This window comes from Cherax quadricarinatus, chromosome 56, assembly GCF_038502225.1.
Source record: "Cherax quadricarinatus isolate ZL_2023a chromosome 56, ASM3850222v1, whole genome shotgun sequence".
In the NCBI taxonomy this organism is placed as follows: Eukaryota; Metazoa; Arthropoda; class Malacostraca; order Decapoda; family Parastacidae; genus Cherax; species Cherax quadricarinatus.
The window spans coordinates 11,169,439-11,299,946 of record NC_091347.1 but is presented as its reverse complement, the minus strand read 5'-3'; the positions used below and the strand labels follow the sequence as shown (position 1 = coordinate 11,299,946).

Sequence of the window (130,508 nt, the reverse complement as noted above, 5' to 3'; positions counted from 1 at the left end):
CCCTCTGTCTTTCCTGAGGATTTGATATCCGGATGGAAAGATTGAATCTGTTATTGTTCTGGTGAGTTTTGTTTCTGTGAGTGCTATTATGTCTGGGGATGTCTCCTTGATTCTTTCGTGCCACTCCCCATACTTATTTGTTATTCCATCTGCATTTGTATACCACACCTTCAACTTCTTTTCTAAGATTGTGGTCTGGGAGGTGTATTGGGGTTGGGGAAGTGGGAGACCTGATAAGGAACTACGGGTGGTTGCTGTGGGGGTGGAGTTTGTAATGCAGTGGGTTGGGGCATTGGATGTGGCATGGGTGTTTTGGTTTAGAGTGTTTGGTTGCACTGGGGTTGACCTGGTTGGGAGGCTTCTATAGGAAGTTGTGAGGGAGGCTGTATTTGATCTTCCTGTGTCTGGAATCTCCTGTCTGTCTTCTCCTTCCCCTCTCTTTCCTCCTTAAGCCTTTGTACCATCTCTCTCTGTTTCTGCCTTTCTGCTTGTGTTCTGTCGCGGTCGAGATACACCTTCCTGTATGCCGGCATATCCCTTAATCGTGCTTTCTCCTGCAGGATCCTGTTCCGAGTCAATTCTGCCTTGAAGGTCACTTTCACTGGCCGGGTTCTTTTTTTTTACAAACCCCCCTATTCTCTGAAAATTTTCCAGCTGGGTCATGTCATCTTCACCTATTGCTTTCATGATGCTTTCAATTGCTTTTTTTCCCTTGTTTTCTTGCTTCATATGTTTCCCCTTCAACTTCCTGGAGCCCATACACAAAGACTGACCTCGCCCTTTCATTCTCCCACTGCATATCCCTGTGTATCCCCTCATTCAATTTGATTTCCTCAATTGCAGCTTTCCTTTCTTCAGTTTCACTAGCTAATGTACTTGGGCTCAGTGGCCTGTCATTTTTCCTTCTCGGCTTTCCCTGGGCTCTGCTGTGGTCTGTTAGGGCCTCCACATATAGGTTAGCTCTTTCATTTACTACAGTCTCCACTGATTGAGCTTCTACATGCAGTTTTGCTCCTTCTTTCCCTACAGTCCCCTTATTTGTGACTGAGGTAGCAGTCTCTGTTGTCAATCCCAAAATGTTCTTTAGTTCTTTAGGCTGTTTCAGATTTTTCAGTTCCTCTTCTAAACTCTGTATCCTGGCCTCTGCTGCTTTGACTTGCACCTCCCACTTCCTGCTTTCCATGTCTATCCTCTCTTCCATTCTCATGCTAAGTTCTTCTAGTTTCTTTTCCCATTCATGTTCCCTTTTTGTGAGCTCTGCTGCCCAATCTTCCTTTGCAGTTTCCTCCTCCTGTCCCTTGGTTTTTCTTGTTGCTCTCTGGCAACCTATTTTTGTTTTATCCTGATTGCTTCAGAGTGGGAAACATATGTAATTCTGTATGTTAGGTTAGTATAGTGTATGTCAGAGTGTGGGGGAGGAGATAGAGGAGGAACTGTGGCTATGTGGGAGAGTAGTGGGGAGGGGGAGTGGGAAGGAGGGAGAAGCAAGTGGGAGAGGGGGAAGGTGGGAGAGGGGGAAGGAGGGAGAGGTGGGGAGGGGGAGGGTGAAAGAGGGAGGGGAGGGATCAGGTGAAGGAGTGAGATGTCGGTGGGGGAGGGGGGGAGTGTATGTGTGAGTCTGGCATTGTGTGTGTGTGTGTGTTGTGTGTGTGTTGCATGTGTGTGTGTGTGTTGTGTGTGTTGTGTGTGTGTGTGTGTGTATATGTGTGTATGTGTGTGTATGTGTGATGTGTGTGTGTGTGTGTGTGTGTGTGTGTGTGTGTGTGTGTGTGTGTGTGTGTGTGTGTGGGTGTGTGTGGGTGTGTGTGGGTGTGTGTGGGTGTGTGTGGGTGTGTGTGGGTGTGCGTGCGCACACTAGGCTACACTACTCTTTTGAAGATTATAAAATTTTTTCAATCAATTCCTTATTAATATACACTAATATATACTATATAATATTAATTGTACACTTGTGTTTGTGTGTACACTTGTGTTTGTGTGTTTACTAGCTTGTCGTTCTTTGAAGAAGAGGGGGGGGTCACGTTAACACTATTTGTTATTGTTCTTGGTTCACCGGTACTCTCCCGGCCCAGATCTCCGCACACTAGGCTACTTTACTTTTTGAAGATTATAGGATTATTTTTCTCACTCAATTCCTTATTAATATATACTAATGTTTATTATAATAATAATTACGGGTGCACACGTGTGTTTGTATGTGCGTACTTGTTTACTGGTGCACACATGTGTGTGTATGTGTGTACTTGTTTACTAGCTTGTCGCTCAGAAAAACGGGGGGGGGGGGGGTTCACTAGGCTACACAACTCTTCTGGAGTTTACCTGGAGATATTTAGATAATTTACTAAACATTATCAGGGTTACCACTATCTATCTCCTGGTACTGAAATAGGGAGAGAGTGATGGTATAGCATACAACCAGCAGGGCGAGACACTGAGACTTTAGACACTAACCAAAATTAACCACAAATAGGCAAGTGATGTCGTCTGCACAACAATGGAGGTTCCTGCTGGTCGGCTGCTATCAACTCCTTCAGTTTTGTAACTCCTTCAGGAACTTTATCATGCATTCAAGTTTTTATTTTCTTTTTCTTTTAAGACTTGGTATTCCCTCTTTTTTCTTTAGTACAGTATTGGTCAAAACAAATCTGATGATGTTAACTACATTCACAACACCAACAGCTGGGGATTGACTAATTTTTTCTTACTTTCAATATTTACTTAATCACTCTTTTATGACCTTATCACTACACTGCTGTTATAACCAACCAACATATGTATTTGTTAATATTTCAGATCACACCGTTAACCCAATTAACTGTTTGGATATTTTGTGTCAACACTGGTGCCAGCAGCCTGATCAGCTGACTGCTACCCTCCCTCAATCACCATTCATTCAAATTTAAATTGTAAAATTCTTGATCCTGTCACATTATTCGCACTCTTGAAAGCTGTTACACTCTTGTAGGTATGTTCACTGATTCACTCACGTACGATGACCGCTAAAAATATCTTAGGACAGCCACTAGAACGCTAAATCCTGGGAGCACTATTCAGCGATACTGCTTCACGTGTGTGTATGTGTGTGTGTATGTGTGTGTATGTGTGTGTATGTGTGTGTGTGTGTGTGTGTGTGTGTGTGTGTGTGTGTGTGTGTGTGTGTGTATGTGTGTGTGTGTGTGTGTGTGTGTGTGTGTGTGTGTGTGTGTGTGTGTGTGTGTGTGTGTGTGTGTGTGTGTGTGTGTGTTTGTGATCATAGAAATAAAGACGTGAAATGTAAAATGTGAGAAAGACTAATTGTTAAATAGTTTTTTCTGACATCTCTTTAACTTTCATCCAATACAAGCGTCTCTCATCCAGTATAAGTGTCTCTCATCCAATGCAAGTGTCTCTCATCCAGTACAAGTGTCTCTCATCCAGTACAAGCGTCTCTCATCCAATGCGAGTGTCTTTCATCCAATACAAGTGTTTCTCATCCAGTACAAGTGTCTCTCATTTTCATCCAATATACATGCCTCTTATTTGTCACTTATTTAAATCATCACATTTATTATTATTAATAACATGAAAATTACTGTATAACAATATTCTATATTTGGTTTATCCAGAATTCTGTAAAAAGTTATTCTTAAGATTTTCTCTTTTTCCTTTTCGTTGCCTTTGTAACATTTCACCTTCACAACTGTGTAAGAAATTACATGAGAATGTATACACATCTGTGAGTATATTAGTAGTGCTTGTATACATGTGGCAGTGATGTATTAGTAGTGCTTGTATACGGGTGGCAGTGATATATTAGTAGTGCTTGTATACATGTGACAGTGATATATTAGTAGTGCTTGTATACATGTGACAGTGATATACTAGTAGTGCTTGTATACATGTGGCAGTGATGTATTAGTAGTGCTTGTATACATGAGGCAGTGATGTATTAGTAGTGCTTGTATACATGAGGCAGTGGTATATTAGTAGTGCTTGTATACATGTGGCAGTGATGTATTAGTAGTGCTTGTATACGTATGGCAGTGATGTATTAGTAGTGCTTGTATACGTATGGCAGTGATATATTAGTAGTGCTTGTATACATGTGGCAGTGATATATTAGTAGTGCTTGTATACATGTGGCAGTGATATATTAGTAGTGCTTGTATACGTATGGCAGTGATATATTAGTAGTGCTTGTATACATGTGGCAGTGATATATTAGTAGTGCTTGTATACATGTGGCAGTGATATATTAGTAGTGCTTGTATACGTATGGCAGTGATATATTAGTAGTGCTTGTATACATGTGGCAGTGATATATTAGTAGTGCTTGTATACATGTGGCAGTGATATATTAGTAGTGCTTGTATACGTATGGCAGTGATATATTAGTAGTGCTTGTATACATGTGGCAGTGATATATTAGTAGTGCTTGTATACATGTGGCAGTGATATATTAGTAGTGCTTGTATACGTATGGCAGTGATATATTAGTAGTGCTTGTATACATGTGGCAGTGATATATTAGTAGTGCTTGTATACGTATGGCAGTGATATATTAGTAGTGCTTGTATACATGTGGCAGTGATATATTAGTAGTGCTTGTATACATGTGGCAGTGATATATTAGTAGTGCTTGTATACGTATGGCAGTGATATATTAGTAGTGCTTGTATACGTATGGCAGTGATATATTAGTAGTGCTTGTATACATGTGGCAGTGATATATTAGTAGTGCTTGTATACATGTGGCAGTGATATATTAGTAGTGCTTGTATACGTATGGCAGTGATATATTAGTAGTGCTTGTATACGTATGGCAGTGATATATTAGTAGTGCTTGTATACATGTGGCAGTGATATATTAGTAGTGCTTGTATACATGTGGCAGTGATATATTAGTAGTGCTTGTATACGTATGGCAGTGATATATTAGTAGTGCTTGTATACGGGTGGCAGTGATATATTAGTAGTGCTTGTATACGTATGACAGTGATATATTAGTAGTGCTTGTATACATGTGGCAGTGATATATTAGTAGTGCTTGTATACGTATGGCAGTGATATATTAGTAGTGCTTGTATACATGTGGCAGTGATATATTAGTAGTGCTTGTATACGTATGGCAGTGATATATTAGTAGTGCTTGTATACGGGTGGCAGTGATATATTAGTAGTGCTTGTATACGTATGGCAGTGATATATTAGTAGTGCTTGTATACATGTGGCAGTGATATATTAGTAGTGCTTGTATACGTATGGCAGTGATATATTAGTAGTGCTTGTATACGTATGGCAGTGATATATTAGTAGTGCTTGTATACATGTGGCAGTGATATATTAGTATTGCTTGTATACGTATGGCAGTGATATATTAGTAGTGCTTGTATACGGGTGGCAGTGATATATTAGTAGTGCTTGTATACGTATGGCAGTGATATATTAGTAGTGCTTGTATACATGTGGCAGTGATATATTAGTAGTGCTTGTATACGTATGGCAGTGATATATTAGTAGTGCTTGTATACATGTGGCAGTGATATATTAGTAGTGCTTGTATACATGTGGCAGTGATATATTAGTAGTGCTTGTATACGTATGGCAGTGATATATTAGTAGTGCTTGTATACATGTGGCAGTGATATATTAGTAGTGCTTGTATACATGTGGCAGTGATATATTAGTAGTGCTTGTATACGTATGGCAGTGATATATTAGTAGTGCTTGTATACATGTGGCAGTGATATATTAGTAGTGCTTGTATACGTATGGCAGTGATATATTAGTAGTGCTTGTATACATGTGGCAGTGATATATTAGTAGTGCTTGTATACATGTGGCAGTGATATATTAGTAGTGCTTGTATACGTATGGCAGTGATATATTAGTAGTGCTTGTATACGTATGGCAGTGATATATTAGTAGTGCTTGTATACATGTGGCAGTGATATATTAGTAGTGCTTGTATACATGTGGCAGTGATATATTAGTAGTGCTTGTATACGTATGGCAGTGATATATTAGTAGTGCTTGTATACGTATGGCAGTGATATATTAGTAGTGCTTGTATACATGTGGCAGTGATATATTAGTAGTGCTTGTATACATGTGGCAGTGATATATTAGTAGTGCTTGTATACGTATGGCAGTGATATATTAGTAGTGCTTGTATACGGGTGGCAGTGATATATTAGTAGTGCTTGTATACGTATGACAGTGATATATTAGTAGTGCTTGTATACATGTGGCAGTGATATATTAGTAGTGCTTGTATACGTATGGCAGTGATATATTAGTAGTGCTTGTATACATGTGGCAGTGATATATTAGTAGTGCTTGTATACGTATGGCAGTGATATATTAGTAGTGCTTGTATACGGGTGGCAGTGATATATTAGTAGTGCTTGTATACGTATGGCAGTGATATATTAGTAGTGCTTGTATACATGTGGCAGTGATATATTAGTAGTGCTTGTATACGTATGGCAGTGATATATTAGTAGTGCTTGTATACGTATGGCAGTGATATATTAGTAGTGCTTGTATACATGTGGCAGTGATATATTAGTAGTGCTTGTATACGTATGGCAGTGATATATTAGTAGTGCTTGTATACGGGTGGCAGTGATATATTAGTAGTGCTTGTATACGTATGGCAGTGATATATTAGTAGTGCTTGTATACATGTGGCAGTGATATATTAGTAGTGCTTGTATACGTATGGCAGTGATATATTAGTAGTGCTTGTATACATGTGGCAGTGATATATTAGTAGTGCTTGTATACATGTGGCAGTGATATATTAGTAGTGCTTGTATACGTATGGCAGTGATATATTAGTAGTGCTTGTATACATGTGGCAGTGATATATTAGTAGTGCTTGTATACATGTGGCAGTGATATATTAGTAGTGCTTGTATACGTATGGCAGTGATATATTAGTAGTGCTTGTATACATGTGGCAGTGATATATTAGTAGTGCTTGTATACGTATGGCAGTGATATATTAGTAGTGCTTGTATACATGTGGCAGTGATATATTAGTAGTGCTTGTATACATGTGGCAGTGATATATTAGTAGTGCTTGTATACGTATGGCTGTGATATATTAGTAGTGCTTGTATACGGGTGGCAGTGATATATTAGTAGTGCTTGTATACGTATGGCAGTGATATATTAGTAGTGCTTGTATACATGTGGCAGTGATATATTAGTAGTGCTTGTATACGTATGGCAGTGATATATTAGTAGTGCTTGTATACATGTGGCAGTGATATATTAGTAGTGCTTGTATACGTATGGCAGTGATATATTAGTAGTGCTTGTATACGTATGGCAGTGATATATTAGTAGTGCTTGTATACATGTGGCAGTGATATATTAGTAGTGCTTGTATACATGTGGCAGTGATGTATTAGTAGTGCTTGTATACGTATGGCAGTGATATATTAGTAGTGCTTGTATACGTGTGGCAGTGATATATTAGTAGTCTTTGTATACATGTGGCAGTGATATATTAGTAGTGCTTGCATGCGTGTGGCACACTGCAGTAGGCCTACTGGCCCATGTGGGGCAGGTCCAATTCTCCTACCGGCTTAAGCCAATGCCTTAACCTAGTCAGGTCAGGTCACGTTCGCTTAAGGAAGAAGCACAGTATCTGACCTAGTAGCACAAGCTAGTCAGGTCAAACTCACACCCACTCATTTTTAAAACTACACCTATTTTTAAAACTACACAACGTCTTAGCTTCTATGACGGAACTCTGAAGTTTTTCCCCTCATCCACAACTCTATTACCAAACCAGTGCTTTCCTATATCCTTCCTGAATCTGAATTTTTCCAGCTTAAATCCATCGCTGCGAGTCCTGTCTAGGCTAGTTTTTTTTAGCAAGCTGTTTACATCCTCTTTATTTATTCCTGTTTTCCATTTATACACCTCAATCAGTCTACTAGGACCACTCTCTCCTTGTCGTACCTCTGTGTGTATGGATCCTGCCTCTACCACTTCACTCTCCAGTTTGTTGTCATCATGTCGTCAGGCGCGTAGTGTGTGTGTGTGTGTGTGTACTCACCTATATGTGGTTTCATGAGTTGATTCACAGTTCCTGGCCCCGCCTTTTCGCTGACCGCTTCTAGGTTCACTTTCTCCCTGCAACAATAAAAAGCCTTGCCGTACTTATTTGTAAAGCTATGTATGGATCCCGCCTCTACTACGTCACTCTCCAGTTTGTTCCACTTCTTGACAACTCTACGGCTGAAGAAATGCTTCCTAACATCCTTTTGACTCATCTGAGTTATCAGCTTTCGGTTTTGCCTTTTTGGTCCTATTTCCCATCTCTGAAACATTCTGTCCCTGTTCGCCTTGTCAATTTCCCCTCAGTATTCAGCAGTTCGTTATCATATACTCTAGTCCTCCAGTTTTCCAGTGTCGTCAGGTTGAGTTTACTTACCCTATCCCCATAGCACAGGTGTGTGGTGTATGTGTGTGCGTGTATTAGTGTGTGTGTATGTGCATGTGTATGCGTGCCTGTCTGTGTCTTTACGTGTGTGTGCGCTTGTGTGACTGACAGAATTCATAATAAAACTTCATTAATACCGCTTCCGCTACCGTCTTATACGGTCAAATTCAAAACACTAAAAAAGTAGAGGAAGAAGTTTTGACGTTATCAGTCCGTCAGTCTTCGAAGGAGGTGATCAGTCCCTCCTTTCTTAAACATGTATTAAGTTGGTTAGTTAATCGGGCTCAAAATCTACCCACAAAAAAAACTTTAATTCCTAAGATTTCATTTGAAATATGCTCGTAGCATAAATAAACTGGGAAAAATGCAGTTTCGTGTACATATAATCATCCCCTTGAAGCCTATAGCATAGGTTGGTTGGTTGGAGTTTAAAAACCCATCACTTACACTAGGCTCATAAAGGCTGCTTGGTAAGCTGTCCACTAACACACATAAATAATTCAGTCACTAAAATAAGGAATCAACTAATATCTCAACATGTATATACACTGTGAGAAATACAACACTCTAAGTATATATCCTGTGTTGCACAGACATAAGACCAGAGCTTAAACACTAGATCAGAAGTTGGGTACAACACTTAGAGTTGACGTCCAGGGTGAGTGTAGCACATTAGTGGAGTCAGACGTGAAAATGGTAGTAAGTACTTTGGAAACATTTCTGATATCCATTTATAGTTATTTAGACTAAGATTCGTAATATAAATAAAAAATGAACTGTTAATAAATAAAATATCTTCAAATAAGTTCCAGATATATCTCTTGAGCACTAATAGCCTCGTTAAAGAAATATGACAAAACACTTGACAGTGGTTTTGAGAGCTGGTTCAGTGGCTGTGCCTCACAACAACTGTGATCAGTGTTGGGTGAGGTAGTGACCGCATGTGTGTGCTACAGTGTTGAGTGTTAGTGATACACTGAGTGATATAGTGTGATATGTAATGCACAACGTGTTACTGATATGTGGATAAAATCAAACGATAGATATTGTCTTGCAGTGTCGTAAGATAATCCTAGTGTTTTTTTTTCTTTTAAATTCCAGCTTTTCGTTTTTCGCTTATAATGCGAGAAGCCTCATTATTGGATAAGCTTCAAACTTTTATTACTGGTGTAATGTATATAGAGCTAGAATTTTTTGGAATATTTGCTGGTGTTGGTGACCTGTGAACAATGATACAAAGGACATTTTCAGATAGTTTGTGTGTGATAACTGGATTATTATTATTATTATTATTATCAAAGGGAAGCGCTAAACCCGGAGGATTATACAGCGCCTGGGGGGGGGGATGTTGAAGGCATTCAGGCTTAATTCGGGAACTGGAGCACAGATCCAATTTCCTAATCAAGAGCCCCTCACCAACATCAAGGAACCTTCCTTGAGGGGAGTGATAACTGGAGAAAGTCGTCACCTGAGTTTGTATCTATATTACAAGACTTACATCTCACTACCAAGAATGTTGCTATTATTAACATTGTCTTGGTGCCATTTTACAGTTTCTAATCTCGAAATGGTTGTTTTTTCTGTTGTATTATTTGGCCTTGATGCTGGTGAGTGGCTCTTGATCTTAAAGAGACAATTCTTCTCAAGTATCATTCGTCGCTCAACCTTTGGGACGAGCGGACGTGAGCTGAGCCTGCCCTCTGCTGTCAGCCGGTGACAACTTGGTTTTCTCAAAATGGCGCAGCCGGCAAGAAGAAGGGTAAACACTGTCGGCATTGAAGTGGTGCGTGGGGCTGTGCATGCCCACTCAGCTCAAGTTTTATTACCTGCCATCATCAGGGACACATACGGCATTGCCAACGAAGAGCTGTATGGTGTAGCCTTGAACGGGGCATATAGAATTTTTGTGAAATTTCTCAATGCAAGTGTATATGAGGACATAGTCGCCAGGTTCCAAGATCTTTGTGTACCAGTGAATCCTGCAGTGACGGTAAGGCTACATGATGTGTCCCGCCATTATACGTGGGTGAAGATAAAAAATGTACCCTTTGAGGCTAATGAGGCAGACCTACGTGCCGTCTTCGAGAAGTTTGGGACTGTTCATATGGCGACATTGGGGAAATGGAAGGAAGGATCATATTCTGGGATGCCTGAAGGAAGTTTTTCCTTAAAAATGACATTGAGGCATCCTATTCCTTCCTATATTTTCCTAGAAGACTTCAGGACTCAGGTAATGGTGACTTACGCAGGGCAACAACGTACCTGTCGATTATGTGGTGCATATGATCACACTGCTGCGCAGTGTGTTAAGCAACAGGGTACACAGGCGAAGGAGCAGCATAAGGAGGCATCAGAGGACCTTGGGACGTTGGATTTGGCACGACCTGAGTCGGTTTCCTTGAACAAGGCTTGGAGTGTGGAGGTCGAGGAGGCCTTGAGGGAGGAAGAGTGTGTAACTCTTCCGAGAGAGACATGCACTACCGGGCAGGCACCGGCGACCAAAGATGTGGTGTCACTGGATGAGGACAGGGCCGTGGAGGCTACCATTGATTCAGTCCTCCACGACCTGTTAGGGACCCCAGGAGAGGTCACAGTTGAGGGGCTTGTGGGTGCCCTGGATGCTGCTGGGGTTCCAGGTGGTGAGAGGGGGGGAGGCATGTCAGAGACCCAGGTTGAGGCTGGGTTGCAAATTGGCACAGTGGTGGCGGAAGTGCACGGGGATGGCTTCCAGGTGGAGGCGGGAAGAAAGGCTCGAGTGTCGCGGAAGAGAGCGGCAGTGCCCTCGGACGTGGACGATGTGGATGTGCTCACTCCGGCACAGCGTTCGGGCAAAAAGGTTTGGGCTGAAGTGGTTGAGCATGGACCTGGGGGGTCCAGGGGCAAGGGGCATGTGAAAGCAGATCACAGAATGGTGATTGAAGATCAAGGGCGTATAAAGGGGAAGGGGGATAAAGGTGGTGCAATACGTAAAGGAAAACCTCCATTGACAAATTCAAGAGTCTCTCTATAAATGTTAATGGTCTGAAAAATTCTAGGAAGTGTGAATGGTTTCATGAGATGCTCATTAGGTATGGTGTAGATGTAGTGTTTGTGCAAGAGCACAACCACAAGCCGGGTTGTATGTTGATGATTGAGGGGTATACTGTATATGCGGCACACTCAACGAGATTGAAAGGAGGAGTGGCTATTTTGGTGAGGGAGGCTAGCCCGTTTACTGTACATCATTGTGAGGAGGGGGGTGAGGGGAGGGTTATAAGAGTGGATGGGACATGGGGAAGAGATAAGATGTCTTTTGTGTGTGTTTATGGTCCGGCGGAGGGGGACAGTCGAGTGAAGAATGAGTTTGTACATGAAGTGTTGGTGTATCACTTAAGGTCGCTTCCAGCATTAGCTGTGGTGGGAGGGGACTGGAATTGCGTTATACGCCGCAAGGATGTGGAACCTAGGGGAGCAGGATATTGTTCTGGCGTTCTGAGGGACCTGTTAACAGGGGTGGGGTTGGTGGATGTAGAGGGGGGGGCGGCGTGGGAGGTGCAGCACACCTTTGTGAGGCAGGGGTATGCTGCACGGCTGGACAGGATATACGTGACAAGGAAAGCTGTGGTGCGGAGTGTAAGGGTTTTGGATGTCTTTTTTTCTGATCATAGAGGCGTTTTGGTGGATTTGGGATGGGAGGGTCGGCCGAACAGGTATAAGAGTTATTGGAAATTGAATGTTCGGTTGCTTCAAGATGTTGAGGGGAGGGTCCTATTTGCACAATGGTGGAAAGGCTTATGGGAAGGGATGGAAGTCAATGGGGATGTGTTGAGATGGTGGGATGTGACGGCGAAGACGAGGATTCGAGAGTTCTATGTCCGACAGGGAAGGCACGAGAATCAGTTGGCTTATGGGCTTATTAGGTATCTTGAGGGGCAGTTAAGGGAGTATTATGAGAGAGGAAGGGGGGGGATGGGAGCCCCTGTGGCTGACATACAAGGAGTGAAGGAACGCCTAATGGAAGTGCAAAATGAGAGGTTTGATGCGGCAAGGGTTTTAGGGGGGTTGGAGGAGGTCATGTGGGGTGATAGACCATCGGCGTGTGTCCTGCGAGGGCAGGGGCGCCGGCGCGTTGCAATGGAAATGGTGGGTTTGAGAGTTCTTGAGGACATCGAGGGGTATAGGGAGGGACAAGACTTGGTGACAACGGAGGGGATGGGAGGGTATGTTGATTCTTGGCTTAGTGCACATATGAGGAGTGTGGGTGTGAGAGAGGGGGCTTTAAGAGAGACAGGGGGATGGGTGCGGAGTGTGCTGGACAGGGACGACAGGGAACAGTTACAGGGGCCTATTGTGGAGGACGAGGTGTGGACGGCTTTAATGAGTATGAGCAGGGGTAAGGCACCGGGGATAGATGGGCTGCCTGCGGAGTTTTACATACAGCATTGGGGAGTATTAAAAGATTTTTTGGTGCAATTATTTAATATCATAAAAGAGAGGGGTGCGTTGGGACCTTTGCAGGCGACAGCACTAGTAGTTTTGGTGCCAAAGGGTGAAAGTCAGTGCACAGTGAGAGATTACCGGATGATATCACTCATGTGTGCAGACTACAAACTTTTTGCAAAAATTTTGGGAAATCGTATAAAAAAGGTCATTGGAAAGGTAATAGTGAGGGGTCAATATGGGATTCCGGGGAGATCAATGTATGAGGGGCATGGGGTTATTAGAAGGTTTATTGAGGGTCCACAAGAGGGGGAACGTGGGGTATTGGCGTTGGATTGGAGAACGGCATATGACAGTGTCGAGAGGGAGGCTCTGTGGAGAATCATGGAGTGGCAAGGGTTCGGGGAGGACATTGTGAATTGGGCACGTACTTTATATCGGGGAGCTGGGATGTGTGTACAGATAAATGGGAGGGTGGGGTTGCATGTGAAAATGGGCAGGGGATTGAGGCAAGGTTGCCCGTTGTCACAAATATTATTTGCATGTTTACAGAACCCGTTTTATAGGGCAGTGGAAATGTGCATACAGGAGGGGGTAAGGGAGGACATACGAGGTGGGAGTCCCAGTATCATAGGTTACATTGATGACACAACTGTCCTAGTGAGTGGGAGGGAGGGATTGGAGGGTCTGGAGAGAGTTATAGATGTTTTTGGGATGGCAACAGGTATGGCAGTGAATGTGCATAAATCAAAGCTCATGATATTGGGTGAATGGGATGGGCAGGAGGGCGGGGGTGGGGGGGTGAGGTGGAGTGTCGTGGACCGGGTGAAAATTTGTGGAGTTGTGTATATGGGTAATGCTCAGATGGCGAGGGAGAATAATTCAAAGGGTGTGGTAGATAGGGTATTGGGAAGATTGTCAGGATTGAGGCCGACACATCTTACGCTACACCAGAGGGTCATTGTGGTCAATGTGCTTTTGTACAGTAAAATATGGCATGTGGCAGCTTTGTACCCTTTGGTGTATGGGGATGTCCGGAGATTGTTGAGCAGAGTTTTCCGTTTTATCTGGGGTTCAGGATGCGATTGGTTGAAAAGAGAGGTGGTAACACTTCCGGTGGCCTTGGGAGGGCTGGGGTTAATTCATTTGGAAAGAAGGTTGAAGTGTGTATATGTGAAACATGGGTTGCTAAGGGCTCGGGGAGAAGGGAGTGGAGGGTTGGGGATGCTGCAGGGAGATCTTCGGAGATGGTGGAAGGGACAAGATTTGAGAGATGGTGAGGAGTTGTTGCGTCTATTGATGATGGTCAGAGAGCCGAGAAACATGCGGGTAGGGTCCATGGAGAGGAAGATATGGCCTAGGGTGGTAGTGGCAACGGAAGGAGTGTACCCGATGTACGCATGGGAAGACATTTGGGGCCGATTAAAAGGGTTACGCATCCGGCCACGCGTGAGGGAGGTAATGTATAGGTTTCTTCACGGAATATTGCCGTCTGGGGTTGTTTTACGAAATAGGCGAATAAGGGAGGGTGGGATGTGTCAGGTTTGTGGGGTAGATGAATCAGCTTTTCATGTAGTTTATTTTTGTGAAAGCCTAGGGATTGTGCGGGAATGGTAAGGGAAAGTAATCCGGTATGTGGGGGGGAAAGGGTTGTCGGTTTTGAGAGCTCTTAGTTTAGATGTAGGTGGGGTTGGGGTAAAGGTTCAAAGGGCTGTGGCTTACTTAATGGTTGATTTTGTGTATATATCATGGGCAATGAGAGACAAAGGGGCGGAGGAACGTAGGATGGCCATAGCAGCATCCTTTTATAGAACAAAGTGTCGCAACAGGGAAATATATGGTAGAAGGTGGGAGAGGGATTTCTCGGAGGGCTACAGGGACTTTCTTTTGAGGGATTTATGGTCTTTATAAGCTGTCAGGGGAATGAACGGGCTGGCCTTCCCAGGGGGGGGGTGTTGCAGAGGTCGATGGTGTGAGTGTGTGTGTGGAATTGTGTGAGTGTGTGTGGAATTGTGTGAGGAAGGATGTTGAGGTGATATTCAATGTGGTATTCAATGTAATGTCTTGGTGTTATTGTGAACACCGATGATTATAATTTATCTAAGGATTCCTTCATGTTTTGTAAGGATGTACAAAAGCATGTTAGTATATAAGCATATTTTAACCTGTAATTATACATGTCTACCTATATATGAGCAATGTAACTTGTCATAATAATGAGTTTTCATACCTGTTTTTTAACTATTGGAACGTTTTGGTATTGTATATAATGTAAGATCTTGCCTGGGGTGTTTTTGCTTATATATTGTTACAGATGTTTTTTCACATTTTCATTATATATGTTCAAGTGAATGAGTTTTTGATCTTGTATATAGCCAGGTGAAACTGGTCAGTTTTTCACTTGGGGGGGGGGGGTAGGAGTGTAAGTAATCTCTGCAATAGCAGGTCATGTAATACACATGTCATATTATTTTAGATGTCTAATGTTGTCCATTCTCTGTAGGATGTGATGTATAGATTATCTCCGACAGTGTAAATAATCTGTCTGCTGGAGGGAATAATGTGTAAATTTATTTATTATTGTGGTAGGTTTATGTGTGTAGCGTGTTTTTAGGGTGATATATTATAAGACGCTAATTACTATCAAGGACTGTTGGTGGTTATGAGGGGTGATGGCAGACACAGTTACTAGGCATGGGGGGGGGGGGGTTGAAGTGTGCACGATATTAATTATTACCATAGGGTATATGAGGGTAGGGTGGATTGTGTTCTATGGTGGATGTGAGCCATCAGGTTCAGACATTCCTTGTATTATAGTGTCAGCCGTTTAGCTGGCTGGTTTGTGTTTATATATATATTGTCATTGAAGTTTTTAATGCTTTTACAAATGTGTATGTATAAGAGATTTGTCACTGTGTATCTAAGGTGAAAGTGGCACGTTTTCATGGGGGGGGGGGGAGTGTAAGCTTTACTGGGTGGGTTGTATATGTATGTGTGTGTATGTGTATATGTATGTATATGTGTATATGTATATATGTGTATACGTATGTATATGTGTATATGTATATATGTGTATACGTATGTATATGTATATATATATGTATGTATATATGTATATATGTGTGTGTGTGTATATGTATATATATATATGTATATGTATGTATGACCACCTTTTCATGTGAAGCACAGTACGTACAAGCGGTGTTCATGTGAAGCACAGTACGTACAAGCGGTGTTTGATTTGAGTGCAGCAGCCAGTTCTGTCATTATATATGTGCTTCTTCAGTACTGTGTAGTCACAGTTGATTATTGTTCACTGCCTCTATCTTGTTACATATTGATTATGTACCCATATATTTTGTACCTGAGTTTGAAATAAAATATAAAAAAAAAAAAAAAAAAAATTCTTCTCAAGCAGATCTACTCAACTAATCCCAATTAGTTTATCGCTGTTGTCTGACTCATAGATGAAACACAAATTATCTTCAGGCTGTGTAGGTACAAGTGGTGTTTTCTTTGTAATAACTGAATAATGCATTTAGAGGTCAGTCTTAAAAATTAAAAGTTGATGTATTGTCCTCGAAGAATACAATACATCAACATTACATCAATACATCACATGGTGTCTGTGAAATCCTTTTCTGATCATAAACAACTTAGTGTTGGGTTTTATTGTTATTATGCTAGTTTATATAGGAGTAATGAGTAATGTACTTCAAGTTGCCTGTGATTCGTGCGCCCCAGACACAAGTGATAAAATAAATTAAGCTTCCTAAGGCTAAATAAAATTAAAATTTTTCTTAATTACTTAGTTCTATTTTTTTGTTGGAATTTGGAAAATATAAACGACGCTGCTTTTGTGATAACCTTTGAGTGTGGCATGATATTAGATTCAACTCTTTTATGCTGATAACTTGACAGTGCATCTTGAGAGTGATTCAGCTTTGTGTTGACTTATTTTAAGATACTGGTGTCTTTGAAGGTTTGAATTAGTTAGTTTGTATGTGGCCTAAATTATGTAATTTATTGAAGACATTCCCAAAAATGTTAATTCTGAGTCACTTCAAGTCTTCATCGTTAATATTTACCTGCATTACAGACCTGTGCAACACTCCGCAACATTCCAATTGTTTGCAATCATGCACACCAGACTGGGCTTTTGGAAAGTGGGGGATAAATTTCTCAGATCGCTATACGAGCGATATTCATCTAGTTTATTATGTATTCATGTTAATATGTTGTATACTTACATATATATGAATTTGACAAAAATACATTTCGTTAGTAGAACAATACAGGTGTCCTTAAATTTTTGAATACTTGGCCAATATGTGCTTTACACCTGGGGGTTTTATTATTTAAAATTTTCAGCATTAAATGCGAAGTGTAATGGAGTTTATAATATATATAAAATGTGCGTGTGTGTCTACGGGAAAAGACTTTTATATAACCTTTCCCAAAGAATAAAAAAATAAAATACCGTAACCGGAGCAATACATAAATAACCGGTACTTAGGAGACTGGAAGTTATGACGACGTTATGGTCCCACTTAGGACCTTTAATAAGTCACATAGAGAAGTGAGAATGGTTGATAGTGATGGTGAAGATTGTAAATGAATGGTTCAAAGAACCGACACGTTGTTAAATTAGACACATGTGCAACTCTTGGGTATCTTTATTGAGGAAACGTTTCGCCACACAGTGGCTTCATCAGTCCATACAAAGGATAAACAGGAGGAGAATGAGGTAATCAGTCCCTCAACCTTGAGTCGATGTGGTCAGTCCATCAATCTTGAATGGAATACGGCATATGAGCGGAGAAGCAGCTTATAAACCGTATGGCAGGAGAGGTGCAGCAGTGGTAGGTGGTGTCACATTTGTCCAGTGTGGAAGTAGGTCGTGCCTAAGGGTTAGGCAAGCGAAGAATTCCCAAGTATTAAGATCCCATACGGTTTATAAGCTGCTTCTCCGCTCATATGCCGTATTCTATTCAAGATTGATGGACTGACCACAACGACTCAATGTTGAGGGACTGATTACCTTATTCTCCTCCTGTTCTTCAAGTTTATCCTTTGTATGGACTGATGAAGCCACTGTGTGGCGAAACGTTTCCTCAATAAAGATACCCAAGAGTTGCACATGTGTCTAATTTAACAACGATGGTGAAGATGATGATGATGGTGATGATGAGTCCCTCAGCCTGGAGTCGATGTAATCAGTATATAAGCCACTTCTTCGCATATATACTGTATTCTTTTCGTAATTAATGGACTGATTATACCCACTTCAGGCGGAGGGACTGATTACCTCAAACTCCTATTGTTCCTCGACCTTTCGTCTTTGTTTTGGACAATAAAGATATCCAAGTGTTGCATATGTGTCTAATTTATCAAGTGATGTACTGTTTACAGCGTTATGGTAGTGGCAGTTCTGTTAGAAGATAAGAACATAGGAACACTGCAGCAGGCCTACTGGACCATACTGGCAGATCCTACATAAATCCATCCCACTAACAGAAGGGCAAGGTGAGTCTTGTGATAAATGGTTTAAACCCGACAAGTTGAAGATTGAGACACTTATGCAACATAAGGGAATCTTGATTGAAGAAACGTTTCGCCACACAGTTGCATCATCAGTCCAGTACAAAGCAGAAAGGTATAAGGAGAGGAGGAGTTTGTGGTAATCAGTCCCTCAGCCTGGAGTCGATGTGTTCAGTCCATCAGTCCTGTAGAAAGTACAGCATATGGCCATAGAAGTGTACTGTAGTCAGGTGAGTCGAAGCAGGAGGAGGCGGGGTCATAGTGGAACCATCCACTTGTGTAAGTAGGTCTTCGTCCAAAGGTTGGACAAGACTTACAGTATATAAGCCACTTCTACGGCCCATGCTGTACTTTCTACAAGAACACATAGACTTCAGGCTGTGGGACTGATTACCTCAAACTCCTCCTCTCATTACACCTTTCTGCTTTGTATTAGACTGATGAAGCCATTGTGTGGTGAAACGTTTCTTCACTAAAGATTCACTTATGCTGCATAAGTGTCTCAATCTTCAAGCGAGTCTTGTTTGGGTCAGGTGTACTTACAACCCTATGAAAGAAGCTGAGATGTTGGTGCAGTAGGATTCAGGGTTAGATCTTTGTTATCTAAGGTCCGGTGTTCTGACTCGTATTAGGCTCTACTCTCTTAAAATGTCGACTCCATTGCAGCCACCACCGGCGTTCGAGCCACATCCGGAGCAGATAATACATTCGCCAGGAACGAAGTCCAGACTCGGGTCTTTGCTAGATGGTGACCTGTCAGTGGCTCCCGAAGGAGTGCCGGAGTTTATCACGTTTATTTGCAACTCTATTTTGGTGTAGCAGTTAACTACAATCGTCGTAGGTGCCCTGTAGCTGGAGCACAGAACGTCTTAGTTCAAGTAGTGTCTTTGATCCGGTGTGTACGATGGTGTGAGTCATCTCCAACTCAACAGACTCGTCTGCTATCTCCCCCACTCACACAGCTCGTAGGGAGTAGCAGAGGTGATGGAGCAGGAGTCAGGGTTAAATCTCTGGTATATCAGGGCCTGTGTTCTCTCTGGCATAAGGCTCTCTACTCCCAGAGCTCTGATTCATTTGAAAGATTCCTGGCACAAGGGGCCGCAGCCCGAGTGACAAAGAAGGCTCATAGGATGTCTGATGCCTGTGGCGAAAAGTTAATGGGGGGGGGGGGGAAATAAATGCAAGAGGGGGCGGGGGAATTGAGCGACAGAAAAGGAGGAAATTGTGTTGGTAGTGAGCAGCGAAGAAATAGCAGTAAAAATGGAGGTAGTCTATGTAAATAAAAACAAAGGAGTACTGCAGGAGAGCTGCTGGCCCACAAGGTAGGACAAAATCCCCTGCGGGACAAACAAAAAACATAGGCTGGAACCCATCTAAGCAGAAGATAGGAATGGGGAAGAAGTAAGGAAAGGAGACGAAGGTCAGGTCAAGTCACAAGTGTTTTGAAGTTCAGAACACTTGACAATGTAATGATAAAGGAAGGCATCTGTCGAGTGAAAGCCTGGACAGTGTATAAAGGATGCTTCAGTAAGAAGTATTAGAAAGTCACTCATGGTTAAACATGAAACGTTTAACCATGAGTGACGAAACGCTTCCTTTAATAAATGTTATGGACTCTTCGTAAGTGTTACTTTCCACATCTGTTGTATCAGCATTGCTAGTGCCTTGCCTTCACTAACTATACCCTTTTCTCTCATGTTGCACATTTTTGTCGTTCTAGTAACTCTTCCTCTGCCAAAGCTGTCTACCTCTCTAGCCTTCACAGAGGCCATCTTGTTGAAGCATCACATTCCATACATGAATCTTAGCGCTGGTTCTTTGTAACTTCTCTCCTTTCTCATTACATTGTCAAATGCTCTGACTTCAGAAAACTCGTTACTTAACCTGACCTTTGTCTCTGTTAACCCTTTTCTTGTCTTCTGCTTGGGTAGCTTCCGTCAAATGTTGTCATAATCGGAAATTTGTATCGCAGTGCGGATTATTTGTCAATAATCTTACCTAATATTACACAGCCTAACTATACAGAGTTTTACGACTGGTCTAGGTTATCATAGGTTTGGTTGGGTTTTACAGAATAAGGTATTCTTCATTCTAGTGACTAACAAATAAATTGCTAGGACGGATACAAGTTTTGTTATTGAGATAATCTTGATTATTGTGTATATAAATAGCTAAATTTATCCGTGGTGGTAATACCGCCTTAAATTTTAATGTTTGGCCAAAATGGTTTGATGATGTGTTTCCGACTTCGCTGGAGTACCAGGTAATACCAGTGAAGGCAGAGTACCAGGTAATACCAGTGAAGGCAGAGTACCAGGTAATACCAGTGAAGGCAGAGTACCAGGTAATACCAGTGAAGGCAGAGTACCAGGTAATACCAGTGAAGGCAGAGTACCAGGTAATACCAGTGAAGGCAGAGTACCAGGTAATACCAGTGAAGGCAGAGTACCAGGTAATGACAGTGAAGGCAGAGTACCAGGTAATGACAGTGAAGGCAGAGTACCAGGTAATGACAGTGAAGGCAGAGTACCAGGTAATGACAGTGAAGGCAGAGTACCAGGTAATGACAGTGAAGGCAGAGTACCAGGTAATGACAGTGAAGGCAGAGTACCAGGTAATGACAGTGAAGGCAGAGTACCAGGTAATGACAGTGAAGGCAGAGTACCAGGTAATGACAGTGAAGGCAGAGTACCAGGTAATGACAGTGAAGGCAGAGTACCAGGTAATACCAGTGAAGACAGAGTACCAGGTAATGACAGTAAAGGCGGGGAAAAAAAATAAAAATCAAAAGTGAATGAGTTAATATTTGAGGCGGCAGTACCCAGGGAGGAATTATGGACAGCCAATAGTTAGCTGTAATAGTGGATTGTATTGGAATACCATCATCTATTACACTATTGTAGGATAAGTTGGGTTTTTTATTATTCAAATGAGGTTCGCTTGCTCAGTATGCTTTAACCTGTTTGCTAGAATAAGGTAGTAGCACAATTTACAGGCTGCAGGACAACATAGTTACCCCGAGAAAAGCAAATATTTGAGAAAATTAAAAAAAATTGATAAATGAAATACACATCAGTCTTCATCCTTATTTGTAAAAAAAAGAGTCAGTTTAAAAAAAAATCAGAGCCTCTTTTCCAATCCATGACCTTGCTGGCCCAAAAAAAAAAAAAAAAAAAAAATTCAGAAGAAGCGCGTGCAGAGGTTGGGAAGAGATTTACATATTATAAACCGCAAGAAGCTTAAGTAAAGGTCGACCAGCATAAATACGAAGCTCAAATTGATAATAGGAACAATGTGTGTCCATTATAGGAAATTGTTGAATCATCTGGTGAACTTAGTGGTTCAAAACTCTAAATAAAAGGAGGAAAAATTAAAGGTTAATGGTATGTAGCTGCTGTCATCATTGTATCATTATACATATATACACAACTAAGACAGATTCCAGTTGACAAACCCCATCTTAATACAGATTCTGAACCAGTATGCTATAGAGAACTACTAACTATTGCTACAACCATTACCACTACAATTACCACCACTCTTTAACATGATACGTCTCCATTGTAAAGTACAATAATATTTTTTTCAATTTTTAGATCTTAGACACCCATGGGTCGTCTGACAGCAGCCTCAGCTGACTGAGGGGACCGTGGCTCGATCCCCGGCACGGTTGGTCGTCTGATAGCAGCCTCAGCTGACTGAGGGGTCCGTGGCTCGATCCCCGGCACGGTTGGTCGTCTGATAGCAGCCTCAGCTGACTGAGGGGTCTGTGGCTCGATCCCCGGCACGGTTGAAAACTTTTGATATGTTTCCTTGCAACTGCTGTCCTTGTTCATCTAGGAGTCAGTAGGTACCTGGGTGTCCTTGTTCATCTAGGAGTCAGTAAGTACCTGGGTGTCCTTGTTCATCTAGGAGTCAGTAGGTACCTGGGTGTCCTTGTTCATCTAGGAGTCAGTAGGTACCTGGGTGTCCTTGTTCATCTAGGAGTCAGTAGGTACCTGGGTGTCCTTGTTCATCTAGGAGTCAGTAGGTACCTGGGTGTCATTGATCGTGGCATCCCGGGGGAGGTAGTATACCTTAGACACGGCTGGAATTCTAAACGAAATTAGGTAAGATAACATCAGTTTAAAAAAACGCTGTATACCTTCGATGCAGCTCTTCAACAACTGTAGCTTGGCAATGACTGTGCAAATTTTATCATAGTCAACAGTGGTATTAGTGTGGACGTCTTGTATTTTATTTGAGATGTCTAAAATATCAAGGTTAGCCAGTGACAAATTTAACGTCTCCAAATTTAAGATAGCACGGTAGAGAATTTCCACCAAATTTACGAAATATTCTCAGCTCATTAAGCGACCCTGCATTTTGACCTTGAACGTGATTGTATCGTTTTCTCTTCGTGCTCAGTTCCGACGTCATATTTTGTGGTATATAATTTTGATGACCAGATATTCCTTAAGTTGTAAAGTCTTTGCTGATGAAGCCAACTGAAGTACGTGATGCTGGGCATTAAAATAATTGAGGGACTCCTTCTCTTAAGCTAGTTGGTGTGATACAGCATCCCGGGGGTTGGGCAAAATAACATTAGCACCTGCTGATTAAACTGTCAAGTAACTGAATAATCAATTTTAATGTGTTACAGGTCCCCTTTTGCGCCATCATCCAAGACGATAATGTACCAATTCACACTGCTAGTGATGTTCAAAACTGGTATGAATAACATGAAAGTGAAGGTGAACACTAGGATTGGCCTCCACAATCGCCAGATCTAAATATTATCGATCATCTGTGAGGGTCAGTTGGAGCTGCGAGTCAGGAGCTGATTTCCTCCACCGTCGTCTTTGGAAGAGTTTCAGAAGGTTTTGTTTGAGTAATGGCTTAAAATTTCCCTGGATACTGTTCAGATGCTATATGAACCAATTTTTCGGCGAACTGGTGGTGTTTTAGCTACAAATGGAGGACCAACTCCATATTGAAACTGAAAAATGCTAAAAAACAAGGTGTTCCTATGAATGTGTTTCAACTCCTGTATTTCTTATTCATTGAATAAGGTTGACATAGCAGTGTAATTAGTCATCGGTTGCAAAAGTCTGTTCTCCCATAGTTTCCTTCCCTACGGATGGTGATTCAATTAGTTGGTTGGAGCACTGAACAATGTTTGTGGTTTCATTACAGTTTATTACAAACACATGAGACTTGCATGACTTCACGAATTGAATGTATAGGTCCAGTGCTATTTCACCAATCTTCTACTATCATAAACTGATGTGCTGCACACCAAAATATATGTATTTTGCTATACGTTGGCATATCCTGTTGTGAGACTACGCTTTCTCGTCTTCGCATCGGGCACACACGTCTCACTCATGGTGAGGCGCCCAGTTCCACTCTATGTATATTGTCAGGTTACAATTTCAGTTTGACAAATTCTGTTGGACTGTCCAGTGTATCAGCAAGCAGGCAGAATTAAAACCTTCGACGTCATCACCGCTCTAACACCCTTACTTTATCCTCCCTCCTCACTGACGGCCTCACTTTTGACACAGACTCCCTCTTTAACTTTCTTACAGCAACAGATTTATCACACAACCTTTGATTATGCTTCCTTTAGCACTCTTCACTGACCTTTCAACCTCTATCCTTCAGCGCTGTATGACCCTGGTCCTTTAGCGCTTAGTTTTGATTATAATAATGAGTCTCCAGCAAAACTTGATTACTAAGCTCTGGTTGCTCCAGCATGATAAGGTGGCTCCTGCTCAGGCAGCTGTGTCGAATAAAATAATTAATATGCAGTACTTAATGTAAACTGATTATAATAGTTAGGTCTTGATGGTAGATCAAGATTAATATAAATTTCTTTGTTTTCCTTTACAGGTAAGTGTGGATTACTGGTCATCGTGGGACAACTCGCACCGCATGACAGGTAAGTGTGGATTACTGGTCATCGTGGTCATCGCACCGCATGACAGGTAGGTCTATATTCCTACTTTAAATACACCTAACTAAATTGGTGTCAGTTGTATCAACACTTGGGAATTATTGTTGGTGTTGCTTCTGATAGCTTGTAATGTGAAACTTGTGGGAAATACAGTATGTTCCAAACTAGCTCAGGTGATCGTGGTTGTCTGGTTCCGACGAGTCTACACCAGAGTTTACTAGGGTGTGACAGTAGTCACCTGGTTCCCACGAGTCTACACCAGAGTTTACTAGGGTGTGACAGTAGTCGCCTGGTTCCCACGAGTCTACACCAGAGTTTACTAGGTTGTGACAGTAGTCACCTGGTTCCCACGAGTCTACACCAGAGTTTACTAGGTTGTGACAGTAGTCACCTGGTTCCCACGAGTCTACACCAGAGTTTACTAGGGTGTGACAGTCACCTGGTTCCCACGAGTCTACACCAGAGTTTACTAGGTTGTGACAGTAGTCACCTGGTTCCCACGAGTCTACACCAGAGTTTACTAGGTTGTGACAGTAGTCACCTGGTTCCCACGAGTCTACACCAGAGTTTACTAGGGTGTGACAGTCACCTGGTTCCCACGAGTCTACACCAGAGTTTACTAGGTTGTGACAGTAGTCACCTGGTTCCCACGAGTCTACACCAGAGTTTACTAGGGTGTGACAGTAGTCACCTGGTTCCCACGAGTCTACACCAGAGTTTACTAGGGTGTGACAGTAGTCACCTGGTTCCCACGAGTCTACACCAGAGTTTACTAGGGTGTGACAGTAGTCACCTGGTTCCCACGAGTCTACACCAGAGTTTACTAGGTGTGACGGTAGTCACCTGGTTCCCACGAGTCTACACCAGAGTTTACTAGGGTGTGACAGTAGTCACCTGGTTCCCACGAGTCTACATCAGAGTTTACTAGGTTGTGACGGTAGTCACCTGGTTCCCACGAGTCTACACCAGAGTTTACTAGGTTGTGACAGTAGTCACCTGGTTCCCACGAGTCTACACCAGAGTTTACTAGGGTGTGACAGTAGTCACCTGGTTCCCACGAGTCTACACCAGAGTTTACTAGGGTGTGACAGTAGTCACCTGGTTCCCACGAGTCTACACCAGAGTTTACTAGGGTGTGACATTAGTCACCTGGTTCCCACGAGTCTACACCAGAGTTTACTAGGGTGTGACAGTAGTCACCTGGTTCCCACGAGTCTACACCAGAGTTTACTAGGGTGTGACAGTAGTCACCTGGTTCCCACGAGTCTACACCAGAGTTTACTAGGGTGTGACAGTAGTCACCTGGTTCCCACGAGTCTACACCAGAGTTTACTAGGGTGTGACAGTAGTCACCTGGTTCCCACGAGTCTACACCAGAGTTTACTAGGGTGTGACAGTAGTCACCTGGTTCCCACGAGTCTACACCAGAGTTTACTAGGGTGTGACGGTAGTCACCTGGATGTAATTAAGGTGTGCAGGGTTAGGACCACCAATAAGTCAACATTTGTCATTTTCAGTAACTGCAGTAAATTCACAGTCGTGTGTTGCAGAGAACAACACAAACCTGTAAAACAGAGTTGTTGATAATTAATTCATTGCTGTACCTTATAGTTTTATCCTAAAAAAAGTAATATGTAATTGCCAGCAGAATTTTTTTTTCAACATTCTCAGATTGTCATTATCATAGGGCTTAGTCAGGCACGAGCCTGGCACTGTTGTGAGCGGGAACCTGGCACTGTTGTGAGCGGGAACCTGACACTGTTGTGAGCGGGAACCTGGCACTGTTGTGAGCAGGAACCTGGCACTGTTGTGAGCGGGAACCTGGCACTGTTGTGAGCGGGAACCTGGCACTGTTGTGAGCGGGAACCTGGCACTGTTGTGAGCGGGAACTGTTGTGAGCGGGAACCTGGCACTGTTGTGAGCGGGAACCTGGCACTGTTGTGAGCAGGAACCTGGCACTGTTGTGAGCGGGAACCTGGCACTGTTGTGAGCGGGAACCTGGCACTGTTGTGAGCGGGAACCTGGCACTGTTGTGAGCGGGAACCTGGCACTGTTGTGAGCGGGAACCTGGCACTGTTGTGAGCGGGAACTGTTGTGAGCGGGAACCTGGCACTGTTGTGAGCGGGAACCTGGCACTGTTGTGAGCGGGAACCTGGCACTGTTGTGAGCGGGAACCTGGCACTGTTGTGAGCGGGAACTGTTGTGAGCGGGAACCTGGCACTGTTGTGAGCGGGAACCTGGCACTGTTGTGAGCGGGAAGATAATTATGACATTGTTGACCTAAGATGAAAATATCATTGTTTCTTATGACTATGACTTGTTTAAATTTAATGTTAATTCAAATGATCACTGAGAACAATGTAGCAATAAGCAGTGAATTTCTGTATTAGCGACCTAGTTGATATGTTAAGTGGAAATGTTAATCAAACCTCAGCAGAAATATTCGTGGGAAAATATTCTCTAATTATTTTATTCGTAAATGATTTTTGCTTGACGGGTCTTGACCGCAGCTTTTTATAACCTAAAATATAAATTGAATAGTCATTTGGAATTTTTTATGCACAAATAAAAGCATTTTTACGAATATTTTGTAATGAAAATTCAGCCACATTTCATCTGCACTAAAAGTGATGTAATTATATTAGAATAAAAAAATTTTAAATGCAAAAATGAAAATATAAGCCCTGAGAACATTCACACTGTATGTGCTGCAAAGTAACATTCGCACTGTATGTGCTACAAAGGAACATTCGCACTGTATGTGCTGCAAAGTAACACTCACACTGTATGTGCTGCAAAGTAACATTCACACTGTATGTGCTACAAAGTAACATTCACACTGTATGTGCTACAAAGTAACATTCACACTGTATGTGCTGCAAAGGAACTTTCACACTGTATGTGCTACAAAGTAACATTCACACTGTATGTGCTGCAAAGTAACATTCACACTGTATGTGCTACAAAGGAACATTCACACTGTATGTGCTGCAAAGGAACTTTCACACTGTATGTGCTACAAAGTAACATTCACACTGTATGTGCTGCAAAGTAACATTCACACTGTATGTGCTACAAAAGAACATTCACACTGTATGTGCTACAAAGTAACATTCACACTGTATGTGCTACAAAAGAACATTCGCACTGTATGTGCTACAAAAGAACATTCGCACTGTATGTGCTACAAAGTAACATTCACCCTGTATGTGCTACAAAATAACATTCACACTGTATGTGCTACAAAAGAACATTCACACTGTATGTGCTACAAAAGAACATTCACACTGTATGTGCTGCAAAAGAACATTCACACTGTATGTGCTACAAAAGAACATTCGCACTGTATGTGCTACAAAAGAACATTCGCACTGTATGTGCTACAAAAGAACATTCACACTGTATGTGCTGCAAAGTAACATTCGCACTGTATGTGCTGCAAAGTAACATTCACACTGTGCTACAAAGGAACATTCACACTGTATGTGCTACAAAAGAACATTCACACTGTATGTGCTGCAAAAGAACATTCACACTGTATGTGCTACAAAAGAACATTCGCACTGTATGTGCTGCAAAGTAACATTCGCACTGTATGTGCTGCAAAGTAACATTCACACTGTATGTGCTACAAAAGAACATTCGCACTGTATGTGCTACAAAAGAACATTCACACTGTATGTGCTGCAAAGTAACATTCGCACTGTATGTGCTGCAAAGTAACATTCACACTGTATGTGCTACAAAGGAACATTCACACTGTTTGTGCTACAAAAGAACATTCACACTGTATGTGCTGCAAAAGAACATTCACACTGTATGTGCTACAAAAGAACATTCGCACTGTATGTGCTGCAAAGTAACATTCACACTGTATGTGCTACAAAGAAACATTCACACTGTGCTACAAAAGAACATTCACACTGTATGTGCTGCAAAAGAACATTCACACTGTATGTGCTACAAAAGAACATTCATACTGTATGTGCTACAAAAGAACATTCGCTCTGTATGTGCTACAAAGGAACATTCACACTGTATGTGCTACAAAAGAACATTCACACTGTATGTGCTACAAAACATTCACACTGTATGTGCTACAAAGGAACATTCACACTGTATGTGCTACAAAAGAACATTCGCACTGTATGTGCTACAAAGGAACATTCACACTGTATGTGCTACAAAAGAACATTCACACTGTATGTGCTACAAAACATTCACACTGTATGTGCTACAAAGGAACATTCACACTGTATGTGCTACAAAAGAACATTCACACTGTATGTGCTACAAAAGAGCATTCGCACTGTATGTGCTGCAAAGTAACATTCACACTGTATGTGTTACAAAGTAACATTCACTCTGTATGTGCTACAAAGTAACATTCACTCTGTATGTGCTACAAAGTAACATTCACACTGTATGTGCTACAAAGTAACATTCACACTGTATGTGCTACAAAGTAACATTCACACTGTATGTGCTACAAAGTAACATTCGCACTGTATGTGCTACAAAGTAACATTCGCACTGTATGTGCTACAAAGTAATATTCACACTGTATGTGCTACAAAGTAACATTCACACTGTATGTGCTACAAAGTAACATTCACACTGTATGTGCTACAAAGTAACATTCACACTGTATGTGCTACAAAGTAACATTCACACTGTATGTGCTACAAAAGAACATTCGCACTGTATGTGTTTCAAAGGAGAATATATTTTATAGACATTTTATCTTAAGTTCTTTGGATGCTACAGAATTAAACCCCAGATAAACTAATAACACAAGGTGATGTGTCTACACCAGTGTTTGAGTGTCCTGATGGACACCTTCACTAGGAGCCCAAATTTGCTCTAAAGATCTAAAGCAAATACCATTCTAGGTCTGGGGTGGTGGCACTGACACCTGCAGTGAGGGCACTGGCACCTGCAGTGGAGGCACTGGCACCTGCAGTGGAGGCAGCTGTTAGGGCTTTAAACTAGGAATAGTTAGTGGTATGGGATTTGGCGGGTAAACAGTGACGTCGCAATGTAGTAATATTATGTTAAGTTTGCTTTAATAGTAGTTAATTATTATTATTATTATCATGGGGAGCACTAAACCCATTAATAGTTATAACAAGCTTTTTTTCATAGATATAGAAGATAACACTTCACTTAATTAAGTTTGTGATGGTATCTTGGCATCGATTTTCCTCTCTCTCTCCTATTAATTTCATCATTACAAGATCTATTATCCTATAATACTGAGACATATTTTTTATAGATTCATTTATACCACTGTGATTTAAAATACAGACAAGACCTTATATGGGGCTGTATTTCTGATCTATTTTAAGATAATGTTTTTGTAGGTTGTGTACAATCTTTTATCACTTGCCATGTATCTGTAAACTTGCTTTCATTAATTTTAACATGACTCACGAAATCGTAATGACACGATTGCAAACAAACCATACCACGGGCGGGGATAGAACCGCGGGTTCTATCCCCGCCCGTGGTATGGTTCATTAATTTTGTTTTGATAATTTTTAAAAAAAACGGTAAGATAATGATTTCATTTAAAGACCTCAGTGTACCATAGCATAATTATTATTACAGTGAGCGCAAATAAAAACACACTAGTTTTTACCCTTTTATTGCCCACTTCTATCTATATAAACTGGCTACTTTTATTGCCCACTTCTATCTATATAAACTGGCTACTTTTATTGCCCACTTCTATCTATATAAACTGGCTACTTTTATTGCCCACTTCTATCCATACAAACTGGCTACTTTTATTGCCCACTTCTATCTATATAAACTGGCTACTTTTATTGCCCACTTCTATATAAACTGGCTACTTTTATTGCCCACTTCTATCTATATAAACTGGCTACTTTTATTGCCCACTTCTATCTATATAAACTGGCTACTTTTATTGCCCACTTCTATCTATATAAACTGGCTACTTTTATTGCCCACTTCTATCTATATAAACTGGCTACTTTTATTGCCCACTTCTATATAAACTGGCTACTTTTATTACCCACTTCTATCTATATAAACTGGCTACTTTTATTACCCACTTCTATCTATATAAACTGGCTACTTTTATTACCCACTTCTATCTATATAAACTGGCTACTTTTATTGCCCACTTCTATATAAACTGGCTACTTTTATTGCCCACTTCTATCTATATAAACTGGCTACTTTTATTGCCCACTTCTATCTATATAAACTGGCTACTTTTATTGCCCACTTCTATCTATATAAACTGGCTACTTTTATTGCCCACTTCTATCTATATAAACTGGCTACTTTTATTGCCCACTTCTATATAAACTGGCTACTTTTATTACCCACTTCTATCTATATAAACTGGCTACTTTTATTACCCACTTCTATCTATATAAACTGGCTACTTTTATTACCCACTTCTATCTATATAAACTGGCTACTTTTATTGCCCACTTCTATATAAACTGGCTACTTTTATTACCCACTTCTATCTATATAAACTGGCTACTTTTTTTACCCACTTCTATCCATACAAACTGGCTACTATCATTTAAAAAATAAAGGAACGGTAATTGAAATAGTAATAATTTTTATCAACCTGAGCATTTCCTAGTTCACGTACCATTAAATGATGTAATAAAACAATTATTGTCTTGAGGTGTAATATCTGGTGTATTTCCCTCAGGTCAACACAACTACCAGACAGTTTTCTCACTATTTCCAATGTATTCTCAGTATCACGATTTTTCACTAAATGTAACAAGAACAACAGAGCATCACTGTCTTCACTCTGATGTACATTTTTTACTTCTATAAACTTATGTAATATCTGCTCTATAATTGGTACCTCGATGCTGTTTGGTACTGAGCCGTTTTTCTTATATAACGAATATGTTATTACCGATGTGTAAAAAACGAATTAGGAGGCACAGTTGGAGAATATATATTGTTTAGCTGTGCAACAAGTATTGCTGAACTGTCAACAGCATACAGATCTTTCACCCCAGTGATATCATTGCAAGTTTTTAGTATTGTTATTGCTGTGTGCAGTGCTTGCAACACTGAAAACTTATATGCCTTCTTAAAGTCATCCTCGATATTATTAGAAGAATTCAGTGTACTTATGTTTGTATTAAGATCTGTATAGTCTAAGTACAGCCTTTCCTCTAGAATCCTTATATTTTCAGCACTTTCATTGAAATTTTGTAAATAAATCTTCATTTTTTTGTGGTGTTCGTTGCTATCAAAACTACAACTAAGGAAGCAGCTCCAGTAACCCAAAATAATAAACTACTTTGCTGAAAGTATTACTCATACAGCTTATGGAAAAACAAATTAAACTACAAGAATTCTAGTAAACCATTGATATTTGGGTAAATCTGTATTCTGTTCAATGATTGTAATCGATAACTACGGCAAATCCTTCATTACTTAGTGAACTAACTTTAAATTCAATGTTATCTGCCAATCAGCCCACTGATGATTCACCATAACTGATATAATCCAATTTAGTTTATTGAGCACTACAGCAACACTTACCTTGACCCTCAGTAAGTAAGTAAGTAAGTAGTAAGTAAGTAAATTTATTCAGGTATACACAATACAGTTACATAGAATTATCATACATAGCAGCATATGTGTAGAGAACCTAGGATAACCCAAAAAAGTCAGTATTGTCCAGTGCTTTTATTCGGAGTTGTTACTATTACTTTTTTAAATGGTTCGGATAGGTCGTTTAAGAAGCGACTATCCCAGATAATTTTCCCAGTACCTTCTCCTATTGTGGAATGCTTTAATTTTTTTTCCTCTGATTATAATTATCATGTCGTCGACTTTTATAATGTAACATCCGTAGAGCACGAGATAGCTGTGCATGTAGATCACGAGATAGCTGTGCATGTAGAGCACGAGATAGCTGTTCATGTAAACTCTGGTCACTATATTAAAGAGTTCATGTTTGGCAGCATAAAAGAAGCGGGTTACTTGAATTTGATCCCAACTTGACTGGCAGAGGTAATTTCGGATATATATTTAATGAGCAGGATTTATGAAAACATTTTTACTCTGATAAAAAAAAATATTGCTTCCAGTGATACAATGGATAGTTTTGTTGAGAAGATTCCATACAAGGGAAATAAATGGCTGCGGGAGAGATGTTTTTTTTTATAAATGGCCCTTATTACGAACACAGGTGTAGTTAGTGACCCGGACACCTGGTTGTAGCACGATAACCAAGGTAGGAACGAGAAAAAAGGCAGCAGAATAAATACTTATATTTCCTTCACCAACCAGCAAGCAGATATGTACAATATAAACAGAGAATATTTAAAATAAGGCAAATATAAGCAAGAGAGAGACGGTAAGAATCGTTGAGACAAGACATGGAGGTAAGTCTGCCAATGTTGAGTTACAAGTGTGCCACAACGCTTCTCAACTTTGGCGGACTTCGTCATTGGCTGGTTGAACCAAGGTGCTAGCATAATGAGGCACCTGGTTCACTGGTCGGGAGGACATGCCTATGTGGGTGTGTGAGACATAAGCCGAATTAAATGTGAAATGTAAAGTACTCTTGGCATGTCACAGCCCTTTTGCCACCCTACCTAAATCCGGGGGGGGGTTCGGGGGGGGGGGAGGGTTGAATATTATGTTGCTTGGACTGAATCTCAAGAAGCAGAATGTTCTTTTAAACCATTAGCAACTAATCTCCTATATGAACTTTATGGATCTAGGCAGTATTGAGCTAACTTCAGTTCCCAGTATATTTCCACTATTTAATTTGTTCTGAAACATCAATTTGTAAAGGGTTTGCATTAGTTTGACCCGCTTGGCATTATAATCACAAGCCTAGGTTTGTATTTATATTAGAAAAAGTCTTGGATTAGATTTAGGAAATACAATTACGTGTAAAAAAGATGTAGACATGACGATATTAAAGTTTTGAAAGAATTCATGAAGGTTGTGAATAATGTAAACAGCAGCAAGTTGGTGTCTATGCCTGAGATCAGCCGGACGATTGTAGGTTTTTGCACACAAATGTTTTTTTTCTATGGTTTATGCGACCGGTAAACACATGTAGTTGTGTCTACTCAAATTTTTTTAAGTATAATTTTATTTTAAGCTGCGTCGATGACTAATTATCTGAATAATATAGGAATGAATTGTATAAGAAGCAAGACGCCAGGTGGAACACTGCTTGCTGGAAACATATGATCTCCATTATTATGATCAGAGAAAGGATTCAGTAACAGAATTTGCAGTAAGTTGAGATCTTTTAGGGAAGAGAGTTACTGTGATATGTGATTCATTTCTTGATTCTTCATTGGTATATCATGGCATTAAAAAAAACATTGGATATAGACATGATGATTGATATACATCAAGGTTTACTTGGGAATTTACAGCCATCAACCTCTTCAAGGGGGGCTCCTTGGCGTGGTGAAGAGGCTCTTGGTCTGAGGAATTAGCCCTGTCGGTCTTCTTCCTCAGACCGAACCTAATTACCCCCCATTCTCCCCTCCCCTATCCCATCCTCCCCATCCTCCCCTTTTTCCATTCCTCCTCCTCCTCCTCACCCCTCCCTTTTGCCCTTCCTCTTTTTAGCCTTCGTGATTTCTCCCACAGGCGCGCTAGTTCCTAGGTAGGGGAAAGGACACCGGGGTCCATCCCATTCCGTTGAGGTTTCTTGGCGGTGGCGTAGTTTGCCGTGGAATCTGGATTGCCTAGGGATGTCCCGATCCCTCTCCGGTATCCCGGAGTAGCTTTGGGTGTCTTTTGGGCGACGGGTGTATCTCTGGAAGCCACCTTTCGGATTCCGGGGGTGGTGGCTGAAGGAGGTATGCTTTGTGGCGGATATCCGGCCGCCCTCTCTTTTGTCCACCGAGGTAGCTCGGCAGATGTGAGGTTGCTATCCCAGATTGCTGGTTTACTGGCATGAAGGGTAGGGTATGGCACGGGTTCCATGCTGCATCTGCGCTACTAGCGGTGTCGAGTCCTCTTGGGCGCGGAGGGAGATTTCTGGCCCTTTCATTCCTCCTAGGAACTATCCCTCCCCGGTCCCCCCTTTTTTTTTCTTTTTTTTATTTTTATTTTCTTTTCTTCTTTCTTTTTTTTTCTTAAAAACAAAAAGAAAGAAGTAACCTAACCATGGCAGCCCTAGTCCATGAACCTGGTACCCCCGGGCCCCTTCTTGATACCGCACCCCGTTCAGACCCCGCCTCGTCTTTGGACCACTCTTCAGACATTCCTCATGCCTCTGTACCTATTGCCGGTGCTGTTTCCTCACCCGCTTCAGGTACTGAGGCCTCGACTGACTCCTTCGATTTATCAGACCTTCGCTCTCCTCTGACTATGCTTCCGGCCTCTTCCTCTACGGTGCGGCAATTTTCAAATCGCCGACCCGTTCCACGTCGGACCAACTCTGGTCCCACGCCTAAACGTCAACGACAATTACCTGCTGATGATACTTCTCCACCTTCACCTTCTCGTTCTTCTCAGAAACGATCGACACGTCCTTCACTACCTTTCCACGCTCAGTTTCAGACTGAACAGTGGACTAAATTCTTCACTTTACGACCAACTTCCTCTACTGCCTATCTTTCTGACCATAGTATTGGCAAGGCACTCCTACGCCATGTTGGTAAAGATATTTCTTTTCATGCTCTTAAGAGCGGTACGCGCATCATTACCGTACAGAATGCTACCCAGGCTCGTGAGCTCTCTCGTCTTTCCCATATAGATACTGTTCCTGTCACCCTTGAAAAACATCATTCCCTCAATTCTTGTAGTGGTACCGTTATTCTGCCCCATACCATAGTTCAACAAAATTTCCAGACATGTGGCACCGACATTCTAGAACAGCTGGAACTCCAAGATCTCCCAATCCTCAAGGTAGACACTTACGTTCTTCCTGCCCGTGGGCGGAGACGATACCCTAGCAATGTGGCTCGTTTAACTTTTGACAGCCGAGAACTCCCATCCTCCGTTTATATAGCAGGACATCGGTTACAAGTTCGAAAGGTGATCCCTACACCACAACAGTGTAGAAATTGCTGGCGATTTGGCCATCCAGCGAAATATTGCAGATCTATCGCCGAATGCCCAGTCTGTGGTGCCGATGACCATTCTAATACGTCTTGCAATCGATCTCCCTCTTGCCTTAACTGTCATGAGGCTCACCCTTCGTACTCTCGCCGTTGTCAGGTCTATTTAAACGAGCGGGAAATCCGTTACCTCAAAGAGACAGAAGGTCTCCCTTATGCCATGGCAGTTTCTCATCTCCGCCTCCAAGGGAGACTCCCACGTGTTTCTTATTCCCGTGTTTCAAAACGTCCCCCCACTTCTGGTATCCCATCTTCTACACCCACCTCTGTGGTTACCTCTCCCATAATCACTCCTGTATCTAATCCTTTTGCTGTCCTCGGCTCAGACGTCCCTACTTCAACGCCTCAGTCTAATCTCGCTTCTTCGAGTTCTCTCTTACAAGCCTCAGTATCGACGAGACCTCGTACGACACCTCTTCCCAATCGTCCCTCTACTTCTCAAAAGTCAAAAAAAGGTCCGGTAACACCTCCTACCCATCTTCCACCTCCTCATTTTACCCTCCCTGTCTCTGTCCCTAGTTCTTCCCCTCTCACTGGCTCAGTTACAAGTGCAGAGGTTCACCCTCCTCCTCGTAATGTACCTTCCTCCCCTGTTCCCTCCCAAGTTTCTTCCTCTTCTGCCACCTCCCAGGTTCCTGTCTCTTCTGTCCCCTGCCACGCTTCTCCAGTTCCCTCCACCCTTTCGCCCCCCCCTACCTTGGTACAGTCCAATACAGTTCCAATCTTTACTCATCCTCCCCCTACCATTCCCAATATTGTCTCCCATACGACATCTCTGAATTCCGAAACACTTGAAGCAATCTCTGAATATATTGCAGAGACCAAACCATCAATGGACACTGATCCACCTTCCGCTCTTTCTCTCTCCTCTGCTCCATCTGCGCAACTCCTTTCTTCACAGCGCACCGTTCCTTCGCTGCTTGAACATTTTCCACTGCCTCCGCATGTGGACTTTTCTAACCCTTCTAGTCCGTAGGAACCCTTACCTGCGGATTTCAAGTATCTTTATCATTGCCAATCATGGCCTTTTTACAGTGGAATATACGCGGCCTCAGGGGTAATCGGGGTGAGCTTCAGATGTTACTCTCCCAGTTTGCCCCTGTTGGTGTTTGCTTACAGGAACCAAAATTACACTCTGCTGTTATTTCTCACATCTCAGGCTATAATTTATTGTATTCTTCAGATCCTTTTCCTGATGGGACCTTTAATGAAAGTGCCCTTCTTCTCCGCACTGATATTCCGTACCATCAGCTATTTATTCATACTTCGCTGCATTACACAGCAGCCCGTATCCACTTACATAGGTGGTATACGCTCTGTTCTTTATATCTCTCTCCTTCTCGGGCATTATCTATTCCGGATTTTGCCTTCCTTGTTTCGTCATTACCGCCACCGATTCTGTTACTTGGTGATTTTAATGCCCACCATTTCCTCTGGGGAGGGTCTCACTGTGATTCCCGTGGAATTCAGTTAGAGGCTTTTCTTGCCACCCACCCCCTCCATGTTTTAAATACAGGTACTCACACCCATTTTGATCCTCGGACTCATACTCTCTCTTGCATAGATCTCTCAGTTTGCTCTTCCTCCGCCGCATTAGACTTTACTTGGTCTGTTCTCCCGGACTTACATGACAGTGATCATTTCCCAATCATTCTTACTTCCCCTTCATATTCGCCACCTCTTCGCACCCCACGCTGGCAATTTAATCGGGCAAATTGGAACCTTTACTCACACCTGACTGTTTTTAAAGAGGTTCCTTCTTCGTCCTCCATCGATGAGCTTTTACACCTCTTCTCGTCCTCCGTTTTCACCGCAGCTTCTCATTCTATACCCCAAACTTCGGGCAGGCATTCTCAGAAATGCGTGCCTTGGTGGTCTCCTGCTTGTGCTCGTGCAGTACGTTTGAAACGCGCTGCATGGGGCAGGTACCGGTACAATAGAACCACAGAGCGACTCCTTGATTTTAAACAGAAGCGTGCGATCGCTCGCCGTGTCATCCGTGACGCTAAACGCACTTGCTGGCGAGATTATGTCTCCACCATCACCTCTGCTTCCTCTATGAGTGCAGTCTGGAAAAAAGTACGAAAACTGAGTGGTAAATATTCTCCTGACCCGGCTCCTGTTCTGCGGGTTGCCGGTGTTGATATAGCAAACCCACTAGATGTTGCCAATGAAATTGGCAATCATCTGGTCCGTATTTCTCAGGGACTCCATCTATGCCCCTCATTTCTTTCCTCAAAGTCTGCCAGAGAGTTAGCACCTTTGGACTTTTCTTCTCTCAGAGAAGAACAGTATAATGTGCCTTTTACACTTCAAGAACTGGAGGCAACACTCTCAGCTTGTCGATCATCGGCAGCTGGGCCCGACGACATTCATATTCGTATGCTACAACATTTACATCAGTCAGCCCTTGCAGTCCTATTACGCCTTTACAATCTTATTTGGTCACAAGGAGTTCTTCCACAGCTGTGGAAATCCGCCATTGTTCTCCCTTTCCGCAAACCAGGCACTACGGGACATGAAACCTCCCACTATCGTCCCATTGCTCTTACCAGTGCAGTTTGCAAAGTAATGGAACGTCTAGTAAATAGACGTTTAGTGTGGTATTTAGAGACACACAACAGTCTCTCCACTCGTCAATATGGCTTTCGTAAGGGACGTTCTACCATAGACCCCTTACTGCGCTTGGATACGTATGTTCGTAATGCCTTTGCGAATAACCACTCAGTTATTGCCATATTTTTTGACCTTGAGAAGGCATATGACACAACTTGGAGGTATAATATTTTAGCCCAAGCCCACTCCTTAGGCCTTCGAGGCAATCTACCATCCTTCCTTAAGAACTTTTTAACTGACAGGCATTTCCGTGTTCGGGTTAATAATGTGCTCTCCCCGGACTTTGTCCAAGCTGAAGGTGTCCCCCAGGGATGTGTTCTGAGCACAACACTTTTTCTCCTTGCTATTAATGATTTGGCCTCTAGTCTTCCATCAAATATTTGGTCATCACTCTATGTTGATGACTTCGCTATTGCCTGTGCAGGCGCTGACTGTCACCTCCTTACAGTTTCTCTCCAGCATGCAGTCGACCGTGTTTCCAATTGGGCCACCACACATGGGTTTAAATTTTCCAGCACTAAAACCCACCAAATCACTTTCACTAGACGCTCTGTCATCTCTGATCATCCTTTGTACCTCTATGGCTCACGTATCCCTGAACGTGATACAGTCAAGTTTCTGGGCCTCCTCTTTGATCGTAGGTTATCCTGGAAACCTCACATTACCTCTCTGAAGGCAACTTGTCACAGCCGGCTGAACCTTCTTAAAACCCTTGCTCATCTTTCGTGGGGAGCTGATCGTCGAACCCTCCTTCACCTACATTCCACCCTTATTTTATCGAAACTTGATTATGGTGACCAGATCTATTCAGCGGCATCTCCTGCTACTCTCTCTAGCCTTAACCCCATTCATCACCAAGGATTACGTTTATGCCTTGGTGCTTTTCGCTCTTCCCCTGTCGAAAGCCTCTATGCAGAAGCGAACGTTCCATCCTTATCCGATCGCCGTGATGCCCATTGCCTGCGCTACTATGTACGCTCTCATGATCTCCGCAATCCTTCCATTTATAGAATGGTCACTGATATTAGTAGACATTCTTTATTTGTTCGCCGCCCCTGCTTACTCCGTCCCTTCTCTCTTCGCCTTCATTCGCTCTTGTCTTCTCTTCAACTACCACCTTTCTATGTACATGTAGCATCTCACTTTTCCCTACCCCCCTGGGAAGTTCCAGCTGTTCGAGTCTGTTCTTTCTCCCTCCCTTGCTCGAAAGCCCAACTGTCTACGGTCGCTTCCCGCTCTCTTTTTCTTGACCACTTTCACTCTCATTCTCATGCCATTGCTGTGTACACAGATGGCTCTAAGTCTTCTGACGGCGTAGGATTCGCAGCAGTGTTTCCGGACAGCGTCGTACAAGGGCATTTACTATCTTCAGCTAGTATTTTTACTGCTGAATTATATGCCATCCTTACAGCACTTATCCGTATTGCATCTATGCCTGTGTCATCATTTGTGGTTGTCTCAGACTCCCTTAGTGCTTTACAGGCTATACAAAAATTTGATACACCTCACCCCTTAGTCCTCCGTATCCAACTTTGGCTACGCCGCATCTTTACTAAGCATAAAGATATTGTTTTTTGTTGGGTCCCTGGTCATGTTGACGTACAGGGCAATGAACAGGCAGACACTGCTGCGCGGTCAGCAGTACATGACCTACCAGTTTCTTATAGAGGTATTCCATGTACGGACTATTTTGCTGTAATATCTTCCCACCTTCACACCCGTTGGCAACAACGTTGGTCTACTATGCTCGGCAACAAACTTCAGTCTATTAAACCGAGTATAGGTTACTGGCCGTCTTCTTATCACCAGTGTCGAGGTTGGGAGACTACTCTCTCCCGTCTTCGCATTGGCCATACTCGTCTTACTCATGGATATCTCATGGAGAGGCGTCTTGCTCCTCTCTGTGAGAATTGCCAAGCTCCATTATCAGTCAGCCACATTCTGTTGGACTGCCCACTTTATCAACGAGCACGTAGAATTTACCTCTGTCGTCGTCTTCGCCCCGCTGCTCTCTCTTTACCTTCCCTTCTCGCTGATGGACCCACCTTTCATCCGGACTCTCTCATTGACTTTTTGACAACGACTGACTTACTTCACAAATTCTGATACTTTCAGCCCTTTCTACTTGTATCTCTTGCTACCCTCTACCCCCGTACTATCCCCCGCCCCGCTGTTTTCTGTAACCTGCTGATCATCCCCCCTCCCTTCTGCCATCCAATTCCCTTGCTTCCTTCCCTACCCTGCAGCGCTGTATAGCCCTTGTGGCTTAGCGCTTCTTTTTGATTATAATAATAATACAGCCATCAATATCTTTTTTTTTTAAATTTGGAGCCGGAAATATTGGTCGAGTAGTAAATCATCTTTCGCAACAACTTAGTAGCGGTATATTTTCTGTGGTACTTTCCCCGAGATCACACTCGCCGGATGTTATCTGGCATCATCGTTCTGTATTGCCCGGACTTTCCTATATAACACAAACCATAACAACCATCCAGTTACCTGCATGTCATTCAATACAATATTTAAAAAAATTAGGTGAGAACGGTGTTAGGGTTGTTTTTGCACGATGTTGACATTGAATAGTAACGAATGAATATATGCTATTTGTACGTAAATATTTTTATTTTAATAAAAGGAGAAGAAATATATTTTGTTAAAAATAAATGTACAAGTGACATACAGTTGTGAAGGTCACAATAGAAGTACAAGTGATAGCGACATACAGTTGTGAAGGTCACAATAGAAGTACAAGTGATAGCGACATACAGTTGTGAAGGTCACAATAGAAGTACAAGTGATAGCGACATACAGTTGTGAAGGTCACAATAGAAGTACAAGTGATAGCGACATACAGTTGTGAAGGTCACAATAGAAGTACAAGTGATAGCGACATACAGTTGTGAAGGTCACAATAGAAGTACAAGTTATAGCGACATACAGTTGTGAAGGTCACAATAAAAGTACAAATGATAGCGACATACAGTTGTGAAGGTCACAGTAAAGTCACCCTCATATTACCCGGTAATCATGATAATTTCTCGTTAATATATAAAAGATTTATTACATATTACAGAGTCTTGGTTTGGGTCATGGGCATACGACTTTTTTTGTAGAGAGACGCAAATATAATGAAAAAAAAAAACTTGTAGCGTTAATTGGCCTAGGATTTGACTGATCATATTGCAATTATGCGGAATAATTGTATAATTATAATCGTGGGGGAGCGCTAAACCTGTAGGATTATGCAGCGCATTTGGGGGGGATGGAAGGTATTCAGGCTCAGTGCAGGGAACCGGATCACAGATCCAATTCCCTAGATCAAGAGCCCCTCACCAGGGTCAAGGAACCTCCCTTAAGGGGATTATGTGGTATAAATAATGAAAAACACAGGGATCTTGCATAAAAGTTAGTTTGCTACTTATTAGAGTTGTGATGTAGAGTATGTTACAATGTTACGTTACAATGTTACGTTACAATGTTACGTTACAATGTTACATTACAATGTTACATTACAATGTTACCAATGTTTCAGTTAAAATATAAGCAAAATTCTAGTCTGTGTTGGTGTTAGTTATTGTTTAACTGAAAATCATTGTAAAGAATTATCACAGATGATTAAGAACATAAGGAAACATTCTATAATATTGAAAAATAATTAATACTAACACTGCACAAACGTATAAAATGTCTGGTTTCATTTTTTATTAAGGATTAACAACGTAAGCTTATTTTTTTAGAGAAAATTTGTGGGGAGACAAAACGGTGAAAACTATTGTCTAATGCAATAAAAAACTAAACTATGAGTTAGTGAAGCAAGATAGTACGAGTTAGTGAAGCAAGATAGTACGAGTTAGTGAAGCAAGATAGTACTAGTTAGTGAAGCAAGATAGTACTAGTTAGTGAAGCAAGATAGTACGAGTTAGTGAAGCAAGAGAGTACGAGTTAGTGAAGCAAGATAGTACGAGTTAGTGAAGCAAGATAGTACTAGTTAGTGAAGCAAGATAGTACTAGTTAGTGAAGCAAGAGAGAGTACGAGTTAGTGAAGCAAGATAGTACGAGTTAGTGAAGCAAGATAGTACTAGTTAGTGAAGCAAGAGAGAGTACGAGTTAGTGAAGCAAGACAGAGTACGAGTTAGTGAAGCAAGATAGTACTAGTTAGTGAAGCAAGATAGTACGAGTTAGTGAAGCAAGATAGTACGAGTTAGTGAAGCAAGATAGTACGAGTTAGTGAAGCAAGAGAGAGTACGAGTTAGTGAAGCAAGATAGTACGAGTTAGTGAAGCAAGATAGTACTAGTTAGTGAAGCAAGATAGTACGAGTTAGTGAAGCAAGATAGTACTAGTTAGTGAAGCAAGATAGTACGAGTTAGTGAAGCAAGAGAGAGTACGAGTTAGTGAAGCAAGATAGTACGAGTTAGTGAAGCAAGATAGTACGAGTTAGTGAAGCAAGATAGTACGAGTTAGTGAAGCAAGAGAGATAGTACGAGTTAGTGAAGCAAGATAGTACTAGTTAGTGAAGCAAGAGAGATAGTACGAGTTAGTGGAGCAAGATAGTACTAGTTAGTGAAGCAAGAGAGATAATACGAGTTAGTGAAGCAAGATAGTACTAGTTAGTGAAGCAAGAGAGGTAGTACGAGTTAGTGAAGCAAGATAGTACTAGTTAGTGAAGCAAGAGAGATAGTACGAATTAGTGAAGCAAGAGACATAGTACGAGTTAGTGAAGCAAAAGAGATAGTATTAGTTAGTGAAGCAAGAGAGACAGTATTAGTGAAGCAAGAGAGATAGTATTAGTGAAGCAAGAGAGATAGTATTAGTGAAGCAAGAGAGATAGTACGAGTTAGTGAAGCAAGAGAGATAGTACGAGTTAGTGAAGCAAGAGAGATAGTACGAGTTAGTGAAGCAAGAGAGATAGTACGAGTTAGTGAAGCAAGAGAGATAGTACGAGTTAGTGAAGCAAGAGAGATAGTATTAGTGAATTCATTCATTAGAGATTCGCCGGTACTTTCGGCCCGGGTCTTTTCCATATGGCGACCCGGCTGGTATTAGTGAAGTAAGAGAGTATGAGTTAGTGAAGCAGAGAGATAGTATTAGTGAAGCAAGAGAGATAGAACTAGTTAGTGAAGTAAGAGAGAGAGTATGAGTTAGTGTTGCCACCTGAACACGTGCAGGTGTTGACACTGAAATATCACTTTCAACACTAATATCATTATCAGTGGTGGCCACATCTAGGGTGGCCATGGTGCCGCTGGTGGCCACATCTAGGGTGGCCGTAGTACTGCTGGTGGCCACATCTGGGGTGGCTGTGGAGGTGCTGGCCACATCTAAGGTGGCCGTGGTGCTGCTGGTGGCCACATCTGGGGTGGCCATGGAGGTGCTGGCCACTAGGGTGGCCGTAGTGCCGCTGGTGGCCACATCTAGGGTGGCCGTAGTACTGCTGGTGGCCACATCTGGGGTGGCCGTGGAGGTGCTGGCCACATTTAGAATGCCCATGGAGGGTCTGGCCACATGTAAGGTGGCCGTGGTAGCCACATCTGGGGTGGCCAAAGGTGTAGTGATCAATGTGGCCACAACATAAGCACCTCTTCGGCTCTTCGATCCTTCGGGTCGGCCAGGTCCACGTCCACGTCGGGTGGCCACAGGTACGTGTTAAGATAAGATAAGATTTCGTTCGGATTTTTAACCCCGGAGGGTTAGCCACCCAGGATAACCCAAGAAAGTCAGTGCGTCATCGAGGACTGTCTAACTTATTTCCATTGGGGTCCTTAATCTTGTCCCCCAGGATGCGACCCACACCAGTCGACTAACACCCAGGTACCTATTTTCTGCTAGGTGAACAGGACAACAGGTGTAAGGAAACGTGTCGAATGTTTCCACCCGCCGGGAATCGAACCCGGGCCCTCCGTGTGTGAAGCGGGAGCTTTAGCCACCAGGCCACCGGGCCTGGGTCGGCCACATCTGGGGTGGGTGTGGTGGCCACTCCTGGGGTGGGTGTTGTGGCCACTCCCGGGGTGGTCGTGGTGGTGGCGGTCATAGAGTTGCTGGCCATGTTTGTGATGCTCTTGTCTCTTCCCTTGTGTTGAACGTGAAATACCCAATAGTTCATCATCAGTGAATGATTCATCTTGAGAATGAGAGGAGGTGGCAGCGTGACGTCATACAGTGTACCAGCTGATTCACTCTCTGCTTTTTTCTTTCTTTCTCTAGCCTTAACATTATTTCTAAGCGCTTTTTTAGCTTCTTACTAAGGTTCTGAGTATATTGTTTCTTCTTGTTAGGCATCGTGTGTAAAAAATATGTACACTGGGAAGCAAAAATTGACGTCCCAATGGTAGACCGCGGTCAGACGGAGCGGTACACCTTCACTCTCCTCTGACTTCTAGTCAACACTGAAGTTGTTGTGGTGTGAGCAGCACTTTATAGCTACCCTGATGGTTGTCAGTTACTATTTAGAAGATCTGCCACAAAAATACAAAAAAAAAAAATTACTTAAAATGATACAAGTGCTACTGTTTTGATGTTAGTCATGCTAATGACGTAATTACCTTGTTTATAATAATTACGACAACTTTTTATGTAATTAACGTACAAACGAGACAGGCACCAAAATGTTGCCAGGTTCTTGCTCTAGTTTTCGGTAAGATAATCTAATTTTTCATATTTTTTTCGATTGTTTTAGTTATCTTCCAGCTTTATGTTGCGCCAGAGGCTCTTTAATGACCCATCATGAGGAAGATATATCAGAAGAAGCTGGGTGTCACCCGCGGGCCTCGTTGTGCTCCGTGTTTTCTGGTGTTTTCACGGTCTCTCTTACCTGCTGGAGCTTTAATATGTACCAGTGATCTTATACGATACATCCCTCTAGCTCTTGGAACCAATCTTGGGCAGAAAATAGTATATACTGAGTAAAAAAAAAAGGAGAATTAGTGTGCAGTACCTAGCAGAGTTTACTGCCAGAGGGGAATTATAGGCCTAGTGTGCCTTGTGCAAAATAATAATAATAGAATTTTTCTTTGTCAGAGAAAAGAAAGTCTCTCTGATAATATTGTGTATACATAGTGTATAGTGTATACTACAGTGGCTCCGTAGTATACATAGTGTATAGTGTATACAGTGGCACCGTAGAATACATAGTGTATAGTGTATACTACAGTGGCACCGTAGTATACATAGTGTATAGTGTATACTACAGTGGCACCGTAGTATACATAGTGTATAGTGTATACTACAGTGGCACCGTAGTATACATAGTGTATAGTGTATACTACAGTGGCACCGTAGTATACATAGTGTATAGTGTATACTACAGTGGCACCGTAGTATACATAGTGTATAGTGTATACTACAGTGGCACCGTAGTATACATAGTGTATAGTGTATACTACAGTGGCACCGTAGTATACAGAGTGTATAGTGTATACTACAGTGGCACCGTAGTATACAGAGTGTACAGTGTATACTACAGTGGCACCGTAGTATACAGTGTATAGTGTATACTACAGTGGCACCGTAGTATACATAGTGTATAGTGTATACTACAGTGGCACCGTAGTATACATAGTGTATAGTGTATACTACAGTGGCACCGTAGTATACAGTGTATAGTGTATACTACAGTGGCACCGTAGTATACATAGTGTATAGTGTATACTACAGTGGCACCGTAGTATACAGAGTGTATAGTGTATACTACAGTGGCACCGTAGTATACAGAGTGTATAGTGTATACTACAGTGGCACCGTAGTATACATAGTGTATAGTGTATACTACAGTGGCACCGTAGTATACATAGTGTATAGTGTATACTACAGTGGCACCGTAGTATACATAGTGTATAGTGTATACTACAGTGGCACCGTAGTATACATAGTGTATAGTGTATACTACACTGGCACCGTAGTATACATAGTGTTATAGTGTATACCACAGTGATACCGTAATATACATAGTGTTATAGTGTATACCACAGTGGTACCGTAGTATACATAGTGTTATAGTGTATACAGTGGCACCGTAGTATACATAGTGTTATAGTGTATACCACAGTGGTACCGTAGTATACATAGTGTTATAGTGTATACTACAGTGGCACCGTAGTATACATAGTGTTAGTGTATACTACAGTGGCACCGTAGTATACATAGTGCTATAGTGTATACTACAGTGGCACCGTAGTATACATAGTGCTATAGTGTATACAACAGTGGCACCATAGTATACATAGTGTTATAGCGTATACTACAGTGGCACCGTAGTATACATAGTGTTATAGTGTATACCACAGTGGCACTGTAGTATACATAGTGTTATAGTGTATACCACAGTGGCACCGTAGTATACATAGTGTTATAGAGTATACTACAGTGGCACCGTAGTATACATAGTGTTATAGTGTATACCACAGTGGCACCGTAGTATACAGTGTTATAGTGTATACCATATGGGCACCGTAGTATACATAGCGTTATAGCGTATACCTCAGTGGCACCGTAGTATAGTGTTATAGTGTATACCACAGTGGCACCGTAGTATACATAGTGTTATAGTGTATACCACAGTGGCACCGTAGTATACATAGTTTTATAGTGTATACCACAGTGGCACCGTAGTATACATAGTGTTATAGTGTATACCACAGTGACACCGTAGTATACATAGTGTTATAGTGTATACCACAGTGACACCGTAGTATACATAGTGTTATAGTGTATACCACAGTGGCACCATAGTATACATAGTGTTATAGTGTATAACTGGAATACCTAGAGAGATTTCCGGGGGTCAACGCCCCCGCGGCCCGGTCTGTGACCAGGCCTCCTGGTGGATAGGAGCCTGATCAACCAGGCTGTTGCTGCTGGCTGCACGCAAACCAACGTACGAGCCACAGCCCGGCTGGTCAGGAACCGACTTTAGGTGCTTGTCCAGTGCCAGCTTGAAGACTGCCAGGGGTCTGTTGGTAATCCCCCTTATGTATGCTGGGAGGCAGTTGAACAGTCTCGGGCCCCAGACACTTATTGTATGGTCTCTTAACGTGCTTGTGACACCCCTGTTTTTCATTGGGGGGATGGTGCATCGTCTGCCATACCACAGTTTCACCGTAGTATACATAGTGTTATAGTATATACAACAGGGGCACCGTAGTATACATAGTTATAGTGTATACCACAGTGGCACCGTAGTATGCTTAGTGTTAGTGTATACCACAGTGGTACCGTAGTATACATAGTGTTATAGTGTATACCATAGAGGTACCGTAGTATACATATTGTTATAGTGTATACCACAGTGGTACCGTAGTATACATAGTGTTACAGTGTATACCACAGTGGTACCGTAGTATACATAGTGATATAGTGTATATCACAGTAGCTACGTAGTGTACAAAGCGTTATAGTGTATACCACAGTGATACCGTAGTGTACATAGTGTTATAGCGTATACCACAGTGGTAACGTACTCTACATAGTGTGTACTACAGTGGCACCGTAGTATACATAGTGTTAGTGTATACCACAGTGGCACCGTAGTATACGTAGAGTTATGGTGTATACCACAGTGGCACTGTAGTATGCATAGTGTTATAGCGTATACCACAGTGGTAACGTACTATACATAGTGTGTACTACAGTGGCACCATAGTATACATTGTGTTAGTGTATACCACAGTGGCACCGTAGTATACATAGTGTTACAGTGTATACCACAGTGGCACCGTAGTATACATAGTGTTATAGTATATACCACACTGGCACCGTAGTATGCATAATGTTATAGTGTATACCACAGTGGCACCATAGTATACATAGTGTCATAGTGACTACCACAATGGCACCGTAGTATACATACTGTTATACTGTATACCACAGTGGCACCGTAGTATACATAGTGTTATAGTGTATGCCACAGTGGCACCGTAGTATACATAGTGTTATAGTGTATACCACAGTTTCACCGTAGTATACATAGTGTTATAGTGTATAACACAGTGGCACCGTAGTATACATAGTGTTATAGTATATACCACAGTGGCACCGTAGTATGCATAATGTTAGTGTATACCACAGTGGCACCGTAGTATACATAGTGTTATAGTATATACCACAGTGGCACCGTAGTATGCATAATGTTATAGTGTATACCACAGTGGCACCATAGTATGCAGTGATATACTGTATACCACAGTGGCACCGTATTATACATAGTGTTATAGTGTATACCACAGTGGCACCGTAGTATACATAGTGTTATAGTGTATACCACAGTGGCACCGTAGTATACATAGTGCTATAGTGTACACCATAGTGGCTCCGTAGTATACATAGTGTTATAGTGAATAACACAGTGGCACCGTAGTATATATAGTGCTATAGTGTATACCACAGTGGCACTGTAGTATACATAGTGTTAGTGTATACCACAGTGGCACCGTAGTATACATAGTGTTATAGTGTATACCACAGTGGCACCGTAGTATACATAGTGTTATAGTGTATACCATAGTGGCACCGTAGTATACATAGTGTTATAGTGAATACCACAGTGGCACCGTAGTATATATAGTGTTATAGTGTGTACCACAGTGGCACCGTAGTATACATAGTGTTAGTGTATACCACAGTGGCACCGTAGTATACATAGTGTTAGTGTATACCACAGTGGCACCGTAGTATACATAGTGTTAGTGTATACCACAGTGGCACCGTAGTATACATAGTGTTATAGTGTATACCACAGTGGCGCCGTAGTACACAGTGTTATAGTGTATACCACAGTGGCACCGTAGTATACATAGTGTTATAGTGGATACCACAGTGGCGCCGTAGTACACAGTGTTATAGTGTATACCACAGTGGCACCGTAGTATACATAGTGCTATAGTGTATACCACAGTGGCACAGTAGTATACATAGTGTTATATTGTATACCACAGTGGCGCCGTAGTACACAGTGTTATAGTGTATACCACAATGGCACCGTAGTATACATAGTGTTGTAGTGTATACCACAGTGGCGCCGTAGTACACAGTGTTATAGTGTATACCACAGTGGCACCGTAGTATACATAGTGTTATAGTGGATACCACAGTGGCGCCGTAGTATACATAGTGTGATAGTGTATACCACAGTGGCACCGTAGTATACATAGTGTTAGTGTATACCACAGTGGCACCGTAGTATACATAGTGTTATAGTGTATACCACAGTGGCACCGTAGTATACATAGTGTTAGTGTATACCACAGTGGCACCGTAGTATACACAGTGTTATAGTATATACCACATTGGCGCCGTAGTACACAGTGTTATAGTGTATACCACAGTGGCACCGTAGTATACATAGTGTTATAGTGGATACCACAGTGGCGCCGTTGTACACAGTGTTATAGTGTATACCACAGTGGCACCGTAGTATACATAGTGCTATAGTGTGTACCACAGTGGCGCAGTAGTACACAGTGTTATAGTGTATACCACAGTGGCACCGTAGTATACATAGTGTTATAGTGGATACCACAGTGGCGCCGTAGTACACAGTGTTATAGTGTATACCACAGTGGCACCGTAGTATACATAGTGTTATAGTGGATACCACAGTGGCGCCGTAGTACACAGTGTTATAGTGTATACCACAGTGGCACCGTAGTATACATAGTGTTATAGTGTATACCACAGTGGCACCGTAGTATACATAGTGCTATAGTGTATAAAACAGTGGCACCGTAGTATACATAGTGTTATAGTATATACCACAGTGGCACCGTAGTATGCATAATGTTATAGTGTATACCATAGTGGCACCGTAGTATACATAGTGTTATAGTATATACCACAGTGGCACCGTAGTATGCATAATGTTATAGTGTATACCACAGTGGCACCATAGTATGCATAGTGATATACTGTATACCACAGTGGCACCGTAGTATACATAGTGTTATAGTGTATACCACAGTGGCACCGTAGTATACATAGTGTTATAGTATATACCACAGTGGCACCGTAGTATACATAGTGCTATAGTGTACACCATAGTGGCACCGTAGTATACATAGTGTTATAGTGAATACCACAGTGGCACCGTAGTATATATAGTGCTATAGTGTATACCACAGTGGCACCGTAGTATACATAGTGTTAGTGTATACCACAGTGGCACCGTAGTATACATAGTGTTATAGTGTATACCATAGTGGCACCGTAGTATACATAGTGTTATAGTGAATACCACAGTGGCACCGTAGTATATATAGTGTTATAGTGTATACCACAGTGGCACCGTAGTATACATAGTGTTATAGTGTATACCATAGTGGCACCGTAGTATACATAGTGTTATAGTGAATACCCCAGTGGCACCGTAGTATATATAGTGTTATAGTGTGTACCACAGTGGCACCGTAGTATACATAGTGTTAGTGTATACCACAGTGGCACCGTAGTATACATAGTGTTATAGTGTATACCACAGTGGCACCGTAGTATACAGAGTGTTAGTGTATACCACAGTGGCACCGTAGTACACATAGTGTTATAGTGTGTACCACAGTGGCACCGTAGTATACATAGTGTTATAGTGTATACCACAGTGGCACCGTAGTATACATAGTGTTATAGTGTATACCATAGTGGCACCGTAGTATACATAGTGTTATAGTGAATACCACAGTGGCACCGTAGTATATATAGTGTTATAGTGTGTACCACAGTGGCACCGTAGTATACATAGTGTTAGTGTATACCACAGTGGCACCGTAGTATACATAGTGTTATAGTGTATACCACAGTGGCACCGTAGTATACATAGTGTTAGTGTATACCACAGTGGCACCGTAGTACACATAGAGTTATAGTGTATACCACAGTGGCACCGTAGTATACATAGTGTTAGTGTATACCACAGTGGCACCGTAGTATACATAGTGTTATAGTGTATACCACAGTGGCGCCGTAGTATACATAGTGTTATAGTGTATACCACAGTGGCGCCGTAGTACACAGTGTTATAGTGTATACCACAGTGGCACCTTAGTATACATAGTGTTATAGTGGATACCACAGTGGCGCCGTAGTACACAGTGTTATAGTGTATACCACAGTGGCACCGTAGTATACATAGTGCTATAGTGTATACCACAGTGGCACAGTAGTATACATAGTGTTATAGTGTATACCACAGTGGCGCCGTAGTACACAGTGTTATAGTGTATACCACAGTGGCACCGTAGTATACATAGTGTTATAGTGTATACCACAGTGGCACCGTAGTATACATAGTGTTGTAGTGTATACCACAGTGGCGCCGTAGTACACAGTGTTATAGTGTATACCACAGTGGCACCGTAGTATACATAGTGTTATAGTGGATACCACAGTGGCGCCGTAGTATACATAGTGTGATAGTGTATACCACAGTGGCACCGTAGTATACATAGTGTTAGTGTATACCACAGTGGCACCGTAGTATACATAGTGTTATAGTGTATACCACAGTGGCACCGTAGTATACATAGTGTTAGTGTATACCACAGTTGCACCGTAGTATACACAGTGTTATAGTGTATACCACATTGGCGCCGTAGTACACAGTGTTATAGTGTATACCACAGTGGCACCGTAGTATACATAGTGTTATAGTGGATACCACAGTGGCGCCGTAGTACACAGTGTTATAGTGTATACCACAGTGTCACCGTAGTATACATAGTGCTATAGTGTGTACCACAGTGGCGCAGTAGTACACAGTGTTATAGTGTATACCACAGTGGCACCGTAGTATACATAGTGCTATAGTGGATACCACAGTGGCGCCGTAGTACACAGTGTTATAGTGTATACCACAGTGGCACCGTAGTATACATAGTGCTATAGTGTATAAAACAGTGGCACCGTAGTATACATAGTGTTATAGTGTATACCACAGTGGCACCGTAGTGTATATATAATAAATGCTAAAGTATCATTTAAAAAAGGTTTAATTCAAACTGAAGTGATACGCCTGAAGAGGCAGGTGCCAGAAGTCGCCAGAAACTTAGCACACAGCTCAGCTGTTTTAATAATCTTCCTAGCCTGCTAGTGTACCTCGATATAATCTTCCTAGCCTGCTAGTGCACCTCGATATAATCTTCCTGGCCTGCTAGTGTACCTCGATATAATCTTCCTGGCCTGCTAGTGTACCTCGCATATAATCTTCCTAGCCTGCTAGTGTACCTCGATGTAATCTTCCTAGCCTGCTAGTGTACTTCGCATATAATCTTCCTAGCCTGCTAGTGTACCTCGCGTATAATCTTCCTAGCCTGCTAGTGTACCTCGCATATAATCTTCCTGGCCTGCTAGTGTACCTCGATATAATCTTCCTAGCCTGCTAATGTACCTCACATATAATCTTCCTAGGCTGCTAGTGTACCTCGATATAATCTTCCTAGCCTGCTAGTGTACCTCGCATATAATCTTCCTGGCCTGCTAGTGTACCTCGCATATAATCTTCCTAGCCTGCTAGTGTACCTCGATATAATCTTCCTAGCCTGCTAGTGTACCTCGCATATAATCTTCCTAGCCTGCTAGTGTACCTCGCATATAATCTTCATGGCCTGCTAGTGTACCTCGATATAATCTTCCTAGCCTGCTAGTGTACCTCGATATAATCTTCCTAGCCTGCTAGTGTACCTCGATATAATCTTCCTAGCCTGCTAGTGTTCCTCGATATAATCTCCCTAGCCTGCTAGTGTACCTCGATATAATCTTCCTGGCCTGCTAGTGTACCTCGATATAATCTTCCTAGCCTGCTAGTGTACCTCGCATATAATCTTCCTGGCCTGCTAGTGTACCTCGCATATAATCTTCCTAGCCTGCTAGTGTACCTCGATATAATCTTCCTAGCCTGCTAGTGTACCTCGCATATAATCTTCCTAGCCTGCTAGTGTACCTCGCATATAATCTTCCTAGCCTGCTAGTGTACCTCGATATAATCTTCCTAGCCTGCTAGTGTACCTCGCATATAATCCGGGCCTGCTAGTGTACCTCGCATATAATCTTCCTAGCCTGCTAGTGTGCCTCGCATATAATCTTCCTGGCCTGCTAGTGTACCTCGCATATAATCTAGTGATACCAATGGGGAAATTTTTTCCTCTAAATTACGATAAGTTGCAAAATCCTGAGGAAATACGAGAATTGTACGGTTTTGTAAAAAAAAAAAATACGTTATCAGTGAAGGTTTACAAATAAGAGCATTTATCATCCAGAAACCTTACCACAGTGTTGTAGTAGCTAATAACCAGTAACATAATGGTACTTAGTGGGGTGGAGTGACTATCATTAGTTTTTTCTTCAATTTTTAAATATTAAGCATACACAGTGGAAATTCATATAACCTGTAGTTAGCAGCGGTCGCAATATACACAACGAAAAGCAAATATTATTCAAGTAAAAGCGACTTTCCTCCAGTAATCTTCACCAGCCAACTATAGTGATAGCATTGAATTTGTTGTGGTGGAGACAGTGATCTATAAACCTTCAGGCTGTAAATAAGGGTTGAGGCCTCGACCGTTCGTCATTGTAGGAGCTGCCAGCAATCACCGGTTCTTCAAAACGCAAGTTATACTTTTGTATCAATCTAATCAATATTACTCGGTTAAATAATCTCTAGTAGTTCCGTCATGTGTTAGCTCAAATCACCGACCAGATATGTTTTAAATAAGTAATCCACTGATCAGATCCGACTGGTTCCGAACCACTGACCGGTTTCAAATGTATTCGTTGGACAATAAAACGGACTATAAACAGACAGGGTTTCAGGCACCCTTATTAAACACAAACAATAACTATAAAGCAATAACGTAGAGTGGTAAGCTTGTCCTAATATACAAGTACAGTTAGAAATAGAAGTACAAATAGCCAGATCTTCACTTTAAGGAGGTTATTAGTAGAATATTCAAGAGGTTATTAGTAGAATTGCTGTAAATCAACCACTGAAATCACATGGAATCCTGTGTGGTCTGCAGTAAATCAAACGGCATTCCACATGGATTACATGCCACATTTGTGGAAACTGGTGTCACGCCCCTTGTGCAGATATCCAAGAATTATCTACAGGCCGTGTTAAATCAGAGAAGTGTTTTTGGGTATGCCCAAATAAGATCAATTTGTGGATTAAAATCACATTCGTATTAAAAGAGGATAACATCAAAGCAGCCTTCATAGAAAACCTGGAAGGATTCTATAACGAATGGGAAAATAAAAAGTCTGGGCTGGATGGTGCTATCGCCCTTGGTGCGGATGCTGTCCTGGCCGACAGTGACTGTATGACTGGAGGTGCTGGCCACGTAGTCAGAAACTGTAAGGCTGTAGGTGCTGCCCAGGTAGACAGTGACTGTGGGGCTGGAAGTGCTGTCCTGGTAGACAGTAATGGTGAGGCTGGAGGTACTGTCTGGTAGACAGTAACTATATGCATGAGGGAATGTATATTAATGGCCTCGAGGGAGACAGGAGCTGTAGTGGGGAAACAAGTGTAGTCAAGGACAAGATAAAACCAATATTACAAACCAGTAATACCACAGGAGATAGCAAACAAGGGGACTCCACTAGTAATAATGAGGATATATTACCAGAAACAACTGGTGAGAGCTCCATTGTTAGTACTAGTGAGGATAGGAATGAGACAGGAAAACATACACCAACAGGGAATACAGTCACAAAAACCCAAGGCAAACGGAAACCAAGCCTGTGCACTTAGTATCTGCAGACATGGGATATCTGGAAAAACGGATTGGACGTGCAATTTTAACCACCCTAGAAAATGCCGTGCCCATATGACAACAGGGAAATGCAAACTCCCTTCCTGTAAGCTTTTTCACTCTGAAATGTGTCCCTCTTCAGTACAGGAAAGACTGTGCTATAACTTAAATTGCCAGGCACACCATCTAAAGGGGACAAAAAGATACAGAACATCCAGGCCATGGGAAAACCTGGGTAGTCACAGCTACTCAAGAGGGAGAGTTTTTTTTAGTGCCAGGAAGAAGAAAAAAAACTGGCAGGAAATGGCAGAAATCGTGCACCAAATCCAGTCATTACTGGAGTGGAATCTCAGTCGATTGCTTCCACTCCAAACCAACAAATACAGATATTAGTGCCGGAAAAAAAGTCCCCCCCAGTACCACCAATCCGATGACATTCTTCTTTGCAAATATACAGGGTCTAAAGCCAGCAACGAACAACAAAATACCTTTCATCCGTGGACTGCTTGCAGAGGCAAATGCAATGTTCGCAGCTTTCACAGAGATCCACATAAAAGATCACTTGGACAACGAAATATGGATCCCAGGTTACAACCTATACAGATGCAACAGAGTGAACAGGCAGAAGGGGGGGAGGGTTGGTCTGTATATCGCAGAGTCACTTATTTGCACAGAACTCCTTAATGCTTCAAATGATGTAGTGGACGTTTTAGCAGTAAAGATCGAGAACCAAAACCTAGTCATTGTGATAGTCTACAAGCCTCTGGATGCAACGTCCCAACAATTCCAGGAACAGCTGTTGAAAATTGACCACTGTCTGGAAAATCTTCCAGCTCCTGCCCCCAACATCTTGCTCCTGGGGAATTTCAACTTAAAGCACCTAAAATGGAGGAATATAACAAATGTTGTTGCAGTGATAACACCAGGAGGCAGCTCAGACGAGAACTCACACACACACGAGCTTTTAAATCTCTTCACAAAATTCAACTTAAACCAGCAAATAATAGAGCCTACTAGACTGGAGAATACACTGGACCTTATCTTCACTAACGATGATCTGATACGAAATGTCACCATATCAAAAACAATATACTCGGATCACAACATAATCGAGGTTCAGACATGTATGCGCGGAGCCCCAGACCGACAAAATGAGACTAGTCACGAGGGAGCCTTCAACAAATTCAACTTTAATAACAAGAACACAAAGTGGGACCAAGTAAACCAAGTCCTAAACGATATAAACTGGGAAGATAGACTAAGCAACACAGACCCCAACTTATGCCTAGAACAGATTAACTCTGTGGCACTTGATGTATGCTCAAGGCTTATTCCTTTAAGAAAAAGGAGTAGTAGATGTAAAATAGAAAGAGACGGCACTCCCTTTACAGGCGACGGAAAAGAATAATAGAGCGGCTAAAAGAGGCCAATATATCAGAAATGCGTAGGGAGACACTGGTCAGAGAAATAGCAAACATCGAACTAAAGCTAAAGGAATCTTATAGGAGTCAGGAATCGCAGGAAGAACTAAAAGCCATAAATGAAATCGAAAGAAACCCAAAGTATTTCTTTTCTTATGCCAAACCAAAGTCGAGAACAACATCCAGTATTGGGCCCCTACTTAAACAAGATGGGTCCTACACAGATGACAGCAAGGAAATGAGTGATCTACTCAAGTCCCAATATGACTCAGTTTTTAGCAAGCCGCTAACCAGACAGAGTCGAACATCTAAATAAATTTTATGAGAGAGCCACAGAATTTGGTAAACACAAGCCTATCTGATGTTATCCTGACGCCAAATGACTTTGAACAGGCGATAAATGACATGCCCATGCACTCTGCCCCAGGGCCAGATTCATGGAACTCCGTGTTCATCAAGAACTGCAAGAAGCCCCTATCACGTGCTTTTACCATCCTATGGAGAGAGAGCATGGACACTGGGGTCGTCCCACAGTTACTAAAAACAACAGACATAGTCCCACTCCACAAAGGGGCAGTAAGGCAATGGCAAAGAACTACAGACCGATAGCACTAACATCCCATATCATAAAAATCTTTGAAAGGGTCCTAAGAATCAAGATCGCCACCTATCTAGAAAGGTCTGTCCCAACTACTGGATCACTGCGACAAGGTCCTAGATGCACTAGAAGACAAAAAAGAATGCAGATGTAATATATACAGACTTTGCAAAAGCCTTCGACAAGTGTGACCATGGCGTAATAGCGCACAAAATGCATGCAAAAGGAATAACAGGAAAAGTTGGTAGATGGATCTATAATTTCCTCACAAACAGAACACAAAGAGTAGTAGTCAACAGAGTAAAGTCTGAGGCGGCTACGGTGAAAAGCTCTGTTCCACAAGGCACAGTACTCGCTCCCATCTTGTTTCTCATCCTCATATCTGACATTGACATGGATGTCAGCCACAGCACCGTGACTTCCTTTGCAGATTACACCCTAATCTGCATGACAGTGTCTTCCATTGCAGACACTGCAAGGCTCCAGGCGGACATTGTTACGCAGAAAGGTGGGACAGCTGGGGGCTAGAGCCTTGTCTAAGGGCAGAGGTAAAAGTTACACACATCTCAAGCATAAACAGGCCACCCAGGGCTATCCCAGTCAAAACAGAAAGCGCTAAATCAGAATGTTACTTCAATGTTAACAGATGGTTAGGCAAAAATCTTAGTTAGGAAAATATAACTATTTATTCAACATCACACTATATACACACTCTAGAAACACTTTAATTCTAAACGCCCAAATGAGGGCACACAAGAAACAGCTGGCTGGAGGTCCAGCCACCATAACCACCAGGCCGAGTCAGCGCCAGGCAGTCACTACTACACTACCACCCCATTTCTTATTTCCACACTCATCCCACAGCACTCTGACCATGTCAGTGCCTAGGTGAGCATACAGGTATGCCATAGAAGGGCCTATGGCTTGAGCTAGCTAAACAAAAGGAGTATACATCTACAAACTTAGCTTAAATACACAGCATCTCCGACGCCAGCCTCCAAGCCATGCTGACTCCATGTGACCGCCCCAAGCCACGCTTAGCACGCGTACCCAAACACAGTTGGAAAATAAATCCTTAGCAGGATTTCTTTATATTTATAGATTAACCTACTTTACAGTACCCCTATGAATTATAAAATTATGAATTATAAAATTATGCTTTACAATTATAACATTCATACTATTATGACACCCTTCTCTACTGTATATACATTACAATGTCATGCAGAACCCTGCATAACAGACATCAACCAAATCTTTCAGTGGGCTGCAGAAAACAATATGAAGTTCAGCGATGAGAAATTTCAATTACTGGGGTATGGTAAACATGAGGAAATTAAAGCTTCATCAGAGTACAAAACAAATTCTGGCCACAAAATAGAGCGAAAAACTAACGTCAAAGACCTGGGAGTGATCATGTCGGAGGATCTCACCTGCATCTGCTAGAAAAAATGACAGGATGGATAATAAGAACCTTCAAAACTAGGGATGCCAAGCCCATGATGACACTCTTCAGGTCGCTCGTTCTATCTAGGCTGGAATATTGCTGCACACTAACAGCACCTTTCAAAGCAGGTGAAATTGCTGACCTAGAAAATGTACAGAGAACCTTCACGGCGCGCATAACGGAGATAAAACACCTCAATTACTGGGAGCGCTTACAAGTTCCTGAACATGTACTCCCTGGAACGCAGGCGGGAGAGATACATGATACACCTGGAAAATCCTAGAGGGACTAGTACCGAACTTGCACACGAAAATCACTACGAAAGCAAAAGACTCGGCAGACGATGCAACATCCAACCAATGAAAAGCAGGGGTGTCACTAGCACGTTAAGAGACAACACAATAAGTGTCATGGGCCCAAGACTGTTCAACTGCCTCCCAGCATACATAAGGGGGATTACCAACAGACCCCTGGCTGTCTTCAAGCAGGCATTGGACAAGCACCTAAAGTCGGTACCTGACCAGCCGGGCTGTGGCTTTTAAGTTGGATTGCGTGCAGCCAGCAGTAACAGCCTGGTTGATCAAGCTCTGATCCACCATGAGGCCTGGTCACAGACCGGGCCGCGGGGGCGTTGACCCCCGGAACTCTCTCCAGGTAAACTCCAAGTATTGCTTATATCAACACGAGTTCGAGCGGAGTCACGTTCAATATTCATGTAATTTCAAAACTTCAGCGGATATTAAACCTGAATTAATTAACACTAGCTATAGTAATCTCCTCGGCGTCGCACTTCTGGTCTTCAGTGTTTTAATACGCTAGAGACAAACACCACTTCCCAGTTATTCTTTCTTCACGTTACAACAATGGAAATTTTTTCCAGCTGAGATTACTTCCAAGTTTCCCTTTCCTGTGGCTGGAGACCAGAGGGAGACAGCATCAGTTCGTCTTATTCAAAAATTCTTCTCTTTTCTAGGAGGTCTCCATTGAATTCCCCACAAAAAAATTACCCAAGAGACTGTGATATATATTTATGTCTTTCCAAGAAGAACTGCAAGAGAGAGACAGCACCTACACACTCGTAGAGGTCAGCTACAACACAATACACAAGCACAACAACATGATCCAGTGGTGCATACCTGGGTATTACTGTCAATGAACGTGAGTCATTAGAGATATAATAAGGATGTAGCTACGTGGAGCTGTGATGGTTGCAGCTGGTACCACAAACACAGCTACACATTCCTCGCGATGACCCCTTTAACAGGTTCTGTTCCTTTAGATCAAAAGATATGTAATATCGAAAAGGTGATAAGGCATGTAACACCTGGGTATCTTTACTGAGATGTTAAGTCATTGGTGTGCGAATAGGTCATCAGTCTAATACAGACACATTCCATGTGTCTTCATCAGGTTCTGCTCCGACCAGCACCGGAAGTGACTGACGACTCGTCTCCCTTACTATTTCGGCAGGTTCCTCTCTACCCCCAAAACTCGTTAGATATTTAAGAAGAGTCCTGGGGAGAGGGATGGTGCCTCGAAGTTCAGATTCCCTGCTGCACTTGACCTCTTCCTCCAAGTAAACATAAGACGTACTGCTGCAGGCCTACTGGCCCAAGCTAAGCAAGTCCGCCTTACACCTTACTATCATCCCCGTCCCCCCTTGCTCAGGAATCTTAGTGGTGGGGTTATAGAATTTGGTAAACGTCTTGATTGTGGTGATCTTAGATATTGGGGATATAACAGGTTGAAACAAGGTGTGGGTGTGACGTCACTGATCACCAAGTAAACGCAGGTGGGAGTGTGACGTCATGGGAGGTGTCCCTATCTGTGCCGGCATGTGTTGGTGGTAGAGATATTGGCAAATATTGTAAGGAGTTGGTGACTGTGATTTTTGTGTGAATGTTTATAAAAATGAGTGTTTTCTGTGATCTTGGTGGTTTTGAGGTGAGTGATCATGGAAGTTAGTTGATGGATGTCCTAGTTTTTTTGTGTGTACATGATATGTTTTCAGTTGGTGGTGATCCTGTTGTGTTTCAGTGTTGTTTGTGGGAGTATTCAAAGGAGTTTGATGATGTTTTTGAAGGTGTTCAAATGATGTTTTTGGAGTATTCAAAGGTAATTGATGGTGTTTTTGGTGTTCAAAGTAAAACGTTGTTTGTGTGTGTGTGTGTGTGTGTGTGTGTGTGTGTGTGTGTGTGTGTGTGTGTGTGTCTGTGTGTGTTAGTTTTGGTAAATGTCTCGTGTCATAAGTGTATGTGTTAGTTTTTGTGATAATGTAAAGTTTGGAGACTGAGGGAGTAGTATGGTGGATGAGTTGTAATTTCAGTTAATAAAATGTGTAAGTGTAGATGAATTAGAGGTGTCAAATCTTATTTGGGAGTATTCAAAATTATATTTTGGAAGTGTTCCAATGATGTCTTCGAAATGTTCTAATGTAATTTGGAAATGTTTCAGTGTTGTTTGGAAATGTTCAAAGGTGTTTTTGTGAGTATTCAAATGATTTATGCGAGTGTTTTGATGGTGTTCAAAGTAAAATGTGGTGTCTGTGTGTTAATGCACTGTCTTTGTGTTGTCTTGTTCTTCTGTGTTACTGCACTCTTTGTGTTATTGTCTTGTTCGTGTTACAGCACTGTCTTTGTGTTATTGTCTTGTTCTTCGGTGTTACAGCACTGTCTTTGTGTTGTTTTGTTCTTCTGTGTTACAGCACTGTCTTTGTGTTATTGTCTTGTCCTGTGTTACAGCACTGTCTTTGTGTTATTGTCTTGCTCTGTGTTACAGAACTGTCTTTGTGTTATTGTCTTGTTCTTCTATGTTACAGCACTGTCTTTGTGTTATTATCTTGTTCTTCTGTGTTACTGCACTGTCTTTGTGTTATTGTCTTGTGTTACTGCACTGTCTTTGTGTTATTGTCTTGTTCTTCTGTGTTACTGCACTGTCTTTGTGTTATTGTCTTGTTCTTCTGTGTTATTGTCTTGTTCTTCTGTGTTACAGCACTGTCTTTGTGTTATTGTCTTCTGTGTTACTGCACTGTCTTTGTGTTATTGTCTTGTTCTTCTATGTTACAGCACTGTCTTTGTGTTATTATCTTGTTCTTCTGTGTTACTGCACTGTCTTTGTGTTATTATCTTGTTCTTCTATGTTACAGCACTGTCTTTGTGTTATTGTCTTGTTCTTCTATGTTACAGCACTGTCTTTGTGTTATTATCTTGCTCTTCTGTGTTACTGCACTGTCTTTGTGTTATTGTCTTCTGTGTTACTGCACTGTCTTTGTGTTATTGTCTTGTTCTTCTGTGTTACTGCAATGTCTTTGTGTTATTGTCTTGTTCTTCTGTGTTACAGCACTGTCTTTTTGTTATTGCTTTGTTCTTCTGTGTTACAGCACTGTCTTTGTGTTATTGCTTTGTTCTTCTGTGTTACAGCATTTTGTGTTATTGTCTTGTTCTTCTGTGTTACAGCACTGTCTTTGTGTTATTGTCTTGTTCTTCTGTGTTACAGCACTGTCTTTGTGTTACTGTCTTGTTCTGTGTTACTACACTGTCTTTGTGTTATTGTCTTGTTCTTCTGTGTTACAGCACTGTCTTTGTGTTATTGCTTTGTTCTTCTGTCTTACAGCACTGTCTTTGTGTTATTGCTTTGTTCTTCTGTGTTACAGCACTTTGTGTTATTGTCTTGTTCTTCTGTGTTACAGCACTGTCTTTGTGTTACTGTCTTGTTCTTCTGTGTTACTACAATGTCTTTGTGTTATTGTCTTGTTCTTCTGTGTTACTACACTGTCTTTGTGTTATTGTCTTGTTTTTCTATGTTACTACACTGTCTTTGTGTTACTGTCTTGTTCTTCTGTGTTACTACACTGTCTTTGTGTTATTGTCTTGTTCTTCTGTGTTACTGCACTGTCTTTGTGTTATTGTCTTGTTCTTCTGTGTTACAGCACTGTCTTTGTGTTATTGTCTTGTTCTTCTGTGTTACTACACTGTCTTTGTGTTATTGCTTTGTTCTTCTGTGTTACAGCACTGTCTTTGTGTTATTGTCTTGTTCTTCTGTGTTACTACACTGTCTTTGTGTTATTGTCTTGTTCTTCTGTGTTACAGCACTGTCTTTGTGTTATTGTCTTGTTCTTCTGTGTTACTGCAATGTCTTTGCGATATTGTCTTGTTCTTCTGCGTTACTACACTGTCTTTGTGTTATTGTCTTGTTCTTCTGTGTTACTACACTGTCTTTGTGTTATTGTCTTGTTCTTCTGTGTTACTACACTGTCTTTGTGCTATTGTCTTGTTCTTCTGTGTTACTACACTGTCTCTGTGTTATTGTCTTGTTCTTCTGTGTTACTACACTGTCTCTGTGTTGTTGTTGTTGTCGTGTTACTACACTGTCTCTGTGTTGTTGTTGTTGTCGTGTTACTACACTGTCTCTGTGTTGTTGTCTTGTTCTTCTGTGTTACTACACTGTCTTTGTGGTTTACTGTGCCCTTTTTTTATTTGTCACTGAACTGTTCTTGCTTATTACTTAAATTTTCTTGAATATTGTCATTCTTGTACACTGATGTAGTGTTGTTGTATTTCCCTCTGACATCTTCCACAATAGTTTCTCCAACATTGGCATCCATGTCTCCCAAAACAATTATGTTGACCCAAAATTCCCAAAACATTAACTAAACACTTCTCAGGATCCATGTTCCACTCTCCTCCACACTTGTCTTCTCTAAACAATATTAATACAAATAACACAATATATAACACACACAAAATTAATATCCCTCCAGGAATAAAGTTGATTATCTTGGTAATGTTGATCTTATGACAAAAAAATATTTCATCCTGGTAAATTCGATTCAATGTTTGTCTCTTATACCGATGTTTATGCACTTATATGTTGCTGTGATCCACATTTGCAAAAACTAGCAATAAAAAATATTATTTTGCGTTTGTTTTTATGTTTAACTTGTGTTATGTTGATCTATACATCCTCTTGTCTTTATAGTGTTTATGTTCTTCATTACTTAAACATTATCATCCACATCGTTCTGGCAATCACAGTTTTAATACACAATTCCTGGTATAAACACTACACAATACACAAACGTCTGTTGTACATATTAAAAACCATTGTACAATTCTAACATTGTGTCCGGGTGCTGTTGTACTCTCCCACAGCACTCCCACACCCTTCCCGTACTCTCCCACAGCACTCCCACACCCTGCACTCTCCCACAGCACTCCCACACCCTTCCTGTACTCTCCCACAGCACTCCCACACCCTGTACTCTCCCACAGCACTCCCACACCCTTCCTGTGCTCTCCCACAGCACTCCCACACCCTTCCTGTACTCTCCCACAACACTCCCACACCCTTCCTGTACTCTACCACAGCACTCCCACACCCTTCCTGTCCTCTCCTACAGCACTCCCAAACCCTTCCTGTACTCTCCCACAGCACTCCCTCACCCTTCCTGTACTCTCCCACAGCACTCCCACACCCTTCCTGTACTCTCCCACAGCACTCCCACACCCTTCCTGTACTCTCCCACAGCACTCCCACACCCTTCCTGTACTCTCCCACAGCACTCCCACACCCTTCCTGTACTCTCCCACAGCATTCCCACACCCTTCCTGTACTCTCCCACAGCACTCCCACACCCTTCCTGTACTCTCCCACAGCACTCCCAAACCCTTCCTGAACTCTCCCACAGCACTCCCACACCCTTCCTGTACTCTCCCAGAGCATTCCCACACCCTTACTGTACTCTCCCACAGCACTCCCACACCCTTACTGTACTCTCCCACAGCACTCCAACACCCTGTACTCTCCCACAGCACTCTCACACACTGTACTCTCCCACAGCACTCCCACACCCTGTACTCTCCCACAGCACTCCCACACCCTGTACTCTCCCACAGCACTCCCACAAACTTCCTGTACTCACCCACAGCACTCCCACACCCTTCCTGCACTCTCCCACAGCACTCCCACACCCTGTACTCTCCCATAGCTCTCCAACACCTTTCCAGTGCTCTCCCACAGCACTCCCACACCCCGTACTCTCCCAGAGTACTCCCACACCCTTCCTGTACTCTCCCACAGCACTCCCACACCTTTCCTGTACTCTCCCACAACACTCCCACACCCTTCCTGTGCTCTCCCTTACAGCACTCCCACACCTTTCCTGTACTCTCCCATAACACTCCCACACCCTTCCTGTACTCTCCCACAACACTCCCATACCCTTCCTGTACTCTCCCACAGGACTCCCACTCCCTTCCTGTACTCTCCCATAGCACTCCCATACCCTTCCTGTACTCTCCCACTGCACTCCCACACACTTCCTGTACTCTCCCACAGCACTCCCACACCCTTTCTGTACTCTCCCACAGCACTCCGACACCCTTCCTGTACTCTCCCACTGCACTCCCACACCCTTCCTCTACTCTCTCACAGCACTCCCACACCCTTCCTGTACTCTCCCACAGCACTCCAACACCCTGTACTCTCCCACAGCACTCTCAAAGCACTCTCACACCCTTCCTGTACTCTCCCACAGCACTCCCACACCCTTACTGTACTCTCCCACAGCAGTCCCACACCCTTACTGTACTCTCACACAGCACTCCAACACCCTGTACTCTCACACAGCACTCCCACAGCACTCTCACACCCTGTACTCTCCCACAGAACTCCCACACCCTTCCTGTACTCTCCCAAAGCACTCACAAACCCTTCCTGTACTCTCCCACAGCACTCCCACACCCTTCTTGTACTCTCCCACAAGTCTCCAACACCTTTCCAGTGCTCTCCCACAGCACTCCCACACCCTTCCTGTACTCTCCCACAGCACTCCCACTCCCTTCCTGTACTCTCCCACAGCACTCTCATACCCTTCCTGTACTCTCCCACTGCACTCCCACACCCTTCCTGTACTCTCCCACAGCACTCCCACACCCTTTCTGTACTCTCCCACAGCACTCCCACACCCTTTCTGTACTCTCCCACAGCACTCCCACATTCTTCCTGTTCTCTCCCACAGCACTCTTACACCCTTCCTGTACTCTCCCACTGCACTCCCACACCCTTCCTGTACTCTCCCACAGCAATCCCACACCCTTCCTGTACTCTCCCACAGCACTCCCACACCCTTCCTGTTCTCTCCCACAGCACTCGCACACCCTTCCTTTACTCTCCCACAGCACTCCCACACCCTTCCTGTGCTCTCCCACAGCACTCCCACACCCTTCCTGTACTCTCCCACAGCACTCCCACACCCTTCCTGTACTCTCCCACAGCACTCCCACACCCTTCCTGTACTCTCCCACAGCACTCCCACACCCTGTGCTCTCCCACAGCACTCCCACACCCTTCCTGTACTCTCCCACAGCACTCCCACACCCTTCCTGTGCTCTCCCACAGCACTCCCACACCCTTCCTGTACTCTCCCACAGCACTCCCACACCCTGTACGCTCCCATAGCACTCCCACACCCTTCCTGTACTCTCCCACAGCACTCCCACAACCTTCCTGTACTCTCACACAGCACTCCCACACCCTTCCTGTTCTCTCCCACAGCACTCCCACACCCTTACTGTACTCTCCCACAGCACTCCCACATCCTTACTGTACTCTCCCACAGCACTCCAACACCCTATACTCTCCCACAGCACTCCCACAGCACTCCCACACCCTTCCTGTACTCTCACACAGCACTCCCACACCCTTACTGTACTCTCCCACAGCACTCCCACACCCTTACTCTACTCTCCCACAGCACTCCAACACCCTGCACTCTCCCACAGCACTCCCACAGCACTCTCACACCCTTCTGTACTCTCCCACAGCACTCCCACACCCTTCCTGTACTCTCTCACAGCACTTCCACACCCTTCCTGTACTCTTCCACAGCACTCCCACACCCTATCTGAACTCTCCCACAGCACTCCCACACCCTTCCTGTGCTCTCCCACAGCACTCCCACACCCTTCCTGTACTCTCCCACAGCACTCTTACACCCTTCCTGTACTCTACCACAGCCTTCCTGTGCTCTCCCACAGCACTCCCACACCCTACCTGTACTCTCCCACTGCACTCCCACACCCTGTGCTCTCCCACAGCACTCCCACACCCTTCCTGTACTCTCCCACAGCACTCCCACACCCTTCCTGTACTCTCCCACAGCACTCCCACACCTTTCCAGTACTCTCCCACAGCCTTCCTGTACTCTCCCACGGCACTCCCACACCCTTCCTGTAGTCTCCCACAGCACTCCAACACCTTTCCAGTGCTCTCCCACAGCACTCCCACACCCTTCCTGTAATCTCCCAGAGTACTCCCACACTCTTCCTGTACTCTCCCACAGCACTCCCACACCTTTCCTGTACTCTCCCACAACACTCCCACACCCTTCCTGTACTCTCCCTCACAGCACTCGCACACCTTTCTTGTACTCTCACATAACACTCCCACATACTTCCTGTACTCTCCCACAACACACCCACACCCTTCCTGTACTCTCCCACAGCACTCCCACTCCCTTCCTGTACTCTCCCACAGAATTCCCATACCCTTCCTGTACTCTCCCACTGCACTCCCACACCCTTCCTGTACTCTCCCACAGCACTCCCACACCCTTCTTGTACTCTCCCACAGCACTCCCACACCCTCCCTGTACTCTCCCACAGCACTCCCACACCTTTCCAGCACTCTCCCACAGCACTCTCACACCCTTCCTGTAATCTCCCACAGTACTCCCACACCCTTCCTGTACTCTCCCACAGCACTCCAACACCTTCCTGTACTCTCCCCTAAAACTCCCTCACCCTTCCTGTACTCTCCCACAGCACTCTCACATCTTTCCTGTACTCTCCCATAACACTCCCACACCCTTCCTGTACTCTCCCACAGTACACCTACACCCTTCCTGTACTCTCCCACAGCACTCCCACACCCTTCCTGTACTCACAGACAACACTCCCACACCCTTCCTGTACTCTCCCACAGCACTCCCTCACCCTTCTTGTACTCTCCCACAACACTCCCACACCCTTCCTGTACTCTCCCACTGCACTCCCACACCCTTGCTGTACTCTCAGACAACACTCCCACACCTTTCCTGTACTCTCCCACAAAACTCGCACACCCTTCCTGTTCTCTCCCACAACACTCCGACACCCTTCCTGTACTCTCCCACAGCACTCCCACACCTTTCCTGTACTCTCCTACAACACTCCCACACCCTTCCTGTATTCTCCCACAACACTCCCACACCCTTCCTGTTCTCTCCCACAGCACACTCACACCCTTCCTGTACTCTCCCACAACACTCCCACACCCTTCCTGTACTCTCCCACAGCACTCCCACACCTTTCTTGTACTGTCCCACAGCACTATCACACCCTTCCTGTACTCTCCCACAACACTCCCACACCCTTCCTGTACTCTATCACACTCCCACACCCTTCCTGTTCTCTCCCACAACACTCCCACACCCTTCCTGTACTCTCCCACAACACTCTCACACCCTTCCTGTACTCTCCCACAGCACTCCCACACCATGTATTCTCCCATAGCACTCCCACATCCTTCCTGTACTCTCCCACAGCACTCCCACACCCTTTCTGTACTCTCCCACAGCACTCCCACACCCTTTCTGTACTCTTCCACAGCACTCCCACACCCCTCCTGTACTCTCCCACAGCACTCCCACACCTTTCCTGTACTCTCCCACAACACTCACTCCCTTCCTGTACTCTCCCACAACACTCTCACACCCTTCCTGTACTCTCACACAGCACTCCCGCACCCTTTCTCTACTCTCCCACATCACTCCCACACCCTTCTTGTAATCTCCCACAGCACTCCCATACCCTTTCTGCACTCTCCCACAGCACTCCCACACCCTTCCTGTACTCTCCCACTGCACTCCCACACCCTTCCTGTACTCTCAGACAACACTCCCACACCCTTCCTGTACTCTTCCACAGCACTCCCACACCCTTGTACTCTCCCACAACACTCCCACACCCTTCCTGTACTCTCCCACAGCACTCCCACACCTTTCCTGTACTCTCCTACAACACTCCCACACCCTTCCTGTACTCTCCCACAACACTCCCACACCCTTTCTGCACTCTCCCACAGCACTCCCACACCCTTCCTCTACTCTCTCACAGCACTCCCACACCCTTCCTGTACTCTCCCACAGCACTCCAACACCCTGTATTCTCCCACAGCACTCCCAAAGCACTCTCACACCCTTCCTGTACTCTCCCACAGCACTCCCACACCCTTACTGTACTCTCCCACAGCAGTCCCACACCCTTACTGTACTCTCCCACAGCACTCCAACACCCTGTACTCTCCCACAGCACTCCCACAGCACTCTCACACCCTGTACTCTCCCACAGCACTCCCACACCCTTCCTGTACTCTCCCAAAGCACTCACAAACCCTTCCTGTACTCTCCCACAGCACTCCCACACCCTTCTTGTACTCTCCCACAAGTCTCCAACACCTTTCCAGTGCTCTCCCACAGCACTCCCACACCCTTCCTGTACTCTCCCACAGCACTCCCACTCCCTGTACTCTCCCACAGCACTCTCATACCCTTCCTGTACTCTCCCACTGCACTCCCACACCCTTCCTGTACTCTCCCACAGCACTCCCACACCCTTTCTGTACTCTCCCACAGCACTCCCACACCCTTTCTGTACTCTCCCACAGCACTCCCACATTCTTCCTGTTCTCTCCCACAGCACTCTTACACCCTTCCTGTACTCTCCCACTGCACTCCCACACCCTTCCTGTACTCTCCCACAGCAATCCCACACCCTTCCTGTACTCTCCCACAGCACTCCCACACCCTTCCTGTTCTCTCCCACAGCACTCGCACACCCTTCCTTTACTCTCCCACAGCACTCCCACACCCTTCCTGTGCTCTCCCACAGCACTCCCACACCCTTCCTGTACTCTCCCACAGCACTCCCACACCCTGTACTCTCCCACAGCACTCCCACACCCTTCCTGTAGTCTCCCACAGCACTCCCACACCCTTCCTGTGCTCTCCCACAGCACTCCCACACCCTTCCTGTACTCTCCCACAGCACTCCCACACCCTTCCTGTACTCTCCCACAGCACTCCCACACCCTGTACGCTCCCATAGCACTCCCACACCCTTCCTGTACTCTCCCACAGCACTCCCACAACCTTCCTGTACTCTCACACAGCACTCCCGCACCCTTCCTGTTCTCTCCCACAGCACTCCCACACCCTTACTGTACTCTCCCACAGCACTCCCACATCCTTACTGTACTCTCCCACAGCACTCCAACACCCTGTACTCTCCCACAGCACTCCCACAGCACTCACACCCTTCCTGTACTCTCCCACAGCACTCCCACACCTTTCCTGTACTCTCCCACAGCACTCCCACACCCTTACTCTACTCTCCCACAGCACTCCAACACCCTGCACTCTCCCACAGCACTCCCACAGCACTCTCACACCCTTCTGTACTCTCCCACAGCACTCCCACACCCTTCCTGTACTCTCTCACAGCACTTCCACACCCTTCCTGTACTCTCCCACAGCACTCCCACACCCTATCTGAACTCTCCCACAGCACTCCCACACCCTTCCTGTGGTCTCCCACAGCACTCCCACACCCTTCCTGTACTCTCCCACAGCACTCCTTCACCCTTCCTGTACTCTACCACAGCCTTCCTGTGCTCTCCCACAGCACTCCCACACCCTACCTGTACTCTCCCACTGCACTCCCACACCCTGTGCTCTCCCACAGCACTCCCACACCCTTCCTGTACTCTCCCACAGCACTCCCACACCCTTCCTGTACTCTCCCACAGCACTCCCACACCTTTCCAGTACTCTCCCACAGCCTTCCTGTACTCTCCCACGGCACTCCCACACCCTTCCTGTAGTCTCCCACAGCACTCCAACACCTTTCCAGTGCTCTCCCACAGCACTCCCACACCCTTCCTGTAATCTCCCAGAGTACTCCCACACTCTTCCTGTACTCTCCCACAGCACTCCCACACCTTTCCTGTACTCTCCCACAACACTCCCACACCCTTCCTGTACTCTCCCTCACAGCACTCGCACACCTTTCCTGTACTCTCACATAACACTCCCACATCCTTCCTGTACTCTCCCACAACACACCCACACCCTTCCTGTACTCTCCCACAGCACTCCCACTCCCTTCCTGTACTCTCCCACAGAATTCCCATACCCTTCCTGTACTCTCCCACTGCACTCCCACACCCTTCCTGTACTCTCCCACAACACTCCCACACCCTTTATATACTCTCCCACAGCACTCGCACACCCTTCCTGTACTCTCCCACAGCACTCCCACACCCTTCTTGTACTCTCCCACAGCACTCCCACACCCTCCCTGTACTCTCCCACAGCACTCCCACACCCTTCCTGTAATCTCCCACAGTACTCCCACACCCTTCCTGTACTCTCCCACAGTACTCCCACACCCTTCCTGTACTCTCCCACAGCACTCCAACACCTTCCTGTACTCTCCCCTAAAACTCCCTCACCCTTCCTGTACTCTCCCACAGCACTCTCACATCTTTCCTGTACTCTTCCATAACACTCCCACACCCTTCCTGTACTCTCCCACAGTACACCTACACCCTTCCTGTACTCTCCCACAGCACTCCCACACCCTTCCTGTACTCACAGACAACACTCCCACACCCTTCCTGTACTCTCCCACAGCACTCCCTCACCCTTCTTGTACTCTCCCACAACACTCCCACACCCTTCCTGTACTCTCCCACTGCACTCCCACACCCTTGCTGTACTCTCAGACAACACTCCCACACCTTTCCTGTACTCTCCCACAAAACTCCCACACCCTTCCTGTTCTCTCCCACAACACTCCGACACCCTTCCTGTACTCTCCCACAGCACTCCCACACCTTTCCTGTACTCTCCTACAACACTCCCACACCCTTCCTGTACTCTCCCACAACACTCCCACACCCTTCCTGTTCTCTCCCACAGCACACTCACACCCTTCCTGTACTCTCCCACAACACTCCCACACCCTTCCTGTACTCTCCCACAGCACTCCCACACCTTTCTTGTACTGTCCCACAGCACTATCACACCCTTCCTGTACTCTCCCACAACACTCCCACACCCTTCCTGTACTCTCTCACACTCCCACACCCTTCCTGTTCTCTCCCACAACACTCCCACACCCTTCCTGTACTCTCCCACAACACTCTCACACCCTTCCTGTACTCTCCCACAGCACTCCCACACCATGTACTCTCCCATAGCACTCCCACATCCTTCCTGTACTCTCCCACAGCACTCCCACACCCTTTCTGTACTCTCCCACAGCACTCCCACACCCTTTCTGTACTCTTCCACAGCACTCCCACACCCCTCCTGTACTCTCCCACAGCACTCCCACACCTTTCCTGTACTCTCCCACAACACTCACTCCCTTCCTGTACTCTCCCACAACACTCTCACACCCTTCCTGTACTCTCACGCAGCACTCCCACACCCTTTCTCTACTCTCCCACTTCACTCCCACACCCTTCTTGTAATCTCCCACAGCACTCCCATACCCTTTCTGCACTCTCCCACAGCACTCCCACACCCTTCCTGTACTCTCCCACTGCACTCCCACACCCTTCCTGTACTCTCAGACAACACTCCCACACCCTTCCTGTACTCTTCCACAGCACTCCCACACCCTTGTACTCTCCCACAACACTCCCACACCCTTCCTGTACTCTCCCACAGCACTCCCACACCTTTCCTGTACTCTCCTACAACACTCCCACACCCTTCCTGTACTCTCCCACAACACTCCCACACCCTTCCTGTACTCTCCCACAGCACACTCACACTGTTCCTGTACTCTCCCACAACACTCCCACACCCTTTCTGCACTCTCCCACAGCACTCCCACACCCTTCCTGTACTCTCCCACAGCACTCCCACACCTTTCTTTTACTGTCCCACAGCACTCCCACACCCTTCCTGTACTCTCCCACAGCACTCCCACGCCCTTCCTGTACTCTTCCACAGCACTCCCACACCCTTCCTGTACTCTCCCACAACACTCCCATACCCTTCATGTACTCTCCCACAACACTCCCACACCCTTCCTGTTCTCTCCCACAACACTCCCACACCCTTCCTGTACTCTCCCACAACACTCTCACACCCCTCCTGTACTCTCCCACAGCACTCCCACACCATGTACTCTCCCACAGCACTCCCACATCCTTCCTGTACTCTCCCACAGCACTCCCACACCCTTTCTGTACTCTCACACAGCACTCCCACACCCTTTCTGTACTCTTCCACAGCACTCCCACACCCTTCCTGGAATCTCCCACAGCACTCCCACACCTTTCCTGTACTCTCCCACAACACTCACACCCTTCCTGTACTCTCCCACAACACTCTCACACCCTTCCTGTACTCTCCCACAGCACTCCCACACCCTTTCTCTACTCTCCCACATCACTCCCACACCCTTCCTGTACTCTCCCACAGCACTTCCATACCCTTCCTGTACTCACCCACAGCACTCTCACACCCTGTACTTTCCCACAGCACTCCTATACCTTATCTGCACTCTCCCACAACACTCTCACACCCCTCCTGTACTCTCCCACAGCACTCCCACACCATGTACTCTCCCACAGCACTCCCACATCCTTCCTGTACTCTCCCACAGCACTCCCACACCCTTTCTGTACTCTCACACAGCACTCCCACACCCTTTCTGTACTCTTCCACAGCACTCCCACACCCTTCCTGGAATCTCCCACAGCACTCCCACACCTTTCCTGTACTCTCCCACAACACTCACACCCTTCCTGTACTCTCCCACAACACTCTCACACCCTTCCTGTACTCTCCCACAGCACTCCCACACCCTTTCTCTACTCTCCCACATCACTCCCACACCCTTCCTGTACTCTCCCACAGCACTTCCATACCCTTCCTGTACTCACCCACAGCACTCTCACACCCTGTACTTTCCCACAGCACTCCCATACCTTATCTGCACTCTCCCACAGCACTCCCACACCCTTCCTGTACTCTCCCTCAGCACTCCAACACCTTTCCTGTACTCTCCCACAACACTCACACCCTTCCTGTTCTCTCCCACAGCACTCCCACACTGTTCCTGTATTCACCCACAGCACTCCCACACCCTTCCTGTACTCTCCCACAACACTCCTACACCCTTTCTGTACTCTTCCACAGCACACTCAAACCATTCCTGTACTCTCCCACAGCACTCCCACACCCTTCCTGCACTCTCCCACAGCACTCCCACACCCTTCCTGTACTCTCCCACAACACTCCCACACCCTTCCTGTACTCTCCCACAGCACTCCCACACCCTTCCTGTACTCTTCCACAGCACTCCCACACCTTTCCTGTACTCTCCCACAACACTCCCACACCCTTCCTGTACTCTCAGACTACACTCCCACACCCTTCCTGTACTCTCCCACAACATTCCCACACCCTTCCTGTACTCTTCCACAGCACACTCACACCATTCCTGTGCTCTCCCACAGCACTCCCACACCCTTCCTGCACTCTCCGACAGCACTCCCACACGCTTCCTGTACTCTCCCACAGCACTCCCACACCTTTCTTGTACTGTCCCACAGCACTCCCACACCCTGCACTCTCCGACAGCACTCCCACACCCTTCCTGTACTCTCCCACAGCACTCCCACACCTTTCTTGTACTGTCCCACAGCACTCCCACACCCTTCCTGTACTCTCCCACAACACTCCTACACCCTTCCTGTACTCTCCCACAGCACTCCCACACCCTTCCTGTACTCTTCCACAGCACTCCCACACCCTTCCTGTACTCTCCCACAACACTCCCACACCCTTCCTGTACTCTCCCACAACACTCCCACACCCTTCCTGTTCTCTCCCACAACACTCCCACACCCTTCCTGTACTCTCCCACAACACCCTCACACCCTTCCTGTACTCTCCCACAGCACTCCCACACCATGTACTCTCCCACAGCACTCCCAAATCCTTCCTGTACTCTCCCACAGCACTCCCACACCCTTTCTGTACTCTCCCACATCACTCCCACACCCTTTCTGTACTCTTCCACAGCACTCCCACACCCTTCCTGTACTCTCCCACAGCACTCCCACACCTTTCCAGTACTCTCCCACACCACTCTTACACCCTTCCTGTACTCTCCCACAGCACTCCTATACCCTTCCTGTACTCACCCACAGCAATCTCACACCCTTCCTGTACTCTCCCACAGCACTTCCATACCCTTTCTGCACTCTCCCACAGCACTCCCACACCCTTCCTGTACTCTCCCACAGCACTCCCACACTGTTCCTGTACTCACCCACAGCACTCGCATACCCTTCCTGTACTCACCCACAGCACTCCCACACCCTTCCTGTACTCTCCCACAACACTCGCATACCCTTCCTGTACTCACCCACAGCACTCCCACACCCTTCATGTACTCTCCCACAACACTCGCATACCCTTCCTGTACTCTCCCACAGCACTCCCACACTGTTCCTGTACTCACCCACAGCACTCGCATACCCTTCCTGTACTCACCCACAGCACTCCCACACCTTTCCTGTACACTCCCACAACACTCACACCCTTCCTGTTCTCTCCCACAGCACTCCCACACTGTTCCTGTACTCACCCACAGCACTCGCATACCCTTCCTGTACTCACCCACAGCACTCCCACACCCTTCCTGTACTCTCCCACAACACTCGCATACCCTTCCTGTACTCACCCACAGCACTCCCACGCTTTTCCTGTACTCTCCCACAGCACTCCCACACCCTTCCTGTTCTCTCCCACAGCACTCCCACACTGTTCCTGTACTCAACCACAGCACTCCCACACCCTTCCTGTACTCTCCCACTGCACTCCCACTCCCTTCCTGTACTCTCCCACAGCACTCCCACACCCTTATACTCTCCCACAACACTCCCACACCCTTCATGTACTCTCCCACAGCACTCCCACACCTTTCCTGTACTCTTCTACAACACTCCCACACCCTTCGTGTACTCTCCCAAAACACTCCCACACCCTTCCTGTACTCTCCCACAGCTCACTCACACCCTTCCTGTACTCTCCCACAGCACTCCCACACCCTTCCTGCACTCTCCCACAGCACTCCCACACCTTTCATGTACTGTCCCACAGCACTTCCACACCCTTCCTGTACTTTCCCACAGCACTCCCACACCCTTCCTGTACTCTCCAACAACACTCCCACACCCTTCTTGTACTCTCCCACAACACTCCCACACCCTTCCTGTTCTCTCCCACAACACACTCACACCCTTCCTGTACTCTCCCGCAACACTCTCACACCCTTCCTGTACTCTCACACAGCACTCCCACACCATGTACTCTCCCACAGCACTATCTCATCCTTCCTGTACTCTCCCACAGTCTCAGCCGTTGCCCAGTTAGCAGCTAAATATAATATTTTTGAACGTTTCAATCTATATCACAGAGAAACCATACCACGGGCGGGATTTGAACCCGCGGTCAGAGAGTCTCAAAACTCTCTGACCGCGGGTTCAAATCCCGCCCTGGTATGGTTTGTTTGCTATCGTGTCATTACGATTTCGTGAGTCAAGTTGTATCACAGAGACTTTTGAAGATATTAAAGCCAGTCGAGGATGCTAGGAACTTTGACAATAGGGAACCTGCACATGGCAATGTTTCACAAAATTTTGTCCTGGTTACCGTACACAAGCGCTGAAATTGAAATCCGTTGAAATCCGAAAAGTTGGAAATAGAAAAAGGACCAGAGACCAGCTCAAAGGTCCCGAAGGTTCCAGAGGGACAATTAGATAAAAAATAATTACGTATATGGAAAAAACAACAGATTAACATATCTGGTAGGTCAAAAGAGAGGCATCTACAGGAGAATAAATAGGGCAGAAGGGCACTTAAGAAATCAATGTATTCAGTTAAAAAGAGAAATTTAAAAAATGGATTGAGAAAAGCCAAAAGACATTATGAAGTTAAAGTCGAAATGAACTCGAGGAATAACTAAAGGATTCTTTCATGTAAATAAGAGAAAGATTATGGACAAGACAGATCCACTTAAAAGTTGCTCAGGTTAACTGACTGAGTGAAGTGAAATGACTGAGTGAAGTGAAAGGACACAAGTGCAACTAATGTGACATTTTATTGTGGCAACGTTTCGCTCTCCAGGAACTTTGTCAAGCCGTTACAAACAATACATAGACACAGAGGGTGTATATAGGCTCAGAGCGAGGTGCAATACTAGTGTTAGTAGTAGTAGTAGTGATACATATGGTAAAACAATTAACTTGCAATTAGCTTTTATATCCTTTTACTCATGTGCAAGTTAATTGTTCTAACACTAGTATTGCACCTCACTCTGAGCCTATATGTACCCTCTGTGGCTATGTACTGTTGGTGGGTTGGTAGATAAGAAGCCTACACAGTAGGCTTCTTATCTACCAACCCACCTACACCAGCCTACACAGTAGGCTTCTTCAGTCGAGTACAGAAATTAGGCAGGAGCAGTAGAGATGTGAAGACGATGTAATCAGTTCATCACCCTTGAAGTCTTAGATTTGAGGTTGTCAGTCCCTCAGCCTGGAGAAGTTCTGTTCCAAAGTCTGGAACTAACTGAAGATCAAGCTACAGTGTTGAGACTTAAATACTGTCGGAAGGAGAGGTGCAGAGTAGTTGTAGTGAGAATGTAGTCACTGGGAGGTCATGTCCCTCTCAGGTCAAACAATTCTCACTTGAAAAAGTTCTCCAAGGTTGTCCAGGCTGAGGGAATGACAACCTCAAATCTACTTCAAGGGTGATGGACTGATTACATCGTCTTCACATCTCTACTGCTCCTGCCTAATTTCGGTACTCGACTGAAGAAGCCTACTGTGTAGGCGAAACGTTTCGAAATAAAGTTGCCTAAATGTTGCCTATGTGTCTTATCGACCAACCTGTCGATATTGTATACCATTTGATAATCACATGTATTGTTGGTAACGGCTTGACAAAGCTCCTGGAGAGCGAAACGTTGCCACAATAAAATGTCACATTAGTTACACTTGTGTCCTTTTACTTTACATATTGTCGATAATTCTACCAAAAATAGAGTTAGAAACAGATGTGCTCAGTCTTCAACACTTATCACAGTAAAGTATCACACAAGATCAGTACAGTAACATACATTAACAGTACAGCACAGTAACACAGATCAGTACAGTAACATACATTAACAGTACAGCACAGTAACACAGATCAGTACAGTAACATACATTAACAGTACAGCACAGTAACACAGATCAGTACAGTAACATACATTAACAGTACAGCACAGTAACACAGATCAGTACAGTAACATACATTAACAGTACAGCACAGTAACACAGATCAGTACAGTAACATACATTAACAGGACAGCACAGTAACACAGATCAGTACAGTAACATACATTAACAGTACAGCACAGTAACACAGATCAGTACAGTAACATACATTAACAGTACAGCACAGTAACACAGATCAGTACAGTAACATACATTAACAGTACAGCACAGTAACACAGATCAGTACAGTAACATACATTAACAGTACAGCACAGTAACACAGATCAGTACAGTAACATACATTAACAGTACAGCACAGTAACACAGATCAGTACAGTAACATACATTAACAGTACAGCACAGTAACACAGATCAGTACAGTAACATACATTAACAGTACAGCACAGTAACACAGATCAGTACAGTAACATACATTAACAGTACAGCACAGTAACACAGATCAGTACAGTAACATACATTAACAGTACAGCACAGTAACACAGATCAGTACAGTAACATACATTAACAGTACAGCACAGTAACACAGATCATTACAGTAACATACATTAACAGTACAGCACAGTAACACAGATCATTACAGTAACATACATTAACAGTACAGCACAGTAACACAGATCAGTACAGTAACATACATTAACAGTACAGCACAGTAACACAGATCAGTACAGTAACATACATTAACAGTACAGCACAGTAACACAGATCAGTACAGTAACATACATTAACAGTACAGCACAGTAACACAGATCAGTACAGTAACATACATTAACAGTACAGCACAGTAACACAGATCAGTACAGTAACATACATTAACAGTACAGCACAGTAACACAGATCAGTACAGTAACATACATTAACAGTACAGCACAGTAACACAGATCAGTACAGTAACATACATTAACAGTACAGCACAGTAACACAGATCAGTACAGTAACATACATTAACAGTACAGCACAGTAACACAGATCAGTACAGTAACATACATTAACAGTACAGCACAGTAACACAGATCAGTACAGTAACATACATTAACAGTACAGCACAGTAACACAGATCAGTACAGTAACATACATTAACAGCACAGCACAGTAACACAGATCAGTACAGTAACATACATTAACAGCACAGCACAGTAACACAGATCAGTACAGTAGCATACATTAACTGCACAGCACAGTAACACAGATCAGTACAGTAACATACATTAACAGTACAGCACAGTAACACAAATCAGTACAGTAACCCAAAAGATCAGTCCAGTAACACGGAAGATCAGTACAGTACATTACAGTAACACAGAAGATCAGTACAGCACAGTAACACAGATCAGTACAGTAACATACATTAACAGTACAGCACAGTAACACAGATCAGTACAGTAACATACATTAACAGTACAGTAACATACATTAACAGTACAGCACAGTAACACAGATCAGTACAGTAACATACATTAACAGTACAGCACAGTAACACAGATCAGTACAGTAACACAAAAGATAAGTACAGTAACACAGAAGATCAGTACAGTACATTACAATAACACAGAAGATCAGTACATTAAAGTACAGGACAGTAACACAGAAGATCAGTACATTAAAGTACAGGACAGTAACACAGAAGATCGGTTCAATAACATAGAAGATCAGTACAATACAGTAACACAGAAGATCAGTACAGTAACAAAAGATCAGTAAAGTACAGTAACACAGAAGATCAGTACAGTAATACAAAAGATCAGTACAGTACAGTAACCCAGAACTGTACAACACAGTAACACAGAGTACAATAACAGAAGGTTGGAGTGGGAATAACATCACCGTGGCTACTGTGAGGGAGGCTGGAGTGGGAATAACATCACCGTGGCTACTGTCAGGGAGGCTGGAGTGGGAATAACACCAGAGTAGCTACTGCTGAGGTCGACGCTTTTGAATCCAAATCATGAATTGTAAACAGCAATTAATAATAACAATAAAATTATTTGCGACCACTGTCAGCCTCAGAGTTATCTCTGAGTTACCAGACCTTGCCACGTGGAGGCCAGTGGTTCGTCTTTAAGGTCCCCCCCCCCCCTCGCCTTTCCCAGGTTCATGTATCCAGGAATCCATCCGTGGGCCCCCGGATGTCTCCCCTTCCTCACTTCCCTAAGGTCAGCCTCACCTCTCTCTCTCTGCCTTCCAGCCTCAGCCTTCCCCAGGTTCATGTATCCAGGAATCCATCCGTCCGCCTCCGGATGTTTTCCCTTCCTCACTTCCCCAAGGTCAGCCTCACCAACCTGTATTCTTGCTTTCCCCAGGTTCATGTATCCAGGAATACATCCGTCCGCCTCCGGATGTCTCCCCTTCCCCACTTACCCAAGGTCAGCCTCAACTGCTAGTATTCATGCCTTCCCCAGGTTCATGTATCCAGGAATCCATCCGTCTACCGCCAGATGTCTCCCCTTCCCCACTTACCCAAGGTCAGCCTCAACAACAACCTTCCCTAAGTTCATGTATCCAGAAATCCATCCGTTCGCTCCCGGATGTCTTCCCTTACCCACTTACCTAAGGTCGGCGGTGCCTTCCACGGATCAGTGTCTCCAGGAGTCCACTTATGTCACCTCAGGTGGACTCCCTTCCTCACTTCCCCAAAGTCAGCGGTATTCTTGCTGTCCCCAGGATCATGTATCCAGGAATCCTTCCGTCTACCGCCGGATATCTTCCCTTCCCCACTTACCCAAGGCCAGCCTCAACTGCATGTATTCATGCCTTCCCCAGGTTCATGTATCCAGGAATCCATCCGTTCGCTCCCGGATGTCTCCCCTTCCCCACTTACCCAAGGTTAGCCTCAACCACAACCTTCCCCAAGTTCATGAATCCAGGAATCCATCCGTTCGCTCCCGGATGTCTTCCCTTCCCCACTTACCTGAGGTCGGCGGTGCCTTCCCCGGATCAGTGTCTACAGGAGTCCACTAGTGTCACCTCAGGTGGACTCCCTTCCCCACTTCCCCTTGTCAGCGGTTGCCACCTTCAGTGACCTCGCTGCATGGAACCTTGGTCTTGTCTAGCTGGTCTACGGTAGAGACTGTCCAGGTGGTGGAATTACTGGAGGTGACACACACAGAAAACTGCGTCCAGTAATTACTCCCATCAAGACAGCCTGGACCGTAGGTCAGCTAGACACCACCAAGCTGCCTCACAGCTCGGCCACCTCCGAGAGGCTAATTAACATAAATTTTGGAAATCCTTTTATATTACACTATAAATTTATACTAAGTACAAGCTTTTCTTGCTTATTTATCAGTTTAAAAGTATTTGTGAGTGTTTTATTTTATGTAGATGAATGTCCAAGTGTTGAAGAACTTTTCCACCTCCATCAAAACTGTTTTAAATGTTATATTGTGTTCATTTTTATTTATTTATTGGTCATTTTCATGACATTGAAAGACTAACAAGCGCACAAACATACACATATATAAGTATTTTTACATACATTTATACTCTGGTTTACGGTATTTTGACGACATTCTTTGTGAAACATGTAAATATATAAAGACGGGACACGTTTGTGACACTAGTGGAGGACTGTGTCATGTGTACATGTTCTTATGTATGAAGGAATGTAATGCTTATGTGTTATTGTGTCACATAAGTGTTGTTAACTTCAGTATTTCAGTGTTTACACATGATCCACAGATTACCTTCACTTTCTGAACTTACCGTCTTCTATGTTATCCATATTATCTTTATCATCACTTCAATAATCATAATTCTGACATAAACTTTTCCTGGTATTGTCAACAGTCTTATTCCATTATAATTATTACATTCTTTAAAGTATTTTACCCTTTTCTTCTTTTATAAACATTATGAACAAAATCATTAACTACTCCAGTACTTTATTACAACTGCCTCACAAACTTCAATCTTAATTCATTCTAAATTTCCCTTTTTTAACGTTCTTATCGCCTCTTATCTTTCATAATGACTGGCTGACTCTGCTGACAGCAGAGTCAGCCAGCCAGAGTCAGCCAGACTGACAGTTGTACTACAGAACTGTGCTGTCCTTTACTGTGAATTATTATGTAGATCATACAAGTTTTTTTGACGTTTACTTTTCACTTTCATCTACACATATACATCACTACAAACACACATATATACATACATGTGTACACATATACATCACTACAAACACACTACTACCAACACACATATATACATACATGTGTACACATATACATCACTACAAACACACTACTACCAACACACATATATACATACATGTGTACACATATACATCACTACAAACACACTACTACCAACACACATATATACATACATGTGTACACATATACATCACTACAAACACACTACTACCAACACACAAATATACATACATGTGTACACATATACATAACTACAAACGCATTATTACCAACACACACATATACATACATGTGTACACATATACATCACTTCAAACACACTACTACCAACACACATATATACATGCATGTGTACACACATATCACTACAAACACACTACTAACAACACACATATATACATGTGTACACTTATACATCACTACAAAGACACTACTACCAACACACATATATACATACATGTGTACACACACATATCACTACAAACACACTACTACCAACACATATATACATGCATGTGTACACAAACATATCACTACGAACACACTACTAACAACACACATATATACATGTGTACACTTATACATCACTACAAACACACTACTACCAACACATATATACATACATGTGTACACACACACATCACTACAAACACACTACTACAACACACATATATACATACATGTGTACAAGTTCTTATAGACATATCTGCACTCTCCCTCACCATTGTTTAAATTAAACAATACTGTATAGTGTAAGAGAAATAAGAAAATTCCTGATTACATAATTTGAATTTTCTTAAGAAATTGGAATGCAGGTTACAATATTTTGATGACATATTTTGGGAAAATATGTAAATATGTAAAGAAGTGACTAACTTGAGAGACTTGTGGTTAAGACAAAGAAGATATTCAGTTTTCACAGATAGTCAGTTTTCACATATACACTTCTCTCACCTCTTAATTAATAACATTAAAAACATTCACCACCACAGATACAAAATAAAAACTTTCGGTGATGAAAAAAAAACTGTCAACTTGGATGATTTGATCTCTTGACAATAAGAATTTTGGTGGTGGCTGTCACAACCTGGCCAGTACGACTGTGTTACCACAACCTGGCCAGTACGACTGTGTGTTGCCACAACCTGGCCAGTACGACTGTGTGTTGCCACAACCTGGCCAGTACGACTGTGTGTTGCCACAACCTGGCCAGTACGACTGTGTGTTGCCACAACCTGGCCAGTACGACTGTGTTGCCACAACCTGGCCAGTACGACTGTGTGTTGCCACAAGCTGGCCAGTACGACTGTGTGTTAATGTCTCCCAGACTGTTGTTATGTACTGTGATGTATGAATGTTAACATATATTACACACTGAATGTTGCAGAGATATGTAGCACAAAGTCAGAAAGTTGTGAAAAAGTCACAAATGTAATAATGTACTAATGAACGAAGAAGTTTGTGTCACAGGTGAAAGTTCCTCTCTGTTATTATGTGTTTCTGTTGGAAATAGTGCTGGCAGGACTCTGTTGGTAAAAGACTTAAGGCAGCGGTTTGTTTGTTACTTATAAGATGACTCAAGTCAGGTGGTATTATACGTCTGCGTGATGGTGGTGTCTCCACCCACATTATTCTTTCAGTGACTTTTTATTTCAGTTCCTTCTTGGTGGGAAAGATTTTTGTCTCTGTCACATCACAGATATAATTGGTGCAGATGTTTCCTCTAGTAAATTAATGATGGATGATTTATATGAGCGAACACAGTAGAGGTGACCATTGACATTCCATGACTGTGTTCTCTTTCTTCCTCAGAAAACAATACTCGATGAATAGAAACCTGGCAAACCTCAAATACGACCACTAATACATTCCAAGAAGTAAGGAATTGCACCAAGCCCAGGAGCTTAACACCAACTGCTGATAAAATGGTGATCAATAGAAAATTTGCTGTGCTGGACAAACTAGAGTTGCAAGGTCGTGATATTGTTCCACAGAGGAAACCAGAATTAAACAACGCAGAATGATATAATTTCCTGGAATGACTGATGTTATTTGATGTGGGTATATGTGATGGGCTGTACAGCATACTACAGAAATTTTTCAAAAATGATAAATAAAAAAAATTATATACATACATTTATTTATTTATTTTATTTATTTATCGAAACAACAATTATTGAGGACTAGTCTGGGAGTTTACTCTATCATCAGACACTGTACAAAGTCATAGAAGATCAGTTATAAAGAACCTGATCTTAACATATGCTAAACATTATGCTATTATAAGTATTATGGAAAGATAAAAAAAGTAAAAAGTAGGAATAGAGTAAGTTACTTTATTTCTAGTTATATAATTTTATTTTCTTCATTTTTAAGATACTGGAACAAAGCAGAGCTCCCCTGTCCGTATTTCATAGTTGTCTTGTGTTCCAGCATCCTACCTGGAAACTGACGCCAGGTCTTGTGTTCCAGCATCCTACGTGGAAACTGACGCCAGGTCTTATGTTCCAGCATCCTAGTAGAAACTAACGCCAGGTCTTGTGTTCCAGCATCCTACGTGGAAACTGACGCCAGGTCTTGTGTTCCAGCATCCTTTGTGAAAACTAACGCCAGGTCTTGTGTTCCAGCATCCTACATGGAAACTGACGCCAGGTCTTATGTTCCAGCATCCTACGTTGAAACTGACGCCAGGTCTTGTGTTCCAACATCCTACGTGGAAACTGACGCCAGGTCTTGTGTTCCAGCATCCTACGTGGAAACTGACGCCAGATCTTGTGTTCCAGCATCCTACGTGGAAACTGACGCCAGGTCTTGTGTTCCAGCATCCTACGTGGAAACTGATGCCAAGTCTTGTGTTCCAGCATCCTTCGTGGAAACTGACGCAGGTCTTGTGTTCCAGCATCCTACGTGGAAACTGACGCCAGGTCTTGTGTTCCAGCATCCTTCGTGAAAACTGACGCCAGGTCTTGTGTTCCAGCATCCTACGTGGAAACTGACGCCAGGTCTTGTGTTCCAGCCTCCTACGTGGAAACTGACGCCAGGTCTTGTGTTCCAACATCCTACGTGGAAACTGACGCCAGGTCTTGTGTTCCAGCATCCTACGTGGAAACTGACGCCAGATCTTGTGTTCCAGCATCCTACGTGGAAACTGACGCTAGGTCTTGTGTTCCAGCATCCTTCGTGGAAACTGACGCCAGGTCTTGTGTTCCAGCATCCTACATGGAAACTGACGCCAGGTCTTGTGTTCCAGCATCCTACGTGGAAACTGACGCCAGGTCTTGTGTTCCAGCATCCTTCGTGAAAACTGACGCCAGGTCTTGTGTTCCAGCATCCTTCGTGGAAACTGACGCCAGGTCTTGTGTTCCAGCATCCTTCGTGGAAACTGACGCCAGGTCTTGTGTTCCAGCATCCTACGTGGAAACTGACGCCAGGTCTTGTGTTCCAGCATCCTACGTGGAAACTGACGCCAGGTCTTGTGTTCCAGCATCCTACCTGGAAACTGACGCCAGGTCTTGTGTTCCAGCATCCTACCTGGAAACTGACGCCAGGTCTTCACTGTGTAAAGAAGGTCACTGTCTTGACGAAGACGTTTTACATTCCTGTAATTGTTTTTTTTTTTTTGAGAAACAATTATCTAATTTATTAGGACGGAAGATTATGATATCTAAATATTAGCTCTTCTCCTGAATGATATTATGGAAAACAATGTTTTCTTTGTTAGTCGCTAGAGTCGTTTTACAATAGTTTTTTGCTTGACTTAGTAAAAACCTTTTTGGATGTAGCAGTCAGGATGCACAGCTTTTCTGACCTCTTGGTTTATACTGGAAACTTCTTGATCTAAGCGGTTTGGCCAGCAAATACCTGAATATCTTAACAGTAGATTAGACACAGTTCTTAGATTGATTGCTGAAATAATTGACACAAGTTGATGTGTTAGAAGGCTTTCTTTAAACACTGAGCTGGTTCTTATTTTCCTGCTAAAGCTCCTTGTCTTTCCCACTGGTATTCATTGCCCTTTTGGTTAATGTTCTTCCTCAAGAATGTGTGTCCTGTGGTTCTTTTCTTGTTTTTCTTTGTTACCAGTTTCATCCTATATTCGCTTGTCTGAGGTGCTTATTTCCTCCTTGTTTCTTCTTCTTGATTCGCCGGTACTCTCCCGGCCCGGGCCTCTTCCAAGTGGTGGCCCGTCCTTGGCTCTCTTTCTCGGAAGTATCTCAGTCTAATGTCTGCCATGGGAGGAGGTAAAAGTACTTTCTCATCGTGGGACCAACTGTCCTCAGGAGTAGCCACATTCCCCGCCCTCACGGAGCTAGTCTCATCTTGTTTGCTGCCTTCTCCAGTGTATATTTTTTTGTGTTTGCTGCCTTCTCCAGTGTATATTTTTGTGTTTTCTGCCTTCTCCAGAGTATATTTTTTTGTGTTTGCTGCCTTTTCCAGTGTATATTCCCTTGCTTGTTCTTTCTTTCCTTGTTTTTTTTTTTCGGTGTATGTTGTATTTCTGTACGTTCGTTCCTCTATTAGTTTTTCTTCTCTACGAGTTTTAAGTGATTATGTGATTATTAATTTCCATGGAGACAGTAAACAAATTCGCGCAAAATATCGTTATTATTCACATACATAATACTCTTTATGTTTTATCAAATCCATAAACTAGTGAACACAAGTGATTTTTTTGTCTGAAACTTTCAGGTGTTTGTCTACAACAAGCACAGCTTTGTAAGCAGACACAAGCAGGTCCCAGGTGTTTGTCTACAACAAGCACAGCTTTGTAAGCAGACACAAGCAGGTCTCAGGTGTTTGTCTACAACAAGCACAGCTTTGTAAGCAGACACAAGCAGGTCTCAGGTGTTTGTCTACAACAAGCACAGCTTTGTAAGCAGACACAAGCAGGTCTCAGGTGTTTGTCTACAACAAGCACAGCTTTGTAAGCAGACACAAGCAGGTCTCAGGTGTTTGTCTACAACAAGCACAGCTTTGTAAGCAGAGACAAGCAGGTCTCAGGTGTTTGTCTACAACAAGCACAGCTTTGTAAGCAGAGACAAGCAGGTCTCAGGTGTTTGTCTACAACAAGCACAGCTTTGTAAGCAGACACAAGCAGGTCTCAGGTGTTTGTCTACAACAAGCACAACTTTGTAAGCAGAGACAAGCAGGTCTCAGGTGTTTGTCTACAACAAGCACAACTTTGTAAGCAGAGACAAGCAGGTCTCAGGTGTTTGTCTACAACAAGCACAGCTTTGTAAGTAGACACAAGCAGGTCTCAGGTGTTTGTCTACAACAAGCACAGCTTTGTAAGCAGAGACAAGCAGGTCTCAGGTGTTTGTCTACAACAAGCACAGCTTTGTAAGCAGAGACAAGCAGGTCTCAGGTGTTTGTCTACAACAAGCACAGCTTTGTAAGCAGACACAAGCAGGTCTCAGGTGTTTGTCTACAACAAGCACAACTTTGTAAGCAGAGACAAGCAGGTCTCAGGTGTTTGTCTACAACAAGCGCAACTTTGTAAGCAGAGACAAGCAGGTCTCAGGTGTTTGTCTACAACAAGCGCAACTTTGTAAGCAGAGACAAGCAGGTCTCAGGTGTTTGTCTACAACAAGCGCAACTTTGTAAGCAGAGACAAGCAGGTCTCAGGTGTTTGTCTACAACAAGCGCAACTTTGTAAGCAGAGACAAGCAGGTCTCAGGTGTTTGTCTACAACAAGCGCAACTTTGTAAGCAGAGACAAGCAGGTCTCAGGTGTTTGTCTACAACAAGCGCAACTTTGTAAGCAGAGACAAGCAGGTCTCAGGTGTTTGTCTACAACAAGCGCAACTTTGTAAGCAGAGACAAGCAGGTCTCAGGTGTTTGTCTACAACAAGCGCAACTTTGTAAGCAGAGACAAGCAGGTCTCAGGTGTTTGTCTACAACAAGCGCAACTTTGTAAGCAGAGACAAGCAGGTCTCAGGTGTTTGTCTACAACAAGCGCAACTTTGTAAGCAGAGACAAGCAGGTCTCAGGTGTTTGTCTACAACAAGCGCAACTTTGTAAGCAGAGACAAGCAGGTCTCAGGTGTTTGTCTACAACAAGCGCAACTTTGTAAGCAGAGACAAGCAGGTCTCAGGTGTTTGTCTACAACAAGCGCAACTTTGTAAGCAGAGACAAGCAGGTCTCAGGTGTTTGTCTACAACAAGCGCAACTTTGTAAGCAGAGACAAGCAGGTCTCAGGTGTTTGTCTACAACAAGCGCAACTTTGTAAGCAGAGACAAGCAGGTCTCAGGTGTTTGTCTACAACAAGCGCAACTTTGTAAGCAGAGACAAGCAGGTCTCAGGTGTTTGTCTACAACAAGCGCAACTTTGTAAGCAGAGACAAGCAGGTCTCAGGTGTTTGTCTACAACAAGCGCAACTTTGTAAGCAGAGACAAGCAGGTCTCAGGTGTTTGTCTACAACAAGCGCAACTTTGTAAGCAGAGACAAGCAGGTCTCAGGTATTTGTCTACAACAAGCGCAACTTTGTAAGCAGAGACAAGCAGGTCTCAGGTGTTTGTCTACAACAAGCGCAACTTTGTAAGCAGAGACAAGCAGGTCTCAGGTATTTGTCTACAACAAGCGCAACTTTGTAAGCAGAGACAAGCAGGTCTCACATATATGACGTTGTAAGTGTTTTCATTTCGCGTTTCATTTTTCATTTTATTTTTGTTGTGTTTGATAATCAGTGTTAAAGCTGACAGTAGTTATTACACTTACAACTTTCTATTGGAGTAGACAGTAGTTACTGCACTTACAACTTTCTACTGGAGTAGACAGTAGTTACTGCACTTACAACTTTCTACTGGAGTAGACAGTAGTTACTGCACTTACAACTTTCTACTGGAGTAGACAGTAGTTACTGCACTTACAACTTTCTACTGGAGTAGACAGTAGTTACTGCATTTACAACTTTCTACTGGAGTAGACAGTAGTTACTGCATTTACAACTTTCTACTGGAGTTGACTCAACTCCTCAACTTCTTTATTTGCAAAGAAATATTTTTCACTGAATTTTTACAATTTAAGCATTGATGTTGGTATGATGTTCCATGTTGCTTTATAATGTTGGTATGATGTTCCATGTTGCTTTATAATGTTGGTATGATGTTCCATGTTGCTTTATAATGTTGGTATGATGTTCCATGTTGCTTTATAATGTTGGTATGATGTTCCATGTTGCTTTATAATGTTGGTATGATGTTCCATGTTGCTTTATAATGGTATGATGTTCCATGTTGCTTTATAATGTTGGTATGATGTTCCATGTTGCTTTATAATGTTGGTATGATGTTCCATGTTGCTTTACAATGTTGGTATGATGTTCCATGTTGCTTTATAATGTTGGTATGATGTTCCATGTTGCTTTATAATGTTGGTATGATGTTCCATGTTGCTTTATAATGTTGGTATGATGTTCCATGTTGCTTTATAATGTTGGTATGATGTTCCATGTTGCTTTATAATGTTGGTATGATGTTCCATGTTGCTTTATAATGTTGGTATGATGTTCCATGTTGCTTTATAATGTTTGTATGATGTTCCATGTTGCTTTATAATGGTATGATGTTCCATGTTGCTTTATAATGTTGGTATGATGTTCCATGTTGCTTTATAATGTTGGTATGATGTTCCATGTTGCTTTATAATGTTGGTATGATGTTCCATGTTGCTTTATAATGTTGGTTTGATGTTCCATGTTGCTTTATAATGCTGGTATGATGTTCCATGTTGCTTTATAATGCTGGTATGATGTTCCATGTTGCTTTATAATGCTGGTATGATGTTCCATGTTGCTTTATAATGTTGGTATGATGTTCCATGTTGCTTTATAATGTTGGTATGATGTTCCATGTTGCTTTATAATGTTGGTATGATGTTCCATGTTGCTTTATAATGTTGGTATGATGTTCCATGTTGCTTTATAATGTTTGTATGATCCATGTTGCTTTATAATGTTGGTATGATGTTCCATGTTGCTTTATAATGTTTGTATGATATTCCATGTTGCTTTACAATGTTGGTATGATGTTCCATGTTGCTTTATAATGTTTGTATGATGTTCCATGTTGCTTTATAATGTTGGTATGATGTTCCATGTTGCTTTATAATGTTTGTATGATGTTCCATGTTGCTTTATAATGGTATGATGTTCCATGTTGCTTTATAAATCAATATAAAAAACTACTTTATACATCAGATGATATTCATGGAAGTTCATCTATACATTAACAAGGAGACGTGTCAGCCAGGAGACGTGTCAGCCAGGAGACGTGTCAGCCAGGAGACGTGTCAGCCAGGAGACGTGTCGGCCAGGAGACGTGTCAGCCAGGAGACGTGTCAGCCAGGAGACGTGTCAGCCAGGAGACGTGTCAGCCAGGAGACGTGTCAGCCAGGAGACGTGTCAGCCAGGAGACGTGTCAGCCAGGAGACGTGTCAGCCAGGAGACGTGTCGGCCAGGAGACGTGTCAGCCAGGAGACGTGTCAGCCAGGAGACGTGTCGGCCAGGAGACGTGTCAGCCAGGAGACGTGTCAGCCAGGAGACGTGTCAGCCAGGAGACGTGTCAGCCAGGAGCCGTGTCAGCCAGGAGACGTGTCAGCCAGGAGACGTGTCGGCCAGGAGACGTGTCAGCCAGGAGACGTGTCAGCCAGGAGACGTGTCGGCCAGGAGACGTGTCAGCCAGGAGACGTGTCAGCCGGGAGACGTGTCAGCCAGGAGACGTGTCAGCCAGGAGACGTGTCAGCCAGGAGACGTGTCAGCCAGGAGACGTGTCAGCCAGGAGACGTGTCGGCCAGGAGACGTGTCAGCCAGGAGACGTGTCAGCCAGGAGACGTGTCAGCCAGGAGACGTGTCAGCCAGGAGACGTGTCAGCCAGGAGACGTGTCGGCCAGGAGACGTGTCAGCCAGGAGACGTGTCAGCCAGGAGACGTGTCAGCCAGGAGACGTGTCGGCCAGGAGACGTGTCGGCCAGGAGACGTGTCAGCCAGGAGACGTGTCAGCCAGGAGACGTGTCGGCCAGGAGACGTGTCGGCCAGGAGACGTGTCAGCCAGGAGACGTGTCGGCCAGGAGACGTGTCGGCCAGGAGACGTGTCAGCCAGGAGACGTGTCAGCCAGGAGACGTGTCAGCCAGGAGACGTGTCAGCCAGGAGACGTGTCAGCCAGGAGACGTGTCGGCCAGGAGACGTGTCGGCCAGGAGACGTGTCAGCCAGGAGACGTGTCGGCCAGGAGACGTGTCGGCCAGGAGACGTGTCAGCCAGGAGACGTGTCAGCCAGGAGACGTGTCAGCCAGGAGACGTGTCAGCCAGGAGACGTGTCAGCCAGGAGACGTGTCAGCCAGGAGACTTGTCGATCAGGCTGTAAGATGCTCTCCTAAAATTGTTTTTGTCACTAAATCACATCACCAAAATTGTTAGTATTTTTGGGAAAGTTTTTGTTTTATGTTTGTGATGGTCAGTGATTTTTCTGTCATTAAAGATTTATCTCATGATGAAGATCTTTTAAATACTGTAACATGTATTTAATGAAACGTTACATAATTTTTTTTTAACAAGTCGGCCGTCTCCCACCGAGGCAGGGTGACCCAAAAAGAAAGAAAATCCCTAAAAGAAAATACTTTCATCATCATTCAACACTTTCACCACACTCACACATTATCACTTTTTTTGCAGAAGTGCTCAGAACACAACAGTTTAGAAAGTATATACGTATAAAGATACACAACATATCCCTCCAAACTGCCAATATCCCGAACCATTCCTTTAAAGTGCAAGCATTGTACTTCCCGTTTCCAGGACTCAAGTCCGACTATATAAAAATAACGGGTTTCCCTGAATACCATCACTAAATATTACCCTGCTCACACTCCAACAGCTCGTCAGGTCCCAAATACCATTCGTCTCCATTCACTCCTATGTAACACGCTTACACACGCTTGCTGGAAGTCCAAGCCCCTCGCCCACAAAACTTCCTTTACTTTTCATAGTCACTAAAGCAGGTGGTGTTGTGACTATGTACTTCTCATAGTCACTAAAGCAAGTGGTATTGTGACTATGTACTTTTCAAAGTCAGTAAAGCAAGTGGTATTGTAACTATGCACTTTCAGAGGTGATATACAAATTTTGTTTGTTGTCTACTGACATGACTGCAGTTTTATATTAAAATGCAGCTTATATCTGTTTGCTCTATTAACTCACATGCATTTTTTAAGCGCACAGTTTGATGACTTTCCATACATGGGACCCATCATAAATATTCCCAGTTGAGCCCCGCACCTCCTAAGGTTGGCTCTGCTGGACAGTTTCCCCTGTCATTTTTTTTATCGTCCTGGATAATTTCCCTGTCATTTTCAATCGCTTTGGTATTTTTCCCTGTAATTTTCTATCGCACTTAACGGGTTTTTGTCATATTCCATCATTATGAACGAGTTTCTCTGTCGTATTCCATCTTCCTGAACGGTTTTCCCTGTCATTTTCAATCGTACTTGACGGTTTTCATTTTCATTTTCCATCGCCCTGGATGGGTTTCCGTGTCACTCCATCATTTTGGACGGGGTTCCCTGTCACATAGCATGGTTTTGGGCGTGTCTACCTGCCATATACCATGGTTTTGGACGTGTCTACGTGTCATATACCATGGTTTTGGACGTGTCTCCCTGTCACACACCATGGTTTTGGACGTGTCTCCCTGTCACACACCATGGTTTTGGACGTGTCTCCCTGTCATATACCATGGTTTTGGACGTGTCTCCCTGTCACAGACCATGGTTTTGGACGTGTCTCCCTGTCACACACCATGGTTTTGGACGTGTCTCCCTGTCACACACCATGGTTTTGGACGTGTCTCCCTGTCATATACCATGGTTTTGGACGTGTCTCCCTGTCACATACCATGGTTTTGGACGTGTCATATACCATGGTTTTGGACGTGTCTCCCTGTCACACACCATGGTTTTGGACGTGTCTCCCTGTCACACACCATGGTTTTGGACGTGTCTCCCTGTCATATACCATGGTTTTGGACGTGTCTCCCTGTCACAGACCATGGTTTTGGTCGTGTCTCCCTGTCACACACCATGGTTTTGGACGTGTCTCCCTGTCACACACCATGGTTTTGGACGGGTTTCCCTGTCATATACCATGGTTTTGGACGTGTCTCCCTGTCACATACCATGGTTTTGGACGTGTCTCCCTGTCATATACCATAGCTTTGGACGTGTTTCCCTGTCACATACCATGGTTTTGGACGTGTCTCCCTGTCATATACCATGGTTTTGGACGTGTCTCCCTGTCACATACCATGGTTTTGGACGTGTCTCCCTGTCATATACCATGGTTTTGGACGTGTTTCCCTGTCACATACCATGGTTTTGGACGGGGTTCCCTCTCACATACCAAGGTTTTGGACGGGGTACCCTGTCACATACCATGGTTTTGGACGGGGTTCCCTGTCACATACCATGGTTTTGGACGGGGTTCCCTGTCACATACCATGGTTTTGGACGGGGTTTCCTGTCACATACCATGGTTTTGGACGGGGTTCCCTGTCACATACCATGGCTTTGGACGGGGTTCACTGTCACATACCATGGTTTTGGACGTGTCTCCCTGTCATATACCATGGTTTTGGACGTGTCTCCCTGTCACATACCATGGTTTTGGACGTGTCTCCCTGTCACATACCATGGTTTTGGACGTGTCTCCCTGTCATATACCATGGTTTTGGACGTGTTTCCCTGTCACATACCATGGTTTTGGACGGGGTTCCCTCTCACATACCAAGGTTTTGGACGGGGTACCCTGTCACATACCATGGTTTTGGACGGGGTTCCCTGTCACATACCATGGTTTTGGACGGGGTTCCCTGTCACATACCATGGTTTTGGACGGGGTTTCCTGTCACATACCATGGTTTTGGACGGGGTTCCCTGTCACATACCATGGCTTTGGACGGGGTTCACTGTCACATACCATGGTTTTGGACGGGGTACCCTGTCACATACCATGGTTTTGGACGGGGTACCCTGTCACATACCATGGTTTTGGACGGGGTTCCCTGTCACATACCATGGTTTGGGACGGGGTTCCCTGTCACATACCATAGTTTTGGACGGGGTTCCCTGTCACATACCATGGTTTTGGACGGGGTTCCCTGTCACATACCATGGCTTTGGACGGGGTACCCTGTCACATACCATGGTTTTGGACGGGGTACCCTGTCACATACCATGGTTTTGGACAGGGTTCCCTGTCACATACCATGGTTTTGGACGGGGTTCCCTGTCACATACCATGGTTTTGGACGGGGTTCCCTGTCACATACCATGGTTTTGGACGGGGTTCCCTGTCACATACCATGGTTTTGGACGGGGTACCCTGTCACATACCATGGTTTTGGACAGGGTTCCCTGTCACATACCATGGTTTTGGACGGGGTTCCCTGTCACATACCATGGTTTTGGACGGGGTTCCCTGTCACATACCATGGTTTTGGACGGGGTTCCCTGTCACATACCATGGTTTTGGACAGGGTTCCCTGTCACATACCATGGTTTTGGACGGGGTTCCCTGTCACATACCATGGTTTTGGACGGGGTTCCCTGTCACATACCATGTTTTGGACGGGGTTCCCTGTCACATACCATGGTTTTGGACGGGGTACCCTGTCACATACCATGGTTTTGGACAGGGTTCCCTGTCACATACCATGGTTTTGGACGGGGTTCCCTGTCACATACCATGGTTTTGGACGGGGTTCCCTGTCACATACCATGGTTTTGGACGGGGTTCCCTGTCACATACCATGGTTTTGGACGGGGTTCCCTGTCACATACCATGGTTTTGGACGGGGTTCCCTGTCACATACCATGGTTTTGGACAGGGTTCCCTGTCACATACCATGGTTTTGGACGGGGTTCCCTGTCACATACCATGGTTTTGGACGGGGTTCCCTGTCACATACCATGTTTTGGACGGGGTTCCCTGTCACATACCATGGTTTTGGACGGGGTACCCTGTCACATACCATGGTTTTGGACAGGGTTCCCTGTCACATACCATGGTTTTGGACGGGGTTCCCTGTCACATACCATGGTTTTGGACGGGGTTCCCTGTCACATACCATGGTTTTGGACGGGGTTCCCTGTCACATACCATGGTTTTGGACGGGGTTCCCTGTCACATACCATGGTTTTGGACGGGGTTCCCTGTCACATACCATGGTTTTGGACGGATTTCCCTGTCATATACCATTGTTTTGGACGGATATCCTTGTAATTTTCCCTCACCTTGGACCTGGTTTCCCTCTTATTTTCCATCGCTCTGGATGTGTTTATTTTTCATTTTCCGTCTCGTTTCACGGGTTTTTCTGCCATTTTCAGTAGCTTTAGACGGGTTTCTGTCGTTTTTTATAGCCCTGAAGTGGTTCCCTGTCATTTTTCATTGTTCTGAACTAGTTATCCTGTCATATTCCAACGGTCTTGACTGGTTTCCCTGTTTTTTTCATCGTCCTGGACGCGTTTCTCAGTCGTTTTCAATCCCCCGCGACGGGTATTCTTGTAGCTTTCCATTGACCTGGACGGGTATCCCTGTCATTATCTATCACCCTGGAGGGTTATCCCTGTCATTATCCACCACCCTGGACGGGTATCTCTCTCATTATCCACCACCCTGGACGGGTATCCCTGTCATTATTCACCCTGGACGGGTATCCCTGTCAGTATCCACCACCCTGGACGGTTATCCCTGTCAGTATCCACCACCCTGGACGGGTATCCCTGTCATTATTCACCACCCTGGACGGGTATCCCTGTCATTATCCACCACCCTAGGCGGGTATCCCTGTCATTATCCACCACCCTCGAAGGGTATCCCTGTCATTATCCACTACCCTGGACGGGTATGTCTGTCATTATCCACCACCCTGGACGGGTATCCCTGTCATTATTCACCCTGGACGGGTATCCCTGTCAGTATCCACCACCCTGGACGGTTATCCCTGTCAGTATCCACCACCCTGGACGGGTATCCCTGTCATTATTCACCACCCTGGACGGGTATCCCTGTTATTATCAACCACCCTAGACGGGTATCCCTGTCATTATCCACCTTGGACGGGTATCCCTCTCATTATCCACCACCCTGGATGGGTATCCCTGTCATTATCAACCACCCTGGACGGGTATCCCTGTCATTATCCACCACCCTGGACGGGTATCCCTGTCATTATCAACCACCCTGGACGGTTATCCCTGTCATTATCAACCACCCTGGACGGGTATCCCTGTTATTATTCACCGCCCTGGACAGGTTTCTCTGTCATATTCCATCTCCCTTGACTGGATTTCTTGTCATTTTACGACGCTCTTGACGAATTTCTTCTCTTTTACTCCATCGCCTTGGATGTGTTTCTTAGTCACATTCCTTCGTCCTAGAGAGGTTTCTTTGTCATATTCCATGAGAGATGACAGGTGTCCTCATCATTTTTCATCCAGCTTCCTGGGTTTCCACTGTCATTTTCCGTCACAATGGACTGTTTTCTGTCATAATCCATAACTCTGAACTTGTTTCTCTCTCATATTTACTCGCCCTGGACAGGTTTCCATGTCATTTTCCGTCGTCATAGACGGGTTCCTGTCATTTTTCCATTGTCCTGGACGGATTTCCTTGTCATATTCCATCACCTGGACTGGTTTCGTTGTCATTTTCAATTGCCCTGGAAGGATTTCCCTGTCATCTTCAATCGACCTTCACGGGTTTCCCTCTCATGTTTCCCTCTCATGTTTCCCTCTCATGTTTCCTTCTCATGTTTCCCTCTCATGTTTCCCTCTCATGTTTCCCTCTCATGTTTCCCTCTCATGTTTCCCTCTCATGTTTCCCTCTCATGTTTCCCTCTCATGTTTCCCTCTCATGTTTCCCTCTCATGTTTTCCATCGTCCTGAACAGAACAACTTCTCATTTTAAATCGCTTTGGACGGGTTTTTCTTTCATTTTCTATTAATATGGACCCGTTTTTCTGTCGTTTTCTATGCAATAGAAAATGACAACTGTTATTTTCTATTTCAGTAGACAGATTTTCTTGTCATATTCCCTCGCTTTGGACGGTTTTCTGCAATATTCCATCGCTCTGTACGGGTTTCGTGGTTATTTTCCATCACCGTGGACAGGCTTCTGTCATTTTCCATTGCCCTGAAATTGTTTCCCTGTCACATTCCATAGCCCTAGACGGGTTTCCCTGTTATTTTTCATCGCCCACGACGGGTTTCTGTCATATTCCATCTCCCTGGATGGGTTTCTGTCATATTCCATCGCCCTGATCGGGTTTTCCTTTCATATTGCATCACCCTGGACGGGTTTCCCTGTCATAGTCTCTCTCCCTGGGCAGGTTTCCCTTTCATATTCCATCTCCATGGACGGGTTTCTCTCTCACATTCCATCGCCCTGAACGAGTTTCCCTGTCATATTTCGTCTCAATGGACGGGTTTCCTGTCATATTCCATCGCCCTGGACGGGTTTCCCTGTCATATTCCATCTCCCTGGACTGGTTTCCCTGTCATATTCTATCTCCCTGGACGGGTTTCCCTGTCATATTCCATCTCCCTGGATGGGTTTCCCTGTCATATTCCATCTCCCTGGACGGGTTTCCCTGTCATATTCCATCTCCCTGGACGGGTTTTCCTGTCATATTCCATCTCCCTGGACGGGTTTTCCTGTCATATTCCATCTCCCTGGACGGGTTTCCCTGTCATATTCCATCTCCCTGGACGGGTTTCCTTGTCATATTCCATCTCCCTGGATGGGTTTCCCTGTCATATTCCATCTCCCTGGATGGGTTTCCCTGTCATATTCCATCTCCCTGGACAGGTTTCCCTGTCATATTCCATCTCCCTGGACGGGTTTCCCTGTCATATTCCATCTCCCTGGAAGGGTTTCTCTGTCATATTCCATCTCCCTGGATGGGTTTCCCTGTCATATTCCATCTCCCTGGACGGGTTTCCCTGTCATATTCCATCTCCCTGGACGGGTTTCCCTGTCATATTCCATCTCCCTGGACGGGTTTCCCTGTCATATTCCATCTACCTGGGTGGGTTTCCCTGTCATATTCCATCTCCCTGGACGGGTTTCCCTGTCATATTCCATCTACCTGGACGGGTTTCCCTGTCATATTCCATCTCCATGGACGGGTTTCCCTGTCATATTCCATCTCCCTGGACGGGTTTCCCTGTCATATTCCATCTACCTGGACGGGTTTCCCTGTCATATTCCATCTCCATGGACGAGTTTCCCTGTCATATTCCATCTCCATGGACGGGTTTCCCTGTCATATTCCATCTCCATTGACGGGTTTCCTTATCATATTCCATCTCCATGGACGGGTTTCCTTGTCATATTCCATCTAAATGGACGAGTTTCCCTGTCATATTCCATCTCCATGGACGGGTTTTCCTGTCATATTCCATCTCCATTGACGGGTTTCCCTGTCAGATTCCATCTCCATGGACGGATTTCCCTGTCATATTCCATCTCCATGGACGGGTTTCCCTGTCATATTCCATCTCCCTGGACGGGTTTTCCTGTCATATTCCATCTCCCTGGACGGGTTTCCCTGTCATATTCCATCTCCCTGGACGGGTTTCCCTGTCATATTCCATCTCCCTGGACGGGTTTCCTTGTCATATTCCATCTCCCTGGATGGGTTTCCCTGTCATATTCCATCTCCCTGGATGGGTTTCCCTGTCATATTCCATCTCCCTGGACGGGTTTCCCTGTCATATTCCATCTCCCTGGATGGGTTTCCCTGTCATATTCCATCTCCCTGGAAGGGTTTCTCTGTCATATTCCATCTCCCTGGATGGGTTTCCCTGTCATATTCCATCTCCCTGGACGGGTTTCCCTGTCATATTCCATCTCCCTGGACGGGTTTCCCTGTCATATTCCATCTCCCTGGACGGGTTTCCCTGTCATATTCCATCTACCTGGGTGGGTTTCCCTGTCATATTCCATCTCCCTGGACGGGTTTCCCTGTCATATTCCATCTCCCTGGACGGGTTTCCCTGTCATATTCCATCTACCTGGATGGGTTTCCCTGTCATATTCCATCTCCCTGGACGGGTTTCCCTGTCATATTCCATCTACCTGGACGGGTTTCCCTGTCATATTCCATCTCCATGGACGGGTTTCCCTGTCATATTCCATCTCCCTGGACGGGTTTCCCTGTCATATTCCATCTACCTGGACGGGTTTCCCTGTCATATTCCATCTCCATGGACGAGTTTCTCTGTCATATTCCATCTCCATGGACGGGTTTCCCTGTCATATTCCATCTCCATTGACGGGTTTCCTTATCATATTCCATCTCCATGGACGGGTTTCCTTGTCATATTCCATCTCCATGGACGAGTTTCCCTGTCATATTCCATCTCCATGGACGGGTTTTCCTGTCATATTCCATCTCCATTGACGGGTTTCCCTGTCAGATTCCATCTCCATGGACGGATTTCCCTGTCATATTCCATCTCCATGGACGGGTTTCCCTGTCATATTCCATCTCCATGGACGGGTTTCCCTGTCATATTCCATCTCCCTGGACGGGTTTCCCTGTCATATTCCATCTCCATGGACGGGTTTCCCTGTCATATTCCATCTCCCTGGACGGGTTTCCCTGTCACATTCCATCTCCCTGGACGGGTTTCCCTGTCATATTCCATCTCCCTGGACGGGTTTCCCTGCCATATTCCATCTCCCTGGACGGGTTTCCCTGTCATATTCCATCTCCCTGGACGGGTTTCCCTGTCACATTCCATCTCCCTGGACGGGTTTCCCTGTCATATTCCATCTCCCTGGACGGGTTTCCCTGTCATATTCCATCTCCCTGGACGGGTTTCCCTGCCATATTCCATCTCCCTGGACGGGTTTCCCTGTCATATTCCATCTCCCTGGACGGGTTTCCCTGTCATATTCCATCTCCCTGGACGGGTTTCCCTGTCATATTCCATCTCCCTGGACGGGTTTCCCTGTCATATTCCATCTCCATGGACGGGTTTCCCTGTCATATTCCATCTCCCTGGACGGGTTTCCCTGTCATATTCCATCTCCCTGGACGGGTTTCCCTGTCATATTCCATCTCACTGGACGGGTTTCCCTGTCATATTCCATCTCACTGGACGGGTTTCCCTGTCATATTCCATCTCACTGGACGAGTTTCCCTGTCATATTCCATCTCACTGGACGGGTTTCCCTGTCATATTCCATCTCACTGGACGGGTTTCCCTGTCATATTCCATGGCCTTGGACTGGTTTCCTTGAAAGGGCGAAGTTAAGAAATTAAAGATGAGGCAAGATTAGTGGACTCAGAACATAAACTTCAGGGACACAGCCACAAACCTCAGAGTGAGTGTAGTTGGGTTTGTGGGTTAACAGGGCTAAGACCGGCAACGGTGCGACACACGTGGTCGTGGGTGGCTGGGTCTATGGGTTGAACGGCGTAAGCCCCACTGAGGACAGCCACACTGCCGCGAAGATAATTCTAAGCTGCCTAGCTTAAAATACACCCACGAAATACTACAACACCACAAGGATGAAAAAAAAGAGCACTCAGGATTGCTTGGAGCTTGAATCACAAGCGATGAAGACTACTCACGTGGCTTACTTGAGTACTGGGGTAAGACACCTGGGTTAGTTGCTAGCTGGCTTATCTTAACCCTTCACACAGAATAGCTTGATAACTTCTCACGATGAGCACAGCAGGGGTGGAAGCTGGCTTGGCAGGCAAAGGAATTGGATGAAGTAGACTAGGCTCGACTGGGCTTCCTCACCACAGACTGGAAGCTGGCTTATTTTGCAAACTCGGGTCAACCCCTCGGGAGTGATGCAAATAAGCAGATAAACACTAATACAAAGAGACTGACCAGTGAATGGTGTAGAAGCTGGTAGGAGCTTTGGCCGGGAGAACTGGCTTGAGGTAGCTGGCTGGCGTTAACCTCGGTAGGCCTACTCACAAGATGGCTGGCGCGGTCGAAATTTATCTCCAGAAATCGCTGTAATCGTCAGAATTACAGGCCCTCCGATGCCACCATTTATCGTAGGGGTTCTTAAATGGAGATATCGAGGGTTGAAGGTAGACACACTTGTTGGATGGTTACGATATAATGTCAGACTGAGATGATGGGAACTGGAGCCCAGTGCCTTGCCTGTCTTCCCCTGGGTGTCTACGCCGAGTGAGAGGGAGGCAGAGGTACGAGCCTACACATGCGCATCCCGTGACGTCACACAAAGTCACAGGCCTACAAGGGATCTCCTATCTAAAGCACATGGATGATACTAATATGCTATGCTATAACACAGGGATCAGCAACTATGCTGACAGTGGGAGAGTACAGGAAGGGTGTGGGAGAGTACAGGAAGGGTGTGGGAGTGCTGTGAGAGAGTACAGGAAGGGTGTGGGAGTGTCGTGGGAGAGTACAGGAAGGGTGTGGGAGTGCTGTGGGACAATACAAGAAAGGTGTGGGAGTGTTGTGGGAGAGTACAGGATGAGAGAGTGCTGAGGGAGAGTACAAGAAGGGTGTGGGAGTGTTGTGGGAGAGTACAGGAAGGGTGTGTTAGTGCTGTGGGAGAGTACAAGAAAGGTGTGGAAGTGCTGTGGGAGAGTGCAGGAAGGGTGTGGGAATGTTGTGGGAGAGTACAGGGAGGGAGTGGGAGTGCTGTGGGAGAGTACAGGAAGGGTGTGGGAGTGCTGTGGGAGAGTACAGGAAGGGTGTGGGAGTGCTGTGGGAGAGTACAGGAAGGGTGTGGGATTGCTGTGGGAGAATATAGGAAGGGTGTGGGAGTGCTGTGGGAGAGTACAGGAAGGGTGTGGGAGTGCTGTGGGAAAGTACAGGGTGTGGCAGTGCTGTGGGAGAGTACAGGAAGAGTGTGGGAGTGCTGTGGGAGAGTACAGGATTGTGTGGGAGTGCTGTGGGAGAGTACACGAAGGGCGTGGGAATGCTGTGGGAGAGTACAGGGTGTGGGAGTGCTGTGGGAGAGTACAGGAAGGGTTTGAGAGTGCTGTGGGAGAGTACAGGGTGTGGGAGTGCTGTGGGAGAGTGCAGGAAGGGTGTGGGAGTGTTGTGGGAGAGTACAGGAAGGGTGTGGCAGTGTTGTGGGAGAGTGCAGGAAGGGTGTGGGAGTGTTGTGGGAGAGTACAGGAAGGGTGTGGGAGTGCTGTGGGAGAGTGCAGGAAGGGTGTGGGAGTGTTGTGGGAGAGTACAGGAAGGGTGTGGGAGTGCTGTGAGAGAGTACAGGAAGGGTGTGGGAGTGCTGTGGGAGAGTACAGGAAGGGTGTGGGAGGGCTGTGGGAGAGTACAGGGTGTGGGAGTGCTGTGGGAGAGCACAGAAAGGGTGTGGGAGTGCTGTGGGAGAGTACAGGAAGGGTGTGGGAGTGCTGTGGAAGAGTACAGGAAGGGTGTGGGAGTGCTGTGGGAGAGTACAGGAAGGGTGTGGGAGTGCTGTGGGAGAGTACAGGAAGGGTGTGGGAGTGCTGTGGGAGAGTACAGGGTGTGGGAGTGCTGTGGGAGAGTACAGGAAGGGTGTGGGAGTGCTGTGGTAGAGTACAGGAAGGGTGTGGGAGTGCTGTGGGAGAGTGCAGGAAGGGTGTGGGAGTGTTGTGGGGGAGTACAGGAAGGGTGTGGGAGTGCTGTGGGAGAGTACAGGAAGGGTGTGAGAGTGCTGTGGGAGAGTACAGGAAGGGTGTGGGAGTGCTGTGGGATAGTACAGGGTGTGGGAGTGCTGTGGGAGAGTACAGGAAGGGTGTGGGAGTGCTGTGGTAGAGTACAGGAAGGGTGTGGGAGTGCTGTGGGAGAGTGCAGGAAGGGTGTGGGAGTGTTGTGGGGGAGTACAGGAAGGGTGTGGGAGTGCTCTGGTAGAGTACAGGAAGGGTGTGGGAGTGCTGTGGGAGAGTGCAGGAAGGGTGTGGGAGTGTTGTGGGGGAGTACAGGAAGGGTGTGGGAGTGCTGTGGGAGAGTACAGCAAGGGTGTGAGAGTGCTGTGGGAGAGTACAGGAAGGGTGTGGGAGTGCTGTGGGAGAGTACAGGAAGAGTGTGGGAGTGCTGTGGGAGAGTACAGGAAGTGTGTGGGAGTGCTGTGGGAGAGTACAGGAAGGGTGTCGGAGAGCTGTGGGAGAGTACAGGGTGTGGGAGTGCTGTGGGAGAGTACAGGAAGGGTGTGGGAGTGCTGTGGGAGAGTGCAGGAAGGGTGTGGGAGTGTTGTGGGAGAGTACAGGAAGGGTGTGGGAGTGTTGTTGGAGAATGCATGGTGTGGGATTGTTGTGGGAGAGTACAGGAAGGGTGTGGGAGTGCTGTGGGAGAGTACAAGAAGGGTGTGGGAGTGCTGTGGGAGAGTACAGGGTGTGGGACTGCTGTGGGAGAGTACAGGAAGGTTGTGGGAGTGCTGTGGGAGAGTACAGGAAGGGTGTGGGAGTGCTGTGGGAGAGTGCAGGAAGGGTGTGGGAGTGTTGTGGGAGAGTACAGGAAGGGTGTGGGAGTGCTGTGAGAGAGTACAGGAAGGGTGTAGGAGTGCTGTGGGAGAGTGCAGGAAGGGTGTGGGAGAGTTGTGGGAGAGTACAGGAAGGGTGTGGGAGTGTTGTGGGAGAGTGCAGGAAGGGTGTGGTAGTGTTGTGGGAGAGTACAGGAAGGGTGTGGGAGTGTTGTGGGAGAGTACAGGAAAGGTGTGGGAGTGTTGTGGGAGAGTACAGGAAGGGTGTGGGAGTGTTGTGGGAGAGTACAGGAAGGGTGTGGGAGTGCTGTGGGAGAGTACAAGGTGTGGGAGTGCTGTGGGAGAGTACAGGAAGGGTGTGGGAGTGCTGTGGGAGAGTACAAGGTGTGGGAGTGCTGTGGGAGAGTACAGGAAGGGTGTGGGAGTGCTGTGGGAGAGTACAGGAAGGGTGTGGGAGTGTCGTGGGAGAGTGCAGGAAGGGTGTGGGAGTGTTGTGGGAGAGTACAGGAAGGGTGTGGGAGTGCTGTGGGAGAGTACAAGGTGTGGGAGTGCTGTGGGAGAGTACAGGAAGGGTGTGGGAGTGCTGTGGTAGAGTACAGGGTGTGGGAGTGCTGTGGGAGAGTACAGGAAGGTTGTGGGAGTGCTGTGGGAGAGTGCAGGAAGGGTGTGGGAGTGCTGTGGGAGAGTGCAGGAAGGGTGTGGGAGTGTTGTGGGAGAGTACAGGAAGGGTGTGGGAGTGCTGTGAGAGAGTACAGGAAGGGTGTGGGAGTGCTGTGGGAGAGTGCAGGAAGGGTGTGGGAGTGTTGTGGGAGAGTGCAGGAAGGGTGTGGGAGGGTGTGGGAGTGCTGTGGGAGAGTACAGGGTGTGGGAGTGCTGTGGGAGAGTACAGGAAGGGGGCTGGGAATGTCGTGGGAGAGTACAGGGTGTGGGAGTGCTGTGGGACAGTACAAGAAAGGTGTGGGAGTGTTGTGGGAGAGTACAGGAAGGGTGTGAGAGTGTTGTGGGAGAGTACAGGAAGGGTGTGGGAGTGCTGTGGGAGAGTACAGGAAGGGTGTGGGAGTGTTGTGGGAGAGTACAGAAAGGGTGTGGGAGTGCTGTGGGAGAGTACAGAAAGGGTGTGGGAGTGCTGTGGGACAGTACAAGAAAGGTGTGGGAGTGTTGTGGGAGAGTACAGGAAGGGTGTGAGAGTGTTGTGGGAGAGTACAGAAAAGGTGTGGGAGTGCTGTGGGAGAGTACAGGAAGGATGTGGGAGTGCTGTGGGAGAGTACAGGAAGGGTGTGGGAGTGCTGTGGGTGAGTACAAGAAGGGTGTGAGAGTGTTGTGGGAGAGTACAGGAAGTGTGTGGGAGTGTTGTGGTATCGTAGGGGTTCTTAAATGGAGATATCGAGGGTTGAAGGTAGACACACTTGTTGGATGGTTACGATATAATGTCAGACTAAGATGATGGGAACTGGAGCCCAGTGCCTTGCCTGTCTTCGCCTGGGTGTCTACGCCGAGTGGGAGGGAGGCAGAGGTACGAGCCTACACAGGCGCATCCCGTGACGTCACACAGTCACAGGCCTACAAGGGATCTCCTATCTAAAGCACATGGATGATGCTAATATGCTATGCTATAACACAGGGATCAGCAACTATGCTGACTGCTCGGTCATGTTACGTATGTCGTCTCGACATACACTACTATCTACAGGCTGAACAGGCAGGCGGTTCTGGGCTGATTCTATACAATAACAAATTCATATATAACTTAGAACTAATGGATGGTATCATAATGGATGTTACAACATGAGTTTTACGTAATAGGTGTTAACGTAATCACTTTTAACGTAATGCATTACAAACTATAAGAACAAATCATTATACAATATGGATGGAATTGATCGATCGATCTGTATTCATGCACTCTACGGATTCTGAGGAAGAATAAATATATATACAAGGTGAAATTAACAGCAAAGGCATCTGGTGCGCACTCAGATCATTACTGTCAAATTCTCAGAATACGGAGGGAACGTGAATACGAAAAAAAAAAATTTCTGAAAAACTAATCAGTTAATAACAAACAGTTGACAATTTACTTCATCTCGGACATCTAGTTATACAGACTATATACATTTAAACCCAATTCTGCGAGGGTGAGGTTTACATATGCAGAATGGTTATCATCTCTGGGAGGATCGAATTCCTCTGCAATGGCTAACACATGCCTTGACTGAGGGAGATCTGAGCAAGTATCTACAAAAGATACTTGTGGGTTTCTCATTACTTGTCGAGTATGCAAGGAGTAACGACATTCAGGTTGGTTATCTGACTGAGTATCTGAGTTAGAGGGTACAGAGTCAAGAGGATTTTCAGCATCTGTCATATTAGTCTGGGTAGCCATATCATCAACATCGCATACTAATTTCATATGATCTAAATGCGATTCTTTGTGTTTACCAGTACTAATTTCTCTAACCTAACACTTATTACCAGAGATATGTTCTACTACTCGATAAGGTCCGACAAACTTTTGATCGAGCTTAGGCATTTCGGATGTTTTGTTGAAATTTGTCAGCATTACTCTTGAACCTACTTTGACTTTTGACGGCTTAGCACGGCTATTAGTTACTCTAGTAAATTCTGCTGTTGATTTATGAAGTGTTTCACGGATTCTTCTAAAAACACTCTGAGCCATGCTGGTACGAGTTGCTACGAAATCATCAGGGTTGTAATTAGGTTTCGGAGTGGAATATAACAACTCATAGGGTAAACGCTTGTCTACACCATACAATGCATAATGTGGAGTATCACCTATGGAAGCATTGCAAGCAGAATTTATGGCACATTGAACATCTGGTATGACTTCATCCCAAGTTTCACTAATGGGGTTGATAGTGGCTCTCAGGACATCAAGTACTTTTTTATTGGTTCTTTCGGCTAACCCATTGTTGGCAGGATGATGAGGAACAATGGTGGATTTAGAGATCTTGTATAAAGTACACAAATTTTCAAGAATCTCATTACAGAATTCACCTCCATTATCTGTTACTAAGGACTTAGGGGTGGTATGCCTGCAGATAATGCGTTCTTTAAACGCTTTAGCTACTGTCTCTGCAGTCTTATCTGCAATAGGAACTAACTCACAATATCTGGTGAAATGGTCTACCATAACACACAGATGTTTGTTGCCTTGGAGGGAACATTTAAAATTGGTTAACAAATCAAGGGCAACTCTTTCCCACGGTTCGCTAGTGGTTGGGTACACTTGGATTGGATTAGGACCATTGACATTTCCTTTATGTTGCATACAGACACTACATTTCTTAACATACTCGGAAATGTCAGTTGCCATACGTGGCCAAAAGTATTTCATTCTGGCTTGTTTCACAGAACGATCCATACCAGGGTGTGCAACACCTGGTGCATCATGAACTAGCTGTAGAGCTACGTTCACTAGTGACTGTGGAATTACTAATTGGTAAACTCTTCTACTTGGAGTACCCAACTCGGCTGTTCGATACAGTAATTCTTGGCTCATTACAAAGTCACTAATGGGTGCTGGTGGCTTCACGGTAAGAATAAGATCTTCCTGGAGCAGGAATCGAATCACCAGAACACAAGGGATCGGTTCTTTCTTACTGGAGGAATGAACAAACTCGGTGGAGTGGATGACTCCACCCGGTTGAAAAAAATTAACGCTATAACACGCAATATGAGCAAGGGAGAACGAATCTACTATCTCAAACTGCAAGCACAGGAGAAAATAAATGAACACGGTCAACAATGCTGATATTCAATCTGAGTCGCACACAGTGACACGAGGTATCAACTATAAAGAAACTACACTTACAAACGTTAACATGTGAAAGTTACTCGAGAAATAACTTCTAACAATGCACTGATTACTGTCAACTAGGATGGGATCACCATCTGGAACATAAGGAACAACAACAGACACTCTAGTGAGAACACTAGCTGTAACAGAGACGTCTTTCTGCATACGGCATGTGACATCAACAAGAGATGGCATTACTAGTTGCAAGTAATCGTTTTCTGACAAGGCATCCCCTGTGGAGAAACTACTACTCGAACTAGCAGTCATTGCAGGGATAGGCTGTGCACTCAAGGCAGTCTGAGTGTCCCCGGACACTTGAGGCAACGGAACACTATCCTGCAAGTCTGAAGGTGTAGGTGGAACACAGATGGGAGTGACAGAGTTACTAGTGCCTGACCGCTTGGCTACGTTACTAAGTAATGAACGAATCTATAGGAACTTAATCTGAGCTTCACATTTCGCAGCACTTTAACAAATCTCAGATACAAGCTGTGAGAACAAACACATTGCTCAAGGGCTAGGTATTGTCTTTCAGTCAGTAAGGAAATATTGGTACTGTGGACTGATTCATATTGACTTTGACTGGCATGATACACTAAGTGAACGTTCAAAAGTGACTGGGACATCTTCTCAGTGAACTTAAGTACATAAGGCAAGAAAAATGGAGAGAATGACATAATAAGCTTAAATGGAAGAAAATGCTTAACTATTCTGCATAAGTAATTAAAAGTTGACAGGTCACACAGTAAGTAAAGAACTCACACAAGAAAAATATGCAACTGAAATGAACAACACTTTGAAAATCAAGAGAACTTGTACTTTACTCAATTTAATTTGCTCAACTTTTACTTTAAATTGAATGAATGGCACAGTGAGTTGTCTTTACTTTCAATGCAACAAGGAAATACACAATAAAATGATAAAATGGACTCAATAAAACTTGTGCAAAAATAAAACAGACACACAATTCACTGAAATAAAATAAAATGGCACAGAACAGAGCATGTGAAACTGCACTGAAATAAACTGTAGCAATATTGCAAATAATTGCTAATCAACAAGTACTTCATAAAATTTCTGCAAGAAAACTTTAATGGCAACACAATATTTACACAAGAATTATTGCAAAATGAGTCAATGTGCAATAAAAAAAATTATTACACACACAAGAAAAGAAATGTATCAAGGAATGAACTGATTGAACACTTTAACTCTTAACTGCAACTTAAACAACACTTAACAAGCAAAAGAACAATTTACTCTAAAAGAAGAACTTAAAAATTGCACTAAGAGTGAATTTGTTCAATGAAACATGAAAAATAATAGGTGCTAAAACACAGAACGAAAGCTTGAACACTTACAGTGATGCAGAACACCACACATCAACATAAACACAATACTAGAATTTTCTTGCTATGAAACTTGATGTGTGAAAAACTTTGAAAAAATTATTTCTTGCTTGCACAAAATAATGGCACTATTGTCTGTGGAAATAAGACAAATTAGACACTGGCTAAATGAAAGAATATGAACACAAGAATGTTCAACACAGAGAACAAAACAAGAATACACAAATGCTGGGAAGAAAAAAAAAAATATAACAGACAACACTGAGTTGTGATGCAGAATATGAGGTGAAAAATTTACTGAAATACTTCACTGGAATACTGAGAACACTAGGTGACTGAAGTGTAAACACAAGTTCTATACTGCTCATATGTTGCACACAAAACAAAGGAAAACACTAAGTACTTACTTCAAGTGTATAAAAAGACACACAACACAACAGACATAAGATAATGCACGAAAATTAACACTGAATTAAGGAGATTAAAAGAAATTAATGCAATCAGTACATGATAAACACTGAGTCTGATCAAGAGTCACTGAATGTCACTAAGAGAAAAATCACAGGAAACACAAAAGAAATGACTCAACACTCGCAAATGTCTCTATGGAAAAAAAAATATTATCGCTGTAACAACTTGGTGAAGAATGAGGTTGATGGTAGTGGAGAGTACGGGATTGTTTATGTCGTCTTGCTGCTGTCCTCTGCACACGTGATCGTAGAATTGCGCTTACATCGACGAGAGACACACACAGGAGGCTTTTAACGGTGGCGCGGAAACACACTCTAGCTCTTGACCCCCCTATGTGGTCCTTAAAATATGGTGCTACAACCCTTAGTAGTTTACCAAAACACTGAAGTAGTTAGGTGAGTGGGTATTGGCTGAGTGAGACTTAATTGTTCTTGTCTGGTTTCCTTGTCGTATTTCATTGTTCTGGACGGGTTTTCCTGTCATATTTCATCGTTCTGGACATGTTTCCCTGTCATATTTCATTGTCCTGGAAGGGTTTCCCTGTCATATTTCATTGTTCTAGACTGGTTTCTCTGTCATATTTCATTGTTCTGGACGGGTTTCCCTGTCATATTTCATTGTTCTGGACGGGTTTTCCTGTCATATTTCATTGTTCTAGACTGGTTTCTCTGTCATATTTCATTGTTCTGGATGGGTTTTCCTGTCATATTTCATTGTCTTGGACGGGTTTTCCTGTCATATATCATCGTCTTGGACGTGTTTCCCTGTCATATTTCATCGTTTTGGACGGGTTTCTTTGTCATTTTTCATTGTTCTGGACGTGTTACCCTGTCAGATTTCATTGTTCTTGACGGGTTTACCTCTCATATTTTATCGTTTTGGACGGGTTTCCCTGTCATTTTTCATTGTTCTGGACGTGTTACCCTGTCAGATTTCATTGTTCTTGACGGGTTTACCTCTCATATTTTATCGTTTTGGACGGGTTTCCCTGTCATTTTTCATTGTTCTGGACGTGTTACCCTGTCAGATTTCATTGTTCTTGACGGGTTTCCCTGTCATATTTCATCGTTTTGGACGGGTTTCCTTGTCATTTTTCATTGTTCTGGACGTGTTACCCTGTCAGATTTCATTGTTCTTGACGGGTTTCCCTGTCATATTTCATTGTTCTGGACGGGTTTCCCTGTCATATTTCATTGTTCTGGACGGGTTTCCCTGTCATATTTCATTGTTTTGGACGGGTTTCCCGGTCATGTTTCATTGTTCTGGACGGGTTTCCCTGTCATATTTCATTGTTCTGGACGGGTTTCCCTGTCATTTTTCATTGTTCTTGACGGGTTTCCCTTCATATTTCATGGTTCTGGACTGGTTTTCCTCTCATATTTCGTTGTTCTGGACGGGTTTTCCTGTCATATTTCATTGTTCTTGACGGGTTTCGCAGAACACCTGCATCTCCAAGCTGCGCCGCCGTGATATGAAAGTGCGAGGTCACAGGACAGACAGACGGTGCCAAGCAAGGTGTGAGGTCACTCTGTGACCTAACCTAACCTAACCACACACATGCTATCCACAATTTTTCTAGTTTTCAGTAATAAATCCAATTTTTCTCAATTGTTTAATGTTTAATTGTTTAATTGTTCAACTGCCTCCCAGCACACATAAGGGGGATTACCAACAGACCCCTGGCAGTCTTCAAGCTGGCACTGGACAAGCACCTAAAGGCAGTTCCTGATCAGCCGGGCTGTGGCTCGTACGTTGGTTTGCGTGCAGCCAGCAGCAACAGCCTGGTTGATCAGGCGCTGATCCACCAGGAGGCCTGGTCACAGACCGGGCCGCGGGGGCGTTGACCCCCGAAACTCTCTCCAGGTAAACTCCAGGTATAACCCACAACATTTCCCATTATCTGTTAAGAACCTCCAACAGGACTCAATTTTTCCATTTTCGATAATAGTGGTTTAAGCTCTCGCTTCACACGACGTGGACCCCGGTTCGATTCCCAGCCAGAGTATAAACATTGAGCGTGTTGTCTATGTTCCCCATCAGTAAAATGGGTACCTGGGTGTTAGTGGACTGGTGTGGGTCGCATCCTGGGACAAAACTGACCTAATGTGCCCGAAATGCTCAGCATAACAAGCAGCTTTCTGTATAGCAGTTTGTCATTGATGTCAGCTAGGACTGTATACCTTGTACATGTACTTGTAGTAAATAAAGATATTATTATTATTATTATTATTATTATTATTATTATTATTATTATTATTATTATTGCTATTATTATTATTATTATTATTATTATTATTATTATTATTATTATTATTATTGCTACTGTTATTATTATTATTATTATTATTATTATTATTATTATTATTATTATTATTATTGCTACTGTTATTATTATTATTATTATTATTATTATTATTATTATTATTATAGAACAAAAAGATTTCACAAAAAGTGTGAGGTCACAGGACAGGCAGACGGTGCCAGTTGAGGTGTGAGGTCACAGGACAGGCAGACGGTGCCAGTTGAGGTGTGAGGTCACAGGACAGGCAGACGGTGCCAGTTGAGGTGTGAGGTCACAGGACAGGCAGACGGTGCCAGTTGAGGTGTGAGGTCACAGGACAGGCAGACGGTGCCAGTTGAGGTGTGAGGTCACAGGACAGGCAGACGGTGCCAGTTGAGGTGTGAGGTCACAGGACAGGCAGACGGTGCCAGTTGAGGTGTGAGGTCACAGGACAGGCAGATGGTGCCAGTTGAGGTGTGAGGTCACAGGACAGGCAGACGGTGCCAGTTGAGGTGTGAGGTCACAGGACAGGCAGACGGTGCCAGTTGAGGTGTGAGGTCACAGGACAGGCAGACGGTGCCAGTTGAGGTGTGAGGTCACAGGACAGGCAGACGGTGCCAGTTGAGGTGTGAGGTCACAGGACAGGCAGACGGTGCCAGTTGAGGTGTGAGGTCACAGGACAGGCAGACGGTGCCAGTTGAGGTGTGAGGTCACAGGACAGGCAGACGGTGCCAGTTGAGGTGTGAGGTCACAGGACAGGCAGACGGTGCCAGTTGAGGTGTGAGGTCACAGGACAGGCAAACGGTGCCAGTTGAGATGTGAGGTCACAGGACAGGCAGACGGTGCCAGTTGAGGTGTGAGGTCACAGGACAGGCAGACGGTGCCAGTTGAGGTGTGAGGTCACAGGACAGGCAGACGGTGCCAGTTGAGGTGTGAGGTCACAGGACAGGCAGACGGTGCCAGTTGAGGTGTGAGGTCACAGGACAGGCAGACAGTGCCAGTTGAGGTGTGAGGTCACAGGACAGGCAGACGGTGCCAGTTGAGGTGTGAGGTCACAGGACAGGCAGACGGTGCCAGTTGAGGTGTGAGGTCACAGGACAGGCAGACGGTGCCAGTTGAGGTGTGAGGTCACAGGACAGGCAGACGGTGCCAGTTGAGGTGTGAGGTCACAGAACAGGCAGACGGTGCCAGTTGAGGTGTGAGGTCACAGGACAGGCAGACGGTGCCAGTTGAGGTGTGAGGTCACAGGACAGGCAGACGGTGCCAGTTGAGGTGTGAGGTCACAGGACAGGCAGACGGTGCCAGTTGAGGTGTGAGGTCACAGGACAGGCAGACGGTGCCAGTTGAGGTGTGAGGTCACAGGACAGGCAGACGGTGCCAGTTGAGGTGTGAGGTCACAGGACAGGCAGACGGTGCCAGTTGAGGTGTGAGATCACAGGACAGGCAGACGGTGCCAGTTGAGGTGTGAGGTCACAGGACAGGCAGACGGTGCCAGTTGAGGTGTGAGGTCACAGGACAGGCAGACGGTGCCAGTTGAGGTGTGAGGTCACAGGACAGGCAGACGGTGCCAGTTGAGGTGTGAGGTCACAGGACAGGCAGACGGTGCCAGTTGAGGTGTGAGGTCACAGGACAGGCAGACGGTGCCAGTTGAGGTGTGAGGTCACAGGACGGACAGGCAGACGGTGCCAGTTGAGGTGTGAGGTCACAGGACAGACAGGCAGACGGTGCAAGTTGAGGTGTGAGGTCACAGGACAGGCAGACGGTGCCAGTTGAGGTGTGAGGTCACAGGACAGGCAGACGGTGCCAGTTGAGGTGTGAGGTCACAGGACAGGCAGACGGTGCCAGTTGAGGTGTGAGGTCACAGGACAGGCAGACAGTGCCAGTTGAGGTGTGAGGTCACAGGACAGGCAGACGGTGCCAGTTGAGGTGTGAGGTCACAGGACAGGCAGACGGTGCCAATTGAGGTGTGAGGTCACAGGACAGGCAGACGGTGCCAGTTGAGGTGTGAGGTCACAGGACAGGCAGACGGTGCCAGTTGAGGTGTGAGGTCACAGGACAGGCAGACAGTGCCAGTTGAGGTGTGAGGTCACAGGAAAGGCAGACGGTGCCAGTTGAGGTGTGAGGTCACAGAACAGGCAGACAGTGCCAGTTGAGGTGTGAGGTCACAGGACAGGCAGACGGTGCCAGTTGAGGTGTGAGGTCACAGGACAGGCAGACAGTGCCAGTTGAGGTGTGAGGTCACAGGACAGGCAGACGGTGCCAGTTGAGGTGTGAGGTCACAGGACAGGCAGACGGTGCCAGTTGAGGTGTGAGGTCACAGGACAGGCAGACGGTGCCAGTTGAGGTGTGAGGTCACAGGACAGGCAGACGGTGCCAGTTGAGGTGTGAGGTCACAGGACAGGCAGACGGTGCCAGTTGAGGTGTGAGGTCACAGGACAGGCAGACGGTGCCAGTTGAGGTGTGAGGTCACAGGACAGGCAGACGGTGCCAGTTGAGGTGTGAGGTCACAGGACAGGCAGACGGTGCCAGTTAATTTTTCCCATTTTCTGTTAAGATCCTCCAACAAAACACAATTTTTCGTTAATACAATAATATGATACAACTTCCAACACACTTGATGTGCTGATTTGAAAAACCAAGAGACTTCAGATGACATATATCTTGATATATATCTTAAAACTCACTAACATTCGCAGTATACAATCTACCTCTCTATGGTAAACATTCAAGATGAACTTCAAAGCATCAACTGATGTTGATATAATTCGTTATCCAGCGAGGATCATCATTTCCGGTTATTCCAAAAGTGGCAAATCTTATTTCACATCAGAATTAGTAAAGTTATACCATGAGAAATTTCATAACATTATAATATGTAATGTGACATCTCGTCCTTAAGAACAAGATTCAGAGTTAACCATTAAATTAACATCAAGTCAAGATATTACTCACCTCCAGAATGTTATTGCATCACCTGATAAAAATATATTAATTATTGATAATGATCTATTTTTAAAAGCTGGTAACAGTGAAATTATTCTCGAATGTTTTACTGAAGGTAGATATCAAAATATTCTGATTGCTCAAAATATATTTCACGGAGGACGATACAGTCGTACCATGGTCTTAAATGGCACCCATTTTGGGTTATTTAAAATGACAGACCTCAGGCAGATAGAAATTCTGGGACGATAAATTTTTGGTGAAAATAATGAATTTGTTAATATTTAAAGTCGCCTTAAACCGTTCACCATTTGGTTATTTATTCGTAGACCTCGCATTAAATACCCTAGAAGCATTAAATACCCTAGAAGCATTAAATACCCCAGAAGCATTAACCCACCTGCAGTTGCTTAGGTGAAACCTCAGAAAACCCCAGATTTGTCAAGACTGATGCATATAAGAGTGAGTGCACGAAATATAGGATTCCAACTCACTCAAGGATTCATTGCAGATAAGAACATAAGAATGTAGGAACACTGCAGAAGGCCTACTGGCCCATACGAGGCAGGTCCTTATCAAAACGACATCTACCTAAAGCTACTCAAGAAATAACTCCCGTACCCCTTGACACCAATCAAACCCAGCCCCTCCCATTCATATATTTGTCCAGTCTCTTCTTAAAGCTACCCAAGGTCCTAACCTCTATCACCCCACTGGGAAGACTGTTCCACGCATCTACAACTCTGTTAGAAAACCAGTACTTACCTACGTCCTTTCTAAATCTAAATTTATCCAACTTAAATCCATTATTCCTGGTTCTTACCTGGTTCGACACCCTCAGTACTTTATTAATGTCTCCCTTGTTTATGCCCGTCATCCACTTATACACTTCAGTGATATCTCCCCTCATTCTACGCCTCTCCAGAGAGTGAAGATTTAAGGCTTTAAGTCTATCTTCATACGGGAGGTTCCTTACACAGTAAATCATTTTAGTCATTCTTCTCTGTATGTTCTCTAATGAGTCTATGTCCATCCTGTAGTAAGGGGACCAAAACTGAGCAACATAATCTAAATGAGGCCTCACTAGTGATGTATAGAGCTGTAAAATAACTTTTGGACTTCTGTTACTTATACTTCTTGAGATAAATCCAAGTAATCTGTTGGCCTTGTTGCGCACACTGAGGCACTGCTGTCTTGGCTTTAGATTTCTGCTTACCATGACTCCCAAGTCTTTTTCACATTCTGTATGACCAAGCTCTACTTCACCTAGATTATAGCTTCGAGGGTTATTTTCATTACCAAGGGCAAGTACCTTACACTTATCCACATTAAACTTCATCTGCCATTTCTCAGACCAAGACATTAATTTGTTCAAATCGTCCTGGAGTTCAGTGATATCCTCCTCAGAGTGAATTATACGGCCTATCTTTGTATCATCAGCAAACTTACTCATGTCACTAGTAATCCCTTCATCAAGGTCATTAATGTAAATTATGAACAAGAGAGGGCCTAAAACTGATCCTTGTGGAACGCCACTAGTGACTAATCCCCATTCAGATTTCACTCCATTAATGGTAACTCTCTGCTTTCTATTGGTAAGCCATGCCTCAATCCATGCTAGAACTTTACCTCCTATACCATGAGCTGCCACTTTTCTTAAGAGTCTCTTGTGAGGTACTCTGTCGAAGGCTTTACTAAAATCCAAATAAACAATATCATATTCCTTATCACTGTCAACTGCCTCAAATGTTCTATTGAAGAACGTCAGTAAGTTTGTCAGGCAGGAACGATCTCTCGTGAATCCATGCTGAGATTCATTTATCAAGTTATGCTCTTCAAGGTGACTTCTGATAATGTCAGCTATAATTGATTCTAATAACTTGCCCACTATAGATGTCAGGCTTATTGGACGGTAATTTGAAGGAGTGGACTTATCCCCTGATTTGAATATAGGAACCACATTAGCCATCTTCCACATCTCTGGCACAACACTGGTAAGGATGGACGCATTGAATACACTCGTTAATGGCTGACTAAGCTCCATCTTGCATTCCTTAAGTACCCTTGAAAACAACTCATCGGGTCCCGGGGACTTACTTTGTTTCAGTTTGTCTATCTGTTTAATAACCATGTCCCTCGTGACAGTAATATTAGTTAACTTAAATTCATCAGGAACTAAATAATTGTTAATTACTGGAATCTCATTTACATCTTCCTGTGTAAAAACTGACAAAAAATAGTCATTAAATAAGGAATACATTTCCAGTTCATTATCCGTCAGCTGTCCATTCCCAGATTTCAGAGGTCCTACTTTTTCCTTCACCTTCGTCCTATACACTTGAAAGAACCCCTTTGGATTAGTCTTTGATTCATTAGCGACTCTAATTTCATAGTCACGTTTAGCCTTTCTAATCGCCTTTTTTACTTCTCTTTTAAGCTGAACATATTGGTCAGTAAGGTTAACCTCTCCTCTTCTGATGCGCCTATAAATTCCCCTTTTCTCCCCTAATAGATGCTTTAGCCTCCTGTTAACCCATTTGGGATCGTTATTATTAGACCTAATTTCTCTCTGGGGAATGTATATACTCTGGGCACTGTGTACATTATTAAGAAAACAATCATAAAAGCAGATCCCTTCATATTCATAAGTATGATTATCGTCAATAAAATCATTAGCTAGATAACCCCAATCAAGATTAGACAGATGTTCCCTAAGTCCATTATAATCGGCAGAACGAAAATCGGGGATTTTTACTGTATTATCATTATTCTTGCATTCCCAATTAATGCTAAAGGTGATGGATTTGTGATCACTTGCGCCAAGCTCTTCAGTGATCTCCAGATTATTCACGAGTGTTTCCTCATTTGACAAGACTAGGTCTAGCAAATTATTACCCCTGGTAGGTTCAGTTACACTCTGTTTCAGAAAACAGTCCTGAACTGTTTCCATGAAGTCACTGGACTCTAGATTACCTGTCAAAGAATTCCAGTCAATTTGGCTAAAGTTAAAGTCCCCTACTATGACTACGTTACTGTGTCCAGAAGCCCTAACAATTTCGTCCCAAAGAAGTCTCCCTCTATCGTGATCCAAGCCTGGAGGTCGGTATATTACACCTAGAATTAGTTTTTCTTGACCCTCCACGAACTCTACCCAAACAGACTCTGTTACTGCTCCATCTATTTTTATACCTGTTTTTATGCAACAATTAATATTTTCTCGAACATACAATGCAACTCCTCCCCCCTTCCCATTACATCTATCTATCCACATTGAATAACTTAAATCCCTGAATATTACACTCAGCAGTCATATCCCGACTCTTTAAATCATACCACGTTTCAGTTAATGCAATGATATCAAAGTTCCCAGCACATGCTACCAAACGTAGTTCATTAATTTTATTTCTTGCACTTCGACTGTTAGCATAAAATACCATCATATGTTTTTTCTTCTGCACATTTTTCCTATTCATCTTTGTTTTTACACAATTTCTGAAATTATCATTACCCAGAGTTACTACATGACAGTTACTATTAAGATTCTTAATATCAGAGCATAAGTCAATATATCCATACTCATTATTAATCATTTCTAAACCCATACCTCTAACTAATCCTAGTTTAAAGTCCTAACAACCCCCTCAACTGAGTTAGCAAGAAAACCCACACCTGCCCTGGATAAGTGAACCCCATCCCTGGCATACATGTCATTTCGGCCATAGAAGTTGTCCCAGTTGTCAATGAATGGTACTGCATTATCCTTACAGTGTTTATCCAGCCAACAATTAATACCAATTGCTCTGGACAACCATTCATTACCAACACCTCTTCTTGGCAAAATGCCACATATAACAGGGCGCCCCCCCTTCTTCCTAATCATGTCTATAGCTGTCCTGAACTTTCTAACTAAATCCTCACTTCTACGCTTGCCTACATCATTGCCTCCAGCACTGAGGCAAATAATAGGATTGATCCCATTACCGTTCATGATGTTGTCAAGCCGGCTAACAATGTCCTCCATCCCAGCCCCAGGAAAGCATACCCTTTGTCTCCTACTCCTGTCCTTCAAGCAGAATGCCCTATCCATGTATCTAACATGGCTATCCCCAACAACAACAATATTCTTACCTTCCTTGTTGTCGTTCGTCGTGACGATCCCAGTAGTAGACTCACATTCGTCGGGTAGCACCGAGAATGCGTTGGAGGTTTCCACGGGAGTTTCCACAGCAGTCTCTTTCTTCTTCATCGTTTCTGGCTTTCCATTCGTCTTCTTGATCGTCAACTTCGTCGTCCCCTGGGTGAGTTGGGTGAGTTGGGATGAGAATGGTGACCTTCTTACCCCCATAACTGAATGTAATATTATTAAAAAATTTAATGTTTTATCCGAAAATAATGTGAAATCATGGAGAAGAATCGATTCTGATCATTTATCAAAAATAAAGCATTTATTAAATGTGTCAGGTATACATTTCGATTTTGTAAGGAATCCAGAAGTGCGAACTCAATTACTGCATGGAGGAGGCGGCGAAACACATGAGGAATCACCGTGGATAACATAATAGGTGAGTATATAAGCTTTGTGATTATGTGTTTTTACTCAGTCTGGGTTATAAGAGTGTGACGAGATGGCTGAACGACTTCTATACATCTGTTGTGATTTCAGTGTTGATTTAGTTCCCACCAATACACCATCGGCAGTCATTAATAAATTATATGATCCTATTATAATAGACAATAAAATTGATTATGAGGTTGCTCTAAAAAATATAATTTGTCCCGACACATTATATACCACAAAAGAATTTGAGTATATATATTAAATATGAGAAAACTACTGTAAATAAATTTATCCATGAAATTGATGTGAGCAAAATTATTGGAGGTGATATGGCAAGGATTTTAGAAGCAATAAATATGAAAATGAAAATATGATAAATAAAGTTAAAAAGTCAACAGGTATTATCATCCCCAAAAATTCAACTATGTTAACTTATCATCCAGGAATAAACAGAGTGGTTATTAACTTGAAAAATAAATTATACTACCTTCAAATATTAAAAGTGGTTATGTGGGGTTGAAATTTGATAGATAATGATGTGATATGTTGAGGTTCTCAGGTAATGAAGTCTTGTATGTCTTTACCAGAAAAAATGAGGTTATTTGTAAGGAGTCTTTTGTGAAGGCGGTAAACCCACCCGATCCTGAATCAGGCATTAATTATATGTTAATATATAGTGATTTGATTGATCCCATTATTTTTGGGCATCAGTTGGTATCTCTTTTGGGTGTAGTTGATATTAATACATTAAGATCTAATTATGATCCCACAGTGTACAAACCTCTCAATAAAAAGATAATTGATCAAGCTCGCTGATCAGGAAGGAAGGTTAATTCAATATAATGACAAGTGTTCTACTGTATGTGTACTACATTTAAGACATATAAAACGAGAGTGAATGATCAAGTTGAGTTAATATTGAACGAAACTTCAAGATGAGAACCAGTTTCTCACCTCCTTCAGTGGAATTATTCATGAAACTCTTTGATACTTCGAGGGTGAAAGAGGGAGATTTGGATATCATATTATATAAAGCTAGAGGGAGGAGCGGGGGCCAGAAAAGTATTACCATTCTCATTCAATACCTTTGCCCTGGAAGTATTGCAATATGCACATAATGTGTTGAAAGACGTTAGCAGTGGTACTGCATTGAAAAATTCAGCGAGGAATACAGGTGTAGGAACATTGAAGGATGTTGGACAAAAGTTGTTGTCTGGAGGAAGTAGAAAAATTAGTCTGAAACGATTGAATATTAATAAAGAAAGTGAAACTTTTAATTATCTTCAGTTTATTGATAGCTTTCATAACGTTAATATGTCGACTGGTGCTCTATACGTTACACCAGGGGGGCTCAACGCCCCCGTTCCCAGTTATACTCATTCGATAACTGATGGATTCCCAAAATTACCAGGACATAGCATTACTGAATCCACTATAGCAGCTAGACGCACCTGTGAAGTATTACCAGTAATTCACGGTTCTGATACATTTCTCGAATTTAGAATACAAAGTTCAGAAGGACGTTTTTGTAAATTGGACAAGTCTAGCATTGGAAATGAACATAATTATAAAAAATCAGTATGGGAGTGCACTGGGAGATGGAGATAAAGTGTTATTTGTCAATTCTATAAGTCAGACAATATTCAAATTTGTGTGTTTGTATCTCAATGAACAGCTTATAGGGGCGGCATTATCACTGAGGTGTGAAATTTCACACTTAGGTATGAAAAGGCGGCATCCTTTGAGAAGCCGCTCAGCCGCATTATCTACTACTCTCAACCCCTGCAATCATATACAGGTGAGTTCTTAAAGGTGAGCACACACACTCACTTTCATTCTCCACTAACACAAGCATTTTGTATACCCGAAGAGCAACTATAAGTGATTGCCTGATATTTTTTTCCCCCAACATTTTCCTTATGTTTTCTCATAAAACAAGAAAGCCTCACCCGAGCAACTTCGATTCTTCAACGATTGTTTACAGTAACTAGGACAAAACTGGCATGTGTAAATCCTCGATGCCCTAAGTTCAAGAATCCATTCCATATATCCTGGAATGGCTTCGATAACTTTCAAAACTTCCTGAGGTGCAGCTTCCATCATTAAAAAAAAAGTTTGTTGTTATGAGTACTGTAAATCACAATTTACAATATTATGAAACTAATGGAAATATTGATTTCCATTCATTAAGAAAGGTCTCGTCTTCCGCTTCAATATATTAACAATGATACATTCCATAACAAGAATGACATCCTGTAAGTTTAATCTCTGTAGAAGCAAATTTGAAATATTTCGGAAATTGTTTAAAATTTTGGAATCGCTGGATTCTGAACAGTTACTGGAGAATTACTTTCCAAAATAGTCTTCAAACTTTTATTCCTGATGAACTTAATACAAAGACAACTTGATTTTCACTGTCAACAATGTGAGTTTTAAATTGAGAATTATTTAACTTAAACTTGTTTGTAAGTGACACTTAAGTGTTGGTGTGCCTAAAGTGGAAGTGTTTATATATTGAACATAGACATTGTATATGTTAATTTGACTATTTTACAGAATTCTTTTGACCGAATTAGATTTTTTTCCAAATAATATCAACTTTAAATATTCTTTCTCTGAAGAATGTGAAGAATTTTAAATAGAACAGAACTGCAAGAAAAATATTTAGATATATTAAAAACTTGTGTTTTTAAGCGATCTTAATTTTTTTTCATTACAGTATGACCTTTATGGCTGGTGGAACAATTTGGATACTAGTTTAGAAAATATTTTTTGATAGGTTTTAAAAATTCCAGACTAGTGTGTCCTACCTGAGGTAAGATTATTAATAGACTGTTGGTGCCGGTGTGCAACTTTTAATCTCGAAATGGTCAGGTAGAGTTTTACATTACTGTATTATTATGCCTTGATGCCGGTGAGTAGCTCTAGATCCAAGGAACTGAGCTCTTCCTCGATTTGCTCACATCAAATCTGAATGCCCTCTGTTCCCCAGGTGCTATATGACCCATACTGCTTTAGCACTTTTCCTTGATTAAAATCAAAAAATTTTGAACGGGAGCAAACTCTGATAACTGTTATATCTAACTAAATGCATGAAATGTTTTATTTTCTTAAGTATAGGATGTGAAGGGGCAAATGTTGCTGTTGTTGTTGCTGTTGTTGTTGTTGTTGTTGTTGTTGTTGTTGTTGTTGTGCAATAACTTGTGACCAGTTTTAGTCAGACTTAAAATATTACTGTTGACGTGTTTTACATGGAGGAAAACTTCCACTTTATTCTGAGTTATATTTTCCCAAGTTTATTAATCAAATTGTTTTCTGTGAAATACCTGGAGAATGCTTCGTCTGATCGGTGCTTGACTTTTCTGGGTTTTCCCATGATGAATCTACATAACGTAGTAATGACACGATTGTAAACAAACCACGGAACTGGTTGGGTTAGAACCCATGGAGAGAGTGTCGTAAAACTCCAGGCAAGTACCAGGCCAGTGGTTTACGCACTGGCCTGGAGTTTTACAACTCACTCACCATAGATTCTAACCCTCACCCCCCTTCCGCCCATTTCGTGTTTTTTTTTTTTTTTTTTTTTTTACATAAAACTACATTGTGTTTCTAACACTTGTGTCTCCTCACGACATTTGTAAAAAAAAATGCATATTATGTACCCGAGGCCTAATTAACAATCAAAGGCAAACAGGACAGGTTTAGTACGGAATACAACTGACAGAATTGACGGATAAGAATAAACTACTTTAAATAAAACCCAATGTTTTACGGAATGTTTCGGGCTGGCAAAATTAACTTAAAACTACCAATTATTCGCCCAGGTATGTATGTCTTATTGTGTCATTTTTAGTGAAGAAATTTGGTAATAGTGTCCATGTGATAGTATGTGAATAATTATTTTTATTCACTTCAGATCTTAAACACTAATATTTAACTGCATTACAAACTTATGCTGCACTCTGCACTATTTTTTTCGTGTGTGTTGACATAATGGTGGCTGAAGTTTTTCAGTGCAAGAAACTTTTTTTAATTGTCAAGTCACAAGCCCACAATGCATCGTAGTTGCTTAAACGGCAGTAGTGTTTTTGTTATGTGTGCAACAGATATACTCCTACATAACAACACACTTCTTGGTGAGAAGGTTGAGATCAGGACAAGCTGTAGGCACCTTATTTCAACTCCTTTAGTGATTTGCTGGAAGTCATGCTGGAAGCCATTTGTGGTCCCGCTGGCATGGATCACAAGACGGTTTGTTATTCCTGTATCACAAGAGTGTTGGAAATATCAAAAACAAATCCAAAGTGTTATGCTTAGTTCCAGGTTACCTTGGTTGATGGCAACCATTTATCTAGACAAGATTGATTTAAGGTAACTTATGGCAACAAATCATTAATTCACTTCTTTTTCGTGGGAGAATAAAGACTCAATAAGTAAAATATTCCAATGTTTAATTTCTATTCCTTTGAAAGTATAATAAGCAAGTTCTTTATACATAAATTTATGTAGTCCAGAAAAGGACAGTTCACTCCTTTAATATAAACATCCCAGAAGTAAAACCAGAACCAACTCGCTAATGTGGACAATTATACATAGATCAAAGGTAAACAGCCGTAATAATTAAGAGACACTTCCACAAGATTATCCAGACTAGTTATCAGCTAAGGAAAACTCTAAGATCACATGCAAGAGACCACAACATATTTAAGAGTGACAGATATGTGTTGACGGCTGAGAGCCTGACACAGTGACCGTGTGTACCCCCACATGAAGTCGGTCAGGTGAAGCCTGACAACTGCACAATTATTGCTGAACACAGACCCCAATAATAACCTACCATATAATTATTATAAAAAGAAGAAGCACTAAACCAACAAACATTTTTTTTTCAACAAGTCGGCCGTCTCCCACCGAGGCAGGGTGACCCAAAAAGAAACAAAATCCCCAAAAAGAAAATACTTTCATCATCATTCAACACTTTCACCTCACTCACACATTATCACTGTTTTTGCAGAGGTGTTCAGAATACAACAGTTTAGAAGCATGTACGTATCAAGATACACAACATATTTCTCCAAACTGCCAATATCCCGAACCATTCCTTTAAAGTGCAGACATTGTACTTCCCATTTCCAGGACTCAAGTTCGACTATATAAAAATAACCGACAAACATATACATTATTATTTACAATAACAATCGAGAGTGAATACTTTGTTCATGTGATATCAAATAATAATATATAGTCGAACAATCTTTATTTAGCTAATAATAAAGGTCGTAATATAATATTACATGAAGTATTGTAGCCAGGCTTTTCTCACTTATAATGGCATTGCAACAAAAATAACATCCAACTCAGCAATCAGAGCGGTGGAACACTCGGAGGATCTCTGTACCCGTATCACCGTCCTGTAAAGGCACGACTCAAGACGGGCTGGAGTTTTGAGACTCTATGACCGCGGGTTCAATCCCGGCCGGGGGTATGGTCTGTAAAGGCACATTCAGTTTGGACGATGAGAAAGCCACTAACTCAGAGTCATTGAGTGGTACACACCAAGGGTATCTGTTAGGGTGGGGGGGAGGTGGGGTAGTGTTTTGTTATTGTCGTCCTGCTGTTCTGTAATCAGTGGTGAGAGTAGGTAGTGGATAGGTTGCAAAAAATCTTATGTTGTTGAGATTATATGAATATTTATTATATGATGTACTGAATTGTTTTTAAATAAAAATAAAAAAAAAACTCAGATTCCGAGTTAGAAACCTGTTAGTCAACAATCTTGTGAACGGTCTTAATTTATCCGTGGAACAGTCAGAGCTATGTAATTCAAGAGTTAGCATGAGGGATTTATTGTAGCCTGGCACAAGTCATTGTTTTTCAGGAAGCGACATAGAAACCTAGAAATTATTATAAATTGGAAAAATTATTATGGTATTGTTGTGATAATGTATTTTTGGATAAATTTCATAATCCTGCAATGTGGAATTAATTCGTTGATTCCAGCAACACAAGTTTGAAAAATCAGTCTTCACAATGGCATCAGCCTAACAAGTCTGTCTTTAGCTCTTTAGCTAGTAACTGGTTAATGTCGGACAGAAAGGTCATCATAAGCGTCATCCTCCTATCTTTAGGTTATTTGTGTATCGTGTATTATGGAGAGTCAGATGAGACACAGTTGGGTGTTTTCCCGGGGCCGGTGTAGATTATTCAGTCAACAAGTTAGATAACTTTGTCAGGTAATGAGAACAAATCCATTATTTATCTAAGTGATGGAGTAATGATATTACAAGTGAATGATGAGCATTTACTGTCCACATAGAGGACTGCTTGCAATTAATTATTGAATTAATCTTACTTACCCCTTGTGAGCTCTCCTGCAGTGATCCTTTTTCTTGTCCTTAAACTTACCTCACTTCTAGTAACACTAGGAATACCACTATATTACTAACACTACTGCTGCTACCATTACTATTGCCTCTCTTAACACATCTTCCTATTTCATGAACTACTAAAACTACTTCCCCTTACTTTCTGCTACAACTGCTACTTCTACTGCTACTTCCAGTGTCAACATTACCACTACCACTTCCTGTCTTCCTGTCTTCCTCCCGTCCTTGTCACCCTCGCCTATATATTACTGGCTCCCTCAATGTATATTGCTGGCTCCCTCAATATATATTACTGGCTCCCTCAATATATATTACTGGCTCCCTCAATATATATTACTGGCTCCCTCAATATATATTACTGGCTCCCTCAATATATATTACTGGCTCCCTCAATATATATTACTGGCTCCCTCAATATATATTACTGGCTCCCTCAATATATATTACTGGCTCCCTCAATATATATTACTGGCTCCCTCAATATATATTACTGGCTCCCTCAATATATATTACTGGCTCCCTCAATATCTTGTGATAATGTGACTTGTGAATGATCCATGTTGGACCCAAACGTCGTCATAAGATTGTCTCTTGTGTGCGGGTTATCTGTCAATTGTTCCAGTCATGGTATTGCCCCATTTTGTTCACTGACGTAGCTTGATCACGTGTGTCTTTAAACGTTCTCTGATGAAACAGTATTAGTTTTGCTTTAACGAAAGTGTCAACAAACCTCCGTATTCTATTTAAACTTTCTCGGATTGCTGTAATCTTACTTTCTTGTTTTTCAATAATCACATCTCTGTCCTCTCGTTCCCCTCACCAAGCTGTCGTCTCTGTCCCCTCGTTCCCCTCACCAAGCTGTCATCTCTGTCCTCTCGTTCCCCTCACCAAGCTGACGTCTCTGTCCTCTCGTTCCCCTCACCAAGCTGTCATCTCTGTCCTCTCGTTCCCCTCACCAAGCTGACGTCTCTGTCCTCTCGTTCCCCTCACCAAGCTGTCATCTCTGTCCTCTCGTTCCTCTCACCAAGCTGTCATCTCTGTCCTCTCGTTCCCCTCACCAAGCTGTCATCTCTGTCATCTCGTTCCCCTCACCAAGCTGTCATCTCTGTCCTCTCGTTCCCCTCACCAAGCTGTCATCTCTGTCCTCTCGTTCCCCTCACCAAGCTGTCGTCTCTGTCATCTCGTTCCCCTCACCAAGCTGTCATCTCTGTCCTCTCGTTCCCCTCACCAAGCTGTCATCTCTGTCCTCTCGTTCCCCTCACCAAGCTGTCATCTCTGTCCTCTCGTTCCCCTCACCAAGCTGTCATCTCTGTCCTCTCGTTCCCCTCACCAAGCTGTCGTCTCTGTCCTCTCGTTCCCCTCACCAAGCTGTCATCTCTGTCATCTCGTTCCCCTCACCAAGCTGTCATCTCTGTCCTCTCGTACCCCTCACCAAGCTGTCATCTCTGTCCTCTCGTTCCCCTCACCAAGCTGTCATCTCTGTCCTCTCGTTCCCCTCACCAAGCTGTCATCTCTGTCATCTCGTTCCCCTCACCAAGCTGTCATCTCTGTCCTCTCGTTCCCCTCACCAAGCTGTCGTCTCTGTCATCTCGTTCCCCTCACCAAGCTGTCATCTCTGTCCTCTCGTTCCCCTCACCAAGCTGTCATCCCTGTCCTCTCGTTCCCCTCACCAAGCTGTCGTCTCTGTCCTCTCGTTCCCCTCACCAAGCTGTCATCTCTGTCCTCTCGTTCCCCTCACCAAGCTGTCGTCTCTGTCCTCTCGTTCCCCTCACCAAGCTGTCATCCCTGTCCTCTCGTTCCCCTCACCAAGCTGTCGTCTCTGTCCTCTCGTTCCCCTCACCAAGCTGTCATCCCTGTCCTCTCGTTCCCCTCACCAAGCTGTCGTCTCTGTCCTCTCGTTCCCCTCACCAAGCTGTCATCCCTGTCCTCTCGTTCCCCTCACCAAGCTGTCGTCTCTGTCCTCTCGTTCCCCTCACCAAGCTGTCATCTCTGTCCTCTCGTTCCCCTCACCAAGCTGTCGTCTCTGTCATCTCGTTCCCCTCACCAAGCTGTCATCTCTGTCCTCTCGTTCCCCTCACCAAGCTGTCGTCTCTGTCCTCTCGTTCCCCTCACCAAGCTGTCATCTCTGTCCTCTCGTTCCCCTCACCAAGCTGTCGTCTCTGTCATCTCGTTCCCCTCACCAAGCTGTCATCTCTGTCCTCTCGTTCCCCTCACCAAGCTGTCGTCTCTGTCATCTCGTTCCCCTCACCAAGCTGTCATCTCTGTCCTCTCGTTCCCCTCACCAAGCTGTCGTCTCTGTCCTCTCGTTCCCCTCACCAAGCTGTCATCTCTGTCCTCTCGTTCCCCTCACCAAGCTGTCGTCTCTGTCATCTCGTTCCCCTCACCAAGCTGTCGTCTCTGTCCTCTCGTTCCCCTCACCAAGCTGTCATCCCTGTCCTCTCGTTCCCCTCACCAAGCTGTCGTCTCTGTCCTCTCGTTCCCCTCACCAAGCTGTCATCTCTGTCCTCTCGTTCCCCTCACCAAGCTGTCGTCTCTGTCCTCTCGTTCCCCTCACCAAGCTGTCATCTCTGTCCTCTCGTTCCCCTCACCAAGCTGTCGTCTCTGTCATCTCGTTCCCCTCACCAAGCTGTCATCTCTGTCCTCTCGTTCCCCTCACCAAGCTGTCATCCCTGTCCTCTCGTTCCCCTCACCAAGCTGTCGTCTCTGTCCTCTCGTTCCCCTCACCAAGCTGTCATCTCTGTCCTCTCGTTCCCCTCACCAAGCTGTCATCTCTGTCCTCTCGTTCCCCTCACCAAGCTGTCATCTCCTTCATCCTGTCATTCCCTAATAATTTGCTGTGTCAATGTCAGCTATCACTTTGCTGTTCAGTTATCAACCCAATTTCGCTGGAAAGTTTATTTCATTGTTTTGATCGTATTTTCCATAACCGCACTGTGAGATCGACTCTCGGCGTCCATACGTTCTCCAGATCGACTCTCGGCGTCCACACGTTCTCCAGATCGACTCTCGGCGTCCATACGTTCTCCAGATCGACTCTCGGCGTCCATACGTTCTCCAGATCGACTCTCGGCGTCCACACGTTCTCCAGATCGACTCTCGGCGTCCATACGTTCTCCAGATCGACTCTCGGCGTCCATACGTTCTCCAGATCGACTTTCGGCGTCCATACGTTCTCCAGATCGACTCTCGGCGTCCATACGTTCTCCAGAACGACTCTCGGCGTCCATACGTTCTCCAGAACGACTCTCGGCGTCCATACGTTCTCCAGATTGACTCTCGGCGTCCATACGTTCTCCAGAACGACTCTCGGCGTCCATACGTTCTCCAGATCGACTCTCGGCGTCCATACGTTCTCCAGAACGACTCTCGGCGTCCATACGTTCTCCAGATCGACTCTCGGCGTCCATACGTTCTCCAGATCGACTCTCGGCGTCCATACGTTCTCCAGATCGACTCTCGGCGTCCATACGTTCTCCAGAACGACTCTCGGCGTCCATACGTTCTCCAGATCGACTCTCGGCGTCCATAAGTTCTCCAGAACGACTCTCGGCGTCCATACGTTCTCCAGATCGACTCTCGGCGTCCATACATTCTCAAGATCGACTCTCGGTGTCCATACGTTCTCCAGATCGACTCTCGGCGTCCATACGTTCTCCAGATCGACTCTCGGCGTCCATACGTTCTCCAGATCGACTCTCGGCGTCTATACGTTCTGCAGATCGACTCTCGGCGTCCATACGTTCTCCAGATCGACTCTCGGCGTCTATACGTTCTCTAGATCGACTTTCGGCGTCCATACGTTCTCCAGATCGACTCTCGGCGTCCATACGTTCTCCAGATCGACTCTCGGCGTCCATACGTTCTCCAGATCGACTCTCGGCGTCCATACGTTCTCCAGAACGACTCTCGGCGTCCATACGTTCTCCAGATCGACTCTCGGCGTCCATACGTTCTCCAGATCTACTCTCGGCGTCCATACGTTCTCCAGATCGACTCTCGGCGTCCATACGTTCTCCAGATCGACTCTCGGCGTCCATACGTTCTCCAGATAGACTCTCGGCGTCCATACGTTCTCCAGATCGACTCTCGGCGTCCATACGTTCTCCAGATCGACTCTAGGCGTCCATACGTTCTCCAGAACGACTCTCGGCGTCCATACGTTCTCCAGATCGACTCTCGGCGTCCATACGTTTTCCAGAACGACTCTCGGCGTCCATACGTTCTCCAGATCGACTCTCGGCGTCCATACGTTCTGCAGATCGACTCTCGGCGTCCATACGTTCTCCAGATCGACTCTCGGCGTCTATACGTTCTCCAGATCGACTTTCGGCGTCCATACGTTCTCCAGATCGACTCTCGGCGTCCATACGTTCTCCAGATCGACTCTCGGCGTCCATACGTTCTCCAGATCGACTCTCGGCGTCCATACGTTCTCCAGAACGACTCTCGGCGTCCATACGTTCTCCAGATCGACTCTCGGCGTCCATACGTTCTCCAGATCTACTCTCGGCGTCCATACGTTCTCCAGATCGACTCTCGGCGTCCATACGTTCTCCAGATCGACTCTCGGTGTCCATACGTTCTCCAGATCGACTCTCGGCGTCCATACGTTCTCCAGATCGACTCTCGGCGTCCATACGTTCTCCAGAACGACTCTCGGCGTCCATACGTTCTCCAGATCTACTCTCGGCGTCCACACGTTCTCCAGATCGACTCTCGGCATCCATACGTTCTCCAGATCGACTCTCGGCGTCCATACGTTCTCCAGATCGACTCTCGGCGTCCATACGTTCTCCAGATCGACTCTCGGCGTCCATACGTTCTCCAGAACGACTCTCGGCGTCCATACGTTCTCCAGATCGACTCTCGGCGTCCATACGTTCTCCAGATCGACTCTCGGCGTCCATACATTCTCAAGATCGACTCTCGGCGTCCATACGTTCTCCAGATCGACTCTCGGCGTCCATACGTTCTCCAGATCGACTCTCGGCGTCCATACGTTCTCCAGATCGACTCTCGGCGTCCATACGTTCTGCAGATCGACTCTCGGCGTCCATACGTTCTCCACATCGACTCTCGGCGTCTATACGTTCTCAAGATCGACTTTCGGCGTCCATACGTTCTCCAGATCGACTCTCGGCGTCCATACGTTCTCCAGATCGACTCTCGGCGTCCATACGTTCTCCACATCGACTCTCGGCGTCTATACGTTCTCAAGATCGACTTTCGGCGTCCATACGTTCTCCAGAACGACTCTCGGCGTCCATACGTTCTCCAGATCGACTCTCGGCGTCCATACGTTCTCCAGATCTACTCTCGGCGTCCATACGTTCTCCAGATCGACTCTCGGCGTCCATACGTTCTCCAGATCGACTCTCGGCGTCCATACGTTCTCCAGATCGACTCTCGGCGTCCATACGTTCTCCAGA

General features: G+C 44.3%; 1 long non-coding RNA gene across 1 annotated transcript; it reads left to right on the top strand.

Moving 5' to 3' along the window:
- The first annotated feature begins 9,351 nt into the window (after positions 1–9,351).
- On the top strand, positions 9,352–83,954 carry LOC138854360 (uncharacterized). Its single transcript, XR_011393553.1, has 4 exons — positions 9,352–9,404; positions 18,272–18,385; positions 24,275–24,323; positions 83,627–83,954. It is a non-coding gene; the product is annotated as an uncharacterized lncRNA (long non-coding RNA).
- Positions 83,955–130,508: the final 46,554 nt, after the last annotated feature.